This window comes from Dermochelys coriacea, chromosome 20, assembly GCF_009764565.3.
Source record: "Dermochelys coriacea isolate rDerCor1 chromosome 20, rDerCor1.pri.v4, whole genome shotgun sequence".
Taxonomy (NCBI): Eukaryota; Metazoa; Chordata; order Testudines; family Dermochelyidae; genus Dermochelys; species Dermochelys coriacea.
In genome coordinates this window covers 6,663,095-6,807,273 of record NC_050087.2, presented here as the reverse complement: position 1 = coordinate 6,807,273, position 144,179 = coordinate 6,663,095, and the positions used below count along the sequence as shown (strand labels likewise).

At 44.5% G+C, this 144,179-nt stretch overlaps 2 protein-coding genes across 6 annotated transcripts; both read left to right on the top strand.

Moving 5' to 3' along the window:
• Positions 1-8,804: 8,804 nt before the first annotated feature.
• On the top strand, positions 8,805-17,312 carry ATP5MC2 (ATP synthase membrane subunit c locus 2). 2 transcript variants are annotated; one of them, XM_038379022.2, is made up of 6 exons: positions 8,832-8,917; positions 11,392-11,461; positions 11,706-11,772; positions 14,332-14,409; positions 15,657-15,847; positions 17,041-17,312. In XM_038379022.2, the coding sequence occupies exons 1-6, from the start codon at positions 8,872-8,874 to the stop codon at positions 17,153-17,155; spliced, it is 567 nt and encodes a 188-aa protein (XP_038234950.1). In that variant the 5' UTR covers positions 8,832-8,871; the 3' UTR covers positions 17,156-17,312. The 2 variants fall into 2 exon arrangements, with proteins under 2 accessions (XP_038234951.1, XP_038234950.1); XM_038379023.2 differs by lacking the exon at positions 11,392-11,461 and having other exon boundaries at positions 8,805-8,917.
• Positions 17,313-35,354: 18,042 nt separating this feature from the next.
• Positions 35,355-140,796, top strand: LOC119846028 (cyclic AMP-dependent transcription factor ATF-7). Of its 4 annotated transcripts, none has more exons than XM_043506726.1 (12): positions 35,355-35,669; positions 66,933-67,001; positions 106,648-106,744; positions 110,490-110,608; positions 113,867-114,001; positions 115,274-115,431; positions 118,559-118,658; positions 119,909-120,022; positions 121,378-121,530; positions 123,298-123,495; positions 126,540-126,648; positions 136,766-140,796. In XM_043506726.1, the coding sequence occupies exons 2-12, from the start codon at positions 66,954-66,956 to the stop codon at positions 136,981-136,983; spliced, it is 1,449 nt and encodes a 482-aa protein (XP_043362661.1). In that variant the 5' UTR covers positions 35,355-35,669; positions 66,933-66,953; the 3' UTR covers positions 136,984-140,796. The 4 variants fall into 4 exon arrangements, with proteins under 4 accessions (XP_043362661.1, XP_038235070.1, XP_038235071.1 ...); XM_038379142.2 differs by having other exon boundaries at positions 35,358-35,499; XM_038379143.2 differs by lacking the exon at positions 136,766-140,796 and adding an exon at positions 136,128-136,750 and having other exon boundaries at positions 35,358-35,499.
• The last annotated feature ends 3,383 nt before the right edge of the window (positions 140,797-144,179 follow it).

Sequence of the window (144,179 nt, the reverse complement as noted above, 5' to 3'; positions counted from 1 at the left end):
TGCAGGGGTCACTGCAGCAAGGTACAAGTTGGAGCAGCCCTGAGACTTGCTGTAGCTTGCCCAGAGTGCACAAATCCTGCCACTGCACACACATATTGCACGCATGTGCATGGCACACACTGTGCACGCTCGCAATATATACACATATGCACATATGCACATGCATTGCGCATTCGCAAACGTGCATTGCACACACTGCACACTCACGCTTCCACACGTGCGTGCGCTCACCCACTGAGCGTGCCCGCACAATGCACACACACACGCATTGTACACAAGCCTTGCAGACACACTATGGTCACACATTTGTGCACACACACACACACTACGTGGCTAACCCTCTAGGCCCACACACACACGTGCATGCTGCCCCCACACATCCCTTCCATCCCAGAACCTAGCAAAGCCCGGCAGCCGGGGGGACCCTAACTTCAGAGCTTAGCACTGAGCAGACACTAATCCAGGAGCCGGCCCTGCCAGGGGAGCCACGTGCCACCCGCGCTCTGGGCCTGACAGCTCCATTGGGCAGCGCTGGTCCAGGGGCAGAGAAGAAAGTCCGAGAGCCTGGGCAGCTCGTACTTCTGCCGGGTGAGGGTGCAGGGTGCACCCCTCAGGCTGCATCCTCCCCGCGCCAGCAGCCGGGAAATTCATCAGACACACACACACCCCCGTCACCCCCATCCTATCTTTTAACAAGCCCTAGCGGTTCCGCCCCACTTTCCTCCGCCCCAGACTCGCCAGCCAGCGGTTGTCATGCCAACCTGACCTCCGACCTCCTTAATGGCTATTTCAGGTGGTTATTTATGGCAGCGATTAGGCCCTGGCTGGATTTATGGCTCTGTCCCCCCGCCCCAGCCCCCAATTTCGAGCCTCCCCGGCGCAGCCAATGGCCACTGGAGGAGGCCAGGAATACAGGCCCAGGGAAATGCCAATGCCTCAGGAAGCGGGTCCTTGGTGGCACAGCACCGGCTGGGAATGGCGATCACCGGTCACGGGCCAGTCCAGAATCCCAGCACACCCCCCACATCCAGCCTGACAACGGTGGCCCCCCAAACCCAGGGGTCTACGCCAATAGCTGGGGCCCATGGGGCAAAGCCACAGCCATGACCGGACCAGGTGATACACTAATGCAGCATGGGGACGGGGTCCCTGCATCCCACACGGACCAGGTCGCCGTGGTGACAGGCTTCTGTATGCCTAGGGCCCACCCTGCACCGCTCCCCACACCTGCCCATAAACACCCCCCAAGCTCCACCCCATTTCCACCTCTGCTGCCAAGCCCATCAAGAGAAATCTGCCTCCCCCATACATCACTGGCCCCTCCCCCCATTTCACTCTATTAACACAACTGTTACAGATGTCCCCACCCTCCCCAATCACAGGGCCCTGGGACAATTGTCCCCCGAGCTGCTGAGGGTCAGGATTGCCGAGTATCAGCAGAGCTGTTGCGGGGAGCCCAGGGCTGGGATTGCAGGGGGGCTGGGGTCAGGGTTGTGGGGTATCAGCAGAGCTATGGGGAAGCTCCAGGCAGCTCCATCATCTCCCCTCTCCTTGCCCCACCACTTTGAGCAGTAGCAGGAGCCTGATTCAGCCACGCACCAAGAGCCCTCAACTCCCACTGAAGCCAACGGGAGCGGCAGGTGCTCAACACCACACAGGATAGGGCCCTAACCAAGTGTCTGTTGCCTCCACAAGTCCCAGCCTGGCCTGACCAATCTCCCCCCCACCCCATCTCCCAATATCCTTCTCTCCCCCCCACCCCACCCCACCCCACCCCACCTCCGGGCTCCAAACCTCTCTCTGATTTTGATTAATGGGAAATGAAAACAAAAACGTCTCTTAGTGTAGGTCCTACACACATGAAGCTGAGTACACGCCCCCTGTGCGTGGACCTGGAACGTTTGGGCCAGCTGTTCTGCCCCTGCTCATGTGCTTGTTCCTTTCCCACGTGAGCAGTGCCCTGTTTGGCCCCTGGAGCTGGCTCCTCCCATGCCAACGCCCTCATCCAACTGGCAGGTGACTGCTGGGCCATGTACACTATTCAACGATGGGATATTTGCCTTATGCTCCTCAACTAACTGCTCCCAGCCCCACACGTGCACTTTGCCCAGGAGCTACAATCCTCACTGGGCAGAGGGGGAAACTGAGCTACAGAGGGGGGAAGTGACTTCACCCAAAGTTGCACACAGAGCTAGGAATAGGACTTGGGAGACCTGACCCTCCCAATGACCCCTGCTCTCACCACTAGATCCCATTCTCCTCTGGGAGCCAGGGATAGAACCCAGAAGTCCTGATTCCCAGCTTTCCCCCCTTGCTCCAGCCACCCCGCAGCACTCCCCCCCACTCCTCTCAGGCTACAGGTAGCGCCTCTCAGTCGGTCGTGGTGACCTTCCATCTCCCTCCTCGACCTCTGCTGTTCACCTCTCCTCCTTTGACAGAGATCCCACCCACCCGGGGAGCAGCGATTGTTTATCTATTGAGGCTAATTAGGACTGATCGTTAGGGTGAACCCCATCACTCACAAGCAACAAACATGCTGTAACTAGCAGCAGAGCTTCTCCCTGATGGGTCGCCAGAGAGGCTGCACCAGCCCGGGATCCCAACTACCCCCTACACTCAGCACCTGGACTGGAGCTAATTGCAATGGGCCTAGCCCACAGGAGACTCCTGTCCTCTCATTTGTGCTTGTGGGAGGCTGCGAGATGGCAGGGGTGGGGGATCAGTAGTCAATAGATAGAGTTGCATATATTGATCAATTGATCAGTCAATAGATTAAAGGATTATTTTTCTTGGCTTGATCCTTGGGGGCTCCATTCCTACCTCTAAGCACTAGTGCTCCCAGCCCCTGCTAAAACCCAGCCCTGTCCCTTCCCTTCACGTACTAGGAACCAATTATCCCGTGGAGCTTGACCCTGCCAGGGTTGACATGTTTTAGCTGCATCTTGGGCCTCCCCCCTCTACAGTAAACATGAGTTAATGGCTTCCTCGTGGCCCAAGGAGCAGGTGTGTCAGTTACATCGCTCCGAAACCTCCGGCTAAGCAAAGACAACTTGATATTGAATCTGGCTTCCAGCCCCAGCCTCTGGAGAGCCATGGGACTGGCAGGATATGTGTGTGTGAGTGTTGAAATGTTGTGTGTGTTAGTCCCACGCTGGCGGGCCTCGAAACCACCACTGCCCGCAGTGCTCCTTCCCTCCCAGCCTGTGCCCAGAACCAGGGTAGACTCAGCGATTGGCACAGGGTCACCCGGCGCGTCTGTGGCGGAGAATCCCATTTTCCCAATGCCTCTTCTGCTCCTTTGTGGGAAAAGACTCTGGCCCCTGAAAGCAGCCTCCAGCCCTCAAAGGCCTGACCCCTGGGCAATACTGTAACAACAGGGAGTAGTTGGGGGGCAGTTGTCAGTGAGTCAAAGTATGGTGGTGTCTGGGCTGGGACTGGAAACCCTCAACACAAGAAGGTTTAACAGCTTGCAGGGTGGTGGGGAAAGGTTCATGGGAAAACTCATTGGTGCCCCCTACTTGGCCCCATTTAGGTGGAAAATGATTGGCTGGTGGAGGCAGCAGGTGTTGGGAAGGGTCAGACAGCCATGGTCTATTCACAAGGGGTCCAACAGGCTCAGGAGAGGGGCCCTACCAGATAGATGGAGGGGTGGGATCAGGTCTCGGGGGAACCATCAGCATTCCTCTTCTGGGGGTAGCTGACGGGTAAAGGGAAACTGGATCCCATTCCCCACACCTGCCCCCTGCATCCTACCCTGCAGCAGCCACCTATCAATGACCTGGGCCAGCACCCTTGAGGTCAAAGGTTCTGTGTCCTATTGCCAGCCCCTCACCCCCGACCCCCTGGCCCCAATGCCCCAGCTGAACGTCTCCCCAGAGCCAAGCCCCAGTTTACACCAAGCCTTGGAGTACCTGCATGACCCCGCCCCCACCTGCATGACCCCGCCCCTGCCTGTGTGACCCCACCCCTGCCCACGTGACCCCTCCCCTGCCCACATTACCCCGCCCCTGCCTGCTTGACCCTACCCCTGCCTGCTTGACCCCATCCCCACCTGCGTGACCCCACACAGAGGTCACCATTCGGAAGCGTGCACTGCCCCATTCCTGCTGGCATGAGCTGGCATGCATGGTGCATGGGAAGTCGCACAGGCTTCTGTGGAGACAGTTCAGGTCCCAATCCCAATGTTGAGCCCAATTCATCCCTGCCCCGGGGCAGGAGCCAAGGGGAGGCAGCTGGGAGCAATTCACCCCCCCCCATGCAGGGTACGGCAGACAGAGGTATCACCAGCTTGTACCCTTGTTGCAATGATTCCTCTGGGCCTCAGAATAGCCAGAGCATAGCTCTGCCCTGGCCATACCCCCTCCTATCCTGTCCCACCCCACCCCACCCCGCCTGAGACCCACCCTGGGACGCCACCTGCACTACGAGACATCTCCAAGGAGGGAAGGAGCAGACACCTGCTGATGGCACCTTAGCCTGACCCAAGCTATGGGGCTATGGGGCAATCAGACCTATTACACCCGGGGCCCATGCACTGTTGTGCATTGCTTCCTTCACACTAGGCTGGCCCTATAGACCTAAGCCCCCACCCCCACTGCACCCTCAACCCCAGCACCCCTCAACTTGAGCTAATGGAACCAGCGGCAAAGCTGAGACTGCCCAGGAATTGGGGTATCCTGATGGCAGACAGAAAGAGGCCTGATCCCCCCCACACACTCCCTCCCTGCAGCGGAGCCACCTTGCCGCCCCCCCCCCCCGGGTCTCCTTCCTCCCGATTCGCCGCGGTGCAGGAGGGAAGCAGCGACATAAAAATGCAGATTCGGGATTGGTATGAAATAACATTTGATATAAATCCCTCTCCTGCGGGTCGCAAGATGAATCGGCCGCATTGAAATTCCACCGCAGTGATAATTAAACTCAGGATCGTCTCTGTGCTAAATTACATTCCTGCAATGCCGCTGCTTCGGGTCCCGGGAAATTGCTCCCAGGGCCTGGAGGAGAGGTTTTATCGCCCACCTGGGTGTGCCTACTGGAGAGGTTTGTTTCCTCCGAGACCGTAAAGCTGCCCCCTTGATTTATCAGCCCCTTCTCCCAAATCCGATTAAATATAGGATTTCTGCAAGATCCCCAGCCCCGCTCCCCGGGCCAGCTCCCGCAGAGCACCGGGGCTGAAGCAGGCAGGACAAACAACCCCAGCGAGGGCTGCCAGTCGCCCTGATTTACAGCCCAGCCCTGCTTTATGGGGGCTTTGCATTTTTGCTCTTGTTTTTTTCTATTCCTGATTCTTGTTGTCCCGGGAGTCATGTCCCCCTCCTGCTCCCACCTCCCCCGCCTGTAGGAGTCTAGGTATAGGCAGGGCCAGCCACTGCTGGCGGTGGCCCATAATTCACCAGCCGAGGCCCACCAACCTGCCGTGGGTTTGTCCTGTGTTGGGACTGGATAGGGAGAGTGTGATCTCCCCACCTGTGCACCCCATGCTCATGAGTATCAGGGTGGGGGCAAGGAGAGCCCACTGGAGCATCTGCTTCGGGATAGGGGGTTGGGGCAAGTGTTTGATGGGGGTGGCTGGTGCTCTGGGGCACCAATGGGCAATGAGGGGGAGGAGAAGTTCAGCTGCTTCTGATTAGGCCTCATGCCACCCCACAAGGTGCCCATCGGGCCACCCCTGCTGGGTTAAGGGCTAGAGCAGGTGCCCTGGCAGCTGATGGGGAGGTGCGGGGGCGGGGAATCAGCTTGGTGGGCATGTGGGTGCGGCTTGGATTGCTGGCTGCCCCACCCCGACCCTGGCTGGGAGGTGGGGGATGGAAAACGCAATTATAAAGAGAGAGAGGGAGGGCTTGTAGTAAAGAGACTGGGGTGGGGTGCAGGACACCAGGGTTCCATCACCCTCTCCAACTCCCCATTTGTTAGGGTGACCAGATGTCCTGATTTTATAGGGATGGTCCTGATATTTGGGGATTTTCTTAATTAGGCACCTATTACCCCCACCCCATCCCGATGTTTCACACTTGCTCTCTCGTCACCCTACCATGTGTCCTGTGGCCGGTCACCGAGGGACAGAGCTTCCCAAATGCTCAGTGTCCAGCACTCCTATGGTTCCCAAAGGGGTGCAGGGGGGGAATTCTCCATTGTTCTCAAGGGGACGCAGATACACTCATTCCCCCACCCGCCATTCAACTGGGGGTCTCTGCGCAGCACCCCAGCCTGAGGAGATGAAAGGGTGCCCCCTAGTGGAGCTGATGGGAGCTGCACTTGCAATGGGCTCCATTTCTGTAGGAGTGACCCCGGCTGACCCACCAAGGGACTCAGCTGGGAGCCCCGGAGGTCAGTGCTGGAAAGTGCCAAAGCAGCCTTGGTCTAGACAGGCAGCCCCCAAGCAGAGCCTGCCATAGCCCATGGGAGATGTCCCAGGCAGGGCTGCCTTTGAGGCCTGCAAACAGCTGGTGGGGGTGGGAGGGAGCCCACCTGGTGGTGGAGAAGGGGGCCAGTTTGGTGGGCCCGGAGACTGCCGTTCTGTATTCCAAGCAGGGGCAGCTGCTCCCCAACAGAGTGTGGCTGGGCAGGGGGAGGCAGATCATTCAGCCACTGGGGCTCTCATGCCAGGGAGTGAGTGTGGGAGGATTGTTCATGCGTGTGTGTGTGTGTGTGTGTGTGTGTGAGAGAGAGAGAGAGAGAGAGAGAGAGAGAGAATATTCCTCCCTCTGGTGGCCAGAGACCCAGAAGGCATCTAAACGCTTGTACCCTGGAGCTGGACAAAATGCCCATACCAACATTTCTTGTTTTTGTTTTGTCTGTTTCATGGTTGCTGAAGCAGAAGCTACTTCCCCAAAACATCAGTATCCCTGGGGAAATCCCCATGGATTTAGGGGGCTCCCTGGTGATTAGTGAGCCCCAGCATTAGTTGAAGGGGTGGGAGTGGAGGGGGGGAATTTTAGCAAAGACCCTCTTTCCCCAGAGTGCTTTTTAGGCATCTGAGTTAAACAGGCTGCTAATAAAGCTAAAGACTGTTCCACACTCTTGGCAGGGCCTTCCCTTCCCCAGGGCCCTAATTTTAGCCTCTCACAAAGTCATAAACTCACAGGCTGTCCTGTTGCCACAGGGTCTTCCAAAGAGGCTGAGACCTGAATTGCTACAGTTGAAGTCAAGAAGCTGCCTCCAAGCTCACTTTGGGCAAAACCCGCTTAGGCCCCTTCCTCCATCAGAAAAACATGTAAAAGCACCGATTTCCACTGGGATTTTCAACTATCCAGAGTCAGGAACCACTTCAGTTGGCCTTTGGTTTCATGAATGTGCCTCTGTGCAGTATTTAAATGCTAGGGACAACCACAAGGTCCTGGGGAACTTTTATTAGCAGCAATTATTATCTGTATTGTGGTAGAACTTGGAGGTCCCAGCTGAGACTGAGCCCCATTGTGTTAGGTTCTGCATAGACACAATCCCTCTACCAAAGACCTTACAAGGTAGACAAAGGGTGGGAGAGGAAACTGAGGCACAGGATGGGGCAGTGACTCATCCAGCAACTCAGGGGCAGAGCCAGAAACAGAACCCAGGTGTCCCAACTCCCACCACAGTGCCCTAGTCACCAGACCATACTGCCACTAGCAGTTATATCCCAGAACAGCAGATATGATTAGCAAGGACAGTGGCTAACTGGAAAAAGAAGGCTGGATTTCAAGAGGGATGGAGCCACCATGGGACTCAGGAATGCAAGCTGCGCCAGGGTCATTACCAGGCCTCTCAGCTGCAACACCAGCCTCTATCTGCAGTGACACTGACACTGGGCCCTGAATTTTCACTAATACTTGCAAATGAGTGGCTTGATTTGCAGGAATCAGTGAAAGTTGTGGCCACACTGCACCTGCCAGGACATTTAGGGGCCTAAATAGGAATTTAGAGGTCTAAATTTAACACTCCCCCCCAGTTTTGATGTCAGTTAATGGAGTTTGCAGTACACAGTTCAGAGCACTAGGGGGAGAACTAGAGCACATGCAGGGATGGTGGGTTACAGATAATGGAGGTTTCTGCCATAAAGACTCCATATATGCAGGGTGTGTAGCTCGAAACCTTGTACTACTTCACCCACCTTGTCTATAAAGATGCCATCTCAACCCAAGCAGCAGGCCTGGAAGGGGGGCACAAGGAGCTGGGGTATCTCTGTTGCCCTGATGTGCTCAGCCCTTTCTGCATGGACACGCATAACCCTGCCCTGCTCGGAGGACTTGATCTTGGACTCAAATTCTGGAGGGTGATTTTATGTTTTTTACTCTGATTTTTCTTTTCCCTTTGGATGCACCAGGTTTCATCACGAGGCCGGTATTGTATGGAATGCCAGATAATCCCCAGAAGAAAATGCCCCCTACCTGGGCACCGCTTACCAAGCTTTAGCTCTGCTCCTGTTGGGCAGATGGCATTATGCAGATGCTGCCTGATCCAGCAGATGGCATTGTACTTCCCCATGCAATACCGTCCCTGGGCCAGAGGGTCGTGCTACAGCATGACCTGCTGTATTGCCCCTGGATCAGTAGGAGGCACCTGCAGTACTGCCCTGGGTCTGTAGGGGATGCTGCACTCACCTGCAGTATCCCCCCAGGTCAGTAGGGGGCGCTGCACCCCGTACTACTAAACCTCGGCCAACAGGTGACGCTGCGCTCACCCTTCTGTAGTACCGCTCCATGGCCTGCCGCTGGTGCGGCGCCCTCCTGTAGTACCGCCTCCAGATCAGCAGGTGGCGCTGTGGCACACAGCACTAGCTGTTCCTGGGACCTTCCTGCCGGGCGGACGCTCTGGGCGTTCCCTCTAATACCCTTCGTTCGCCGCCGAGTTCCCGCCTGCTGCGGACGTCACTTTCTAGGCCGCGGTGTGGTCCCGCGCATGCGCAGAGACCCTTCTCTCTTTGCCCTTCCTCCTCGAGCACCGGGTAAGGAGGCCCCCGGCGCGGGCGGGGCGGCCTGGCCTGGCCTGGCCTAGCGCGGGGGAGGCCCCTGGTGCTGGGAGAGTGGAGGGGCTGGGGTGACGGCGCAGGGGGAGAAGGCTACGGGTGTGGGGGTGAAAGTGGCAGGGGAGGGGCCGGGGTGAAGGGGGGAGAAGGCTACGGGTGTGGGGGGAGGGGCTGGGGGGTGAAAGTGGCAGGGGAGGGGCTGGGGGAAGGCTGGAGGGGAGGGGCTGGGGTGAAGGGGAGAAGGCTACGGGTGTGGGGGGAGGGGCTGGGGAAGGCTCGAGGGGAGGGGCCGGGGTGAAGGGGGGAGAAGGCTACGGGTGTGGGGGGAGGGGCTGGGGGTGAAAGTGGCAGGGGAGGGGCTGGGGGAAGGCTGGAGGGGAGGGGCCGGGGTGAAGGGGGGAGAAGGCTACGGGTGTGGGGGGAGGGGCTGGGGGTGAAAGTGGCAGGGGAGGGGCTGGGGGAAGACTGGAGGGGAGGGGCTGGGGTGAAGGGGGGAGAAGGCTACGGGTGTGGGGGGAGGGGCTGGGGGGTGAAAGTGGCAGGGGAGGGGCTGGGGGAAGGCTGGAGGGGAGGGGCTGGGGTGAAGGGGAGAAGGCTACGGGTGTGGGGGGAGGGGCTGGGGAAGGCTCGAGGGGAGGGGCCGGGGTGAAGGGGGGAGAAGGCTACGGGTGTGGGGGGAGGGGCTGGGGGTGAAAGTGGCAGGGGAGGGGCTGGGGGAAGGCTGGAGGGGAGGGGCCGGGGTGAAGGGGGGAGAAGGCTACGGGTGTGGGGGGAGGGGCTGGGGGTGAAAGTGGCAGGGGCGGGGCTGGGGGAAGGCTGGAGGTGTGGGGGAAGGGGAGGGGCTGGGGTTGAAAGTGGCGGGGGGGAGACGGTAGGGGCGTGGGGGAAGGGGCTGGGGGTGAAGAGTGGAGAAGGCTGGGGTGGGGTGGGGAGCTGGAGTTGGGATCCCTGTTTGACTGGGGTGGGGGTTGGGCAGTGGGAGAGGGAGGTGGCTGCCTAGCCTGGAGGAAGGGTACTAGGTGGCTGTATGTTGGGCTAGGTCTGGGATCCTCTGGGCTCTTCTCCCCCAGGGTTTGGCCAGGGCTCCTGTTCTCCCCTGCCTCCCAGTGGCTTGTTGCCTAATGGGTGGCCTTACATTTAACTGTTGGTTGCCTTGGCTGCTGTCAGGGTCTCAGCCTCCTTACAGACCTGGCTGGAGCCTGCAGTGTCGTTAGCCAAGTGGTGCCTGAAAATAAGGGGCCCCCCACTGATAACTAAATCTCAGTTTGCAGTAACTCCCCTTCCCCAGCACAGAGCTCCTAGCGGAGGGAGTACTGTGCTAGGGCAACAGGGAGCTTGATGTGCCCAAGAGGGGAAGCCACTACTGAGAAGTAAATGACAAACCCCTGCCAGTTTGCTTTAATTATTCAGCCCCTCACACCCCATCTGCTGGAGGGGTCTGGTCTCTATCTGTAGACTGGAGGTGATACTGACCTATATTGCAGGGGACCCACAAGGCCATTTTTATTACAGTAGAGGCCCCAATTGTCCTGGGTGCTGAAGACACAGCCCCTGGCCTGAAAAGCTTACAGTCTAAACACACAGTATGAGAGGGGCAGTGACTTGCCCAAAGTTGCCTATCAAATCAGTAGCAGAGCTGGGAGTAGAACTCGGGTCTCTGGGTTCCCAGTCTAGTGCACTACCCACTAGACCACTCTGTTTTTCCCTAATGCCTATCACAAGCTTGAGGATCCTTGGATGAAAAGTGCTTGGGACACGCAGAGTATTCATGTACATTGAAAATGACTTTGGGGATCTGAGAGTCACTGACCACTTGTGCAGGAGTTAATGGGCCATTCTCATCTCTAACTTATTTGATCCTGAGTGTTAGAAGCCTGAGGGAAACTTAATGCAAGTGTTCCTGGGGAATCGATTGACTCTGCCACACAAGTCCTGGATGAAGGGGGCTCTGCTACTGGGGGCTTGGAAGGAGTCCCAGAACGCAAGGATGGTTCTGGATTAGGGAATGGGACATGAAGATGCTTTGTTGTCTCCTGAGAAACTCCAAAGCTCTTTACAAAAGCAAATGACTTGAGTTTTGCACTCTACACAGAGTAGGTAAATTATATCCCCATATGGAAAAACTGAGACAGAGTGATTTCCCTATGATTGAGTGGGAAGTAGAACCCAGATGTCCTGAGTCCCACATCACACAGGATCCCGATGGGTTTTTCCCATCGTATCTGTGAGTCTTTCAGTTCCAGTATGGTCCTGTGCTTTAAAGCTCAGCCAAGCTGTGGGTATTGGTCTCTGGTAGCTGAGCTGCCTACCTTATTTATTTTGTGGTAGCTCTTAGCAGCCTCATTCATGGACCAGGACATCATGGTGCTAGGCACTGTACAAACAGCTGATCCCTGTCCAAAGGATCTTACAGTCTAAATACTTAAAGATTTTGTGCTCTGCTTCCATTCCAGGGTCTTCATCACTGGCCTGCACTGTTCAGCCCCATGTGGGTTCCCATGGGATTAGCATTGTACTTTTCTGGTGCGTTTGATATTGTGCAGTTAATGGTCATACCCCCTTCTCCCAGCTGTTGTCACTTCTTATATCGATCCCAGTTACCTGTTGTGCTCAATATTATCACCTTGGTAATATTATTTTGAAATTTTGGCACGTTCACTGGGAGTCCCCCACTCCCCTTTGAAGCATGTTTCTATTGCAGCGAATGATATAAAATTGTAGGGTGATGTGGATTCCTAATGTGGTGGTGGTTTGGTTTCTCTTCCAGTTTTGTGACCCTCCTGCTCTCCCCGAACATGTATGCCTGTGCAAAATTCGTCTCTGCTCCTACCCTAGTGAGTAGCGGAAAATCCCATTGTTTTTTCCATTCTAATACTAAGCATTTCTGCAATGCTTTGTTTTCAACGTATTAGCTAATCGTCACAGCACTTAGCCCCCTGCCACATAGGTATCTCCATTGTCTAGACAAGGAAACTGAGACACAGGTGCCTGTAGTCTCCCATGAAGTGAGCAGCAAAGCTAGGAATAGAACCCAGGAGCCCTGACTCCCAGTCTTGTTCTCGGACATTCTGCCTCTAGGGGAGTACATTGGGGGAAAATGTAGATTTCACGTCAGTCTGTATCTGCTTAAAGTAAGGATGGCTAAACCATAGCCCACATGCGGCATGGCCAGCCTCATTATCAATATGGAGGTGAGGACTGTGGGTATTACTGATGCTGGGAACTGTAGCTGCCACTTCAGTATCAAAGATGACCGATAGCTGCTGTCTACATCTTATGCATAATGGTTGGGGCTCTTAGCCAGTTACCAATGAATCCCTCGGCACCATAGATTAGTGGTAACTTGTCCTCGACAGGCCAGATAATTGTAACCTTTTCCTATTTGCTACTAATTAGCTGGGTGGCGTTTCCTGTCTCTGGAGGTGTAATAAAACTTCCTTCTGAGCTAAGCTGCCTGCTGCAACGTCGGGGCTGCCAACCCCGTTAGACTTGTAACTGGCTGCTGGCTCTCAGTAATGCTGCCCTGGTGTCAGTCTGCCTGCCCTCAGGGCCCGCACGTCAGGACTTGGTTATTCCCACAACACGCTTCAGTGTCAAGGGATCCTTAACCATGCCTCAAGCTCTGCTCCACCCAAGGCTGGGGCACATCTCAGACACACTTGTCTACACTGACCTGCAGAGCTATGTTGTGGAGATCTGCTTCCCTACCACAGTGTCCTCTTGTAGATGGGCCCTGCTTGGCTACATCCTTCACCCTGGCTTCAGTAGCCAGAAACTAAGAGAATCCCTCCTCTGATCTGCTGAGTTCGGTCCAGATGGCTACAACAAATACAGCCACCCCAGCCTCCTGTTTCATCAGTTCAGAGGAGGGAATCACTGATTAACTGGAGGTGCTTCCTGCTAACTCTGTGCTAGCCTGGGGTGGCAAGTGCCAGCAATAAGATGATCCCCTGGTAAACAGGAAGCACTCTCCATTTTCCATAGAATTGTGTGGCGTCTCAGGGCTTGTCTACACTTACTGGGGGTTTGCGCAACAATCGATGTATTGGTGGTCAATTTAGCAGGTCTAGTGAAGACCTGCTAAATCGACTGCAGATTGTTCTCCTGTACTCCACCGGATTGAGACGAGTAAAGGGAGTCAACAGGAGGGCGTCTCTCCTTGACATCGCGTAGCGTGGACCCTGCGGTAAGTAGATCTAAGCTACTTCAACTTGAGTTATGCTATTCACATAACTCAAATTGTGTAGCTTAAATCAACTTTTAACTGTAGTGTAGACAAGGTCTCAGTGAGAGAGAGCTGGTTCTTGGACGGTGCTTGTCTGCCCAAGGTAAGTGACAGTCCCCTATATCTCCTGGTTCAGTTCCCCTCTCCTCCCTTCTGTGTTAGTCTTGTGTTGGGGTTCCAGTAGGGCATAAATTCACATTGACTGTGGCTGGTTTCCAGGTAATGGTTACTTGCTGTCATAGTTATTCAGTCAGCTCCATGGGCAAGACTGATCAGGATTACCTTCCATGATGGACTGTCCTGGGCCATACTGGTCCATGAGGAGGCAGCATTTGGGGTAACCATCATCCTTTGTGTTGCCTTAGCATGGACTGTGCTGTGGGAACAGAGAGAGGCTTGAGAACAGTGCTTAGTTTGTGCCAGGGCTGAGCCCCAGCACCTCTAGACTTAGCAGTTCATAGCCCTGGCACCTCTGGGCTTGCCACATCAATTATGAAAGTAAAAAAAATTGCTTGAGCCCTGGCACCTCTTTCATTACAAATTAAGCACTGCTTGAGAATAAGTTTGGTTTGGAACATATTAAAACAGGAAGTGGCAACACGATGCCAGTGCTGCTACCAAGTGTGGGGATTCCTGCTACCCTCGGGGAAAGTACTACCATTCCTCTGCCCCACAGCAGAGACATGGAGTGCCACATTCAGCTATGGAGTCAATGGCAGTTGCTTCCACTTATGCCAGAGTTACATTTGACCCAGAGAACTGCTGCAGGGCATTCATGGCCTGACTTTTGAAGGTATTTTGCCCCTTCCAGGATCAGGCTGTCCACCCAGCCACTGGAAGGACCTTCATGCAGATGAACTGCAGAAGACATCCTGTCTCGACTCTTGGAGTGACAGCTGCTCTGGTGTCCCTGAAAATAATTTAGTCACTCTGCATTGGGCCAGGCCCAGCTAACAACTGGGGGAAAGCCTGGCACACTTTGGGCGCTGCGTAAATGCTGCGGACCCCTGCAGAGCTGCAAGGTGGGGGAAATATTGCTCCAGTTCCTTTCCAGTGACCTCTCAGCTGACCGGTTTGCAGGAAGCTGGCACTGGGTATCTGGTAGGAATTGTATTGCATTGCCTCTCTGGGCAGAGCGGCTCCATCTGAATGATTACTTTGTCTGCAGGTGAGGAACAGCTCGAGGCTGCTGTGCAGACCAGTCTCTGCCTCCCTGCTGAGCAGGCCGGAGACCAGGACAGATGAGGTAAAATGCTGAGCTTGGACCATGAAAATGGAGAGGATCCTCAGAGCTCCAATTGACTTAACCATTGGGTCCAGCAGGGGGCGTGCAGAACAAATATTCCACTCCATAGGAGTCTTTGACTAGAGCAAAGCTGGGGGGTGGAAATCCCTGCTGGGTGAGGAGACTCAGCTGAGCTGGCTTGTTCTGTCAGGCTTCTGGGCTTAATCGCTCAGGGGAGAATCGTAAAGCAAGAGGAAAATATGGACAACGGAAGAAAGCATGTTAAAGTGCTGCAAGCTCTCCCTCTGGAAAGGGATTGGTGATTCAGTAGGAGGTGCTCTTCCTTGTAAGTCAGCTCTGAACCGATCCCCCAGCATGGGGCTAGAGTGCTCTGTGCTGCTACAAGCTGTATTTCAGATTAGGCATAATACTGAGAAAGGGACTTGTGGTCATTTAAAAGTCTTCTGGCACATGCAAGGAGGTTAGCCCTGGAGTCCCAGCCAGCTCTCAACTTGTAATTAGTCTGTGCCCACTTCCTCCTGCTATGGAGCTCTCTCTAGTGGTCAGGGGGGGTTTTGGTTCACGTGGGCTCAACTGAGAAGTCACTTCCTGACCAGAAGTATTCTACACTGCTAAACAGCTGCCAAATTCCACCCCAGCCATGGCTGCAGTTCAGTGTGAAGTTCCACCCACCAGAAGGATCATGTATTAGAATTAAAATGTGTAAAGCATTTTGGGATCCTTCAAGTGAAAGGCACTATAGAAGGGGAGGGGGGAGACGCAGCAGGAGCACTAGACTGCTGTAAGCCCAATATCTCAAGAATGCTTCTTGGCCAGTGCTTTATAATGCTGGAAATCCAGCTTGCCACTAGTTTTAAGGCATTCATTTCCAGGCCTAGCAAGTCACAGGACCTTCTCTTACTAAAACCCCAGGGAGATCAGAATTGCCCCTCCATATGGGGAAACTGAGGCACCAAAGTGAAGCAATTTGCCTGAGGTTACAAGGAGAGCTGAGCTTAAGTGGCTCCCAGTTCTGTGGCTCAGTGCACAAAGTATGCCCCTCTCTTTAGCCTAACTCACAACCTCACCCCTCTGGAGGCCCATGAAGTCAGCTATCCAAACCATGTGAGAAACTTGGGTTCTTGTGGTCCTTAGTCTGCTCAGTGCAGATGTTTCAATGGCAATGCCCTGGTAGAGAGCTGGCAAAAAACACTTCTAGAGCGCCACCTCCAGCTGAATTTCACTCTCATCCCTTCAACTCATCCTAGCTCGGCTCCACCACAGCATCCCAGAATGCCCTCCTCCAAACCTTGCGCCGGGAGTTCCACACCAGCTCCATGTCCCGGGACATTGACACTGCGGCGAAGTTCATCGGTGCTGGTGCTGCCACAGTTGGGGTAGCCGGCTCTGGTGCTGGCATTGGAACCGTATTTGGCAGCCTCATTATTGGCTATGCCAGGTAAGGAATTAACCTGTATCAATTAGCTGTTCCCCTGCTTAAACCATGTCCCCTGGCTTGCTTACAGCTGGTGCAGACACGGCCTGGGATAGGGGTATCAAGCAGACCACGGGCCAAATCTGGACCACCAGATCCTTTTGAACGGACTCCAAAAACTTTTTATTTACTTATTATAGTTTATTTTCTCTGGAGTCTGGTCCTTCGTTATACCTTGACCAAGAAATTTGGACCGTTACAAAAAATAATTGACATCTGGCTAGGACTTCCCAGCATGAGCCCCTGAGTAGGTGTGAAAGTGAAAGCAAAACCCATCAGAGCGGTTGTAAGGGAAAGGCTGTTAAGAGTGAACCCAGTCTCCTGTTCTTCCTGTGCATCCATGTGGGTCTTGAATTCTTTAAGCTCTTCTGTGCAGTCTCAGCCTGTTAAGATCCGATGAAGTGAGCTGTAGCTCACAAAAGCTTATGCTCAAATAAATTTGTTAGTCTCTAAGGTGCCACAAGTCCTCCTGTTCTTTTTGCGAATACAGACTAACACGGCTGCTACTCTGAAGCCTGTTAAGATGGCAGCTCCTTATGTGATAGCCCTCTTTAAAAGGAATAGTGATTGATTCTGCTGAACCTGGATACGTGCTAATCCCAGTGCTGTTGCCCAGCACTGAGAAACCAGGCGAAAGGTGTAGGCAGCAAGTCAGGCTTCTTTCAGACCATCACATGTCTGTCAAATACATGAATTTGGGACTCCTGAATGTAAAGACCCCTCTGTAGTGAATCTAGGATTCACCCATCTGGAAGCTCCTCTGCAGCCAGCAATCACTACACTGCTCCCTGGTGGGAGAGGCTGGGACTGCACTAGCCTAATGCTCCCAGACAGTTCTCTCCCCATGATTGTGCATGTAGTGATTTCTCCCTCTGGCCACGAGGAGCTGTGCTTGGCTTCCTTCAGAGACTATCCTGGGGATCAGCCAGAGGGGGTTGAACAAGAGCAAAGTACTTCATGGGCCATTAGGTAAAGCATTGCCAGCTCCTTACTGTTGAGCAGCCCCCTCTGGCTGATGCCAAGAGACATCCTGCTCTCCCTCCATGCACATTGGTGTATCTGACTCTTGGGCTGCCGTGCCCAGCCCTGCAGCATGGGGGATGCTCGCTATGCTCCCACATGCTTCACTGACTGGTGCTTTCTTCCTCCCCTCACAGAAACCCTTCCCTGAAACAGCAGCTGTTCTCCTACGCCATCCTGGGCTTTGCACTCTCCGAGGCCATGGGGCTCTTCTGCCTGATGGTGGCTTTCCTCATCCTCTTCGCCATGTAATGGAGCCAGCTTCCTGCTGTGTGCGCCTCCTGTGTCTAGTCCATTGTGAGCGGTTGTGAATGTCCTAATGCAGGTGGGGGTATCCCTGCCTCCTAACCAAATCTGTCTGGCCCAGCCCTGACTGAGGGAAGGTGAATAAATACTGTATTGAAATACAGAATGCAGCAGCTTGATGTGTTCTTGGCATACAGGGAGCCAGTTAGGCTGCTTCCTCTATGTATGTACACTAGGGTGACCAGACAGCAAGTGTGAAAAATCGGGGTGGGGGGGTAATAGGAGCCTATATAAGAAAAAGACCCAAAAATCAGGACTGTCCCTATCAAATCGGGACATCTGGTCACCCTAGTGTGCACCCACCTGCTAGCTGATGATACTTGTACCTGCAGCCATGCTTTCTAGGGCTGTGCTCTGGGTAGACCTTGGTAAGATAAGGAGGGCGAGGCCTTGGCCCTGGGGGAGCTTTTAAGGGCTGCAGGACTTGGGATGGGTGATTCAATAGGGGGCGTGCTCTCCTCTTGGTCAGAGTGGTGGGAGGTGCTGGAGAGCTTCAGGAAGTAACATCTGAGGTTCGGACCATCTATGGTCAAGTTCCCAGGCTGCTTTCCCACTAGAATCGGGGTGTCTAATCCTTGTGTCCTGGCCAAATTCCAGCTCTAGTCTTTCTTCAGGCTGACTCCCTTGCAATGGCACTTGGACACAGCAATCCCTTCAGTCCCAGGGACCCCCCCCCCCCCCGCAGTCCAGAACAATCAGCATAAACAAAGATTAAAGTTGTTCATTGTTCTTGCTAGGAAGTGCCCATTAGGGAAGGAAGGGCATTCTCCCCAGACTCTGGCCTCTCACAACACTTGGGCTCTGAAAGCCAAGCTGGGTTTTCTCTTCCTCCATAGTGGATAAGAAAGGGTCCACAGTGAGAATGGTGGGGCGAGGATGATGCTGCTCTGAATCTGTCCATCCTCCTGATGCCAATAGGATCCAGTCTGTGGAAACCTAGTGAAATACCTCGGTCTAGGGAAGGGTCTCCATAAGTGGTGCAGAGAGGCCTTTGCCTAAAACATCCCTGGCAAGAATGGAATACAAAGCAGTGATGCTAGGAATTGCAGGTGCTCTAGCTCAGGTGCTAGAGGCCTGTGCTCCAGTTCTACCATAAGCTACTGGGTTCAGTGCAGAACTCCCTGGGCTAAGTTCTGTGACCTGTGTTATGAGGCTCCCCCTGTCTCTGGGGTCTTCGCAGCACCTAAATGTTGGGGGAAGGGAACTCAGCCTCTTAACCTGCTTCAAAGAAGCAGCCACTCTGCTATGAACTGAAATGGAATCCATCTGCATGGCCACAGGGACTGTCTGACAGTAGAAGCCCAGAGCTATAGCCTTGGGGACACTCAAAGCTTAAATCAAGTTAGCCGTAGAGAGGGTGTATTCAAAATGCCTAGTCAGAGGGCACTGGCATAACTCATTGGCTGTGCTGTGATAGTCCACCCTGGGGCACAGGAGTGCTTAAGTTTATGTCTACACTGGCAATCGAATGACAAAACTTTGTCTTTCAGTGGTGTTAACCCTTCCCCCCCACCCCCCGAAAGACAAGTTTTGCCACAACAAGTGCCAGTGTGAACAGGTATCAGAGTGGTAGCCGTGTTAGTCTGTATCAGCAGAAAGAACGAGGAGTTCTTGTGGCACCTCAGAGACTAACAAATTTATTTAAGCATAAGCTTTTGTGGGCTACAGCTTCATCTGATGAAGTGAGCTGTAGCTCACAAAAGCTTATGCTCAAATAAATTTGTTAGTCTCTAAGGTGCCACAAGTCGTCCTTGTTCTTTCAGTGTGAACAGAGCGTTGTTGGCAGGGGAGCGCTGTCAAACACTGCTCATTGAGGGTAGAAGTTTTTTGTCAACAGGTGAGCTAACAAACGGTGGCTACGCTGCATGACTTTTAGCAGCACAGCTGTGGCGACACAATCGTGTCGCTAAAAGCTGTGTAGTGCAGTCATAGCCAAAGACTGGGCATCAGGCAGAGTTCAGCCAGCAGGGATGAACCTGGCCCCCCAAACTTGGTGCTTTCCAAACACACACACACACACACACGCGCGCAAGCAAGCAAGCAAGCAAGCAAGCAAGCTTTCTGTCTCTGAAGAGCTTGTCTTGATGTGACACAAAGCAGCCAACAGGACGAGATTGGTCCAAAATCCACAGCAAAGGAGTATCTGTGGGAGGCTGTTCCCACTGTGGGAGCTGCAGTGAAGTAGGTAGGAGAGGATCTGGGGTGATGTCAAACAGCAAAAGAAGACAGTGAGACTAGCCTTTCCTGGGCCTTGTGTGGGGAGCTATGCCTGACTGCTGCCTGCCATCGTATAGCTGGAGCTATGGATCTGCTCAGGGATAATCCAGTGCTGTGCTAGTAGGAGGAAAATGAGTCAGGGGAGTTAGCAGTGGAGCTGGGAGAGTCTTGCCTCCTATTTAGCCCCTGTCCAGGCTCATTTAGGTTATAAATGGGAAGGGCAGCTCCCCAAGGTGTGTTTGCTGGGCAAATCCAGGCTTTGGGTTCAGCAGTCCAAATACTTCCAGGGTGGTTGGCAGCTGCTGAGACCATTCCAGCTGGAACCGGCCTAGCTGCACATTCCTTCGTGGCTGCCAGTCTGCGCTGGTCAGTCTTCAACCAGCAGCGTGGGAGGGAGACAAGTTGGAAGCAAGAGGATTTGCCAGCCCTCAAAGGTAGGGGCCTATCTCCCCAGAACCAGAACTGAGTCACTAATTAGTGAATTAGTTATGCAGTGCTAATCCTGTGCTAGCTGCTAATGACACCTTGTACTTAGAACCCTGCCTGGGAAGCATCTCACCCTCTCCCTGTGGCATTACCTGGCAGATACTGTGCTACACTTCCACTCTTTGCCTCACTTTCCCCACTACAGTGCAAGAGACGTGCCCTGAGGTCTCCAAGGGAGTGTGGTACAGCAGGGAGTAGGAGCCTGCCTTGTGGGCCTGTCTCAACCTTCCCCCTGGCAGCAGGCTGGAGCCCTCTGAGTCTGTGCAGGACGTGGTCTCAGTCGGTACATGAATGCCTCTGTCACGCAAGCTGCCCTAATCACTGGCTTCCTCGCTGATGGGATCAGTGTGACTTGAATGAACCACAGGGCCTGTTTGCCCCTCACATAGCCCCCCACCCCAGTGTACCCCCAATACAGGCTTGAGGCACATTGGCTGGGCACTGAGAAGCCGCCTACTGCCTCAGATTCACCTAGTGGGGCTGGGGAACCCAGGCCCCTGATGTGCTAAGCAGGCATCTTTCATCGTCCCTCTGTCTTGTCTTTGCCAGTGGCTGATGCTTTGAAGGCCGCTCTGGGCGTGCCATTTAGGTGTCAGTATTGTGTTCATTTGCACCTGGTCAGTGCTGATGTTGGAGGGGAAGGACAGCTGCACTCACTCTGCCCGGAGCATCCACAGCTCAAAGGGAAATGGCCATTGCAACAAAGCTGTGGCTACCTTAACTTGGCATGGCTCATCATGGTACATGCAACAGCCACTGGAAACTTCGCAGCTAGTGTGGGAAAGGGGCTGTCTGTCTTTCAATTCTGTTTGTACGCTGCTTAGCACAGAGGGGTCCTGGCCCAGGATTGGGGGTACTTAGGCACTATAGTAAGACAGGTAACTCAGAGGTGGCCTTGACCAGGAACCACTTGTGAATCACTGTTAGTAGTGCAGGGCCTGTGACACACAGGCAAGTACATGTGATTTTTCTCAAAGTCCGTGGGGCATATGCAAGTCAGGATTTTAGAACTGGTCATGCCTGCTGCACTTTGAACCCATTTCTCCTCTCTGCTATTGACTCGTCTTACTTCTACCTACCTGATTTTTATCTAGGTATTTACGCAGCCCTCACTGCTGTGGTATCTGATCAGTGGGTTTTTCCTCACTAACGATGCTGTGAGGTGGCAAAGAATTAGCTCCATTAAACAGATGGGGAACTGAGGCACAGGATAGATTAAGTGACTTACACAAGACCACACCAGGCATAGGGAACAGAAGCCAGGTGTCCTCAGTCCTAGCGCAATACCCTTTCTGTTGGACTATCCTCCCTACTCATCCCTGCCTCAACACAGAATCATAGATATTAGGGTTGTAAGAGACCTCAGGAGGTCATCTAGTCTAATCTCCTGCTCAAAGCAGGACCAACACCAACCAATCATTCCAGCCGGGGCTCTGTCAAGCTGGGCCTTAAAAACCTCTAAGGATGGAGATTCTACCACCTCCCTAGATAACTCGTTCTAGTGCTTCACCACCATCCTAGTGAAAGTGTTTCGTAATATCCAACCTAGACCTCCCTCACTGCCACTTGAGACCATTGCTTCTTGTTCTGTCATCTGCCACCACTGAGAACAGCCGAGCTCCATCCTCTTTTGAACCCCCCCTTCAGGAAGTTGAGGGCTGTTATCAAATCCCCCTCACTCTTCTCTTCTGCAGACTAAATAACCCCAGTTCCCTCAACCTCTCCGCGTAAGTCATATGCCCCAGCCCCCTGATCATTTTTGTTGCCCTCTACTGGACTCTCTCCAATTTGCCTACATCCCTTCTGTAGTGGGGGGACCAAAACTGGACACAATACTCCAGGTGCAGCCTCACCAGTGCCAAATAGAGGGGAATAATCATTTCCCTTGATCTGTTGGCAATGCACCTCCTAATAACGCTCAATATACCGTTGGCCTTCTTGGCATCAAGGACACACTGCTGACTCATATCCAGCTTCTCGTCCACTGTAATCCCCAGGTCCTTTTCTGAAGAACTGCTGCATAGCCAGTCAGTCCCCAGCCTGTAGTGGTGTATGGGATTCTTCCTTCCTAAGTGCAGGACTCTGCACTTATCCTTGTTGAACCTCATCAGATTTCTTTTGGCCCAATCCTCCAATTTGTCTAGGTCACTCTGGACCCTATCCCTACCCTACAGCTTTCTACAGCAGGAGTAAACGGAGCTAAGCTACCTCTTACACACGCCCGGGCTGCAATTAGAGCCTCAGGGAGCACCTCCTGCTGTTGTAAACCCCACAGCTGGTCCTGAAAGCCTGGTGTTGATGTTGCTAGGGAACCAGGCTGCCTGGGTGTTTATGACAGCTTTGCCTGTGTTTTGGAAACCCATCCTCAATACTGAAGCAAGCCAGCCCAGAGGTTGATAAAACCCCAGGCAAGAGGTGTTAAATGACTTAGCAAATGCTAAGTAGCTTGTATCTGTGCTGCATGGACCGTCAAGGCTGAGCAAGTACTTCTTTCATCAACAGGGCCCAGAAGGGCCAAGGCCTGGAAAAGAGACAATTAGTGCTGGTAAGTCCCCGGAGGGGAGCCATCAGATTGGTATAAATATACTCCATGGATTAGAGAGAGGTGTATCACACAGACAAAATACAAGCTGACAGCTGGAGTCTCTTACAGCAGATGGGGGCTGTACATACAAATTGAGATTAAACTTCCATTATCATTCCCTTCCCTGCTCAGTTACTTTATAACTTTCGGAACCAGATTCCTTTGGGGATAAATTTTTCCAGGCTTGGGCTCAGCCCAGCTGTGATTGTTGGGTTTTTTTAAGTTTAAGCAAGATTTGTTCAGTCATTTGGAGTTCTTTCTGCATGTGAAAAAGAGAACAAGACAGGAAAATCCTCTTTCTCTTGTGTTCTGATCAGAAATGTCCTTGCAAAAGTTCAAAAGGCCTGACTAAATTTTGTTTCACCATGGCTTACTTTGTAGATCTTGGTGAGACCTAAGGAATAGGCCAAGTTTGAAAGTAATCGCTGGTGTTAAAGTATTTTTTTTTAACAACAAAATTTACAAACAGAATTTGTTGGGAGGTCTTTTAAAGTGCTGTCTGTCTAATTGGGCAATGTTGCCATAGTATCCAATCACCTCACCTTCTTCAATACCCTACTTCCCCCACATACATATCCTGTGAGGTAGGGTAGTGCTATTATTCCCATTTTACAGATGAGGGAGCTGGGGCCCAGAGAGACCAAGTGACTTGTCCAAGGTCCTAGACTCTCTAGAGAATCTATAGAGTGGATTTATCATAAGGCTGCAGCAAAGCAGGGGACTGAATCCAGGCTTTCCAAGTCTGAGCCCTGGCCTATACCAGTGGTTCTCAACCAGGGGTTCAGGGCCCCGTGGGGGGCCTCAAGCAGGTTTCAGGGGGTCCTCCAAGCAGGGACACTGTTAGACTTGCTGGGGCCCAGGGCAGAAAGCCAAAGCCCCCAATGCATGGGGCTGAAGCCTAGGGCCCTGAGCCCTGGCTCCTGGGGCTGAAGCCAAAGCCTGACTAACTTAGCTTTGCAGGGGCCCCTGTGGCCGACCCTGGCTTTTATATGCAGAAAACCAGTTATTATGGCACAGGGGGGCCATGGAGTTTTTATATCATGTTGTGGGGGGCCTCAGAAAGAAAAAAGTTGAGGATCCCAGTCTACACTACAGAGTTAGGTCAAAGTAAAGCAGCTTACGTCGACCTAATTATGTCAGTGTAGTACTCCACAAGAGGAGTAGGGCTTATGTTGGTCTAGTTAGGGCTATCATTCGTGTCAATTTCACGGCTCCATGCTGGAGCCATTTTCCCCCTACCTGACTGTTGTATTGCTAAGTGGGATTTAAATTTCTCTCAGTGCAGGTCAGAGAAGTGACATTTGGGCTCTGTCACTTTGCAGACCTCCCATTTGCTTGAGGGATCATTCTGTCTTCACAGGCTTTGTAGAAATAGACTATATGGGGGTTCCATGTTTATTCCGTCAGCTCTGTTATCAGTCTTTCCTGAAACATTGATGCCTCTCACAACACTTGGGCTCTGAAAGCCAAGCTGAGTTTTCTCTGCCTCTGACATCATCGTGGATAAGAAAGGATCCACAGTGAGAATTCACCTGGATGATACTGTTGACCCTGCACCCCCAAAAGGGAGAAGTGCCAGAGACTCCATGACATCCCCTAGGGAATGGAGCGGGGGGAATCCCTCAGGGAATTCCGACATCTCAGAATTTGTTTTCCTTCCAAATTAGAATGAAAAGTCAAAAACATTTCTATTCGGAATCTAAACATTCCATTTCAATAATGTAAAAAGATTAGAATACAAAAGATTAAATAACTATATATTATATATAATATAGATATGTTCAAATTAATATTTTAATGTACAAGTAGAAACAAAATTAAAAATATAAAGTTGAAAGAAAACATTTTTACTTTATCAAAATGAAACTTTAACATTATTGAAACGAAGTGAGAAAGTTAAAATTGTTTTGACATTTTCCCCAGTGAAAAATTTCACTGAAATTGACATATTCCTGTAAAACTTGTCAAATTTGATGAAACTGCATATCTACCTGTAGTCTCTTGACTTAAACTCAAATTTGGAAGCTCTCTGGGGCGGGAACCATCTTTTGTTCTGTGTTTGTACTGCACCTAACACAATGGGGTCCTGGTCCAGGCCAGAGACTCCTAAGCACTAAACAAATAATTTTCCAACTGAAAACTGTTCCATCTACAACATTTTTAACTTAGTTCTATTACAGATTTTGCTATCACTAAGGATTTTATGTGGAAAATGCCCAGATATTGTAGTGATGGGCAGCAGGACACAATCTCCAGATTTGATAGATCCACAAGGTGCTGCCCCATAGCTGAGCTGGCTCTGCAGGGCTAAACACTTGGTTTTGTCAGTAAAACGAGTGCTATGGAATTAAAGGCTATATAAACAAACACTGTAATTTAAGGAGTACTTGTGGCACCTTAGAGACTAACAAATTTATTTGAGCATAAGCTTTCATGAGCTACAGCTCACTTCATCGCGTGCATTCAGTAAGGTGCCACAAGTACTCCTTTTCTTTTTGTGAATACAGACTAACACGGCTGCTACTCTGAAAACTGTAATTTAAGCAGATCTGACACATAGGGAGTCTCGCTGCTGAGTAACAAGGGGCTTTCTTTACACAGCAAACTTCTTTGGCTCTACCCTAAGTCTCCAGGCCATCTCCAGCTGCAATTACAGAGGAGCTTGGCGAATCTATTGTAGGAAATTCTTAGTATTTTGAAATATGTTTTTGTCTCCAATCAGGACAAAATGACAAAATATTGACCTTTTTGCAGAACGGAAAGTTCTGAAAATTTTTGATTTGGAAATGTCAAAGTGGTGGTGGGTTTTTGGGGGGAGGGGGGAAAGGCAGTCAGTCTGATATTAATCTGTGTCTGCCTCAACTGCCGCAGTGCTTCCTGGGAGCTGTAGTTTAGGTCCCCCTCTATGGCCTGGGCTCCCTGGCTGGACTACATCTCTCATGATGCACCATGGTTTCCCCTCTGGGTAACCTGTCACAGTACATCATAGGAGTCACATGATCACAGAGCTTCAGGGGAGATGTAGTCCATCCATAAAAATAGTGGCATGAAGCATCTGAACTACAGTACCCAGGAGGAACCAAGGCAGCTCAGGCATACACAGATTATGGTTGAACAGACTCGAAATACAACATTTTGATTTGGTTTGACAAACTGAAATATTTTGATTTGTCTTGACCAAAATGAAATATTTTGATTAGATTTTCCAGGCAGAATATCAAAACATTTGAGGAAAAAACACAATTTTCCCACAGAAAATTTTGATATTTGTTAAAAAAACAGATGGAAAGTTCCTAACCTCCCATAAATTAGAACAAATCCTCCTTAAGCATTTGCTCAGAGGAATGACATGTCCTAAACAGAGTTCCACTCAGATCCAAGTTATCCATTCATTTGTATAATCCTTAGGAAGCTGCCTGGAACAAAGGAAGGGTCTTGAGTAGCTCCATGAATTCGAGTTTGTCTGCTCAAAAACTTAAATTAATGTGAGAGGCAAAGATGTTGAGGTTTTTGGCCTGGAGCATGGAGCGCTCGCTAGAGTTATCTGGGTATATCTCACCAAATCAATTCCATATCTTTTCAGGGGCCTAGGGAAACACCTTGCTCCCTCCTATTCTCTGCCTGTCACACACCAGTTCAGTCTGCAGAGGGCTGTAATACAGTCTAATCCAGGTTATTTGGGCTCTACACAGTGGTAACTCGGTGGGGCTTAGCTGCCTCTGGTGTGCAGCAGTCTAGACGAGGTGATCTGGTGTGGTCCCTTCTGACCTTCAATGCTGTGATTCTATGACAATAGAAAGAATCTTGTGCATTGTCTTAGGGCTTTGACCTCTAAGATTTGGAGCACTCTAGCTTGATCCAACAAAGAAACAGAAGTACCATTGCAGGTCACCTCACTAACTACATGACCTCCGCTCTGTAGTGGTCAATAGTGACCATGCTCAAACATGTACCGGCCTGTATGGAGCAAGTTCATGATTTTCAGCCTAGTGGACAGGTGTTCACAACACACAAACACCACAACAGCTGACTGCTGTACTAATACTTGCACCTTAGCTTTTCCTAAGCACCTTGCCAATAAATTAATCCCCACAATGAGACAGGTCAGGATTACTGCCCCTACTTTACAGATGGGGAAACTCAGGCACAGAGAGATTGAAAGGACTGGCCCACACCTTATGGCAAATTGATGTCAGAGCCCAGATTAGAACCTAATTCCCTTTCTCTAGACCCATCCACGTGTATAGCTTCATATTTAATCAGGAGAGTTCTTGCTCTGATTATTAAAGTAGTTTAGATTCAGGGGAGGCAGTATGATCTAGCACAAGGGGCATGTCACTGGCAGTCAGTACACTGGGTTCTAATCTCGGCTCTGCTGTGTGACTCTGGACAAGCCACGTCCCTTCTCTGTGCCTCAGTTTCCCTTCCCACCCTTTATTTCTTTATACTGTGAACTCTTTGAGATAGGGATTGTCCCTCGCTCTGTGTCTGTGCAGCGCGCAGCACATTGGGCTCCAATAATTAAATAATGGACTCAGATAATTAATTATAATTTATTTGTATTGCAGTAGCACCTAGGAGTCCCAATCATGGATCAGGATGCCATTGCTCTAGGCGCTGTACAAACACAGAATAAAAAGACAGTGCCTGCCCCAAAGACCTTACAATCTAAATGTACCCCTAGCCATAGGAATGGCACCACTTTCCAATAAGATGGGGGCTGTCAGCCAAGAACATGTCCATAGTTAACCTTAGGGTGCTCAGATAGCAAGTATGAAAAATCGGGACACTTTTTTTTGGGGGGAGGGGTATAAATTGTGTATATAAGACACAGCCCTAATATCCTAGTTAACCTTAAGCATCCAAAGACAATTTCCCAATCCATCTGCTCCCTCCCTTGTTACTAGAGCCTGGGGAAGGCTATATTGAGCCCAAAGGGCATGCTGCTGCTTTCCCTTGGAGCACACAGAAAGCAGGCACATAATTTGAATAGTGGCATGGCTCATTAATTTAATTAATGGAAAGGATAGCAAGTAGCATTTAGCCCACTTACCTATCATTTGCTTAATCTTCCTCAATTTGGAGCCTATTATTCCTGATGACACTTTCTATTGTTAACAAGGCAACTACTGCTTTATAGGTTTCAGAGTAGCAGCCGTGTTAGTCTGTATTCGCAAAAAGAAAAGGAGTACTTGTGGCACCTTAGAGACTAACAAATTTATTAGAGCATAAGCTTTCGTGAGCTACAGCTCACATCCGATGAAGTGAGCTGTAGCTCACGAAAGCTTATGCTCTAATAAATTTGTTAGTCTCTAAGGTGCCACAAGTACTCCTTTTCTTTTTACTGCTTTATAGTCAGTGCAGCTCATACCCAGGGCTCCTGTTCAGGTTAGGTATCCCTTTGCTTCCCCCCTCTTGTAATTACCTGACACCAAATCCCACTGCCCTCAGGCAGCTCTGGGCTATGATCAATTGCAGCTTGAAGCAGGGGACTGTGAGAGAAAAGAGGAGCAAATCTTTCACGTTTCCAATTGGGTAAACAGGCCCCTTTGGCAAAAGATCTGATGTTTGGGAAGCAAAGAAAGGCCCTTTGTTTTTTCTGGGCTGGACACAGAGCATGTTTAGTTGTTTGATTTGGCAAGTCCTCCCCACTTTAAAGGACTCCCCTCTTCTCCTGTATCTCTCTGAAGCACTTTTGCTTTGCTTTTTTTTTTTGTTTCGCTTCCCCCTTCTCTCCATTTTAGCATCTGCTTGACCACATCAGGATATGAAATACCCAGTGTTATTTTAAAACCACCCTCCCAGAGGCTTGCAATCATTAAAGAACCCATGGCACTTACGCAAACATCAGGGCATCCTGGATAAATTCCAGGCCAGGTTATTCCATTCTGGTTCCCCCAAGGTATCAGCTGAGTAAATCAGACTGTACCTTCCTGCCCTAAACTGTTGTGCTGAATGGCTGGTGCTAAATCATATGGTAACATTTCCCCTCAGGGCCTTTCTGCATTAGAAAGCTGTAGTGGTAAAAGTTTGCCTGGCATAGTGGTATTAAGCCATGCCTCTGAGGGGGTTTTGGACAGTGGAGATTGAACCTGGGCCCTCGCCCTGTTTGAGCTAAAAGATCCAGCTCTGTTAGCCAAGACGGCAACAGGCTAATCAACCTCTGCATGTGGCTCAGGCACCACTAAAGGGGGGACAGAGTGGCGCACTGAGTTGCTCTGGATTACAGTGACCCCACAAAACTATTTCAGTGAAGACTATTTGTATTTGGCTGCTTGTGACAGCATATTCTGTCCATAGGGCACCAAGTTGTAATGGTGAAAGGCGCGGTGCACTGTGGGTAGGCATCCCACTGTCCTCTGTGAGGCCTTCAAACGCATCCCTTGTGGAAACTGTCCCTGTGCATTGGAGGATACCCAGGTGCCTCTCAGAGAATTGTGGGGATCTGGTACCAAATGCCCACAATTCCCTCTGCTCCATCCCATAATTAGCCACTCTTGTGCACCATTTTCCAACTCGCAGCTGCAAACATGGATGTGGCAAAGGCACCGCAGTGCTCTTCTGCACTCTAAGGTCAGGGCATACAATTTCTCTTGTGTTTACAAGCACACAGCGCTCAGACAAAGCCAACTGAGGACAATTGGTCAGGGATTGCAGAGGAATTTGTTTAACTCGTAAGGGGTTTTATAGTCAGCATGGATTGTTTCTTCCTGCTGGATTCTCTCCTGCCTTTCATCTGAACAAAATATTCCCTCAGTCATTAGTTTACTCCATTAACTGCTCGGTTAAGTCAAATCAGTGTAAAATATAGGACCAGTCTGGAAGGGACCTCTTGGATCACACAGTCCAGTCCCTTGCTATTGCAAGCAACCCCTTCATATCATCCTATCCAGATATTCATCAAGCTTCATCTTAAAACTAGTCAACTGGTTTGCTCCCCCTGCTCCTCCTGGGAAACTGTTCCAGAACATCACTCCTCTGATGGTTACAAACCTTCTATTTTCCAGCCCTGTGAGAGTAACTCTGCACAATTCTCCATTGGCAATTTGCACTGCGGTAGTTACACTGATGCATATTTCTCTAAGGCACACAGGGTAGGAAGGGTGCTCTGGTAAACAAGACATTGGATCTGGGTTAAATTCCCAATTTAGTCACAGATGTCCTGCATGGCCTTAGGCAAGTCATTTAACCACTGTAAGCTTCAGTTTTCCCGGCTGTAGAATGGGAATAATACTTCCTTACCCTGACAGGGCTCCTGTGAGGATCAAATCCATTAATTGGTGCCCAGATGTTACAGTGAGAGGGCCACACAATTACCTTGATAATCCCTTATTGCTCTGTATTTTGTACACTCGTTTACAACAGTGGAAAACATCACCACACTGCTCTGCTAGAATTTTACCCCCATTTTGTATTAAATCAGGACAACAGTGAATCAGACTCTAATAGAATATTAACCCACTCTTAGGAGCTAACCGTTTATCTCTTTTCTCCTGGTATGGGTGTGTTCTAGGTGGAACAAAACTGTTAGCTCCACTTCTGATGCTTCTCTGTATAAATGGAGTTTTAAAGTAGACTTGCCTGAGGTTACTTATGATTCCCAGATTTATTCTGCACCAAAGACAGACCTAATTTTCTCGTTCTGCTTAGAACAAGATTTTCTCTTGTCTGAGATATGCAATTTCTGGTAGATCCTGACATTCAGTAAGATATCCCATCTACATTCAGGGGTGCCCAACCTACGGCCTGCGGGCCATACGTGGCCCACCAAAGCATTTCATAAGGCCCACAGCCTGCTTCAACACAGTATACTAACAGGCAATTTATTAGCATTTTGTCATCATGTTTACATCATTTTAGTTTACACAAGTGTGTAAATAGACAGTACTGTACATAGAAACAACCTATCTAAATACATACAAAACAAGCTGAACTTAAAATATAAATCAATACAGATGACTTTAAATCTTACTAAAATATAGAATCTGTTTGGCCCACACAAGCCAGGTTTATGTGCTTAGGTTTATGTGGCCCTTCAATATAATAAAGTTAGGCACCACTAGATTAAACGACTGAGTTTCACAGTATGCAGTGTTGTAACTGTGTAGGTACCACAATATTAAAGAAGAGCTCTGTGTAAGCTTGAAAGCTTGTCTATCTCACCAGTCGCACCCATCTTCTCTCTCTGAGTTTCACTGGTATGTTTGAGAAATGTGTGGTTTAATTGATCAGTCCAAATTAGGCCTAACTGGGTCAGAATTTAGCTCTTGTCAAGGGAAACTTGTGGTCTTCTCTTTTGTTGTAACTATCTTTAATATTTTTAATTTTAAAAGGCAGTGGGGTGATCCTGGGAATTTCAGTACTAGGTTAAAACTGGCTGAACCAATGATTACAAGTAGAATAATAAAACCTCTAGGGCAATGTGATATGTTGGGAATTAGTGTGTGGCTTCTGCAAAGGAAAATCATGGCTCTGTAATCTGTTAGAATTGTTTGAGCATGTCAGTACCGTATTAGATAAAAGGCAACTGGTTGCTCCATCTTTGTTTGGCCTTTGACAAAGTCCCTCTCAAGAGGCTATTTTAAGGAATCTACTAATCCTGGGGTGAGATGCAAACTACAATCATGGATCAGAAACTGTCTAAGGCTGTGTCTACACTACAGAAGTCTGCTGTTTAGATGCTCTATGCCAGTAGGAGAGAGCTCTCCCATTGGCATAAAGAAACCACCCCCAACAAGAAAAGGAGTACTTGTGGCACCTTAGAGACTAACAAAATTTATGCTCTAATAAATTTGTTAGTCTCTAAGGTGCCACAAGTACTCCTTTTCTTTTTGCGAATACAGACTAACACGGCTGCTACTCTGACACCCCCAACAAGTGGCAGTAGCTATATTGGCAGGAGAGTGTCTTCTAACATAGCACTGTCTACACCGGCACTTATGCCAGTCAGGGGGGTATTTTTTTCACACCTTGATTGACAAAAGTTTTACCAACAAAAGTGCTAGTGTAGACATAGCCTAAGAGACAGAAAACAGAGAAGAAATAAACAACTTTCAAGGTGGCAAAAAGTTAAAAGCTGGGTGCCACAAGGTCCTGTACTAGCATTGGTCTCTATCTGCCTGTTTGTCTCGTCTTACACTGAGACAGCCAGCTCTTGGGGGCAGAGACTGTCTTCTTGTTTCTGTATTTGTACAGCACCTAGCACTATGGGGTCTGAGTCGATGAGTGGGGCTCCCAGGCACTTCTACAATACAAATAATAATATATTAGTTCTTTACAACAAAACCTACACTAAAAGAACCTAGTTAAAGTTGCAAAATCAAACATTGAGAAGTTGCCCACACAGCATAATGTTGCTCCCTTGGGCATATGCATTAGGACAGTCTTTCTTTACACGATCACCTATCTTTTTCCACAGGACCCCTGCCATATACACTGCATGGGACAGATTTGTAACTGAGGAATTCAGAAGAAAGTGCATCCTGTGTGCTGGTATTCCCCAAGTGTCTATCATGGGATTTCTTGCATGTAAATCTTCTAAAGCAGCTTGTACTGGCAACTGATACTGGGGACATGTCTACACTACGAGGATTACAGTGGCATAGCTACAGAAGTGTAGCTATGTTGCTGTAGTGTAAATGCTTCCTACATTGATGGAAGGGGGTTTTCCATTGATGTAGGTAATATTCTACCTGAGTGGCAGCAACTAGGTTAACAGAACAATTCTTTCATTGACCTAGCTGGGCCTATGCTGGTGCTTATGTTGGTTTAACTATCAGGCGCTCAGGGGAGTTCATAATCTAATTAGACAAAACAAAGGGTGGGAGGGGAAACAGAGTCATGGAGGGGAAGTTATTTGACCAAAGTCACCCAGCAGGTCAGAGACAGAACCAAGAATAGAACCCATGTCTCCTGATTCCCAATCTAGTATCTGATCCACTGGATCATGCTGCTTCTCAAGAGGTCCCAGTGCCCAGCTTTCATATTGCAAGTTCCTAAAATGCTGAGATTATTATTTATTTGTACAGCAGTAGTGCTTAGGAGCCCCAGTCAGGGACCAGGATCCCTTTGTGCTCGGCACTGTACAAACACAGACCAATAAAACTGTCCCTGGCCCAAAATGCATATCTGCTACATCATTGCCTTTTCCATGTTTTATGGTGAAAGGTGTTAATGGCTGCCATCAAGAGGGTCCTTCATATACAGACAATCACAGACCTGGTCAAAGCCAGTGGGTATGCAAAGCACTCTTCATTCAGTCTAAATGGAAGGAGCAATTAAGTCCCTTTATGTAGTGATATCTATCTAGAAACAATACCAGGCTACTGCCCAAGACACTGGGTCACAGAGTAGAGCTACTGGTTGGTGGGGGGCCCGGAGTTCCCTGGTTACAAATACAGGAGCAACTGGCAAGCTCTGTGTGAGAGGCAAAAAACCTTGGGGCACAGGACCGTCTGGAGAGTCAAGCTTGGAAACTGCCTGCTGTTGCTACTCTGTTCAGCAAAGAAGGACTTAGTTCAAACCTGTTTATTTACAAAGAATATACACAGAGAATAGACCTGACTCACGTTATTCATTTGTCCTCCTAATGGGAACAACCTGGCAACATCCCAAATGGTGGTAACTACTCAGGGGCAAACAGACATTTATGCATCTTGAGTGGCTTAGTTTTCAAACATCTCTTTTGCAAGGAGGGGTTGCTTTGAATAACCAGCAAGTTACAAGGTGCTGTACTGTTATGATTGGTATCCAAGAGGAATTACAGTAATTGGCAAAGAACAAATCTTAAAGCAAGCATTGTAACAAACCTAGGACTTCATGGCTATCAGGTTTGGTGCTCACCATGGACACTGCAGCAAGGGGAACAGAATCCAGATCTTCATGCTCCAAAAACACAAGCCTCTACCACTTCTGCCAACAAGGAATCGATAGTAGCAATATAGGGCTGATGACACACAGCTAAACAGGTTGATTTCCAGGTAGTAGAGAGTGGAGGTAGATCGAAAAAACATGTAAGCTAGCTAGCTCTTTATAGTTGGAGAAAGGAAACGTAGTCATTGTCTCTAAAACTATCTACAAAGTGGGGTGTGTGAGGGGTGCTGGTGTGAAGACACACACCGTGGTGGGAGTTTGCTGTCCTCCCTTTGAAAACTGGGGGAGAGAGAGCAGTGGGGTCATCTGCCATCCCACTGTAGGAGTTGGGGGTCGGTAGGTTGCCTCCATGAGAGGAATGTGGCATGGGAGAATTTGAGTAACTGGTTGTTCCCCTTTGTGGGAGGCAGGATGATCATCTGCCCTTTATGGGGTATGGAAGGGGAGTGTCAGTGGCTTTTCCCATCCCACAGAGAGATGCATGCTACCCCCCCCCCCACAGCATGGGGTGGTGGTGAGGGGAGCTATGTCATTGTCCCTTTGTGGGGGGTTGTTGATGGGGTCTCTCACTGTCCCCTCAGTGGTGGGGGATGACAGCACTGTCACCCTCTGTCAATGTCCCCTCTGGAGGGTAGGTGTCAGGGGGTCTCTCTCACTGTCCCCTCAGTGGTGGGGGGTGATGGGGGTCTCAGTCAATGTCCCCTCTGGAGGGCAGGTGTCAGGGGGACTCTGTCACTGTCCCCTCAGTGGTGGGGGGTGATGGGGGTCTCTGTCAATGTCCCCTCTGGAGGGTAGGTGTCAGGGGGTCTCTCTCGCTGTCCCCTCAGGGGTGGGGGGTGATGGGGGTCTCTGTCAATGTCCCCTCTGGAGGGCAGGTGTCAGGGGTTGTCTCTCACTGTCCCCTCAGTGGTGGGGGGTGATGGGGGTCTCTGTCAATGTCCCCTCTGGAGGGCAGGTGTCGGGGGGCTCTGTCACTGTCACCTCAGTGGTGGGGGTCTCTGTCAATGTCCTCTCTGGAGGGCAGGTGTCAGGGGGACTCTGTCACTGTCCCCTCAGTGGTGGGGGTGATGGGGGTCTCTGTCAATGTCCTCTCTGGAGGGTAGGTTTCAGGGGGTCTCTCTCACTGTGCCCTCAGTGGTGGGGGGTGATGGGGGTCTCTGTCAATGTCCCCTCTGGAGGGAAGGTGTCAGGGGGGCTCTGTCACTCTCCCCTCAGTGGTGGGGGTCTCTGTCAATGTCCCCTCTGGAGGGCAGGTGTCAGGGGGTCTCTCTCACTGTCCCCTCAGTGGTGGGGGGTGATGGGGGTCTCTGTCAATGTCCCCTCTGGAGGGCAGGGGTCAGGGGAGCTCTGTCATTCTCCCCTCAGTGGTGGGGGGTGATGGGGGTCTCAGTCAATGTCCCCTCTGGAGGGCAGGTGTCAGGGGGTCTCTCTCATTGTCCCCTCAGTGGTGGGGGGTGATGGGGGTCTCAGTCAATGTCCCCTCTGGAGGGCAGGTGTCAGGGGGGCTCTGTCACTGTCCCCTCAGTGGTGGGGGGTGATGGGGGTCTCAGTCAATGTCCCCTCTGGAGGGCAGGTGTCAGGGGGGCTCTGTCACTGTCCCCTCAGTGGTGGGGGGTGATGGGGGTCTCAGTCAATGTCCCCTCTGGAGGGCATGTGTCAGGGGGGCTCTGTCACTGTCCCCTCAGTGGTGGGGGGTGATGGGGGTCTCAGTCAATGTCCCCTCTGGAGGGCAGGTGTCCGGGGGGCTCTGTCACTCTCCCCTCAGTGGTGGGGGTTGGAGACTGTCGCTGCCTTTACTGTGGGGGGGGAAATCCCACCTAGAGGGCCCCGTCCAGTAACGCCCCCTCAGCTGAGGAAGGCAGACAGGGCGTGCACCTTCCACCCACTGCCTCTTGCGGGCAACGCCCACCCCTCCGCTTTGGCCCCCATCCCGGGCTGATGATTGGTTCTCCCTGATCTATGCCCCGCCCCTCTCGACGTCGCGCGAGAATCTCGCGCGTAGGGAGGGAGGGGGTACCCAGCGCGAGACCCAGGGACAGCTCGAGAGGGACGGAGCCAGCGCGAGATTCCGTGGTCAGCGCGAGGCAGAGGTGCGGACCTGAGGCAACCCAAGTGTTCCCCCGGTCTCGAGGTGAGCGAGGCCCCCCGCTGTCCCCCGAGAGTAGGCGCTGGGCCCCCCTTCACCTCCCCCAGTTTTCGTGAGAGTACCGGCCCCTTGCCTGAGTGACAAGCCTCGTCGGCCAATCGGTACACCGAGCATCTTGGAGTGATGGGCGCCGCAACCAACAGCGTCCGGGAATGGTGTGGTCACGCCCCTTTAGGGATGGGCGGGGCTCAGGGTTGCTGGAGGCTCCGAGGGGCCCGGGCGGTGGCCGGTTGTGGGGGGGGGCCCGGCCACGGACAGCTGGTTGGGGGTGTGAAAATGTCTGCTCGTGAGGAGTCCTGGGCTCCTTAGTGGGGGGCCCTGAGTGCTTTGGTTTGGGGGCTTATGAGGGGCTCCCGTGATGAGAAGGGGTTCTGGGCTGTGCCGTTGGGGGTTATGGGGGTCCCTATGCAGCAGGGCCGTTCTGGGTCAGCAGGTGGCTATGGGGAGGGTCCTTGTTCAGTAGGGAAATCCTGGCCTGGGTAAGGGCTTGGGGCTCTCTAGTGCAAATGGGTGAGTTAGGGAGATTGTAGGCTCGGTGGGAGAGGAGGCTCATGGGATTGGTAGATTGGGAGTGTCAGAAAAGCAACTTGATGGGGGTCTAGGATAATGCTGAGACTAGATATAGTGGGAGTAACCCTTTAACAGCCCCCCTCCTGGGAAGTGTATTGGAAGGGGTTGACTCCTCCCATCCCCAGGCAAGCTACATCAGTTACTCTAAACATCAGTAGGGTAAAAACTTAATGTTTAAATTACACAATCTTTGTGTGTGTGTGTGTGTATATACACACACACACACACAACTACAATTATTTAAAAAATATGTATATTGTGTAATTTAAACATTAAGTTTTTACCCTACTGATGTTTAGAGTAACTGATGTAACTTGCCTGGGGATGGGAGGAGTCAACCCCTTTCAGTACACTTCCTAGGAGGGGTGTGTGTATGTATGTGTCTGTCTATCTCGCTGTTAAAGTTTGGGCTTCCAAACTCTATGAGAACTTGTTGAAGCAATGAGTGTTTAATCCATTACTGCACAATTGCTACTCTTTCACTTGCATATTGTGGTGAACTAGGTGACAGTTTCGAATAAATTAGAACTATTAAACAAACTGGCTCATTTGTCATAGATTATAGAATATCAGGGGTGGAAGGGACTTCAGGAGATCATCTAGTCCAACCCCCTGCTCAAAGCAGGACCAATCACCAATATCTGCCCTAGATCCCTAAATGGTGTCAAAAGGGTTTCATCTTTATTGCTAAAATTAATTGGGACCCATTTTCTTTCCTTACCCTAAAAGAAAAAGACCAACAGGTTAGACTTTTCTTACATGAAATGTTACATGAAAATAAAAATACTTGTTGATTCATATAAAATCAGCATAGATTAATCAAATAAACTTGAATTTTTGAGACCAGACTCTGCTGTAATTTACACACTTCCCCTGCGATCCTTCATAACCTCTTTCCAGTCTCCTATCTGTACCTTTTTCCATGCTGCTTTCTATACATGGAATGCCATCTCTATCCCGGTTCCACAAGTAGTTACTGTCTCCATATTCAGGTCCCTTCTAAAGACTAAATTTTTCTATGAATGAATTAATAAAATTATATGCATACTTTCTCTGGGCTCTTCAGCTCTTCACCCCATGTCTTGTTTCATCATTGAGTTTTGTGGGGTAGGGACTTTCTTCAGTTTTTCTGGTACAGCATCAAGCACGTTGTTAACCATAGCACGATCCAAAAGGATGGCATGATGCTTTACAAACTATATAAATATAATTATTGCCCATTCACTAAAATATAGTCACTTGTGGTGTGGAATGCAGCAGCTATTCTGAATCACCAATTCTATAAAACAGTGATTTGACACAAATTAAGAATAACCTCATCAGTAGAACAAAGGGGATTTTATGGGGGTAGAATATAATTGCCCGAGTTGGAATCTCGTTATTAGCAGGGTTAACATCCCTTCTTAAAAAAAAAAAAAAAAAAATTGTATTTGGCTGCTATCATATAAATACATATTAACCATTTATCATTCTGGCCAACCATAATCAGTTTCATGGCTGTAGTTTAACCATCACTGAAGTGCTTGTTTGCTGTTAGTGTCTAAAAAGAAGGTTGAACTGATGGAAGTTACAGGCCATAAATGTAGATGTAAAGTTTGTTGAAGTATGGTTAACTGTTCTTGTGTCTGCAGTAGCCTCTTCTTTAGAGAGATGGTTCTTCATTTGGACCAATTATTTCTAATCCCAGAATCTGATTGGGAGTAGAGAGGTGGAAAACCAGTCTTTCTGTTTCAAAACAGTGAACAAACAGGCATTGGATGAAGCTGTCCTGTTCCCAGAATCCTAGTTTACAAAACCTGAAGGACCATTGAATTATAAAAATTTGTTCCCTTTTCACAGTTGTAGTCAAGCAAAGACATTTGGGAAATGTCACATTTTCTCTATATTTCAGGTGATAAATTTAGAGAGAAAATGTATGTTGTTTAATCATAGCAGTTAGAGCAGGAAAATACCTTTCAGGATATCTGATCCGTCTCACTGGCCAGTGCAGGATTATTCCGTTCTGTATTTTCTTGAGACAATCCAGTTGTAAATGTCTCAAGCAATAGGGTTTCTTTGTGGAGACTATTCCTGCATCTAACAGATTTAACTTTTGACAACTTTATTTGTACTTAGCCAAGTTTTGCGTTAAATTTATGCCATTATTCTTGGTTATACCTATTTGTACAATGCTCCTTTTCCCTCACTGGCATTCACTCTTCAAATAATTGTAGGCAGTTAATGTGTCCATCTTAGTTGTCATTAGGCAAATTACACATGTAGCTACTTTAACGTTTCTTCATAAATCAATCCCTTCAGTGACTTTATCGCTCCCCCTCCCTCCCCAAATGTCCTCCAGTTTGTCAGTAGTAAGTGCTGATTTTGGGTTGCTTAGAGCAGAATAAAGTTCACATCAGAGTTTGAGAGATGAGGACATAACGTTTTTGCTCTGGGTCACATTTTTTCCCCCTTCCTTATCACATTACAAGCTCCTGTCTAATTTACTGTCCACTATCACCTCAAGTATCTTCTTCCCTCCATCTATGATCTAGCTTACATTCCCCAGAGTATTAAATGTGTTTATTTCAAGTTGAATTTCTTTTTGTGCATATGTCTCATGCCCTTATTTCTAATGTTTCTAGATTTCTTACTGTTTCTTGGTTCTCCCTGGTGTTTGCAACACCTCCCAATTTAGGTATCTCTGAATTTCTTTAATGCTCTGATTTTTCTCTTCTTGCCCCACCATCCACATTCTACATAGTGTACAAAGATGTCAAATGAAAATGAACTTCATCTTGACTCAGCAGTGCTCGTCCTGGTGCTGCATCCAGCTTGGTAAATTGCAATTATCATTAACCTTTTTAAAATCTGGTCGAAGGACTGCAGTTAGTCTGTGTGACAGTGTTCTTATGAAGCTAATTTGGAAGTGCTGTAAAATCCATGTGGCGTGACTCCTACTGTGATGGTGATTGCAAAGGTATGCAGTGCACAAAATATTGGATAGCAACATATTGAACTGATTTGTATTGTCAGTTTAATTATAGTGGTTTACAGTGAACTTAGTTCTTGTGACACATCGTTATAAATTAAAAAATGTAAGCATGATATGGGAGGGAGTGTTTAGCAGTTAGAATAGGGACTAGGAGTTGGGATTCCTGGGTTCTCTTTACTGGCTTTGTCACTCTAGCCATGTGATATTGGGCAATTCGCTTAACCTCCCTGTGCCTCAGTTTTCCACAGGTAAATTAGTTCTAATACCCATCTTTTTAAAGTGCCTTGAGAGAGCCTTTTGTCGGGTGAAAGGTGCAATAAGTGCAGAATGACATTGGAAATGTTGCTTTTAAAAGTTTAAATGGAAAAATAAAACAATCTCTTTAAAAAATCAAACTTTTTTTGATTCAATTTCTTTATTTTCAGATCTCTTCTTAATAAGGGTCATGGTGGTTGGGAAGGCTGAGGAGGATAACCCCAGAATGGGCAAAATGAGTTGACTGGAGTCTGAGGATCTCAGACTGGTGTATAGGGAAGTTATTAACTCTCCCCCTACTTGTTGCTCTGAAAGGTGAGGACACTTAAGAGATGAAGTGCTAAAGGATATCAGGGGACAGTTGTGTGAAGGAAACTAGATCTCTGTTCCCAACCTCCTTTGGGATATAGAAGGTAGGTTATGAATCTTACCTGTTGTGGGTGATGAGGGCAGGGAATACGAGCAATCAACAGTAGAGTTCTTATGGAAATATGTAGCAATAATTGGAGTTTGCTACCATTTGGGACATTTCCTTGCCAACATTCAGTAGTTGGCTCTTCATGGTAAAAAGTTTTAAAATTTCTAAGTAAAACTTTTTTAGAGAGTATCATTCTACAGGTCTCCTGGTGTGGCAGGTGTGTGCAGCATGTTCATCTGAAGACTGCAGTATTTGGATTCCATATTGGAATGATGCGTAATATCTTATTTCTATGTGATATTTTGCTTTTCGTGCTACTTAGCACTTGAACTTTTCCAGGGCAAGACACTTAAGGCCATATTTTCAGAACTGCTCCTATCCCATTTAGGCACTTAAATGAAATGGACATATTTTCAAGCGTGACTCCCAGTGGGAGCTGCAGGGTGGTGAGTTCTTTTGACAGTCTGGCCTCATGAATCTGATTTTTCAAAGATGTTACGTCTTTTCTGCTCTCACTGACTTCTTTTTAAATGTAGAGCAATTCCTTCTCTTGTCTTTTTGCTTTGAAGAAACTCCTAATATGAGTCGACTAATTTTTCAACATTTTAAACTTCAATTAATAGTCTCATTTCCTTTTGAATTAATTGCTAACCTCAATTTCCAGCATTTTATATTTGTTGCTAAAACGTTAGATCATAACATCTGTGTTGAACTTTTGTCTTGCTGACATATTTCCCATGATGTGTCAGTTAAACAATTGCCAGTTTGCAAAAAGAAAAGGAGTACTTGTGGCACCTTAGAGACTAACAAATTTATTTGAGCATAAGCTTTCGTGAGCTACAGCTCACTTCATCGGATGCATTGCCAGTGAATCAGTGGCCCCTTTGTTCTGCTCTTCCCCATTTCCCTTGATATAGCAAACTAGGTGTGAAATAATTAAGGCTAGTCTATGCACAGAATTGCTCTGGTTTAATAAAGGCGTTCTTATTTATGTATTTATTTATTTTTATTTTATTTTTTTAACAGATTTAGTTAAACCAGTACAAAAGGCTGTGTGGACACTGTGTTAGCTTAAATTGCTTAAGAACAGGTTGAACTAAACAGAAATAAGGTCAAGTCTACACTGTGGCAGCACAACTGCTGCTGTGTTGCTGCAGCACTGCAATATAGGTGCTTCTTACGTTCATGGAAGAGGTTGGTTTTTTTTGTTTTTTTTTTTTTCCCCACTGATGTAGTTAACCCACCTCTCCAAGAGGCATTAGCTAAGTCGATGCCAGAATGATTCCTTTGACCTAGCTGTGCCTACAGTGGGGATTAGGTTGACAGCACATGAGACACAGGTTTTCACACACCTAAGCAGTGTAGCTAGGTCGATTAAAGTTTTAGGTATAGACCGGGCCTAAATGTCTATGTAGAGGATTGTGCCAGTTTAACAAAAGAGGTGCAAACGTGTGTGGGGCCAACCCCTTAGCAGCAGCATTTTTGCAGAGGGGAAATAATTTACTCTAAAAGACAATAAGAAAAGGAGTACTTGTGGCACCTTAGAAACTAACAAATTTATTAGAGCATAAGTTTTCGTGAGCTACAGCTCACTTCATCAGATGCATTTGGTGAAAAAAACAGAGGGGAGTTTTTTCCACCAAATGCATCCGATGAAGTGAGCTGTAGCTCACGAAAGCTTATGCTCTAATAAATTTTAGTCTCTAAGGCGCCACAAGTACTCCTTTTCTTTTTGCGAATACAGACTAACACGGCTGCTACTCTGAAATCTAGAAGACAATGTGTTTTATTGGTGCTAGCTGCACAACTATTAGAGCTACTGGCATCAAAGTCTCATCTCTAAAGTAGTGGATTAAAGTTCATGCCCTAGGGTGACTCCTCATTTTTAAATGCACGGAGATGGGATGGTTCTTAAATGTTAATAGGTAACAATTTGCTTTTGCTGTAGTTAGTCTTTAGTTCTTTTGAGAGAGAAATTTAGCTTAATTCTTTCTACAAGTTCATATATTTCCCTATTCCGTAACTATTCATCATGGAGTTTCTTGCATTGTTCTCTGAAGCATGTATTCTGGCCATGGTTGGACAGAACACTGGTCTGCACTGCAGTCCCAAATGGGCTGGCATAAGCTAGAGAACATAAGAGGAGCAACACAGAATTGAACCCCCAGTGTGTAGTGAAGTTCCCTAAAGAAGGCAACACGGTATGATTATGGATTGCAGATAGCAAGTAGTGCTTCAGCTCATGTTTCATAGAGGGAGATGCAGCTCTGTTAGGAAAGTGCTGCAGTAGTCTGGAATGTAACTCTCTGCTGTCCCACCCTTACGTGAAAGAATAAACTGGTGGCAAAGTACTGCTGCCAGCCATTACAAGCTGATTCATGAAAGTAAACAAAGTCTCTCTACCAGTTACAGGCCACATTAGCCACTGGTATTACCTTCTTATTCATGATAAACTTACGGTGCATATCTTCCAGATATTTTCTGTGTACTTTTTGTGAGGCAGGAGAGGTATTATAGTATTGAACTGTGCTGAAGAAAACTTTTCAGGTTCCTTTTGTCTGAAATGCCAGTTATGAATGGAGTCTCAAGGAGTGTTGTCATGAGGCTCACGATTTCAGTGCATTGTGACAGCGTGCTCCCATAGAACCAGGATTTGCTATGCCATTGAAAGTTAGTTCCTCAGATTTTGCTAGCCTGCCATGCTCACAAAGAATATTTTTCAGCTCTGAGTTGGCAAGGGTAAGGAGAGGAAATGATTCTGTTCTGAATACCACTTACTTTTTTTTTTTTTTTTTTTTTTTTTTGAAAGCTGCCTAAGGCCTAGTCTGCACTTAAAACTTATAATGGCATGGCTATGTTGATCAGGGATGTGAATAAAAACACAACCCCTGCTGACAGAGCTAAGCCAACAAAACCCCCAGTGTAGGTGCAGCTATGCTGACAGAAGAGGACTTCTGTTGGCATAGCTAATATCATTTAGGGAGATGGTGTTCCTGCACTGGCAGAAAAACTCCTCCTGTTGGTGTACGCGGCATCTGTACTAGAGAGTATGGTGGAATAGACTGTGTAGTGTAGACATGGCTTAAAGTGGAACATAAGCTTTTTTTCTGATAGCAAAAGCTTTCACTTATGGTGGCAAAAAATAAAAACCTACTACTGTACAACCTTAATTATCTTACTATACTGGGGGATATTGAATAATTTCAGATAACTGAGGCATTGAATATTTGGGAGAATTTCCACTATAGCTGATGAGACATAATTCTGTTTTGGGTATTTGAGGGTCAGATAATCAGGGTTACACTGTAGAAGTACTTAATGGTACTGTTTTGGGGATTCTCTTCAGGGGTAATGTTTCACTGTCACCTTCCCTGCCCTCAAGTTGAAATATGACACATTTGGGCAAGAAAAACTTGAGTAACTAATCTGCTTCTAATAAATTGAAAAGTTTGTCCTTGCTGCATTACTTATTGCACTGGAATCTGAACTTCAAATCTACTCAACATCTCCTATTTGGGATGTATAGTCTAGATCAGATATAGAAAGATGGTGGTTTTAAAATTGTCAGCATTGTGATAAATTTAATTAGAAGGAGAAGAGAGGCAGGTGAAGTCCAAATATAGTACTAAGTATGTCATTGGTGGTATCTAGGTAGATGTAAGTTTCACTAATGTAAACTTTTAATTCTTGACTTGTGAAATCTGACTCCTTTATAGGGAGTGGACAGATAGTTTAGGTACAGGATTTAGTATTTAAATCCAGGCGTGGTGAGTGTCACTTACAAACCAAAGAAAAATAAAAGTATTTTACACTTTCATAAATCTCAGTAAAGTTTTTTCCATGTACTGTTGCAAATCTAAACAGAACTAGACTCACCAGTCTAGTTTTAAACTAAACAATGTTCAAAAAGTAAACAGTGAAGCACAATCTCAAACTTAAATTCCATCAGTTTTAATAATCTGAGGTAGTTCTAATAATCCAATATGCTATTTAGTACAGGTATGGATATTTTTCATAATAATAGTTTGACAGTTGATAACTTTATTCACTCATTTTCAACCGGAAGTTCACTGCACAATGTACTTTGGTGAAGAAATGCATATAATCTTTGTTTTATTTCTTTGTTTTGAATCTCTGCATTTATAACACGATTGTGGAATATGTAAACTTTGATGATCCATAGGATGCTGTTATCTCACTTACATAGTGCCTTTCATCTGTAAGGATTCCAGATCCCCTATATGGGTAATCACTTTGCTCCCTGCTAAAAGGTAGCTCCTTCTTAGGTGAACTGCAGCAGTTGTTTAACACATGCAGCAACAAACCTGGTCTCCAGACATTGCCTTGTTTATAAATGGAGCACATCTTGCACTCCTCTGTGAGCACTATAGCATCACTTTAGCTCCCCATGCATCAAATAATCCACACTGTAGAATCTGAATGCTGAATACATATAAATGCCCACATATGTTATAAATAAAAACCGGCAATGTTTTAGGTGGGTGCGGGGACATATTTTCACTTAATGTTCACACACATACAACTGCCTCATGGCTTCACTTAACTCCAACTCTCACACTGTGTAGTCAGGTCTAACATTTTAACAGTAGTTTTGTCTACAAGTCACTTAAAACTGGTTCTTATGGTAATATGCTATTTTCAACTTGGGGGAGCCTCTACTATTTAGCAAGACCTGCCTTTACCCTTCTTAGCAGCTGTCTAAGGCACAGATAGTGATTTAAATCTAAAGGCCAGAGTCCAGGGGGTTAAATTTTCAAAAGCTTCTAAGGATATGTCTACACAGCAGCTAGATGCCTATGACTGATCCAGCCAGCCAACTTGGTCTTGCACGGCTTGGGATGCAGGGCTGTTTCATTGCTGTGTAGACTTTCAGGCTTGGGCTGGAGCCTGGGCTTTAGGACCCTGTGAGGTGGGAGGGACCCAGAGTCTGCATAGGAAGTCTACATAGCAATGAAACAGCCCCTCAGCCTGAACCCTACAAGCCTGAGTCAACTGGCATAGGTTAACTGAGGGTGTCTAGTTACTGTCTAGACATACCTTAAGTGACTTTAGGAACCAAAGTCCTGTTTTCAAAGGTTGCTTAGGAGACTCGGGCTAAGTCTACACTAGAGAGCTTACAGCGGCACAGCTGGACCAATGCAGCTGTGCCACTGTAAGAACTCTCCTGTAGCTGCTCTATGCCAAAGGGGGAGAGTTCTCCCATCAACATAATTAACACCCCCCAACCCTCCCACAAGCAGCGATCGCTATGTTGGCAGGAGAAGCTCTCCTGCTGACATAGCGCTGTACATGCTACCATTTGTGCCGGCATAACTTATGTCTTGCAGGGATGTGGATTTGTTTTTTTTGTTTTTCTTCACACTTCTGAGTGCCATAAGTTTTGCTGACATAAGTGGTAGTGGAGACATGGCCATAGGCACTTAGGAACCCAAGTCTCAATGTAAGTCAACAGGACTGAGGCCATGTCTCCACTACCACTTATGTCGGCAAAACTTTTTTGTCGCTTGGGTGTGTGACACAGCCCCTCCCACCAAGTGACACAAGTTTTGCCTGCATAAGCGCTTGTGTGCACAGCACTATGTCTGCAGGAGATGCTCTCCCGCCGATGTAGTTACCGTCACTCATTGAGCTGGTTGTATTATGTTGATGGGAGAGCTCTCTTCCATCGGCATAACGTGGCTACACAAACGCTCTTCCAGCGGCACTGCTGTATCGGTACAGCTGTAGGCTTGTAAGTAGACATGGCCTAAATGACTTTTGAAAGTGGGGTGCAGGCTCCTAAGTCATTCAGGCACTTCTCATAGTTATCTCTGTAATAATCAATAGGCAGCACTGGGTCTCTTACATTATTTTTCTCCATTGTTCTTGCAATTGTAGTATAACTGCATGTGAATCATTTCTGCCCCCAAATATTCTAGGTGTCTTTCAATAGATGAACTTTAGTGTACATAAGGACATGCCACAGCTAATGAACAAATACAGGGGAAGGCTGGGATTATGTCAAGACCAGGGTGTTGCTTAGGTGGTTATGAGTTCATTTTGAAATATATTTTAAAAAAAGGTATTTGTCTAGTCTGCTGGAAGCAGTGCCAAAGTTTCTAACTCTGTGACCTCTATATGGAGCACCTTCTGCAAAGGGTTACAAGGAGTCAGTGGGTCAGCATGCTGAACAGTTGCAGTGTAGTCTTAATACATCAAAATCAGTAATATGAGAAGCAGGTAAGCCACTAACTTTAGATTTTTAGTGAAGCCTTGTGCAGTGTCATTTTGGTTTGATGTTGGATGCCTAGATGCCTTGGATCTCCTTGACTTTTGTCAGCCTGGATTCAGACCTGAGTTCAGCACAGTCTGGTTATAATAAAGATCTGGGGGTCCATGCTCATAGTGTTAGATCTAATCAACTTCTTTGATACCATTGATTATGAGGTGGTTCTGACTTGGCTGTGACTTCAATCAGAGTTCATTTGGGCAACTACTTTTCAGACCTGTGTCCTTCACCTGTTACTTGAGTTCACTGTAATATAGAGATTGTACTACTGCAATGCATGCTACATAATGGTACACCTTAAATCAATGTGGAAACAAGCTAGTGGTTTGCTTCTTGAATAGAGATTTCTCCTGAGTGCTTGACAACAATGTTCTGTGAATTGTACTTTCTGTAGGTTTTTGGGTAGAGTTTACTAACGTGTTGGTTTTGACCTATAATGTTCTAAAAAGCTTGAAGCCTACCTATGTGCAAGACTCCCTCTTGACTTCTGCCATCCTGGCATATCTGCAAACAGCTGGAGCCCACCTCAGTTTAATGAAGAGAGAGATGCTGACAGGGCATTCTCTGTGAACTGTTTGGAGACTTGGAGTTTACACTTTTCCCCCACACTTCTTGCCTCTTGCTCTGAAATACCATGAATTAGTTGATCTCCAGGCATGCTGCAAAGTCCTTCTCTTTTTCCAGGCTTTTGGGGAGGGAGGCAGGAACTTGAGAGTTGAGTATTTTCCCCCACTGATAAGTGCACTAGAGGTGGTCTTTCTAATTCTTCTAGTTTAGGAAATTGATGACTTGCTGTTGTGGTTAGGTTAGATTTATTTATTTTTTTTTGGTTTATCAGAAATGTAAATAAATGACACTAGGCAATTAGTAATCCTTACCTAACCCAAATTAGGTTGGTAGGCATTTGGAGAGCAGTAACTGTTTATCTTACTGGATTTTTGCAGTTGGGATCTATGCTTTCAACATAAAACTAGGTTGGAATGCCTATGGCTTTAAAACATTGAACCTGTGAGATACATGTAGGACACCTTGCAAACTGTTTAGCCATGTACCTGCATTGCAGGTCAGTTCCTTATTAACTATATGATTAGTACATATGTCCCCTGGAGACTGTGGTTGTTCCAGATCATTCTAGCTTGCACATATGCTCAGTGGCTTTACAGACGCTTGTTCCTTTTGTATCTTTTTGTCAATTTCTTTCATTACTAAATCTTTTTAAAAAGAGAAATTTAGATCCTATGTCTTTCGGTGTCCTTACTCTGTGCTGATTATATACCTGATTCATCATCCCTTCTGTTATGTTGATGCCCAGGTGCACCCATAAGGCTTCTGCTAACACTTCAAATGCCTTGCTCTGTCTCTAGCATTGAAGTTTCAACTCAGGCCAGGTCCACATTATAATCTTTTTGTGGTTGGGGTGTAATTTATTCTTATGACGTTTTTATCTTGGTAAATCCTAGCTAGGATAGAGGCAGCTTTAGTGGCAAAGAAGTTCTTTTGTCAGCATAACTTATTTCATTCAGGGAACTGGTTAGAAGTTCTATTGGCAAAAGCACTCTTGCCAGTTTAAATTGTGTCTGCGCTAGGAAGATTTGCTGGTAGAGCTACTGGCAAAGCTTTTCTAGTGTAAACTAGGCTTCGTGTGACTGGTGCATTGGGTCTGGAGGCCATATTATTCCTTTCACTGGAGCTTGTTTTGTTCTTGGCTGAAATATGCTATTGATGTCTCTCTCTCATCATCCTGCCATAAATATGTTGAATTTCTTTGCAGCTAATAGTTAACAAAGGTGTATGTGAGGATTGATAAACTTTAACATTTCACTTCCCTTTAACCCTCATTAAATAGGACCCAGTTTGTGCTCTGGATATTTAATTTGGTACATTATAAGCTTCCTTTAAGCCACTTTATTACTGTGAATTATTTTGCTGACATGGAAGGTCTTTCTCCCGATGGCAGTGATTTTAGTAAAGCGTGAGTGAACACCAGCCGTTCTTCTTCTAAATTTTAGAAGGGCAAGGTTTTCAAGGTCCTCAGGCCCACGCTGGGGAGGAGCCGGCATTAGCACTGTACGCCAGAGCTTCTGGGCACCAATTTCTGTGCATGCACACAGAAAGGCATAATTTAATGGGAAGTAGTTGGACTTTGCTTTCACCCTGCATTATAGGGTAACTTGAAATAATTTGTTAAATACCATGTGGCTGTTGGAGATTTACCTCAAGTAAGTTTCTTGCCAATATTCCAGTTTATACAGTTGGGTTTGCTTTATCAAGTTTATAAAGTGTCAGAGTTGTGCCTCTAAAGCAGATTTTATAGCATTAGCTTTTGGTTTTCTTTCCCATATGACAATTTAAAGCTTTCTTGCAGCTTTTCTGTTACAAAGCAAACATTCCCACTCCTTCCCCCACACCCCAAAATAACTCTAAATTCAAAGCATACTGCTAGCAATAGTCTATGCATATTTACCTTGGGTTCTGAAGTGGACTCTTTCCCAGAAAAACTTAAAAACTATATGAGGATGTCTCTTGGTGTGTAACATTTAGTGATGAATGGTCAGACTTCCAAAGATACTTAATGAGATTTTCAAAAGTGCCTAAGTAGGTTAGGCACTGTCTCCGATCCAGAGGGTCTGGTCCATGCCCAGCATGTAACCAGTCCTTTGTGTGGGACCCCGTTAGTCTGGTGGGCCGTTGTCTGTCTTTTGTTGTGTTCTGTTCCAGGCCTGAAGCCTAGTGGCTCTAGTCTCAAATACTTAGCCTGATCTCCCATCTCCTAGGGAGAGAAGAAACTCTGTCCCCCCACCCCCTAATGTGTAGCTATGCCAAGGTAATAGGTACAGAGTCATAAAAATACTTCAGGAAATTCCTGTGTTTGTCACAGGCACCTAATTCCACAAAGTACCTAATCTGCATGTTTAGGTGCCTAAAATACCTTTTTGTAAATCTGACCTGAAGAGATCATGGGTGAAATCTTCAAAACTAAGTCTCATTTTAAAAAGTGACTTCAGTACTTAGGAGCCCAAGTCCTATTAACTTTCAGTGAGAGTTAGGCTCCTAAGTGCCAAAATCACTTTTGAAAATGAGACTTAGGTGCCTTTGAAAATTTTACCCTATATCGTGATGAGCTACAGTGCTTTTGAGTATTATTGTAGTATAATACAATATTAATCCACGGCAATGTGGTGGTGTAGACAGGGCTGAGAACTGAACTATGGGCAAATCCCGAGGAAAGGTTGGCAGTCACTTATCCTATATTTTGTTTGTGGATCCTTGCATGTTGCCATTCTAATCTCCCAAACTGCCACCAACATATTCAGTGCATTATGCACTGAATGTTCATTTTGGTCAGAAAGCTTCAGGCAGAGATCTGCTAATCAGTATATTTAAATAAACAAAAACAAAAAGTACTTCTGGAACTCTCTCAAAGCAACAGGTTTCCTTCCTTGCGTTGTAATGGGAAATCTTTTACTATTTTCGACACTTCCCCTAGCTTTCAATCTTACACTTCCTCCTTTTTTGGATAGCGATGTAGAAATGTCTGTTTTTTTTTATTTTTTTTGTCTCACTTATCAGAGTAATGCCTCCTTAATTATAGTAAGTACTACATTTTCCACATTCTAGCTCCTGTTGGTGATCATGGGTTCTGCATTTGCTACCAGTCTACCTACATTTTTGTATATTCCATTGTAAGATATGTGCCGAGTAAAGATTCTGTGTAGCCATCTATAACAATCCAGTTTGTTTGTGGTTTTATCTGTTTGTTTGTTTTTTTCCCAGTAGCAGTGTATTGTCTTTTCTTAGGGGTTGGCCTAAGAAAAACATCATTACTCATTTCTATAGGCTTGTTTTTATCATGGGTTTTAATGTTGTTGGCATGACTCCCAGGTCCCAGCAAAATAACTGGGATGGCCTTGCTACTCAGTGTGAGAATTAATCCCATATAACTTTTTATGAGATTTAACTAACTCCATTTTTAGGCTTCTGGCATGCAGTAATACAGTAGTGAGCCATAGGCCCAAAGCACCATGTTCTGAGAACATGATTTATCAGAAAGATAAAATAGATTTTTAGACTTGTTATAGTATCCATGTTACATCTTATAAAAAAAAAAAAATCACATGAATGTACCTTGGATGGGCTGTTTTTTATATAGGTAGGCAGTGTTGTAGCCATGTCAGTCCCAGGATTTTAGAGAGACAAGGTGTGGGAAGTTGGGCCAATAAAAAAAAAAAAAATTACCTCACCCACCTTGTCCCTTTTATGTAGGTAGTATTGTAAGAACGCTATTTCTAGCTCAGTTTTCCTGACAGTCAAGTTCTGTTGTGCCTCTGCTCTTGCAATAGTTCAAGTCAGGCTCCTGTATTTTATAAAAGCAGTTTTTAAGAAAACCCTTAAACCCCTTTATCTGAAAGAATTGCCTATTTAAAGTGCCTGGGACAGCTGCAAACAGGTTCTCTGCTGAACTGCATATCAATGTAAGGATTTTTTTTTACCTGTAACTTTCTCAATTGCTTGCTATGAAGCTCTTTGTTAGATCTAAGCCTACTCCTTTTCTCTGAACCTGTTCCTGCTTGTCTAAGTCTGATGTCCACAATGGATTTCAGCCTTGACTGCAACTGCTGTGTTCTATAGAGTACTTTTTATTTAACATAATCCTTTGTTCATACTAGTACATGTTGTGCAGTAATTCAGGAAAGAGTAATCCCATTGTACAGTTTGGGTTTCCTCAGGCTAAAATCTCCTCTGTATTTGCTTGCTGCTAGCGCTAATCCTCTGGTTGTTCTCCCAGTATGTATCTGTGTGTCTCTCTTTCTGCCTCCACCTCCCCAGCCATTCCCTAATCCCTGTTTCTTAAAATTTAATTAAATGTTTAATATCTTATATGCACATAGTGCCTTTCATTATGAAGGTTCCCCAGATGCTGTTTATGTACAACACTAGTGATACATATATACAGCCTCTGTGGGAGGGAGGCCAGTAGCCAGTTGGTTGATAGCACCCTTGGATAAGAGTATGAGGAGGGGAAATTTTGACCAAGGACACCTGGGCAACTCCCTACTTCTAGAAAAAGTGCCTTAGGATCTCTAAAGTCCCTGCTGAGGACACACAACTGGAGTTTCTAGTCTCCTCCTCAAATACAGTTCTTTGGACGGTGAAGGGCTAAGCCAGCCCTCCTAAGATATAAAATTGTAGTCTTAGGCCTGGTTTACATCTAAAAATTAGATCAACCGAGCTATGTCACTCAGGACTGTGAAAAATTTCACACTGTGGTTAGGTCAACCTAACCCGTGGTGTAGATGCAGGTAGGCTGATAGAGGAATTCTTTCATTGACCTAGCTATCTCCTCTTGGAGAGGTGGATTAACTATATTGACAGAAGTGGTTTTTCCATCAATGTAGGTAGCATCTATAGTACAATGTTACCGCAGCATAGCTGCAGCATTTGAACTGTTCTACTGTAGCGCTTGTAATGTAGACATGGCCTGAACATCCCTCGTTAGGTGTCTCAAAGCCAGTGCTTAAACCTTCTAAACTGTCCCTTCCATAAATAGTGTTTAAGCAGTTACATTTGTTCTTATCTCCCCTCAGTTCTCCAACTTCCTAGAACTGTATGCTGCAATTAGAATAATAAATTCACATTAAAATACCTGTCTTGCATCATTGATTCACAAAAATGAAACCAACTTTTTATTGAGGGGAAAAAAATCATTGCTAAAACTGCCTCATATAAATATGATATACAGGGAATGAAGTTTATAATTGTACCTGTATTCATTCAAAACAAACTCTCAACCCATTCATACCTGCAGTGTTCCCTAATTTGAAGGGCTTAGTTTAATTTATGGCCAGATTTCACTATTATCACATTCTTCCTCCCCACATTCACATAGGAAAAAGAAAGTTGTTAGAAGTATATCTTGCAGTTGGTTCTTCTGTTTCTTTCAGCTTTTCCCCACTGATTAAATCCCAGTGGGTCTTGCTCACACATTTAGGGTTTAAGTGATTCCCATACTCGGGATTGGATTTCCCCAAGGTCAGACTGGCATGACCCTTTGGAATTTTTCACCTTCCTCTGGAGCATGGGTGGCCAACCTGAGCCTGAGAAGGAGCCAGAATTTACCAATGTGCCTTGCCAAAGAGCCACAGTAACACGTCAGCAGCCCCCCATCAGCTCCCAGCGCCTCCCACCCACCGGCAGCCCTGCTGATCAACGCCTACCGCTCCCTCCCCGCACCTCCTGATCAGCTGCTTCCTGGCGTGCAGGAGGCTTGGGGGTGGGGGAGGAACAAGGGCGTGGCAGGCTCAAGGGAAGGGGTGGAGTGGGGGCAGTGCCTGTGACAGAGCCAGGGGTTGAGCAGTGAGCACCCCCCAGCACACTGGAAAATTGGTTCCTATAGCTCCAGCCCCAGAGTCGTTGCCTATACAAGGAGCCACATATTAACTTCTGAAGAGCCCCATGTGTCTCCAGAGCCACACATTAGCCACCCCCTACTCTAGAGCATTGGGTGCAGATCACATGGCAGGATCATCTGCATATATCTCTCCTAATCAGTTCCCTGCCATTGTGGGGGCCTCTGGCATACAACTTGGTCTTTCCTGTTCTTTGCCTGTGGCACACAATAGTTGAATCTCCTGACAGCTGTACTACTTTGGTCTAATTCTGATTGTTGGACTTGGTGTGGGGGTGGCTGTGTGGTGGTTAGCGGCCTGTGACATACAGGCAGTCAGACTAGATAATCTGGTGATCCCTTCTGGCATTAAACTGATGATAAAGCTTCCAGCAAGCAGGAAGGCCTGGTCTGTAGTTTTATATTGATATAACAATTTCAGTTAGGGGTGTGTGATGGTTGCTTTACTGAGATAGTTAAATTGGTTCAGCACAGACATGTTTGTACTGGTGTAAAAGTGCCTTATATATCCTCTAAATGTACAGGAATAAATTATACCAGTGTCTATAACTGTGTCCACACTTGGGAAGGATTGCACTGATCTAGTTAAAACCCTACAATTTTTGTGTGTAGAAAAGCACTTATTCAGATCTAGGCTGTTAAGACTGGTGGACCCCAGGCATTCTTGTAATAACAGTAGTGACCGGCAGTACAGTGAAACAATATAGCGATATTTTTAGAGCATTTTTCATGCAAACATTATTGCCCAACATTCTACAGCATTAAATCATGACCAGAGAATTTCTATCCTGATACTGAGGCATGAGAGGGAGAAGGATGTTCTTAGTGAAGATTTGATGAGATGGAGAGATACAAGGAAGCTTGTTTAAGTGGCAGGAGCTGTAGATTCTTGTATTGTGCTCATCACCATAGTATCTGAGGGCCTTCCAGTAGTACATTAAGTAATGTGACTAAAATGTTTGTTCTCTTATCCTTTCCCCAGGCGGGAGAAGTATGTGCAGTTGAGTGTTCTGTTCTGGAAAGTTTTAAACACCCACCCACCCTCCTTAGAGAAGGCAAGGTCAAAGATGTGCCTGGTATTTAGAGTGGAAGGTGGTGAGGTTTGTGATGGTCTTTAGTTCCTGTGAGAATTCATTCCACAGTCTAGAGCTGGCTCCCAAGAAAGCTCTGTCTCCTGCAAATTCAGGCTTTATCTTTAATGTTGAAAGTTCCATTGTGCCAGAGAACAAAGTTGTTGACTAGTCTTCATCACAGATATAACCAATTAGTTCATTTTTATCATCCATTTATCATTGTGTCAACAGATTTAGGTTGTAGTGTAGACATAGCCTATGTCAGCATAATTTATGTCACTTGGATGTGAATAAACCACCCCCCCTGAATGTCATAAGTTACACCGACATAAGCACTTGTGTGCACAGCTCCTGTGTCATCAGGAGAGCTGCTCCTGCTGACATAGCTTCTGCCACTCGCAGAGGTGGGGGGGGTTTTATGCCGACAGGAGAGTTCTCTCCCTTCGGCATACAGCGTCTTCATCAGACATGCTACAGCGGTGCAGCTGTATCTGTACAGCTATAGCACTGTACATTATAGACATGGCCTTAGTCATTGCATGCATTTTTATGATTTATGTATGCATGGGTAATTGTAACTGTACTTACTGCTTTTAATAAAATTTGTAGTATGGATAAGACATTATACATGGATAGTGATCCCACACATACTTGGACTTCGTGTTCCTAGAATCTCCAAATTTGAGAAAAGCACCAGAGGTAATGTTCTCTCTGAGCTTGAAGCTGTAGCAAGAAGAGCTGAACCCATGGTGGTAGTTAACAAATTACTAAATTCAATTTAAATAAAATTTTAAAATGCTACATGGAGCTGTCAGCTATCGTTTCACTACCCTGACCCCAGACCATTGAGTCCTCTGAAAATAAGGACACAGCATAGAAATTTACCTTATTTTGTTGATTTGAGGTGATACTCTGAGAACGTGATTTGATACTCACTGGGAAGCCAGTGGAGGACAGGGTTGATGTATTTGCAATAGCCAGTGTTGCTGAGAGTGCTTCAGCGTTCTGTACCATTGGAGTTTTGTAGCACTGAAGACTTCATGCCCAGATCTATTGTATAGCTGTAGTCCAGCCAAGAGGTGAGTGAGGAAGGTGTGACTAAATGAAGCCAGGTCATCATTTGCCAAGATGGGATGGAGTCTTCTAGCCAACAAGAGAGAGCAGAAAGGAGACACTACTGTGGCTGCAAACTCTTCAAAATATTTTCATCTGCCCACCAGCATTACCTCTGTCTTCCTTAGGTTCAGTTTCAACCAGCTGCTCTTCATCCATGAGCTGATCTTGTTCAAACTCTGGGCTGTCTGGTCTCAGTAATGGAGTGGTCATATGTGATGACAAGTAGAGTTCTGTCATCTACCTAGTCTTGGTATGACAGGTAGTCCATGTCCTCTGACCAGTTCATCTGGTGGCTGCATGTAGATGTTGAATAAGACCAGAGAAAGCATTAATTCTTATGGGACTCCACAAGTGAGGGGTCTAGTAGTGGAACTAGTTGGGTGCTTCCCTCCAGGAAGAACTCAAACCATTTTAGTGTATTATCCTGGACCCCTGCCATACCTCTCAGTGCTGTCTTGCCTATCTCATGGTTGACAGTGTTGAGAGCTGCAGAGAGGTCCAGGAGGATGAGAATGAATGTCTGCCCTCTGTCCGTTAACAGGAGACCATCTGTTAGGCCACCAGTTCCAGGTCCTGGACTGAATCCAGATTTTCTGGTCTAGGATTTTAACTTAAATTAAATGAGCTTGAAGTTGGCCTTTGGGTAGCTTCTCTGAGCTTGCTCAGGAATGGAATGTTTGATACTGGGTGGTTGTTGGACAGAATCAATGTATCCAGGATTGGTTTCTTCATTGTTGGTCATGCTATTGTGTGCTTAAAGGAGAAAGGGAAGATTCCTTCCTTGAATGTCTTATTGGGTATTTTGATCATGAGTGGCTCCAGTTGCTCATGATTCTCCTTCACAAACCAGGAAGGGCATGGGTCAGATGCACAAGCCTTGGGCTGAGAATCCTATAGATTGGTGTGTGTCCAGAACAGAAGGTCAGTGTAGAACAAGTCAGTAGAGAGTTTACAAACAAGAAAGGTAGTTTATAGCTTGGTTATGAAAGGTGTGGGGAGTCAGAGGAGTGCTTCAGGGTTGGGAGTATGTGGCATTTGTACCTGTGAAAAGAAAGTTATCTTCTGTACAACTATCCGCCAAGAATTAGATCATAATCCCCCTCACAGCAACTGACTATGATGTTGCCAACAAAAACCACTGACTTGCTCTGTGACTGTGGGTAAATGGCTTAAACTCCCTGCCTTGGTTTTCCCATCTGTAAAACCTGGATATATATTGAAAGCACTTTATAGATCCCATATTCGGAGAGGCTCAAAGTTATTTCACACTTACAATAAAAATAAAAAAAAATACAGAAACCATGTGTCAAGGTTCCTTCCCCACTCTGAACTCTAGGGTACAGGTGTGGGGACCTGCATGAAAACCCCCTAAACTTATTTTTACCAGCTTAGGTTAAAACTTCCCAAAGGTACAACTTATTTTCCTTTTTCCCTTGGACTTTATTACTGCCACCACCAAGCATCTAACAGATATATAAAGGGGAAAGAGCATGCTTGGAAATGTCTTTCCCCCCCAAAATCCTCCCCTACACCCTCTTTCCTGAGGAAGGCTTGATAAAAATCCTCACCAATTTGCATAGATGAACACAGACCCAAACCCTTGGATCTTAAAAACAATGAAAAAGCAATCAGGTTCTTAAAAGAAGAATTTTAATAGAAGAAAAAGTAAAAGAATCACCTCTGTAAAATCAGGATGGTAAATACCTTAGAGGATAATTAGATTCAAAACATAGAGAATCCCTCTAGGCAAAACCTTAAGTTACAAAAAGACACGAAAACAGGAATATCCATTCCATTCAGCACAGCTTATTTTCTCCGCCATTTAAACAAACAGAATCTAATGCATATCTAGCTAAATTACTTACTAAGTTCTAAGACTCCATTCCGGGCAAAAGCATCACACAGACAGAGAGAGCCTTTCTTTCTCCCCCCCCTCCAACTCTGAAAGTATCTTGTCTCCTCATTGGTCATTTTGCTCAGGTACCAGTGAGGTTATCCTAGCTTCTTAACCCTTTACAGGTGAAAGGGTTTTTCCTCTGGCCAGGAGGGATTTTAAAGGTGTTTACCCTTCCCTTTATATTTATGACACCATGATATATTTAAGAAACTGTTCCCACATAGAACAGCTTCTTAAATGGTTTCCATGAGATGCCAGCATGTTCTTAGGGGGTGAATTTTCCTTGTGGCAGACTGGCCTTTCATTCCTGTTGTCAATAAGGTCTATACATCTAATTTCCTGTGAAGCCCTGTTTAAATTTTTCCCCAAGGGTCTATCTAGAGTTGGATAAAATGTTTTGTTTTTGTTTTTTAATGAGTTAGCAAACACATTTTGGGACTACTTCAGTCTGTGGTCTGAAATAAAGTGGAAAATTTAGCACTTGGTTGTGCTAATGTCCAAATTCATGAGCTGATTAGCAGCACTTTTTGTAGACATAGTTGTAGGACTGAATCAATCATACAGTTGTAGGACTGAAACAGAACTCAAGAGGTCATCTAGTCCAGTCTCCTGCACTCGTGACAGGACTAAGTATTATCTCTAGACCATCCCTGACAGGTGTTTGTCTAACCTGCTCTTAGAAATCTCCAATGATGGAGATTTCACAACCTCCCTACGCAATTTATTCCGGTGCTTAACCACCCTGACAGGAAGTTTTTCCTAATCCAACCTGAACTGTCCTTACTGCAATTTAAGCCCATTGCTTCTTGGCCTATCCTCCTGAGCTTAAGGAGAATAACTTTTCTCCCTCCTCCTTCTAACAGCCTTTTAATATACTTGAAAACTTTTGTGTCCCCTCTTTTCCAGACTAAACAAATCCATTTTTTTTTTTCAATCTTCCCTCATAGGTCCTGTTTTCTAGATCTTTAATCTTTTTGTTGCTCTTCTCTGGACTTCCTCCAATTTGTCAACATCTTTCCTGAAATGTGGCACTTAAAACTGGACACACTACTCCAGTTGAGGCCTAATCATTGCAGAATTAACCTTATTTAAAAATAATTGTTTGAACTTTTGATTATTGAAATAAGCAAAAATGACTCGTCACATCAGTCTCCAAAATATGATTCTCATCACAGGTAAGTAACGTGATAAGCACTTCAGTTTGCTGTATAACTAAGGCCATGTCTACACTGACAGGCTTACAGAATCACATCTGTAAGATCGCTCATGTAAGCCGCTCTGTGCCAACAGGAGAGAGCTCTCCTGTCAACATAATGAAACCACCTGAATGAGCAGCGATAGCTATGTCTGCCAGATGCACTTTCCTGCCGACATAGTGCTTTGCACACGAGCGCTTATGCCAGCAAAACTTATGTCACTCAGGGGTATGTTATTTTTTTTTTCCCCCCACATCCCGAGCAACATAAGTTTTACTGACATAATTGAAGGTAGACCTGGCCTAAACTTGTGTAGTAAGGGGAGATGTCATTTTATATCACACCTCTCCCTCCCTGCTACCTTTTCCTTTTCATTTGTTCTGAGAGGCATATAAAGCCCTGTCTACAGGGGCAAAAATGCTTATTTTTCAATTAAATTAGCTGATATTAACCCTCCCCCCATTCCAAACAGTTGTGTAGACCAGTGGCTCTCAACCTTTCCAGACTACTGTACCCCTTTCAGAAGCTTGACTTTTGTCATGCGTACCTCACTTAAATTGTTTGCTTACAAAATCAAAGTGTCACAGCACACTATTAATGAAAAACTGGTTACTGTATCATTTTTACCATATAATTATAAAATAAATCAATTGGAAATATTGTACTTACTTTTCAGTATATAATGTATATAGAGCAGTATAAACAAGTAATTGTATGAAATTTAAGTTTGTACTGACTTCGCTAGTGCTTTTTACGTAGCCTGTTGTAAAACTAGGCAAATATCTAGATGAGTTGATGTATCCCCGGAAGACGTCTGTGTACCCCCAGGAGTACACGAACCACTGGTGTAAACAGTGTTTGACAAGATTGTTTCGGTTAATTGTGTTCTAGCTTAAGGAGAGTCTAGCAACAACATAAATTGACTTACTCAGTTTTAAAGGTGTTAAATTCTGTCTGCACAAAAGAAAAGGAGTACTTGTGGCATCTTAGAGACTAACAGATTTATTTGAGCATAAGCTTTCGTGAGCTACAGCTCACTTCATCGGATGCAACTATAGCTCAAATAAATTTGTTAGTCTCTAAGGTGCCACAAGTACTCCTTTTCTTTTTGCGAATACAGACTAACATAGCTGCTACTCTGAAATCTGTCTGCACAGGTATTGGAGGAGAGTTTAATCCATTAAAGCTAACTTAATTGAAAAACGCATCTTTTTTGGCCAATGTAGACAAGGACAAAAGTACTTTTTTTTTTTTTCTTTAACTTCACATATGACAGTTTGTATATAGTTAGCATCACTGTTCCCTAAATTTTTGTGTGAGTGTTTCACAGCAACATGGTAAAGAATTATTTTTTTAGATAAAATCATGGTTGTAAAACCACCAAACCAACTACTAAGGGAACTCAGCACCTGGGATTTTATCTGAAACAGCTTTTAACTACTTGGAAGTGAGAGGGATGTGCAGGGTGGCAGGGGAATTCACTGATAGCGTTATGGGAGGCCAGGGATGTACATGGGACGGGGGCAGGTTATGTGCAGGGTGTCCTGTGTGGGGAGACGGGCTGTGGCCTTGAATAGGGAGCACCCAATCCTTATTCCTCTGACTCCCTTGCATCCTGACTCAACCCCATTCCCTCTTCATAGAACCTACCATTTTCCCATTTCTGTCTGCCTTCATTGTGAGGCATACAGACATTTCTTTTTCTTTGGGGCAAAAACAATTAACACAACAACCTCCGAAGCAACATAGGAAGCAAAGCAGACATCTGAAAAACCTGTGTAGTCTATGTTCTTAGAACTATATAACTTTACTCAACCCCCACCTAAAAATTGTGTTGATGTAGCAATCAGTGGCCATGTCTACACTACTGGCTAAATGAGCACTGCTGCGGTGTCGATTTAGTGGGTCTGGTGAAGACACACTGAGTCGATGGGAGAGTGCTCTGCTGTTGACTTCTGAACTTCACCTCCTAAAGAGGCAGAAGCTATGTTGATGGAAGAGTGTCTCCCATCAACGTAGCGTGATGTAGCGACCGCTGTAAGTCGACCTAAGTTATGTCTACTTCAGTTACGTAATTTATGTAACTGAACTAGTGTAACTTAGATCGACTTACAGCATTAGTGTAGACCAGCCCTGAAATATAGAAGAGGTGAACAATGAGTAGAGTTGTCTAGAGCCAACCAAGGCTAGCTGCAGCTGTGTTTAAAAAAAGACTTACCTCTTCCCTTGTTCATGAGTATTGGGAGATAAAGTGGGGACCTGAGCACGGGACCCGGAGTCAGAATCCTTAGAATTAAGCAAAACGCTTAACCTCTCCACCTTTTTCCCCCTTCCCCAATAAAGGCTTGTCTACACTAGGATTCATCACAGCCAGGTAACATGTTAACATGCAGCTTGCCCTGTCTACGCTAGTTTTCAAACACATTAGTTAAAATTAATGCATCCGATGAATTGAGCTGTAGCTCACGAAAGCTTATGCTCAAATAAATTTGTTAGTCTCTAAGGTGCCACAAGTGCTCCTTTTCTTTTTGCGAATACAGACTAACACGGCTGCTACTCTGAAACCATTAGTTAAAATGTTTTAGCTGACCTTTTTTTACAAATATACTTTTGCATCCTAGTTTAGACATGTTCCTTAAAATGGGAGAACACATTCCTCACGTGGGTATTGCTAGGATTAACACATTTCTTTAAAGTGCTTTGAAGATATTACCTACAGTACTACAAAAGTGCTTAGCGTGAGAGTTTGTTTAGCTCCTGTCAAGCTATATCAAAGCCTTTAGGACTGTTAATGTCACTTATGTGAGGGAATTTCCTCCCTCCAAGGCTATCTTGCAGGTTCTTGTGCTGCATTTGCTGTGTCTGTCTGTCCTACTGTAGATTTTCAGGGGTGGGATGTCAGATGCTTCAGAAGCGATCCAGTTCCAAAGCAAGTCTGTGTGGTGTTATAGATATGTCCTATTGTGATTCACGATCTGATGCTTCTATTTGGTTGACTTTTTCTAGTTCCTAACATTTTTAAAAAACTTTTGGCAAGATGAGTTCTGCAAGCACATTTTGGTTTGGCCTTGTGACTGAATTATAGTGCATTAAGTAATCACAGCATGGCAGACAGACAACATAGGCGCACCTGTACCAAAACATTTACACTCCTGACTCTGAATTTTTGGAAAATCTAAATATAGTTGAGTCTTTCTAATTCTCACTCTACTACTCCAAAAATCTAATAATTCTTCCAAAAATCCCAGTGGTCTGCCTTGAAATTCCTGAAAATATAATATGAATGTTTGGGAGGTCTTCATTTAATAACCCTTCATTATTCACAAAATATATTTCAATATGGCAAGCAATAAAGTATTTTCATATTACACATATCAAATACATGAGCGGAGTGCACTCTGTGATGCAGTTATGTTTTTATCTTTGCTCTAGTGTGTTAATGTGCAAGGAGTCTCTCAATCATTATTTTGATTTAGTGAAGGTTTTGCTTTGTTAAACTTCCTTGTGTAGCCAAATCTATAACTTTATTATATAGTGTAAAAAAGTAGTTAATGCAGTGGTAATACTACATATGCATAATTCTCAAAGTGCTTACAAAGGTGAGTAAGCATTCATTTCCACTTCACAGCTGGAGAAACTGAGACACATGGTGGGGAAGTGACTTGCCCAAGGTCACAGAGCAAGTCAGTGGCAGAGCTTGGAATAGGTCCCAATTGTAAGCTCCTTGGAGTCAGGGTTGTGCCTTATTTCTGTTTTGAAAGTTCCTGGCTCATTGTTGACATTATCAGGAACACACCTCTTCTGTGTAACCCTGATATTTAATGGATGACATGGCCTTCTGGCATGTTCAGAAACCATTTTAAATTATTTTTCTCACTCATCTCTGTATCAAAAATAACAAACAGTCCCTAAGAATGGAGAGCCATATATTTCACAGAAAAAATGTCCACCATTCAGCATTGATTTTTGCAAACTTTGAATTTTTTGGATGAACCATGCTAGAGAAGGGTGAGGTGTTATACTGTTGTCTACACTCCTCTTGTGAAGACTCATAAATCCTTTTGTGACACTGTAATGGTCTTGCTCTGGAAATGATGATATTTAAGTTATTGACTGAGGGGGGAATAAGCACCTTTAAAGAACAGGAAAAACTCAGAAACAAAGTTCTTGTTTTCATATACTACTTAAGGGTCTGAGGGGTGGGAATAAGAAAATATACAGGCTCTGGAAGCAGAAGCTTTTTCTCAGTAGAATGGTTGTTTGTTTTTTTTTGTTTGTTTTGTTTTTTCCCAAAACTTTCCATGAGGTGGAAGATGCTCTTCAGAAGTGCACTGACATAATTTTAAAGAATGATTCAATAATCTAATTCTTTGCTTTACGCTGCATTTTCAAACATGCTAAAAATAATCAAAACAACAAAATATGGTTCTGGGGCTGTGCGAAAAGAAATGAAAGTGCTGTTCTCCCAGTATCCAATCCTCTGATTGTTCTGCCGTTTCTTAAGAATAGAGTTTATTGAAGCAATTTATCCTGACTAAGTGTGATATAAAGCTCTGTACGTGTATTTACATGCCGGTTATTGTTCTTAGTGAGTGAGAAGTTAATAGTTTTTGAAGGACAAAATGAATCCTCCTAATATCTTGCAAGATCAGTTAACTGCAATTCTCATAGCGCACAAGTCTCAAATTTTTAAACAGAGCTGATTGTTACACTGTCAGAAGTGTCGGGGGGGGGGGAGAACCTGAAATATTGTGTTTTTGTTTTTTTCCCCCCTCAGTTTTGATTAGTTTTATCAAAGCCCCAAGAGTGTCTGCTGATCCATTTTTTTAAATGTCTTAAATAGCTTTTATGTGAACTGGAAGCATAAATACCAAATGAAGAGAGACCCAAAATCTTAAGTATTCCTGGAGGAAACAAGCTGTTTAAGTGACAGATGCTTGACATTACATTAATTAAAGTAAAAGTAAGGATTTTTGCTTTGTAAATTAGAGCAGCCCTTCCTATTATCCTGCAAATTTAATAGAATTTATTAGAAAAAATAAAATCACTTCTCTTCCTAGCTAAGTACACCATGCAGCTCCATTTAAAACCCCAAACTGTGTTAAAGTTTTGACTTCATAACCGTCTTCACCCTTTCACCATTCAGTAGCTTCACCGTTTTTTAAGGCGGATTTTTGCAAAACTTGAAAGGATAACTGCCACTTTTCATCCATTCCTTGTCTGCCATTCGCCTGTTATCACAACATGATTCTTTCTTCAATGGTTTAATAGCTCCAAAACCTGCTGTTTAAAATTGCTGATGAAATTCACCACTGGACTGACAGAGGACTTCGTTCCCCATGGCTGTCTTGACAATGCAATCTCCCCTCGTACACTGCCTCCCCAGTGTACCTAACCCCTGGCCTTCTCTGTGAGGGGAGCATAGTCTCCATAGGCATACAATCCTTGGTACTGAGATTGACAGCTTGAAGATTTGGCAATCATAGCAGTTTACATCTTGAAAGTGCTGTTTTAAACATTAATTGTTAACCACCCTTGCTTTACAGAATGTATCCCCTTTTACAAATGGAGAAATTGAGGCATGAAGATGGGAATCAACTTGTCAAAGACCACAGAAGTCATTGTCTAACCCAGGATTAGAAATCTGGAATACCTGACATGCAGTTTTGGGTTGAGTCCTATAGACCATACTAAAATGGTTACTGACCTAATGTCTGGAGGTACTGAGGGGTCTTTGGACTGCATGTTGGACCTATGTCCTTCCTGTTTGTTAAAACCAGCTGGATATACTGGGACTATGCTTGGTGGATACCATCGCATCCTTTTGGGAGAACAGGGTATCAGCTTCCTTTTGAGTAGGCAATTGTTAGGTCTTGTCTTAGTACACCATCTCTTGATACTGATAGTCCTGCCAGATTACCATCCTGTTTCAAACTTTACCCTCTTCTGGGAAAGGTGGTGACAAAGCAATTCTAGCAGGATTTGGAGGGAGTCTTAACTTTTCCTTCACTCCAGTTAGATTTCCAATCTGGTTATGGTACAGAAACAGCATCAGTTGCATTACCCATCTAAAGAAAGAAATCAAAGATAAATTGACCATGTTGGCTCTTTTAGATACATCTGCTTCCTTTGATACAGCTGACTGCAAGGTTCTGGGGCGATGGTTCTGGTCCTTAGCTGGGGCTCATGGAGTTTGTCTGGTCGCTTGCTCCTTTCTTTCTAGATTTCAGAGAATTGTTTTGAGTGAATGAGCATGGGGCAGACATGCATGTTACTGCAGCATCCAACCTTGACAATCCTCCTGTTTGAAGGCTTCGTATATATGTTAGTTATTAAAGAAGCATGGACTTAGCCTGCTTTCAATATGCTGTTGATAACAACCATATCTATATCTCTATTTTGTGGGGTCATTTGATGCATATGAGTGATTTTACCCAATGCCTGAATGAGATTAAGTCTAGAATGTGGGCTAGATGGTTGAAGATCAGTCTGGAGAAGATTGTGGTGATATTTATACACTTTGGTTAGAAACTCAAAAAAGTGGTGGAGATCGGCCACTTTGATTTGAGGGAGTTCACTCGCCTTTTGGATTCTCAAGTTAACAATTTGGGGTCTGAGTTGGAAGCTCAGATGTGGCCGAGACTGGTTTGTCTTCTCCCTCTCCCCCCCACCCCCCCCCCCACTCCCCCATCTGCGCTTGTTGAGGCTTTTGACATATTTAGATACTCCTCTTGCTGTTATCTACCATGCTTTGCTATGTCGAGATTAGATCACTGTCAGGAGCTCTCTAGGCCATAATCTTCAGATCCATGAGAAAACTCCTGCTTCATGCTGTGATGGGGCTCCAGGATCTATATTAATTTACAGGTACAATTTAAGATGTTAGTGTTGATTTATAAAGTCCTAAGCGGTTTGCGTTCCAGCTGCGTCTCTTGTGGGGGTTTTCTGATCAGCAGATGCCTCTGAGCTGATAGTCCTGTGGTTTCTGAGGGAGGGACCGCTAGCAGGGCATTTTCTGTGAGGGACCATAGCATTGGAACTGTTCTCCTTCCCCAACCACAAACAAAATCCCAAGCCAATCTGCTTCTTCTAGGATCTTTGGAGTTTGTTAACCTTGTTTGTTAATCATGCATCCAACGAAGTGAGCTGTAGCTCACAAAAGCTTATGCTCAGATAAACTTGTTAGTCTCTAAGGTGCCACAAGTACTCCTTTTCTTTTTGTTAAGCTTCAGTGCACTCTGCAAGGCTCATTTTACTTCCTCTGAGTTTTCTGGGAGGTGTGTGGGGGCTAATATTTGGGGTTAGCCTTATTTATGTGCAAATTATGAAGCACCCTTGTTGCCAGTCCATTATATTTTTGTTTGGAGACTATTTACCAATTGTTTTTTCATGTTTATATAGGGCCTAGAGTTCATTTGCTTAATAAATCTAAACATAGTCCAAATTGTGATAGCAGACTTTGTAGATACCCTTTAGAAAGATCAGAATTGCAATCCACTCATTTTACACAGGCTGCTAAACAGCTATTGATGGGAACAGTTTTTAGCCAGGACCAACTAGGACCAGATTTGATCAAGCACTCTAGGGAGAGAAAAGCGCCACATCTCATCAGTCCTTTCAGATATTCTGTTACTTTACACCCCTAAGCTATCTTTAGCTTCCATTGAAATGCAAGCTTCTCCCCCAACCCACCATATACCCCCCAAGTTTTGTTTTGCTGCATCACTAGAGTACTTTCCATATAGTTCCTAAAAATAACTCTCTCCACCCTCTCAGTGCTACTGAGGTGTTTTTACATGGTTAGAAATTTTAATATCTAAACAAAAAGTGTATATTTTTTTATGAACTAATTTTGGCTGCATCCTGGTTCCATTTCTGTTCTTGGCTCCAGTGATGCATGTCAGCTTTCTACAGCCAAGAGCGTAACTCAGAGAGAGGCTGGAAGCAACATGAACAATCAGGACACGTTCACACAGTAAACCCCCTGAAGAGATAACATTTTCTTTATTATAGCTTTTTAAAATCCAGCTATAAAAATATCAGTGGGTGGATGGAACCATTATTTCTAGAATTTGAGGTGGTGGGGGTTACTTTATTTACTCTTATTTTTTATTAATAAGAATAGCTTCACTTGCAGCATAATAGGACAGAGTGCTTTGTTATCCTTGGCTATAATCTGTGATAAACTACCCTTGCCATCAGCCATGTAGTTTACCCACTAGGGAGCCAGATTATTGCCTTGTAAAATGGAGGCACCACTCCTATAATCCCTTAATTAATTAAATGACAAATTATAGTTCTCTCCCATTGAAAATATAACTTGTATGTAGAACAGACTCGATTTATATAACTGCTTCTGGATTGCACATTTTTCTGTAGAATGTCACACACTGTGTGTGTGTGTGTGCGTGCGCACATGCATGCTTTGTATACTGTATTAAAAATCAATGAAGAAAATAAACAATTGGATTAATACTTTGCTTTCTCTCGTACCTTCCATCGGAGGATACAGGAGTGTTTTGCAGATGTTAATTATTTCTTACTGTCCTACTGTGAGACATGTCGGTACTGTCTCCATTTCCAGGTGGGAGTTTGGGGTGAATACTGAAGGTATGTTTACACTGCAGTTGGGAAAGTTTCTTCCCAGTGGGGGTAGACAAACATGCACTAGCACGGGGAGGCGGTTTGAGATAGCCAGGGGGACCAGGTAGGTTTGTACTCAGGTGGCTAGCCCGAGTGGCAGCCTCTGCTACCCCTGGCTACTCTGCTACTTTCAGTGCACTTATTTGAGCAGAGCTACCATATCTGCCTATCCATGCTGGGAAGCATGCTCCCAGCTGCAGTATAGACATACCCTGAAATGGAGAGAGCAGGAAGTCTCTTGCTGAGGCCAGGCCATGAAAGAACCAGGAATGGAACTCCGGAGTGCTGACTACATGTCCCTAAGTCTGACCAGTAGACTAGGCTGTCATGGCTCCTCCTTTAACTATTAGACAAAATTTCCTCTTTGCAAATGCAAAAATTACTGGGTTACATTAATTAAGACTTTAACTCAGACTGGATTAATTCCTTCTTCTGTACATGTAATCTAGGGGGCACAGAAACCCCCTTCTTCCCGATATCAGCAGTCTTACTTAATTATATTCCTTTAAAGAGCTTCTGCTCCTGATATTTTGAATTTTTTTAGCTTATTTAACAATTTCCATCCCTCTTTCCTTTCTCCTCAGCTTTGCCCAGCTATATGAAATATGGGAGACGACAGGCCGTTTGTGTGCAATGCCCCCGGCTGTGGACAGGTACTTTTACAGTATATTTTATTGTGAATGTGTTGTTGTGAATCAAAGTGTCTGTGTTTATCACTGAGGCAAAGAGTTTAAAGCCAGCATTTTACATGATCACTGGAGGTAATCAGATCGGAGGATTTGCAGTGTGTAAATCCAAGTTATGAGCAAATGCAGGCACTACAAAGTAATGAAATCTGCCTTGCTTTGTGCCATATTGTTATTCTGCTGGTGTCTTTCATAAGAACCATACAGCCCAGAAACAACACACTGATCTCCAGTTAATGTTTTCTGATAACGTTACACACGTTCATTCAAGGCTATTTAGCCAAAGGACAGATATTCCTTCTCTGTCAGGATGAGTTAGCTGTGATAGCATATTCCGTAAGGCAGCTGAGAATGTGACAGTTGATGGTTTGCTGCTTGCTATTTTTGAGCTTTTTAAAAAAAAAAAAAAAGAATTTTTCCTCCATAGGTTACCTGCTAGTGTTAGTTGCAACCGTGCAAAACTCTTTTTTGCTCACTCCCCTGGATTGAGTGTTTTTGTTTTGTTTTTTTATGAGTGAGTAAAGTACTTCTTCATGTGATAAAGGGCAGGTGAGTAAACTTTTGTGTCTGGGCTGGTAAATGTCCATGACAAGTCTCTCTCTCTTTCCTCCCCCTCCCCCCCCCTTAGTGCTTCCCTGAAGTCTGACTTAATGCAAAACAAACCTCTAAGAACAGACAGTGTCGCTTTCCTTTCATTAAACACTAATGCCTCCTGATCCTTTTATTGCGCCCATTGCCCATACCATCTGGGCAACTCTCACTTTTCCTTTAAAAAACAAAACATATGAACTACTGAGCCATTCAAGTGAGGACTTGTTAAAATCCTACATAAATTCCTTACCGTGGTTATTGTTGGCTAATGAATTAAAAGCCTATGTGTTATGGTGCAAAAATTTAAGAAGGGGTGAACAGGCATGCCCCTAAATGATTTTTGGCTTTTAACCAGATCTTCAGTGATTCATATCCACTTTGTTACGTAATGGTCACAGTCAGGGAAATGAGTTGCCAAACTATTTTGATTGACACACTTGGGAGCCATAACTAATTCCCTGGATGAACCCCCACAGCATAATTTAGGGTTTTGTTTTTTTGTTTTTTTTTTAAATTTTAATGCCTCTTTGGGCCTTTCATGAACATTAAAAGGGATAATTCTGTACCCTTGAGGCATGTGCTTTAAGACATGATAATATTTTGATACAGCTACTTGGTTAGTGGATTCGATTTTTCCGCTACACAAAGTACTTTGCCTTTTTTAAAATAAATGTAGTTGCTGTGTTGTAGTCTTTTTTGCTTAAGAACATTTCTAGTATCAGTCTAATCTGATGCATTTTTTTTATCCTGCCCTTATGTGGACTTGATTTTGTAGCCTGTTTTATCTCTCCTTTTGTTCTTGAAATTGTGCAAGTCGTCATAAACTGTACGTGCTGTATCTGAGCACTGTCATGAAGACTTCAGTTATTTAACTCTAAAGTCAGATTCATAAGCAATGGAGGCAACCCAAAACTTTTTAAGTAATTAAAAAAAACCCACCCAAATGAGATATAAGGGTGGCTGCTTTTCTCTTTCATTGCTCAAGGAGAATCCTCCTCCTTGTGTGTAATTCTGTCAATTCTTGATATTTAATGTTGAAATGTTAACTTTACACCAATTATTTTTATTACGGCAGTGCGTGAGGGCCAATCAAGAATGCAGCCCCATTGTGCTTGCTGCTGTACAAACACAGTAGTAGACAGCCCGTGCCCGACAGAATGATGCATACACTGTAAGGCTAGAAGGGACCACTGTGGTCATGTAGTCTGACCATGTGTATAACACAAGCCATAGGACTTCCCTGAATTTAATTCTGTTTGAAGTAGAGCATATCTTTTAGAAAAACATCCGGTCTTGATTGAAAATTTTCCAGTAATAAAAAATCCACCACAGCCTTTGGTAAATTGTTCCAATGGTTAACTACCCTCATTATTAAAAATGTGCGCCTTATGTCTACTTTAAACTTGTCCACTTCAACTTGTAGCTATTGGATCTTGTTGATCTGTTTCTCAGCTAGATTAAAGAGCCCTTTATTATTCTTGCTGTTCCCAATGTAGATACATATAGACTCTGATCAAATCATCTTTGTGTTCAGCTAAATAGATCGAGTTCATGAATCTTTTGCTGTAAGGCATGTTTTCCGATCCTTTAATCATTTTTCGGTTGTGCATTTTACGCTGAAGGTTTTTAAGCCATAAGCATGGCATTCACCGCTAAAATGCAACCACCTCTGCAGTGAAATGCAGCTGTTGAATAGCACAGAGAAACAGTAGACAATAGTCTGGGACTGGATGTGGAGGTGAATATCCAACTTTGAATGCATTTAGGGAGGCCATAATGTCAGCTGAAGTTAATTTCTCCATAGACAACCTTTTATTCAATGCAAACAAGGAAATATGGGGCCAGCAGGCTTCCACTTCCCCGGGTGTGTATAAGCTTGGTTGGTAGCTTTTAATAACTTGATTTTTATAGGAGAAATTAGGGGACCATCCCTTTAGACTTTTAGACTGTTGTCAGTGGTCAAATTCTGACTGCATGTGCTGCCATTTCTGGCACCAGATCCTGACCTTTGACAAGCTACCTAGATTCCTTCTATCAAAAGAGTTTCCTTCAGGTAAACATATACTCAAATATGGAGGGTCAGTTCAACTGTGGCTTCCATTATAATTGCACTCACTTATTCCATGGGTGAATTTGTCCCCAAGTTGCCTAAGAATCTGGACCACTGTTTCCAAATGTGGTTGGCTAAAGATAGACACCTAAATCTTTGTGTTGGCAGCTAGGTAAGTGGCCTGACCTTTCAAAGGTCCTGAGCACCTACAACTCCTGATGTAATCAGTGGGCGCTGTGGGGGGAAAGCACCTTCTGAAAATCGGGCTACTTTTTATTTCGATGCCTAACTTTAACTTTGAAACCATGAGTCCAAGATTCTATTAATAACATGATATATTGCTTACAGTGTTGTACTAACTAGTCTTTTTCCAAGGAAATAGAGACAATTCCTGCCCCCAAAGAACTTGCAACTCAAAATATTGAAGCTAATAACTACATTCAATATCCTATATGAAATAAGTCTCAGTCCAGCTCCCAATAGAAAGGTTATAGAAGTCACCATCACAGTATGACAGTGATCGTCCCTTTATTGCTAGTTGCAGCAGAGGCCAACGACTGGATGGATGGATGTGAGGGAGGGCTCTTCTCTCCACTCTGGAGGACTGTCCCTTCAGGTCAGGGGTGAGGGACATTGGAAGATGAAGCTTTTTTTGCTGCAGTTCATACTTTCTAAACATCAGGCACCTGTCAGAGACCCTGGTGCACTTACCTGCAGTGTGCCAGGTTACAGCCTCTCTTTCTGGCTCCTCCAGAGCCCCCAGCTGCACTTTACCCCCACATCTTTTCTTATGCACACACCCAGTCTGTTATCCCCAAAAGCCATGAGTTTGCCTCATTAGCGCCCTCCGGACAGTGTCCAAAACTGTGTCTCTGTCAGACCAGAAGGGGGAAGCTTGATAGGGAGCCTTTGTGACTGTGGGGCCCCTATATGTGACTATCTTACATAGCTGGTCGTCGTTCCTTTGGGTAGCGTCCTCTGACTCCTTTGCAGAGCGGTAGGTGCTGCCTGGAGTTCTCTGTTCACATGCCCTATTGTTTAACCTTATTTTAAATCTTTGAATCATGCTCCCATTCCTGTGGTTGGTTGGTTGGTTGGTTTGTTTTTTTGTTTTGTCCCATGGAATCAGTTGATCTTTCGTCCTGTGACCAATTTCTCAACTGAGGGGGTGGGTTATGGTGACAAGATAGCAAGTGTGAAAAATTGGAACATTCACCCCTCGCCTCTGGGGTGGTGGTATAGTTGCATATATAAGACACAGCCCCTAATATTGGGACGTCTGGTCAACCTAGGGTGGGACCTTAGGTGCAGGTGGGCTCTGCCCACCATTCAGGAATAGCAAATAGGCTGGCACCTTTCACCACCATTATATTTATATATTTGGTCTTTAAAATAGTGTGTGTGTGTGTGTGTGTGTGTGTGTGTATGTATGTATGTATGTATGTATGTATTTTAAAGACCAAACATATAAATATAATGGTGGTGAAAGGTGCCAGCCTATACTGACCAAACGGGTTAAAACTTTCATTATCCATGCTTGTGCACAAATATGACCCTGGGCAGACAGCCACAAGCTATGTTTCGTGTTCTTATTTGCAATTCAGAACTCGTGTATGATCTTCAGTGACCCACCATTTGGAAACACTGCATTAAAGAGCATATGAGCAGGAGAAAGCAGAACAACGCAGATAGCTCTGAAAAGAAGACTTGGAACAACTGTTATGAAGCCAGTCACAAAATTTTTTTTGCTAAAGGGAGAAGTCCATCACTTCCTTATATGAGTTGTCAGTTGGCTCTTCTTTTCCTATGTGGTTGTGACTAGCCTCTCACTTTACTTCCTTTCTTGTTCCTTTTCCCTTCCCCTCCACTGCGTCTGTATAGAAATTCGAAAAATGCTGTGGTAAGGGCAGGTGAAGGGAGTGGATACCTAAAATAGATTAGAAGATCTTACTATACTCACCATATCATAAAAACTTGTGAGCTTGCAGTGGGTATGTAAACATGTTTTGGTTGCTAGGTCTTTAATGGCTGTTATTTTTGGATTCTGTACATGATTACTTCCCAACTGTGAGTCTGATGTGACCCAGCTGAGTTCTAAATGTGCAGCATATACTTTTAAAAAGAAGATTCTGCTGAAGGTCGTTTATCTGCTTTTTTTTTTTTGTTTTTTTTTGTTGTTTTTTAAGAGGACCGATGACACTTCTGTTTTTTTTTTCCCCACTTACCCCCCCCCCCCATTGCCAGAAAGAGGAGCTCTTGAACAAACAAGAATTTGTCCCTTGGCTGCAACATTCTCTGAAGGAAATGAAGAAAATAAAGAAGCATGTTAGTCTCTGTATTGATTATAGGAGATGCAAAACTGTGCCTTGAGTAAGGCTTTTGTTTTGTGTGATGTGAAACAGATCCAAAGGTCCTGTTGGAGAAGGTGTCATGCAGTAGCTAATGATTATTAAAATAGTCTTCTAACTCCATTTAAAATACACTCTCTGTGATTAACTACACCCTTTGGAACTAAATGTTAGCAATAAACTTTAATGTTGTCGTTACAGTGGAAAGGTATTGACTAAAAATGTATAATGATACAGCACTGACTCGTTAATAAAAGGAAGGATTTTAGCAGGTTTAAGCATCTTGGACATCTAGGGCAAAGGTCTGAGAGGAAGGCATGGATTCTGCTCGCAATTCTGCCACTGATTTACTGTGACTTGAGGCAAGTTACTTAATTTCTGTGCCTGTTTTACCTTCTATAAAAATATGTAAAAATACTTAGCTACCTATTAAAAGCACTTCCAAGATTCAGGATTGAAAGTGGAATTGAATCATTGATGGTGTAAAATGGTGTGTGTTGGAATGGTTGGGGGGGTGTGTGTGTTTGATAATGGAATGTACCTCCTTCTACTTCTACCTGCTTTATAAAGAGATCTGTGAAGGTTGCACATTTTTTGGATTTTTATGAAGGGTTATAATGGAAAGAAGATCATTATTAATATGCTTCATCCATAACAAAACTAGAGAGCTGTTTAACGGAGGTGTGATAATGTTGAATATATTCTACAAGGAGGAGGACTTTGGTCTGTTACCACCCCAAAAAACAGAACAATTCATTTTTAAGTGACACGTCACTTACAGAATCTCATCACATCACTTTTATACAAGCCATTTCCTCAAACCATCGTTTGGGTCTTAAACCCACCCTTAATTTAAGAATTTATTCCCCTCTAAGCCTATGCCATTGGGGTGATGTCCCTGGAAAGTCCAAGAAACTAGAAGCCCAGAACTTTCATGAGGGCAGAAAAATGATTTTTCTTCTTTGTGGCTTATTGTATCCTCTTATCTTGTCATATAATAGAAATAATGTTTATGGCATTGAAGCCATAGCATCGCTTGGCATTTAACCAACCTCAAAAGCAGTTTATTGCTTTGTATACTCTGCCACTATGACCATTATCCCTTAAATCTCTATTGCTTTGTAATATACGAGGCAACAAATGGCTTCTGTGATTGGCTAAATGTGGAACTGAAGCTAAGGTGTGTTTTATCGTCTGTATAATACAAATGAATATAGATTATTCCTGTTATACGAGTTCTGATATTAAAGAGAAAAAAGGTTCTCTTCTCTCTCTGAGGCTTTCCAATGGCAGGCTGTCCTTTCCATGCTTCAGCATTTCCAGTGGCATAGAATATGTAGAATAAAGCCTTCTCTGTCCTGGAGATGTGCTGTTTCCGGCCACCATGACAGCCACTGGTGTAAACCATCACTGTAGACAGTGTAAACTACTGTCTGCACCAGCACATCTTATCCCAATTCTGAGTAGGGGCTGAACTGCACCAATGCAAAGAACGACTTTGCCTGTCTACAATAGGATTTGTACTGATGCAGGTACATCAATGGCTGGAAATCCCCAGTGTAGGGAAATCTTAAGACGAACTATACAGAAAAAACTCCATCGTGAAGCAGTTAGGGCTGCTGTACACAACAACGTGGAGGAAGAGAGGATAAATACTACTATGGCTTAATTTTTCAGTTCTGGGTTTGTGTTAGGCATAGTGTGTGTGAGTAACAAGCCTGAATAATGAAGTGTTTTGTAGATTAATTTCCTTGGGTTTTTTGAAGTGTTTAACAGGAGAAGGCAGGGGCAGACCTGTGATAGAAGAGTACAATAGGAGAATATCTTATCCATCAGCAACTGTGGATAGAATAAAACATGAGAGACGTGCTCCTCATGGTCAAGGTTGTATGTGCCTGGACTCATCAATAAGGCCTCTGTGCAACTGACCCCAATCAACTAATCACGCATGTGTGAACAGCACATAGCAGCATTCAATTACAGGCTGAACCTCTCTTGTCTGGCACCCTTGGGACCTGACCAGTGCTGAACCTGAGAATTTGCTGAACCACGGGAGGTCAATACAGTATTATAGTGAGCAGGTTTTTTTTTATTTTTATTTTGCTGAGGTGAATAAACAGAACAACATACTGATGTGCCCTTTTCCAATTTCTGCAACAATACTACCTTTTGCTGTACTGATATTGACATATGCTTATGCTTAGCAGCATTACCAACACTTCCACTGCTTACTGGTGTCCTAGACATATTTAGGGGTAAATTAGAGCTAAATAACAGCACAGAATACTGAGAGCCAGAACTGGCGGCTGTAAACAAACTTTGCCAGACTGCGGGAAACTTGGCCCCACCCATGATAAGTGGACATTCAGCTAACTAAAATCATGCCGGGCCACGGATGTTGCCAGACCAGAGAGTGCTGGACTAGAAAGGTTCAACCTGTGTAACTTTAACTAAAAAGAAAAGGAGTACTTGTGGCACCTTAGAGACTAACAAATTTATCTGAGCATAAGCTTTTGTGAGCTACAGCTCACTTCATCGGATGCATGCAGTGGAAAATACAGTGGGGAGATTTATATACACACCTTGTATCTCCCCACTGTATTTTCCACCGAATGCATCCAATGAAGTGAGCTGTAGCTCACGAAAGCTTATGCTCAGATAAATTTGTTAGTCTCTAAGGTGCCACAAGTACTCCTTTTCTTTTTGCGAATGCAGACTAACACGGCTGCTACTCTGAAACCTTTAATAACTAAAAATTTCCCAGAATCCAGATTTTTTTTTTTAAAAACGGCTTCTCATTATACCGGTTCTCCTCCAGGTCCACCTCTCTACCAGGTTTTGTGTAGATTGGCAATTTTAAGAGGTCTCTATCAACAATAAAAATTTATGAAGATAAAGCAAACAGAAATTACGAAGAAAATTCTAAGGACATAAAAACTAACTCTCTGTGACTCTTCACACCAGTTGTCCACCTACTTTTATTGAAAACAGGAATTTACTCCCATTTGTAACCCAGCCCTAACTGTGGAGTCATTACCATGCATCTCTAGAACGGAGCAGAACTGGAGTTAAAATAAAGACACACTGATCAAGGAGCGTGGCTTATGTGAAGAGGAGACTGAGGCTTTGTTTGCACTACAGAGTTTTGTTGACGTAAATTAGGCTGAAAGTCAAAAAGTGGTATAATTACATGTGCATGTTCACACAACACTCCTTCTGTCAGCAGAGTGCGTCCACAATTAGTGCTTTAGCATCAACAGAGAGAGCAGTGCACTGTGGGTAGCTATCCCACTGTGCTATTCACCACCTTCTGCTTCTAGGAGTTGTGGGAAGACAGAGTGGATCTCAGTGCATCATGGGTGCAGGCTCAATGTTCCATGGTGGAGTTCTTTCCATCCCAGCATTCCATGGATTTCTGACTGCATTTTGTGGCATTTTTCAATGGCCACTGTTTTTACTGTGTGCTTGCCATCTCTGTCTGAAAGGATAGATCCCACACTGCTCTCTACTGTTGTGGTCATGTAGTATATCATGAGCACCCAATCTGAACAGGAATCAGAGTTGCTTGACCTGCTGTGTGCCATGGAAAGAAACAACACCAGATTACTTTTAGCATTCACAGAGCAGCTGAACACAGTGGACCATCATTTTTGGGCTCGGGAAACGAGCACTGAGTGGTAGGATCACATCATTATGCAGGTCTGGGATGATGAGCAGTGGCTGCAGAACTTTTGGATGTGGAAAGTCACGATCCTGGAATGGTGTGTGGAGTTCTCCCCAGAATTGCGGAGCAGGGACACCAACATGAGAGCTGCCCTCTCAGTGGAGAAGCATGTGGCAATCACTGTTTGGAAGCTGGCAACTCCAGACTGCTACCAGTCAGTCGTGAATCGTTTGGAGTCAGGAAGTCAAGCATGGGGGCTGCAGTAATGCAGATGTGCAGGGCCATTAATTGCATCCTGCTACAAAGGACTGTGACTCTTGGCAATGTGTGTGAAATATTGGATGGCTTTGCAGCAATGGGATTCCCTAACTGTGGCAGGGCGATAGATGGCATGCATATTCCAATTTTGGCCTCAGACCATCTTGTGACAGAGTACATCAAGAGAAAGGGGTAGTTCTCTCTGGTATTGCAGGTGCTTGTGGATCACCAGGGGCATTTAATTGACATTAATTCAGGGTGGTCCAGGAAGTTGCATGATGCACGCCTCCTCAGAAACAATGGCCTATACAGAAAGCTCTTCGCAGGGACTTTCTTACCTGACCAGATTCCAGTGGGGGGATGTTGAAATGCCCATAGTGATCCTGGGAGACCCAGCATACCGCTTGCTCCAGTGTCTCATAGAAGCCTTACACAAGAAGTCTGGACAGCAGCAAGGAGCGCTTCAACAATAGGCTGAGCAGGTGCAGAATGACCGTAGAATGTGCCTTTTGGCAGATTAAAAGCGCGCTGGTGTTGCTTTTATGGTAGGTTAGCCCTAAAAGAGGAAAATATTCCTGTGGTCATAGCAGCCTGCTGCACACTCTATCATACTTTTGAGGCTAAGGGTGAAAAGTTTTCCTCCAGGTGGAGCATGGAGGTGGATCGTCTGGCTGCTGAATTTGACCAGCCAGATACCAGGGCTATTAAAGGGGCACAATGGGGGGCTATTCGAATCAGGGAGGCCTTGAGTCGTCATTTTGACAATGAGCCCCAGTAATGTGTGTGTTCTATACAGCAGTGGTTCCCAAACTTGTTCCGCCGCTTGTGCAGGGAAAGCCCCTGGCAGGCCGGGCTGGTTTGTTTACCTGCCACGTCCACAGGTTCGGCCAATTGCGGCTCCCACTGGTCGCAGTTGGCTGCCCCAGGCCAATGGGAGCTGCTGGAAGCTGCAGCCAGTACGTCCCACTGCCCGCGCCAGTTCCAGCAGCTCCCATTGGCCTGGAGCAGCGAACAGCAGCCAGTGGGAGCAGCAATCAGCTGAACCTGCAAATGCGGCACGTAAAAAAATTGGCCTGGCCCGCCAGGGGCTTTCCCCACACAAGCAGCGGAACAAGTTTGGGAACCACTGCTATACAGCACTCTGCCATGCTTTGTTAACTTGCTGCCTTGCATGAAAATTGTGGTGATTCTTGACCAGGATTTGCAGGCAGTAAATGATCAAATTGACACTGTGTGTTACTACCAGCATCAACAACCACATGTAGGAGACAAATAAAGATTGCTTATCTTTCGGAGAGTTTGTTTTTATTAAATACCAATTAACAACACTCCCTGCACAAGTGATTTTCCCATGCCAATCGGCAATTTCCTAGAATGGGGAAAAGAACAAAACAGCACTGCCAAGGAATCTTTGCCAGAGGATTGGCAAGTACCTCCAGGAAAGCTTTCCCCCCCCCCCCCCCCCAGAGAACTCTCTGGAGGATTCCCATGAAATCTCAGTGTGCATTAACACCGTTTTAGCTGTACAGAGGAGTGTGAAGGACATGCAAACACAGCTAGTCTTGTACATTTCTATCCCTTCACCCTCTTCTAGAATATACAAAGCAAAGGTCAGCTCTACCTCATATAACTGAACAGCATCAGCTCAAAAAAGTTCCCTTATCAGAGCTCTCCTCTTCCATATCATGCACGCCAGAGACTGACTGCTTGGACTGGCTAGATCGGGGTGGGCAATAATTTTTGCAGGGAGACCACTCCACAATTTTGGTATGTTGTCACAGGCCGCACATTTCTGTTATATTAATGGAGGTGGAGTGGGGTCTGGGAGGGAGTTTGGGTGCAGGAGGGGGTTCTGATCTGGGGCAGGGGGTTGTGGTGTGGGAGGGGGTGCGAAGTGCAGGTTCTGGCTGGGAGGCGCTTACCACAGGCGGTTCCCGGCCAGTGGCGCAGCAGGGCTCAGGCAGATTGCCTGTATGCCATAGCCCCACGCCGCTTCCGGAAGCGGCTGCAGCCGGCTGCTGCTGGTACGTCTCTGCATGCCCCTTGGGAGGAGGGGGGCAGTGGGTCTCTGTGTGCTACTCACACCTGCAACCATTGCCCCTGCAGCTCCCATTGGCCGGTTTCCGGCCAATGGAAACTGTGAAGATGGTGCTGGGAGCAGAGGCAGTGTATGGAGCCACCCCCCGCCAGGGGTGCACAGACACATGCCAGGAGTGGTGTGGGGTCATGGCAGGCAAGCAGCCTGCTTGAGTGCCCTGCTGCACCGCAAGATTTTTAGTGGGCCAGGGGGCAGCCAAAGAGCCTGGCAGGCCGGACGCAAATGTTAGATGGGCTGGATCTAGCCCGCGGGCTGTATTTTGCCCATCCCTGGATCCAGCCCGTGGGCTGTATTTTGCCCATCCCATTCCCTCGAGTGGAAAAGAGGTCTCAATTCGCCATGCTATCGGATGACCCTGCTGCGTGCGCCACATCCTCCTCCAACTCGACCTATTTATCCATGACTTGGTCCTCCTGCCTTTAAAAGGGGAGGGACAGATGCCTGTGTGTCTGGGTGCAGGGCAGCAGAGTTCGAACTGCTGACCAGAGTGGTGGGATGGGCGTTGTGGGATGCCTCCTGGAGGCCAGTTATAGAGATGTAGCCAAGCACGGTGTCTGCACTGACGCTTTGTTGATATTACTTTGCCGCAAAAAGCTCTAAGCCTTTCATGGAGGTGGTTTATTTTGTCGGCAACGCAGGAGAGTTTTGTCGGCAGAAGGAGCATTGCAGTGTGCAGACCTCCCCTGTTTTTTCAACGAAAGCTGACTTTTGTTGACAAAACTGCGTGGTGTAGACCAGGCCTAAGTGTCAATAAGCCTGTTGGAATGATGTTCACTAACTAAAATCTTCATTTGGCTGACAGTCCCCTCGTCAAAATTCTGGATATTAGTGGTCAAAATTGAACAAAACATACGACAGTTTAGAGGCAAAACTTCATTCCATTTTCAAGCTTTCATTCTTTTGCATGGGTTTTGTTGCCCAGTGCATGTATATAGTATGGTTGATCATCAGCTCTTCTTGTATTGCTGCTGCACCTAAATGACTTAAAGATCTGAACCATAAATTGTAATTTCATTACTAGCTTTTAAAAAAACAAATTCTTCAAAGTAGCATCTGAGGATACCTTGAGAGATTCCTAGCAGGATAAATTCAGTCTTCCTCCTACCTCACTTATCCTTGTTTGAAACTGCCATAGCTGAATAAAACTAAAGAAATACCATTCTACAGAGAAACACCTTGGTTAAAATCCTCCTAGTATGTTACTGGAATGCAGGTTTACAGAAGTATTTTCTTTCAGATTAAGGCCCCTACTACTTCCAGTTCCTACATACCAAGCACAAAGTGGTAGATGGTACGCATACATATATATATATATATATATATATATATATATATATATACACACACACACTGTTAACACTTGGAGACTTGAGAGTTCATAGTAAGAGTAGTTGTTGCTTACAGTAGTTCTTTTAGTTTTTCAGTATTGCATTGATTTTTTTTTTTTTTTTTTTTAGAATTGGAATTAGAACTCTTGTATTGTCAATGCAGTGAAATAATGTGTCCCGCCTCTCACTGAAAATGTATTTTTGGAAGTGGGCAGGTGGAAGCTAATTTTGAATAATAAGCTGAAAAAGGCATCTGAAACCAGTAAACTTATTTTTTACACACCTATAACTTAACAGCCAAACCAATTTAAACCAAATTGGATAATAAAAAAAAAAAATGCTTCTAGGCTGTGTCCCTGTATGCCAAGTTCCAACCTAGAATGAATTTTTATGACCACATTATAAACCCCCTAGAAATGAAGGTTTAAAATGGAAATGTTGACAGACCTTTAACTACAAAGCACTATAATAGAACTACTTTTTATAAAATGCCTGTTTTAAAGTATAATTAAAGACTTAAATAATATTTAATAGCAACATTTCCTGTATTTTGTGAAATTTAATCATTCCTATGGTTTAGTATTCATTGCAAATTTTAAGAATACCATTGCGGCTTTACATTTGAAGCATGCCTGCTGTACTGGCAGAGACGCTTGTCTGTCAAATGGAAGTGGGTCTGAAAAGCTTCCTGAATTCCCCTTCTCTAAATGAGAACATAGATACCAATGTGCTTAATGGGACTCTACCATGGGCATGTCAAGAAACTTCAATGTCAATCACCTCCTGAAAAAGTCAGTTTTTAATAACAAAAAAAAAAACTATTAAAATATAACCAGAAATAGGATGTTCTTGCCAGAAGAACAAGTCTCTTTCCCTTCTCCTTATTGAGGTTTTAATTAGGGATTGCACTTGAATATTGTGGCTGCCATCTTCTCATCAGAACACGCTACTAGGAATTTTGGGCAGTAACTGCACTTCAGAAGAATTTGTTTATTCGATAGCAAGCCTACCAGTATTTTAAAAAAAAAAAATTTTTTTTTTTTTTTTTAAATCATGGGTCTGAGCCTGCCGCTCATAACATGCAGAGCTCTCATTGACATTAGTGCTCCAGACTGTTTGCAGGATGGTGGTGGTGGGGTTGTATATTGCAAAATACCTAAAAAGGTCTGTGTGACTTTGACACCCCTGGTATTTGCTAACTCTTCCCCTTCTACATTCCTGCCTAAAGTTGGCAAAAGCCAGCTCTGATGGACTGTGTAAAATTACTCCCCTGCCCCGTATACAAAGGATATTGGCGTCCCCAACTTTGCAGTGTTTTCTGTAAGGATTTTTGCACCATTGCAAAAATGATGCATTAAAGTAGGTGGACCCCTGAGATTTCTGTAATGTAGTACTGATCTTACTGTACAGTTACAGATGGGAAAGGGAATCTCTGTGTCACCTTCTTACACACCATACTGAATCTAATTTTGAGTCCTTGAGCCCTTATCTGCTGTCCTGTTGACAAAAACAAGTTAAGATTGAGCTGGATTCCATTCTGCCTTTGGCATGGTCCACTGCTGCCAAATATGGACTGTGAGAGAAGCTTTTTGTTATTGATGATGGTGGAGGTAGAGAGAATGCCGTTTGACCTTTGCCCTACATTTCAGAGTGCATTTGCAGCTCTAGCAGTAAGAGAACTTGTCTGTGAGCTAATTTGCTATGGAAACTTAAATATAACAATATAGTAAAATATATGGAACTCAATGACACTGAAAGGGCTCCTCCCCCCCCCCCCCCTTTCCTACAGAGACCCAGGGCAGGGATTACTTCCTTCTCAACCCACTTATGAAGGGCTGAGTGGAGAGGCCTGACTCTGCCTATAGGGGCAGCTGCAGCACCAGTGACCAGAGGCCACTTTTGAAAGAACAGGAATAGGCTGATGGGTGTGCCAAGCCCACCACAGTCCAGCAAAACTGGCTTATTTAACACAGTCAAAAGCTATCCTTTTAAAGAAGTTTTATAGTGAAGAAACATTCTAGTCTGTCAGCTAAGGCATGATGTACACAAATCCCAGGTGTTCTACTCTTCAGTCATTTGTCACCCATTTTGATGGCTTGTCACATTGGCAGGTTTGAAGGTTGAGAGCTGTGATTTTATAAGAATGGAGTCTTCTTTTCTGAGCATATTTGCACTGTGTGCGCCTGTAAAGCACGTTGATATCCCCTGAAAGGTGCTTCAGAAATGTAATTTTATTTATATCTTTAGCTACTGTGTTACTGAAGACGTCATGTCTGCCCAGGCTGTGTGGTCACACTTGTGGCACCATAAATCTTGATGTTCCAAACAAAGGGGCTCATGGAGACTGCTGCAGACACTTCACTGATGTAGCTGTAGAGAGTGTTAACTTTATAACACTATCAGAACAGCTACATTTTGAACTAGAAGTCAGTTCTGTAGCCTCCTCCTCCTGGTGGCATGAAGTAAATATTTATACACACACAAGGAGGTAAGTAGTTTAAAAGAAATCACATTGCATTCCTTTCTAGCTATTAATTCAAGGAATATTCTTAGAAATGAATAAGTGGGATGTAGGTTTGCCGTTCTGTTGTATTGGGATGTGATCTTACTACCAAATTTCAATGAGTGAGGAGGTGAGCCTTGATGATGATGATGATCATTCTCTTTATAACATGGCTATCCATTCTGGTAAACTGCTATTCCAAAAAGAAAAGGAGTACTTGTGGCACCTTAGAGACTAACAAACTTATTAGAGCATAAGCTTTCGTGAGCTACAGCTCACTTCATCGGATGCATTTGGTGGAAAAAACAGAGGAGAGATTTACACACACACACACACACACACACACACACACACACACACACACACACACACACACACACACACACAGAGAGAGAGAACATGAAACAATGGGTTTATCTTACACACTGTAAGGAGAGTGATCACTTAAGATAAGCCATCACCAACGGGGGGGGGGGGGGGAGGAGGAAAACCTTTCATGGTGACAAGCAGGTAGGCTAATTCCAGCAGTTAACAAGAATATCAGAGGAACAGTGGGGGGTGGGGTGGGAGGGAGAAATACCATGGGGAAATAGGTTTCAGAGTAGCAGCCGTGTTAGTCTGTATTCGCAAAAAGAAAAGGAGTACTTGTGGCACCTTAGAGACTAACAAATTTATTAGAGCATAAGCTTTCGTGAGCTACAGCTCACTTCATCGGATGCATCGAGCTGTAGCTCACGAAAGCTTATGCTCTAATAAATTTGTTAGTCTCTAAGGTGCCACAAGTACTCCTTTTCTTCATGGGGAAATAGTTTTACTTTGTGTAATGACTCATCCATTCCCAGTCTCTATTCAAGCCTAAGTTAATGGTATCCAGTTTGCAAATTAATTCCAATTCAGCAGTCTCTCGTTGGAGTCTGTTTTTGAAGCTTTTTTGTTGAAGTATAGCCACTCTTAGGTCTGTGATCGAGTGACCAGAGAGATTGAAGTGTTCTCCAACTGGTTTTTGAATGTTATAATGTTATAATTCTTGACGTCTGATTTGTGTCCATTCATTCTTTTACGTAGAGACTGTCCAGTTTGGCCAATGTACATGGCAGAGGGGCATTGCTGGCACATGATGGCATATATCACATTGGTAGATGCGCAGGTGAACGAGCCTCTGATAGTGTGGCTGATGTGATTAGGCCCTATGATGGTATCCCCTGAATAGATATGTGGACAGAGTTGGCAACGGGCTTTGTTGCAAGGATAGGTTCCTGCGTTAGTGGTTCTGTTGTGTGGTGTGTGGTTGCTGGTGAGTATTTGCTTCAGATTGGGGGGCTGTCTGTAAGCAAGGACTGGTCTGTCTCCCAAGATCTGAGAGAGCGATGGCTCGTCCTTCAGGATAGGTTGTAGATCCTTGATGATGCGTTGGAGAGGTTTTAGTTGGGGGCTGAAGGTGATGGCTAGTGGCGTTCTGTTGTTTTCTTTGTTGGGCCTGTCCTGTAGTAGGTGACTTCTGGGTACTCTTCTGGCTCTGTCAATCTGTTTCTTCACTTCAGCAAGTGGGTATTGTAGTTGTAGGAATGCATGATAGAGATCTTGTAGGTGTTTGTCTCTGTCTGAGACAACCCCCCACTGTTCCTCTGATATTCTTGTTAACTGCTGGAATTAGCCTACCTGCTTGTCACCATGCTTGTCCTCCTCCTCCTCCCCCTCCCCCCCCCCCCCGCGCTGTTGGTGATGGCTTATCTTAAGTGATCACTCTCCTTACAGTGTGTATGATAAACCCATTGTTTCATGTTCTCTGTGTGTGTGTGCATATAAATCTCTCCTCTGTTTTTTCCACCAAATGCATCCGATGAAGTGAGCTGTAGCTCACGAAAGCTTATGCTCTAATAAATTTGTTAGTCTCTAAGGTGCCACAAGTACTCCTTTTCTTTTTGCGAATACAGACTAACACGGCTGCTACTCTGAAACCTGCTATTCCAAAGTAATCCTTTATCAGGTCTTTCCAGCCATACTAGTTGCTTAAGATGCCTTAGCAATTAAAATCAGTAAAGTATTGACTTTGGCTCCAAACAAACCATTGCCTGGATTTTCTTCACACACACCAGCAATATTGGAAATGTTATGCTGAGGCTGTAGACCACCTCTTGAGGCTTTAAAATCTAGAGATCATCTTTAAATCAAGTCCTGCCAACAGAACTGATGTAGAAAGATGATGTATATGTTGGGACATTTTCTACAGCCACATCAAGTATGTGTCCTGCAATCGAACTCCCAGATACCTGGAGTCAAGTACGAGGCAACACCAGGGGAAAGTAACTTAAAGGACTTACCAGTACTCCGGAGTCCTGACCGGAAGAGGCGTGGCCTTGACCGGAAGAGGCAGGCCAGGCCCTTTAAATCAAGATTTAAAGGCCCCAGGGGTGTAGCTGGGAGCCCTGGGGCCTTTAAAGCATCCCCAGAGCTACCCGCTGCAGAGGCAGGTGGGAGCCACAGGACTCAGAGGTGATTTAAAGGGCTCTGGCCGCTGCTACTGCAGCGGAGCTCCGGGCCCTTTAAATCACCGCCGGAGCCCTGCCACTGCTACCCTGGGGCTCCGGCAGCAGGGCTCGAGGGGCGCTTTAAAAGACCCAGGGGTCCCCGTAGCATTTTCCATGACGGCATAGTTGGGAGGGTATATTTTTGGCTATCTACACCAAGGCAACATCCCACCATTGTGCTTTTTATTGACATCTTTGTTTTTACAGAGCAGAGAGAGAGATCTTCAAAAGAAGATCATCTTAGAACTTATTCCTTTGTCTGTCCAAAAGAAGTGTACAGAATCTAATGCTGTTGAAGTTTGAACCTATGCTTCCAGGGAAGCGTTCATGTAGACTGTTAAGCCATTCACTTCTCATTGGGCAGCTGTGAAGAAGAAAGTTGTAGGTTTTGTATATACAGTAATGCTTTGGAGTTCGTTTTATCTGTTAACTGCTATAGAATAGGTTCTCATTAAGAATTGTGCTTTCTCTGAGGTTTCTGATGCCATATCTAACTCAGAGGGGGGTGGGAAATGAAAACCTGCTGCAATAATGTAATTAGTTTGGATGCTGGTTCCAAGTCCCCCTGCTTGGAAACTGGCCTTTCCACAATGCATTGGGATGCAGATTTAGCAGGAGTATTAGTTGATATGTGCTTTACTCAGGGCTTAATATTTAAAAGAGGGTATTAACATTCTTCCCTCTTACGGGGTATTGAATGTGAGTGGTCCCACTGCACGCATTTCACACCTGCAATGCCAGTTGGTTGTGCTGCAAGCAGTTTTGCAGGCCAGCATAGCTAATAGAACCAGGTCTGGAATATCTCATGTGGTGCCAGATTTCTAATGATTTTTAAATTTTTTGTTTTTGCTGAGTGTACCAAGATAGTCATGAGAGCCTGCCTTGTTCTGATTACTGTTTCTGGTTATCCCTGATCCACAACAGTTGAGCATCCCTTCTCTTTGGAACCAGAATCAGTTTTGCAGGGAAAACATAGTAGTTTCACTTTCTAAGCCTTTGTAATGTTTGCCAGTTCTGATTTGAGTGGGTTGCTGTGAACAAACTCAGTGAAAACCCTAGAGAGTTCCCTCTGGTTCTGTATCAGACCTGCAAACTTTATATGCTGTCATTGTGAAGCCACAAATTGAGCCACCGTCTCTCTTAACAACTTGACTGAATTGCTCTAAAAACATGCTCTGAGTCTTGTTTGTGACAAAACCAGACAATTTTCACATGATTTCTGGTTTTTGTACACGTTCTCATAGCTCTACTCAAAATACCGCATGTGGCTAACACATCAGTATTGATGACTGCTTGCAAGTTCATTAATCTCATGTAATCCCACCTACATGGATCTACCTTTGCTATTTTGATCTACTACGACAGGGGTTGGCAACCTTCAGCACACAGCCCATCAGAGTAATCTGCTGGTGGGTCATGAGTCATTTTGTTTACGTTGGCCATTCTCAGGCACAGCCCCCTGCAGCTCGAAGTGGCGGCCCGCAAGTCCCCGCGGCTTCCCGCAGCTCCCGTTGCCTGGGAACAGCGAACCGTGGCTACTGGGAGCTGTGGGGGGCTCTGCCAGCAAACGGTCAACATAAACAAAATGTCTCATGGCTCGCCAGTGAATTACCCTGATGGGCCACGTGCCGAAGGTTGCCGACCCCTTTGCTATGACCTACACAAGACATCTCAAATGCCTGGAGTGGTTCCAGCAACACTGCCTCAGGAGGATTCTCAGGATCAGCTGGGAAGACCATTGCATTAACATCAGCATTCTCTTTGCAGCCAACATCAGCAGTATGGAAGTGCAGGTTGTGAAACACCGACTCTGCTGGGCTGCCCACTGTGTATGTATGCCTGACACTTGCCTCCCGAAGCAAGTACTCTTCTCTCAGTTCAGTCAGGGAAGAAGGGCTCGCGGAGGGCAGCGGAAGTGCTTCAAAGACTTACTGAAAGTACACCTTAAAAACGGAGGCATCCACCCAACAAAACTGGGAGGACTCAGCATGAAATAGAACACAGTGGCATCACCCTATACACCAAGCTACAGCTCACTTTGAGGAGAACAGACGTGCTCATGAGACGGGCAACAAAGGAGGAAAGAAAGGGTACAACAGTCCAGCCAACACTGTCTCCTCCAAGATTACACCTGTCACTTCTGTGGGAAAATCTGCAGGGCATGAATTGGGCTCCTCAGCGACTTAAAAACCCACTAATGAACCCCCTTGGCAGACATCATCCTCGCATAGAGGGATAGCCAAAAACTATGAGCCAGTCCTAAAATATGTCACTAGTTCCTGAGGTTTAGAAGGGAGAAGGTTTGTAGTGGGATCTAATCGCTTTCTATATTGAGATTTTGGCAATCTGTCAGCCTTTAATTACTGCTAATATACAGTTGAGGAAGCTTGGGCCTTCTCTTCACATTAGGAATCTTCCTCACATTAGCTAGTGAAGATAGGGCTGTTTGTAGTTTGCACAGGTTAGGTGAGGAAGCCTCAACCTACTAACACTGTTTTCAAACTCCCTTGTTTTCATGCAGTTTTACGGTGTTAGCTGACACTTTTTTTCCTAGGGTATGTCTACACTGGAAACTTCAAAGCACTGCCACGGGAATGCTCCCACAGTAGCGCTTTGAAGCGCGAGTACTAGGAGAGAGGTCTCCCAGCACTCCTCGTAATCCACCTCCACGAGGGGATTAGCTCAGAGCGCTGGGAGCCTGTCTACACTAGCGCTTTAAAACGCTCAGACTTGCTGCGTTCAGGGGGGTGAATTTTCACACCCCTGAGCTAGCAAGTTAGAGCGCTATAAAATGTAAGTGTAGACAAGCCCCTAGTGTGGATACACCCTCAGTTTGGTCAGTGCCTTCTCAGCCCATAAAAGGCATCCCTACCTGGGGAGAAAAGGTATATTTTTATGTGGCAGCTAGGATGTGTAGACAGGACAAATTTGTCATTTTATCTCAGTGTAGCTGATTGAGATGGCCCTAGGCTTCTCCTAACACTGCTTTTTTCTCTACCAAAGAGATAGTACCAAAGAGACCAGCATTACTGCCCAGAAAACTTCCATTCTCCTCTGATTCAGAGTTTTGAACATATCTTTTCTGTTGGTCTCTCCAGTGACTGCATGCTAATTGTCACTGTCTACCAGAAGACACTTAATGGTTTTTTAACAGTGGTGTTCTGCCCCTGCCTGTATTTTTAGGAGGATGTCTGTCTGCGTGCTTCCCTTTTAAGTTGGCTGCTTAGCCCCATAATACATTGTAAAGATCAGAGAAGGATCCTTTAGAACTGTTCCTAGCAAACAGAAATGCAGTTTTAATCCATCTCTGTTCCCAAAGTGACTCTCTTCCAAGGGGAGGTGGATAATGTGATGAAGTGGGAATATTTTGTAATATTTTTGAGTCCTATTTATACCTCAGTTTCCCCTGTGTGCTGCAGTGTTACCCAGTGACTGGAAGGGGTCTGTTTTGCTCTCAGGGCAGGGAAAGAGAGAAGTGTGGATGTTGCCTAACTGTCTGGGCCTTAGTCTCTATGTTAGTGGAGCATTTGAGAAGACAATGGTGAATGAATCCAGTCACCAGGATATTGGCACCTAGCAACCAACAACACAGAGGGATATGTACTTCTCATCCTCTACTTAGGGAAGCTGAACAACAACCCACCTGCTCAAGATCAAAGAACTGAAGAGAGATGAGGTGGGGGGAGGAGGGGATAGGAGTTGGCTGCTGGAAGGAATCAGGGCTCTTACCTGGAGTCTGAAAAGGATGTCCAATTGAGAGAGAGCTAGAACCAAGAGGTTCACTATAGCTTGGCTGGGCTCTGAGCTATCAGAATGGACTATGCTTTAACCGTCAGTTCTCTGTGCTAACCTAAAGACTTCCTATCCTGCGTTCCAGTTAACGAATAAAACCTGCTGTTTTCACAATGCTGTTTGAGTGTCAATGCAAATGCTTGGTGAGGTGCATTAATCCCTGAAGAACGTACAAATGTACAAATTTGTTAGTCTCTCTAAGATGCCACAAGTACTCCTTTTTTTTGCGAATACAGACTAAGACAGATGTTACTCTGAAATCTCTATCAGGAGTCTGTCTCCATTGGACTTGCTGAACGGAGCTCACGGTGTGAAGCAGGAATGCTGAAGGCCCTGAGGGTCAGTCTAAGGAGGTGGTGAAGCGGTGTGATTTACTCCAAAGGAAGACTGAGACCCGTAGCAGGTCTGGCACACTGAAAGGGTTCCTCCTAGACACTGATCCTGTAGATCCCTGACAAGTACTGGGGAAGTATTTTAAATTGATCTGTCTGGACTAATGATTCGCAATGTGCAAGGTTGGAGACTCAAGTTTTGATTCCACGTCTGACTTTCTCCTCAGCCCAGCAAGTACTAGGTATCTCTAAAGTAGCATGTTTAACAATTGATTGATTGATCCATGTTTGCAAATGATTTAGTACTGTCAAATGTGACCTTCCCAGTGAGGAGGAAAAATCAAGTCTTTTGTCCTTTTATGCTTAATTAAAAAAAGGCCTGAAAGACTTTCAGTGTTTTTATGTAAGTATTTTTTTCCATCTTTTTTCCCCACCAATTTTTTTTAAATAGTATTTCAAGTTCTGGCAAGGCTGGAAGTGTCTAGATGGTGGGGGAGCTCATGTACCTGATAAGATCACAAAACATGAAAATGAAAGAGCATTTCCAAGAAGGAATTTATAGGGACTGCTTTAAACTTTGGAGTGCTTTTGGTAGCACCTATCTAACCAATGGCTAAAGAAAACCTTTGTAAAAGATTCAGCAGCTTCATCCCTTTGACTGAAGTGTTAAGAGCTCACAATAAACATCCCTTACTTCCTAGGGGTCGTCTTAAAAACAGTCCTGAGATTTCTAAGAGATTGTCTACTCTTAAAATGCTGCAGCTGTGCTGGTGAAGGTGCGCTGCTGTAACACTTAGTGAAGTTTCTCCTGTAGGAGTAGGCATTCCACATTCCGAACAGGCAATAGCTATGTTGAAGGGAGGAGCCCTCTGGTTGGCATAGCGCTGACTACACTGGGGGTTAGGTTGGTATAACTGTGTCGCTTTCCCCCACTCCTGAGTGATGTAGTTATACCAACATAAATTGGTAGTGTAGCCCAAACCTAAATGCTTATGTATATCAGGGTGTGTCACACCTGGGCTAGTCCTGCGTTACACCTGGGCAGTACGTCTGCGTTGGGGAGTTTGCATTGGTATCTAGCTACAAGGATACAGAAAGCACTGTTGTAGACACACCCAGGAGTTTAAAAAAAACAAAACATTCAGGCCCTCTTCATCATAAAGAAGCAGACAAGAGCACAAGGCCAGTTTTTAGTATTCTTCAGAAGTCACCTTTGAAAACTTTTTCTGCTAGAAATTGGTGGCATACAGGGTGGGATATGAAAATATAGGATAAATGAGATATTGGAGTTTCAACAGGGATACAAAGGGCCCATACAGTTGGCTCATTTATGCTGTTCTGAAAAGATTCCCCGAGAACCTCTAGTGAGGGTGAATCTTGTGAGGAGCATGGCATTGTCTTTATTTAACACCTGCTTAATGATGCAAGCTGAGAAACTGCACCACTACTTTGCAAGCACTTGTACCAGCTGTTTCTTTTTAGTGTTTGTTTAATGTTTTTACTGTTTTAATCCAGCATGTAAAGTCCTAAAATTCCCCGAGTAAACATCTAGACAATAAAGAATTGTGTGTGTATAAGGGATGACAGTGGAAGAATCCTGCAGCAGATCAAAACAAGCTGTAAATTAATTTCAGTGGTAAAACTTGCTAAATTAGACCAGTTCATAAAGTGAAGCTAGTGCAAGATGTAATAGTCTGTCCTTCAAATGGTTAAAGTTTCTGCCTTTTGAACTTCTTCAAGTTATTTATAAATGGTAAATCTGTCTTGTGTAGTTGTGTTACTTACTCATCTTGGTCAGATAAGCAAGGTTTATTTTTGGGAGTAGACAGGTGAAGGTTTTATGGTTGCTAGTATAATTGACTAGGATTCAGAACATCACCTGTTGCCTTTTATCCACTTACATGCTGAGAGGATTTAGTTCTGGGCAGTCAAAGAGCATGCTTTTGAGGCAGTATAACAGAGGCAGGTCTCTGTATGGAACAAACAGATTCATAGTAATAAAGGAACAGCAAGGGACAGAGATTTAGCAGTCCAAACTTGATTGTAATCTAAAAACATGGTACCACATATTGCAATAGGGAGGCTAAACTCTTGGTGTCTTGTTTTTGTTCATTGTGTATGGCATTTGCTGGACTATTTACTTTCTTTTCATAGCAATATACTACCTTGGGTCAGATGTCATTTGGTAACCCACATTCTGATGGTCTGATAAAGCTGGACATGTAATCGTATTTCTAAAGGAATTTCAATGAACTGTCTAAATGGGACTCTTAACGTTGCAAGTGCAAGGTTTATTTAGACTCGCGCCTTTTCCTCTGCCTCTGGTGTCCTAGAAATCTGCTAAGTGGCAGTTCAGTCTGGGTATGTCTACAATGCAGTATAGGCCAGGGTTTGTAGACCCTGGTTTTAAGCCAGGGCTTGAGCGTCTACACTCATTTGCAACCCCATGTTAGGAATTGTTAGTCTGGAGCTTTAGCATCTACACTGCATTATGTAGGCCCAAGTCCAACCACCCATAACCAGACTTCCTGGTGTCCTCCCAAAATGTGGCCGTGATAGCCCTTTGTTTATGGTCCAGTGTGGGAAACGCAACTGTCCACAAAACTTGAATGTCCAGAGGACAAAGAAAATCAGCCCAGGGACTCCCAGAGCATGAATCCAGCTGTGTCTACACTACAGAGCAATAGGGCTTGAACCCTGGATCCTGGCTTGACTCAGGCTTGGTCCCTCAACCCCCATGGGGTCCTGGGAACCTGGATCTGAGCCCTGGGTTAGTGTGATTTGTGTGTAGACAGAAGGGGGGGGGTTAGGTTTGAGTCTGCATTTGAATCCTTTGCTTACATTGTAGTGTAGGCATACTGTGACGGGATATTCTGAGTCCCAAAGATACAGGTGCAGTCTCCTCATTATGAAATCTCTTCTGTTGGCATCTTAACTCTTTGCTTCTGCATTTATTTGTTAGCAGTTTTTACATTAGGGGATAAATATGATCTTTCAGTTTGGCAGTCAGGAGAAAACATTTTACTGCATGTTTTGGTATTAGTTAAAAATAAATTGAGTGCTATGTTATATTGGCTCCATCTTTTAAGAGAGTTGCATTATCTTTATTATAAATCTTAAACATTTATACAACCTACAATAAAATTGAGGCACTCCCCTTTTACAGCAAGTGCATTTTTATCATAATTTGCATCTGATAAAGTAGAAAAGCAGCTGTTCAAGGTTCTCTGAGAACACCAGCAAAATAACTGGTGACCTGTATTTTTCTACATCACAAAAACAGCACATAGTTGGCACCTCAGATGTGTAATCTCTGCTCAAGTGGGGTTTAGAATTATAAGCATGGAAGGGAAGGAAAGCTGTAGATCAAAACCAAAGTGCAATTGGCAAAGCTATATGGAGAAAAGCTTATGCAAAGCCTTCTTGCATTGTGCTGGGCTCTATCAATTCTAATTTCTCTAGCACTTACAGTTTATTCACTTAATTTTTATTCAGGGGTTGCAGCTGGAAAGTAAAATGTTAAAAGGCTTTACCATTAGTCAGGAGTAGCTAAGAAGGCAATTAGAACTGCACATTAGTAAAGCACCAGACCCAGATGAATTGCATCTGGGGATTTTGGAACAACAGACAGAGGCTTTTTGTGAGATTTCACCCACTTTCTAAGTACCCAGATAGTATAGAGGATTGGGAGCTCACTAATATACTTCCCAAATTTAATCCTTTTGTGCAGGCAGTTGAAATCTCCCAGTTGTGAACTTATGAAAACTGAAAACATTCTAAAGAGTTAAGAAAAGAACACGAGAGGAGCAAAGAAACACTAGTTTACACATGTAAACCTGACTTGACTTGTAGTGAAGAAATTGGCAGCTTTTGAAAGACCAGATTGCATAACAATTTTATAGATGACTAATGCAAGGGACAGCCAGACTGGATCAAGATGTGGAAAACTGACTCGCACGTTCTAATTTTGCGTATTTCACTGAATCCATTTATAAGGTGGAACAGGTGAGGCTTTGAGGGGGATCAGAGTATTATGCAGAATGATTTGCACAGTCATAAAGTTTAAGATGCAGAATGGAAACTGTTAGGAGATCAGGGATTCTCAGACCTCTTCAGGGTCTGAGAATTTTTCTTTAGTGAACCTTTAATGGAAAGATTGTCCAATGTCCAGTCATTCATGATCTCCAGAACAACCTCCCCTTCCATGCGTGATCACATAATGCCCCTGTAGCAACTATAGTAATTCCTTACATGGGAAAATATTAGGAAAGTATCTAAGATTTGTAGCTGGCCCTCAGTATAATTTAGTAGCTGGAAATTGACTAGCACCATTTTACCAAGTCAATTATTTATACACTATCAGTGGTCCACAGATCACTGTTGATCAGGATTAAGAATTCACTTGGAGTCAGTGAATGGAAGTATCTCAAGATCTACTTGAGATTCTCTTGGATTCATAAACAGGGGAATCTCAAGTAGGAGTGAAGAGGATATTTTTTCTCTGTATTTGGCATTGGTGTGAATACTGTGTCCCAGTGCTGGTGTCCATAATTCAAGAGGAATGTTGATAAATTGGAGAGAGTTAAGAGAAGAACCACAAGAATGATAAAAGGATCAAAAATCAGGCCTTATAGTGATAAACTTCCTCACTATTAAACTAAATAGATTAATGTCTCTGAGTCTAAGGGCTGACTTGATTAGTCTATAAGTACCTACATGGGGAAGAAATATGCAACGGTCTCTTCGGTCTAGCAGAGAAAGGTATAACACAATCCAATGGCTGAAAGTTGAAGCTAGACAAATTCAGTGTGTAAATAAGGCATCCATTTTTAAGAGTGGTTAGCCATTGGAATAACTTATCAAGGGTTGAGGTGGATTCTCCATCACTGACCATTTTTAAATCAAGAGTAGCTGGTTTTTCTGAAAGGTCTGTTCTAGGAATTCTTTTGGGGAAGTACTATGACCTGTGTAATTTAGGAGGTCAGTGTTCCCTTCTGGCCTTGGAATCTATGAAGATGGAAAATGATTAGTGAATGGGAAGATGAGATAAAAGGGACAGCATTAGGGCCTCTTATTTATCTTGTATATATTGCTACTTGAAGAGTAGCACAACCTGCTGGTAACCGAGAAAGAGGGGACAGAAAATAAAGATATCCTGAAGAATCCCCACTCTAACACTCCTTTAGTAGGAGAGATGGTCACAGCAACCAAGGTGCACCGACCGAGCCAACACCAATGGTTTAGTACTGCCAGATACAAGTTCATTCATTTAGGAGCATAGGATATAGGCAAGGGGTGACCAAACTTACTGATCTTCCAAGCCGCATATGACAATCTTCACAAGTTCAAGAGCTGGCTATAACTGTCAGGGCTCGGGGCTTCAGTCACACGGGAGGCACTTGCTGGGGCTTGGGGCTTCAGCCCTGCTCCTGTTTAAGCCCTGAGCGCCGGCAGGTGCCCCCTGCTGGGCAGAAGCCCCAAGAGACACCTCCCACCCCCACACCTGCTGGGCAGAAGCCTCTACCCCACCACCCTGCTGCAAGGCAGAGTCCTGAGCTCCATCCCTACCCCAGTCTGGTAGGTGGGGAATGGGAGGGACATGGAAGGCTCCCAAGCCGCACTTTAACTGTAAAAGAACCGTATGTGGCTCGCAAGCCACAGTTTTGGCATCTTTGATATAGGCTATACTTACAACCCCACATCCCCAATCTGGTGTCTGTATCCTGGAAAGCAGTGACTCTGAAAAGGACTTAAGGACCATTGTAGATAATAAATTGACCCTGAGCTCCCATTGTATCTCAGGATATGTAAACAGGAATACTGAGTAAGAGTAGGGAGGTAATAATACTTCTTTATATGGCGCTGGTGAGACCACTGCTGGAATGCTATGTCTAGTTCTGCTGTCCCTGTTTTAAAAAGGATTCACAACTTGGAGAGGGTTCAGAGAAGAGCTACAGAAACGATTAAAGGTCTGAAAAACATGCTTACTATGAGATTTGGGAGCTCACTATTTAGTTTATCAGAAAGAATGTAAACAGGTAATTTGATCATGGTCTAAAAGTACCTGCATAGGGAGAAAAAATCTGACATTTTGAGTGGTGCCTTCAATTTGATAGACATAACAGGATCCAATGCTTGGAAGTTGAAATTAGAAAAGTTTAAATAGGAGTGCAGTTGTAACTCCTTTAACGGTGTGAGTAATTAACCATTGGAACAGCTTGCCATGGGATTTGGTAAATTCATCATTACTTTCACTCTTTAAATGATGTTGGATGCTTTTCTAATAGATATGCTCTATTTCAGCCATAATTTATTTGGCTTGTGTTTATAGTAGAAAAGAATTCCTTCCACAACTGGGATTACAGAGGGAGATTCTTTACCCGTTACTATGTAAGAGGTCAGACTTGCTGATCATATTGGTTTCTTTTGGCCATAGTCTATTAAATCAGTGAAAACCGAGAACTAGTTTCATTCCTTGGATGGATGGAAAAGGTGGCCAGGTGGGGAATCCAAGGGCGGAAATTGTCCTGTGGTATGAATGGATTAATTTTATGGGCTGATAAATCACTTGTGTTGTCTTTGGTCTCTAATTTCATTTTAGACTAGGACAACTGTGGATATTCAAGAGAGCCTAATAGCTTTTTCCTAAGCCAAAGATCTCTTCCATTTCTTAATTTCTATGATTATTAAGCCATCAAGCCCTTCATGCTCCCTCCTGGAGCTAGAACGGGACTGTTCTCTACAATACGTTATGTACTGTTTTATCCATTGTAGTTTTAAACATCCCAAACAATGTGGCATCTATTATGTCTCTTGGTAGACTGGATTCAAGAGTGCTACTAAACTAAATTTTCCTTTTATCTCACCCTATAGCTCCAAGTTGTATCCCTATGTACCGTACTGCCTTTAATAATTGCTCTCCCTCCTTGACATTTAGACCCTTCAATAATTATGCGCTCTCATATTCTGTCCACATATCCCTGGCCCACTACCAGTTATTTCCATAGTTCTGTATTTCCATGCAACTAATTCTCTTCTGCCCTCTAATTGGAGAAGTAAAACAACAAACTCTCTCCACTTTAATAATGCCTTATTGGCAACAAGATACTTTATGCAATAGCAACAGACCATTAGAAAAGACAGGTCTACACTATAAATTTATTTTCAGTATAACTTCATCACTCAGGGGTGTGAAAAATCCACACCTTTGAGCAAAAAGGAATACTGACCTAACCCCTGGTGTAGACAGCGCAAAATCGATGGGAGGGCTTCTCTCGTCAACATAGCTACTGCCTCTTGTAGAGGTGGATTAGCGTCTTCACTGAAGCACTACAGCAGCGCAGCAAGTTTAGACCTGCTCAGAGCGCCAGGGGGGATCATGGCCAGTGCATTAAAAGCATCTATATAATATTTGGCTGTAAGGAGAGACTGACCGATACGTGGAATATAGGTACAAGATGTCGTGAATGTATCCAAGAAAAAAGGAAAGGAGGACTTGTGGCACCTTAGAGACTAACAAATTTATTTGAGCATAAGCTTTCGTGAACTACAGCTCACTTCATCAGATGCAGCCTTCCAGGGCATAACAACTTTGTTTGGAATACTGCATCCACTTCTAATCAAGGGTGTGGAAAGGATACTGCTGAGCAATGTGTGAAGTTGTGACACAAGAAACAAACTGGAAAAATACTCATTTTGCCATGGCCCCATTAGAGTTTTGTCAAGGAGAGCTAACTTCTAAAATTAACTTTGGGGCCAAGTTTTGAAACAGTAGCCCATCCATCTAAACCCTTAGTAAAGTGGTGCATGGTATATTTGGATAGGATGAAAACTAAAGCCATTCTGGGTGAAGAGAGCCAAGTCATAACTAGCCTGAACACCAGTAATCTGGGAGATATATAAAACTGTTTCAGGTGGTAATTAATGTGACAGAATCCAGGGTATAGTAGCCCTTAACTATCAGCAAAGAGAGAAGATGAAGACTTTACACTGCTGTTAGTTGTTTCATCCACTGATCAAGGATCCTATGATTGTCTTTTGCCCAGGCATGCCGCGTGTGTGCAGTTGATATCTCTAGGCACTAAGGAAAAGATCTTAAAGCCCAAGTTCTTGCTCAACTCCCTGAATCAAAACAGTATTTTTGCTTTAATCACATCTATTTTTCTACTCCACCTTCCTTCAAGAACTCCGTTCATCGCCTTCCTGGCATTGATGAAGGACTTCTGGCTATTTACTGCAGAGCTGACTTTCTGCTAAAGCGTTGCAGCATCTCCACCAGGTGTGGAAGCATGCTTGGTACAAACCCTCCATTGTTACCAGCGATTTAAGGTTTGCATATTGAACAAGTGTGAGCACTTAACTTAAATGTACTGTTTGGCAGGGAATTTGAAAGTCATTCTGACTTGCACCAGTGAGCAGTCGTAACTGCATGTGCTAGCACCTGCTGCCAAAATCCTTTCTTGCCTGTACATTATTGATGGACTGGGCCATATTCCAGAGACTTTTTAAGATCCCAGTACAACCTCCCAAAGCACAAATCCTCAACTCTGTAGACAAATTAATCAGCTCCAGTTCTGATTTAATTACTTTTACACACACACGTTCTTGTTTCTTTGGGTATTTTGGGAAGGAGTTTCCTGTTCTTTTCACTCTATAAATTCTCTCTCATAGTGCAGGGCTTGCTGCTGATGCTGTTTGTTTGCTGAGAAAGATTCTTCAGTTCCAGATTATTCATTTAGGAGCTGTCGAGTTCAAAGCAGGAAGTGTGACTCACTTAGTAAACAGCAGAGTCTTGCAGTGGAAGGCAGAAACCCAGTATTGGATTTCTGTGGTAGATCTGCCGTCTGTTTTTTGTTGTCCACCACCACCACCAGGTCTGATGTTTTTTGTTTTGTTTTTTTTTCCCCTGATTGGATGTGGGCAAGGCCCTATAAATAACATGATTGTATGGCTGTGAGATAGCTGCATAATTCACCTCTTTCCTCCTAGATGCCACAACTTCCTAAACTGCACTAGAGAAAAATGCTGCTGTAGAGCAGTTTAGGGAGTCCACTCTAACAGTGTCTCCCTGTTCCCCCCCCCCCCCCAAGACTTTGATTCTGCCCCATTTATTTAGTCCCCACTCCCCAGCTTGCAAGCTATGCAGGAACTGCTAAGATCTTAAACTAACTCTCTAAATGGCCCCTTAATGGGGCAAATGTATATTTCCATTTCATTTTTAATTTCTGTAGTGTTCCTGATGAGTATTTTAGCACACTGTCATGCCATTGGATTTATCCTCACAGCACCTTAGTGATGCTGGGAGCATTATCTTCATTTTATGGTGTGTACTAGGGATGTAAAGAGTCATTAATTTACCCAAGGTTACACAGGAAGACCTTGGTACTGCTGGGATTAGAATGCAGAATGTAATAATCCTTATTTACTTCCTCATTGTAGTGCATTTTTAGATTTATTTCAATAAAATTGAAGGTTATTGAATAAATTTTTAATTAGCTACCAGTGTCACATAACGTAAAGCTGTTCTATTGCACAAAGAAGCAGCAGCATGGTGCTATGGATGGGGCACTAGACTAGGAGTCAGGACACCTGATTCTGTTTTCAGCTGTTCCAATGAATGCTCTTTGACCTGGCCAACTTACCATAACTTTCCCATACTTCAGTCTTCCCAACTGTGAAAGGGGGTTAATAATCGGACTCACCTTTTGTAGAGTGCTTTGTATTCTACAGATCAAAAGTATGAAGTATTATTGGCCAAGGTTTATTTTAAATGGTTGCCTAAACGTAAATACCCAAATGCATAATTAGGCATCTGAACAAAAGTAGCCTGACTTAGTGCTCATCACCCACAAATTGTGTTTGAATCCATGAGAGAAATTGATGTCTATCGTTGAAAATCTGTCTGCTTTTATTTAGTAGCCTAAGTGTGGATTTAGGAGCCCAAATTCAGTCAACCATGCTTGAAAACTTTTGCCTATTTTTTGTTTAAATTGGGCAGCCTTGGTGCCCAAGGTCTGTCAGAATACCCATTCCATTCTAGGGTGTTTTATGCAAGTCACTGGATGCTTTCCTTGGATGCTATACCGTCCATATAGCATCACAAATTTCATCTTTCTGTCCACCCTCACCTAGGGTAGCAGATAGATCCTCAGCACTCCAGGAAATTCCTTTTTAGCTGAAGGGTTGGCTTAGTGACCAAAGCTTCACATATTAATCACTGGTTCAAATCGTGAGGGAGTGGAACTCCTTCCAGTTAGACAAACTGAATTCCAGGCACTTTAAGATACATGGGCTTGTCTACACAGGAAGTTAGTGCAGAATAAGTTCAGATGTGAATTGAAAGCACAATAGCTATTCTGCTCTGTCCCCTCTGTGGGATGTTCTTATTCTGCACTAACAGTGCCATTGTGCAGTTTAGCTTAGTCCACTTTAAAGCCACTTTTAGGGCAATATATGCTTGTTCCTAGGTGGAGTTAGCGCAGAATAAGCTAATGGGTGAATTTAAATTGCAACAGCTATTCTGTGCTAACTTCATGTATACAAGCCTGTAGAAGCTGCAATCCTCTCTGCTGTGATGGACATTCAAGGTGGTAGGTGCCTTTCAGACAAAATAGATACCTTCTTACTGTGTAGCACTTTAAATAAGATTTGAGGTTTTTATCATATGGCCTTGGACAACAATGTTCTGTCCTCACTACTGTTATGTAGTGTACTTGAGTGGCTCTAACTTATTTGATCGCACCCCTCCCTTTATTTGTGTCTGTAGAAGTTTACGGCCTGCCCTCTTTCTCCTCCGCCCGTCGCTGCGCCCCCTCCTCTTTCCCCCCCCCCCACCACACAAGTACATATATGGACACGCAGAGGCAGAGCAGAGAGCAGCGGCTATTCTCTGGTCATGCCCCTCAGTTTGAGAACCTCTGGTGAACTGTGCATGGATGGTTACCACCCACATTTCAATGGAGTTGCATGTGTACCTGAAGCCCTTTGGGATAAAAAGCTATAGAAATGTAAATTATTTACCCACTCACATTCAAAGGCACTACCCTTCTGGCTAAGGAGGGACTAGATGCGACTTTCTCTAGAACTTATCTCTGTTGCTTAACAGTCAGGAAATCTTGAGTAATCTAAGGTGCTCTGTCCCCCTGTGGACTAAGTATGCCACCTCTGCAGTTTTCCAACCTCTGCCAGCTGGCAGAAGAAGAAACTGCTTCTGGGAACAAACCTGGGTCTACTAAGTGGCAGTAGCCACTACGCTGATTATCTCTCCTTTCATGCCTAAGTTTTACTGCGTAGAATCATTTGAGTGTAGATTGTAGCTGCCATGTTGTCTGATGTAAATCTCTGACAGCTTATGGGCATAGTGAGATGCACAGCTGCTTAAGAAAATGGCAGGTTTTGTAGGTTGGTCATACCAGGAGTGGCAAACGTCCCAATTTTTTGCATGTTAATCCCAACTAAAGCGATTGAACATCAGAAGAGTCAGTTAGCAGTCTTGGTTTCCTAATAACAGAAATAAATGTTGCCTGTGAACAGAGCCTGAAGTTCTGATTATTTTTTTTAAACAAGGAAAGAAATGTGAATTAATCATAGTCCAGGATGTAAGCACATTTTTAAAGTAAAAGACATATCCACACATGGGTCTCTGGAGCTGCCTGAGCCAAAAATAACATTTAAAGACTTAATCTGGATGCGGTCTGAGTGAGTGAGTTTGTGTGTGTTATGCCCAGAAGTGCATCAAACATGCTGTTTTCAGGTAGGACTATACTAGCCAGGGATTTTCTGATTTTCATGGGACACTAATAAACAGAGAGGAAAATGCATTGTGCTGTGCTACTGATTTTAAAATGGGAAAGGCACTTTATGCCTTACTAAAGACAGAAATGTCCATGCTCAAAGACCAACAAAGAAAATGGCTTAAAACATATACTCTGACTAGATCAGTTTAGACTGTCAATGTATAATTCTACTAGAAAAATGTCATAGCATGATCACCACTTAAGTGATACATCATGAGAAAATGTCCTTTCAGCTTCTTACCCTCATTCTCATTATTTACTGATTTAATCCTTTGTCACATAAGTATCTTGAAGGGCTTTACAGGCATTAATTACAGCTCTCAGTAGTACTGCATAAGTCATAATTGTCCCCATTACGTAGAAGGGGAAACTAAGTCACTCTGCCCTGGTCTACACGGGTGGGTGGAGGGGGGAATCGATCTAAGTTACGCAACTTCAGCTACGTGAGTAACGTAGCTGAAGTCAACTTACTTAGATTGACTTATTGTGGTGTCTTCACCGCAGTGAGTGCACTGCTGCCGCTCCCCCTGTCGACTCCACCTGCTCCTCTCGCGGTGGTGGAGTACAGGAGTCGACGGGAGAGCACGCGGGGGTTGATTTATCACGTCTAGACCCGATCCCACAGGTAGCATAGACATACCCTCAGTGAAATGAACTTGGCTCCAGGTCACACAGCAGGTCAGTGGAAATGCTGAGAATAGAACCCAAGTGCCCAAATTCCCCTTCCCTGCTCTAACACATACTCTGCACACTGGTTTTGTTTGCTTTTTGGTTAGGGTTAGGTCTCCCTCAGCTCTCTTCAGAACAGTCCATTTATCCCCGTGGTAGGAACATTAAGATATATGTCATGTACTTTAAAGAGGAAAATCTGTCATTAGGAACTCTTCAGTAACTAGCCCAATAACTTGTGAGCATCCATTCTTCCTTTTTTCACCCTGCTTTCTTTGACTTAATTCATACACATGGTGTCAGCTACTCCATCAGAAGAACCCATACAAGTAGAACCACACTCTCAACACTCACACCAGCGTGGCCAGTTGCTCAAAAGAGCTCTGCTCCTGTTTAGCCACCAAACCAACTTGCCATGTTTTCAAAATAGCGCGATACAGTGGGTGCTTTTGAAAATGTGCCCGTAAGTGTCACAACGAGAGCTGATGGCCATTTCTGAAGATCACTCTTCATGTGATAGTCTGTCTGCTTGTGAGTCTTTATGTTGTAACAGTGGGAACGAGCCAGCGTGCAAGGGCACAGGCAAACTCTGAGAAGATTCTCCTTGAACTCACAACTTTGTGCACCTCACAAATAAGTGTAAAAATATACAAATCAGCTATGCTATTGGTATAATAGAACGCAACAAGTCATTCCAACACCGGCTATGTTATTGCCCCAACACCTGCTCTACAATGAAAACAGGTCTGTCTGGGTGCTACTAGACTCCCCACTAGATAATTGCAATGATCCAGTCTGGCCTTAGAATATATGAATCACTCTAGTATCCGAACACCTTACAAACATTAGTGAATTTATTCTCATAACCCGTCAGTCAGACAGAGAATTATTCTAATCGTTTTACAGAAAGAAAACAGAGATGAAGTTACTTGTCCAAGGTCACACAGGAAGTCTATGGCAGATCCGGGAACCCAAATTTCCAGAACCTTAATCATAAGCTCATCCTTTCTTATTATTAGCAACTAAAAGGCCATTCCATTATGAGAATTAAAGCGAGGGTGGGAGGAGGGGCAGGTGACCTTCCTGAATATAGTTTGGCTTTCTTTGAACGTTAACTACTTCTGACTCATTGTATCCACCCTACGCTGCCTGATGCATCTAGTGTAAGCAGGTGCCTGTAAATTTACTACTGCAATAAAGGGCATGTTTTAATTCACTGTGAACGGTGTCCATCAAGATATTTATACCCCTGCTATGCCATTAGCATGGTATATATATAGTGCTGCAAAATCAATTGTTTGAGTAGCAGCCGTGTTAGTCTGTATTCGCAAAAAGAAAAGGAGTACTTCCTTCCACCGAATGCATCCGATGAAGTGAGCTGTAGCTCACGAAAGCTTATGCTCAAATAAATTTGTTAGTCTCTAAGGTGCCACAAAATCATTTGTGACACTGTAGTTAGTTAGGTTGGGTCAACATTTCATTTTCCCACTATTAACAAGGGTTTATTAATTTAGCTGTAAAAACGTATTGTGGGCCGCAGCTTGATGCAAAAGATCTCGGCTCCAGGTCTTTTTTCATTCCAATGAAAATGTGCTGTCTGCTCACACTTTCACTTAAAATTTCCTTTTACAAGTGTATTCTGTGGCTCAGTTTGCAGCCTTGTAATTTAGACCCATTATGGTTCTCCCCCCCCCACCCCAAGGAGCTAATGCATTTCATAGTTGGAGTTCCTTTCTTCTTAAATTTACTTGAAAAATAAGTCTTTAAGGCCAACAGATTTCTGGATGTGTATGTTAAGCTGTTGGGCTTGACACAACAGATTTAAAGGCACTTTGAGCACTACTTTCATGCCAAATGCAGTCCACTACCATTTTCCTCTTCGTTACAGAGCTTGCCCCCCGAAAAACTATTGGTCCCAGCATGCTCCATCTTGATGTTGTGCCCTGGCTGCATTATATCCTGAGATTTGCAGGTTGTCCTAACAAGCAGCCAGTGTAGCTCTCCCGTTGCCTGTATCAGTTTTTTGTGGGCTTTGTAAGTGCAGGCTAAGGGCAAAGTCCTTGCTTTTCTTTTCTTACTCATTCTTATTGAGTCAATAGGAGTTTTGCCTGTGTAAAGACATACGGTTTGGCCCAGTGTACTTATTCTCTAGCTCCTTATTACATTACTGAAATGTTCAGCCCATCTGGAGTTATTGTAGCTTTTTAAATAAACATTTTAAAATTAGTGCATTTAAAATTACCAAAATGTTTATTCCGTGGGGCTGTCACGGCCTGTTGGATAAAGAATGCAAACTTTCCAACCTAATATGCCCCAAATCTGTCTTCTCTGGAAAACTTTTACTGTCTCTTGGGTAAATAAATGCAGATACTTGTTTACCCAAACTCTAAATAACCATGCACACACTAAATACATTGTACCAGAGAAACTATGGGTCTCTTGTAGGAGCATGCAGGGTCAAATGCAGTCTGGAGACTCCTAAAAATGAGCTTGGAACTGCAGGAGGATGAAGCTTCTCCACTGAAGTTGTGTAATCTAGTGAGTTCAACTGCCATCTTTCAAGGAAGAGAGAAATGCAAATATTTATGTCTGTGTGCATTTATTTTTAAAATGTAAATTTATACACCAATCAGGTAGTGGCGCTGCAGCTTGGCCCGCAAGGGCCACATTTGAAATAGTGGGGTACCCCTAGTCTCTTGGGTTTTCTGTCATAAGCCGTTTTTTTTCCTCCCCTGCTTGATGCATATTTAATGTTTATATTGCACTAACAACCCAGAAACTCCTAACAAGACCTTGATCTTGATGTCGTAGCCTCTGTACAAACACATTTAAACACATGAGCCTTGCCCCAAAGAGCTGACAATCTACATCTTCTTAATTTGGGGACAGGAGGGAAACAGCCAACTTCAACTTCATTGAAATAACATGGAGGATGTGACAGATGCTGATGGAAACAAATTAAATATTAAAGCTGATGCTGTGGCTGTAACTCATTGTTTTTTGTTATCCTCCACTTACTTTCCCCTCTGTGGTCCTAAATCATGTCATTTAACAAAGTGTCAGCTTTCAGCCTCTAGGTTTTGGTGTTTGGAGATATACGTAGAGAGATATATTGTGTCTCTGAGCATTTATGTGTAGAGGAAGAGAGCACTCCAAAGCCTGTAAAACCACATAAAGATGTTACATAGAGCTGTAATGCAGAACAAAAACATGAAAAGTGCCCTAAAAATTCCCAAGATGGAACAAGACACGATAACTGGCAATTAAAATAAATTCTAGAGTACCAAAGCTGCAGAACCCAAATCACAGTTGACTAAAAGGCCTGGCTCTTCCAGAGTGTGGCATAGTTTTTAGGTGGCTACAGAGATCTATAATGTGTCGTTACCACACTTTCTTTAAAACTCATTGCCACATAACCATCCTTTATGGAAAATAAATAACCTTGATTCCCACTCCCAATGGCTTCTAGTCTTCTTGCTGCTGCTTGCAGTCTCGTCAGACTTAAAAAATAAATAAATAAATAAATAAAATAAATCTTTCCACTTTTTTACCTAGCACCAGATTGTAGTGTCAAAGAAACAGGACTTGGACCTGTGGGGTTTCATTTTTGGTGTAACTGCATATTTACCATTTAAAGCCACTGCTGAAATAGTGGCAGTCTTGCTTCTAGATACGGATTTGAAACTCCTTTCCCCCTGCCCACATGTATTCTTTCTTTCTCTCCTTGCCTTAACCTACTTATTTTCCTCATACAACTGCTTGTTATTGTCTCTCCGGGGAAGAGCAGGACTGGCAGCTCAGTATGTTAGAAGCATACCAGTAAATGGTCAAAAGCAGCATGCCAAAAAGACCACCCCTGCTTTATGGCATGATTTAAAAAAATGCTGGAAAAAACCCTTTCCCTCTTGAAAAAATAAACCCACCTACACAGGCTGAAAATCCTGAACAGTAACAACCTTTTTCAGTCTTTTAATTTTTCTACCCCGTCCAGTATTTTCTCAGCATAAATTAATTTGGCAGATGTAGCTTCAATTGAACATTGAAACAGGATCTGCTTGGACATCATCATTAGGTTTCAGGTGGGTTCTCAAACTTTGAAGAGAGGGTACCCCAGCAAGAGGACAGATATATTTGTTAAACTATTGAGAAATATTACAGGGGGAATGTGGAGAGTAAATAAGGTGGCATTCAGACTTAAATCCAGTATTTCACAAACTTCTAGAGGTAAAAACCCTTTTGATAGAACTACTAAAAATGCTTTCAGGACCAACAAATTTTTTTAAAGCTCTGGCCATGGGCTACCGTTCAGACACTTTTGAGACGCCATTTGTTCGATGGATGTTCTACAAAATATCTTCTATTATAATAAAAGAAAAATAAACTTTTTTGTTTTGTGTAAACATTAATACCTATGTTTCTCTTCCCCCACTATTATAAACCTCCTCTCAGTAATGCTTATTAAGGAAAGCTACAGGGTCAACATGTATCTTTCAGGGACATGCATCTACTTGGAAAAGAATCTAGATGCAAATGAGCATATAGAGATCAAACTACCAGTTTGCGCTTTAGCTAGTTCACAGAACAGGTGTTCCTATTTTCTTTTTCTTTTTTCCTCTTCATATAAAATTCTCTGTGATGCAGCAGCTATTTCTAAAAGCAAGAGAATGTTAGAACAATACTGCACAGCTACTGGATGAATAAAAATCCTGCAGTATGGCCCCATGAAATGCTCTGAAGCTAACAGTTTGTCGCAGTCTATTAGGAGAGGCGCAATCCATCCTCTGGTCTTTATTATTATTTAGCTTAACTCTTTCTCTCCTTTTGTACCTTTTATTTCAAAAAGGCAGAAATTGAGACAATGATTTAAAAAACGAGTCAGCATGTAACGCTCCTCCAGGAATAAGAAGGGGGTGAATCCCTTTGTTTGGTTTTAAATGACACTGCCGTATCCCCAATACTCCCCTTATCCTCTTGAGCTATTGAAGCGAAGCCAAGTTCAGCAGCAGCACCCAAAAGCCCTTGCATGCACTTTTATTCTGTAATTATGCTGCAGGTGGAATTTAGATGGCATCTTTATTGCGCTTGAAATGTGTCATCCTAGTTCTGTGGGAGCAGCATTTGTGCAACTGTGCTCCTCCATGCCGTTAGAAATAGCCATTGGGCATCGATCTCAGGCAGTCTCGCTCTGTCCTGCTCCATAAAACCTGGGCCTGAATTGCATTGCGGATGCCAGTTCCATTATACATGATCCAAGAAGTTAACTGATCTCCCTAATAGTGAATAATTTATCTCTCCATTAGGCAGTAATAAAGTGGTACACTTCACAGAGCACTGTGGTGAGAATAATTTGCATTTCCTCTTTTGGTTACAAGTGACTGCATGGCCCCCACCATTTTTTTTCTATTTAAAATTTGATTATTCAAAATATTTTTCCCTGTTCACTAGAAGCTAACATAATGGCTTTTTCATTTAGAGCGATGTGCTCATATGCCGCTTCTCAAACAATCTGTCCTGTTCTGTTTTTGCTTAACGCTATGTAGCGATTATGTTACAGCCTCTCTCAGGTGGCTTTCTTCCCTCCCTTTCCCCACCCCACCTCCCCTGCAGGAAGTACCATAAAATGCATTTATTCACTCTTTTAAATTGTTTCATTTCAGAGGTTTACAAACGAGGACCACCTGGCGGTTCATAAACACAAGCATGAGATGACATTGAAATTTGGTCCTTCTAGAACCGATTCAGTCATCATAGCAGGTATGTGCTGCTGAATCCTGATCAGCTCTGAAAATGGTGCACATTAATATAGCCTGACTGTAAGATTAATACTAGGGACCAGATGTACTGAAAAACGTCTCTACCGCCCATAAAAAGCTCTTGTGATCTGCATTTAATCAGGGGGAAAGGAAAGCCAGAGGCTGCTTCCAAGTTTCTACTTTTTTCATTTTTTATGGTAGTATCAGGTTTTGTAGGATTTTTTTTTTTTATACTCACCCTTTTTATCAAGACTCTGGAAGATTTACAGACAAAAGGTCTTTCACATTTCTTCATGCACTTTGAGGATGATGAACAAAAGCTGACAAACTCAGTTTCCTCTCCTCAGCCCAGGTGTCAATTTTCTTGAGCTTTTAGGCTGGCAGTTAATAAATTAAAACTCCATCTAGTGCATTGGCTACTGCCGAGAGTGCATTTGTGAAGCCCAAATGAGTTGCTCTGGAATTACTCTACACAGTCAATGCAGCCTTTATAAGATTTGAGAAAAATGTACATGGTTGTCTGGCAGCGGATCATTGCCAGTTATGGTTATTCTCCCACCCTGTCAGTCCTCCTGCATTTTGGTTTCTTAAAAGGGGGCAGGGATTGTGTCACCCATTGAATGAAACCGCTGTTATATTGAAAATGTGAAGGGAGGAGGAAATCTTTTTTCTTTTCTTTTTTAAATTTTATTTCAAAGACTTCATGTGAGAGCCCAGTTTGATTTCTCTGGGGGCAGAGGAGAACTCACTAAATGGATAAACACTGTGTCACCAGATTTGGGGCTGAGGAAAGCAGTTGCAACTCAGTCCACTTCTTATGGCCTTGATATTAATCACTACATAGGGTGGATCTTTACTGAGTTTATCTACTTTGGGAAAATTTGTGGTAAAGGCAGAAAATGCTTCCTAGTGGGGGACGTATTGTAGTATCCATAGAGAAGTGTTGGAATAGTTGTAAATCAGATTGTATAGAACCCTGGCCAGGAAATGCTGGGATGAATACTGAAGATACTTGGATAGTATTCCTTTTATTCTGTGAAGTTGGAGTTGGAAGCTAAGGGAGACTGCATGGTGCGCAAAGAATGTTCTTTCTCCATTGCCCTACCTCCCAAAAAGGGATATAGAGGAGGGGGTTGTAGTTTTCATTTGATAACTCTGAAGTATAAACTGGCCAGCCAGTGAGGGCAGTAATTTGGAGGTTGCAAATTAATAATGATCAATTATGTTTTAGATTTTCTCAGCTCTGACTAAGGTCCTATCTACACTATAGAAAGAAATGTGTAAGTACAGGATTCTGTTTCTGTTAGCGGTGTTCATGATTTAGCATGTATCTTGTTTCCTGGGTGAGCAGAAAGTCTGTTATAATCATCCATGTTGTACCATAGGACTTGACTCATTTTTCTAATGCAATTATAATAGGTTTTTCTGTCCATTCAAGAATACAAGAAAAATAACATTACACAGCTGCATCACACCTGACTCTAACTGAGATTCATATTGGCACGTGGTTCTTTCTGTCTTGCAGTCTGAAAAGATTAGGCTGTAGAACTGTTGTCTACACAAGTAAGGCTTCTCTTCACTGCTAAACAAAGTGTATCTGTTGGTTTTTTTGTAAACCTCGGAGTAGCTAATGTTTGAGATATCCCAATATAAAACCACAGTGAAGGCAGGGCACTTTAGTTTTTACTTTGAGGTAAAATAGGTGAGAAAAGCAGTATACCCATCCTTGGGGTTGACCTTGTTTACTTTGCCGTAAAAATGAAGTGCTGGTCTTCACTGTGTTTACCGCAGCCCTGTACTCATTAGTTACCCCAAGGTTTACACACACACACACACACACACACACACACACACACACACACACACACACACACACACACACACACACACACACACACACACACACACACACACACACACACACACCCCTACACCTTTTTTAGCAGTGAAAACTGGGCCTAAAACATGCAGAAAAGACTGAGTCATGTCTTAACACTATGTGGATACTACTGCATTGCAACCAGGTCCAAAAGCCTTTTCTGTTTGATATTTATGTGGTAAGTAAAGGACTGTTGGTAGGGCCCTTCCAAATTCATGGCCCTGAAAAACACATCACAGACCATGAAATCTGGTCTTTTGTATACTTTTACTCTATAAAAACAGATTACATGGGGGCGATCAGCATTTCTCAAACTGGGGGTGCTGACCCAAAAGGGGGCTGTGGGGGGTGTGTCACAGGGTTATTGTAGGGGGGTCACAATATTGCCACCCTTACTTCTGCACTGCCTTCAGAGCTGGGTGGCCAAAGAGTGGCTCCAGCTCTGAAGGCAGCAGCACCAAAGTAAGGGTGGCAATATTGTGACCCTCGAACAATAACCTTGCAACCCCTCACAGTCCCCTTTTGGGTCAGGACCCCTACAGTTACAACACCGTGAAATTTCAGATTTAAATATCTGAAATCATGACATTTACCATTTTAAAAATCCTATGACTGTGAAATTTACCAAAATGGACCATGAGTTTGATAGGGCCCTAACTATTGGAGGTCTTTATGAATACCAAAGAGCACATTAGTTATAAGCAGCTGGATCTAGGACAAAGCATAATTTCCTGTGTTCATAAATCCTTTATAGGACAAACACCATTTACAGAAATGTTGACACTTCCTTTTTTTATTGATAGCCCCTGTTTTTGTGCTGGGTGGTTGATATAAGGTGGCCTCCACTGAAAGACAGGAGGTACAAGTTATTCTTCTTGTAGCAACTCTGAAGTAAAGCAGAAAAAGGCTGTTTTCCTTAAGCTTCCATCATCAACAAGCAAACAATTTTCTGCTTGATCGATTCAAACAGAATAATATGCTAGTGATGGGCTCCTGTTAATAACTGGACTACTGACTAACATCACAAACAAAAATGAAACTGACTGGGAGAGCTGTTCTGGATAATCGGGAGACTTTCTGCTGTGTAGACTGAGCTTCAATTACAAGCTGAATTGTGGCACCATGACCAGCTATATTAATATTATAGCAAACTGGCCATTTCAGTCTTGCAGAGAGATGATTATAGTGAACTAAGGTGCTGGTGGAGGTAATTTGTACTTCTATATGGCCCTCCATGCCAAGAATTTCAGAGTAACTTTGTGCATGCTAATTAATCCTCAGCAATTCCTGTGAGCTAGGTATCATCCCTATTTTAGAAATGGAGACACTAACGCACAGAGAGGGTTAGTGACTTGCCCAAGTTCATGCAGCAAGTCAGTGCCAGGGCAGTTACTTTAAAAAAAAAAAAAATAGTCTGAAGAAGCAGAAATTCCTCATGGGTACTGTGATTTTTAATCTATCATCTTGAGGGGCATGCACAAAACATTCTGCTTCCCTGCAGCACCAATTCAACAACAAGTAACCTGCACTGATGCCAGGGTAAGCCCTGTTTTTAAATAAGGAAGGTGCAACAATACATTGTTTTCAGTTGTTGTGATCTCAGCACAATTTGAAATATGTTATTTTTGTTAATGCCACAATATTTGCCGAAAGGACAAAATTAACAGGAAAGTATTGTCGCTTGCTTTGTGAACACAAACAAAAATCCTAGATGGAAAAAATCCAAGCTTCCTAAAATAACACAACTGAATCTAAATGTTAGGTGTATATTCTTGGTTTGTCTTGTCCTGTGAGATGAATAGAGTAGTTAAAATTAATCCTGTGACCTCACTTTGATTCTTTTGTTTTTTTGTTGCAATCTGAACAGATCAGACTCCAACTCCAACCCGTTTTTTGAAGAACTGTGAGGAGGTGGGGCTCTTCAATGAATTGGCCAGTTCCTTTGAGCATGAGTTTAAGAAAGCCACAGAGGATGATGAGAAAAAGGCAAGAGGCAGAAACTACCATTCCAATAAAACTGAAACATTCACAGATTGTAGGGGCTGAAGGGGGAATTATGCTGTTCTGATGAAAGGCATATGTTGTAGGGTAACGAAGTGTTGTTGTCTCATAGATTTAATACGCTCAATCACATAATAATTTATTTAGTAACTTGAGTGACTTTGGCTGTGCTACAGTCTGAGTCCCAGTTAGATCTGATTTTAATAACCTTTTGTTACTACAGCTTCCCCCCATCCCCTGCCCTTTATTCTTTTCTTTTCTTTTTTTTTTAAGGCTGTACCCACAATATCTGATCTCACATGTCCTGGCAAAGGAATGCCTGAGAAGTACCAGTACCTTGTTAACCACTTAGGCTCTGATCCAAAGCCCACTGGGCATCTCTTCATTGATTTCAGGATCATTAAAGAGCAGTTCCCAAAGCTATGTCTTAAAGACATGGTTGTAGAAATAACCTTTTTGACTATGTTCTGCCTTTCCTGTCTCCAAAGGATAGGAAAGAAGCCAAGCTTTTGTTGTGTACTTCTTGAGTTCTGAACAGTTGCATGCTGCATACAAATAGAGAGGAGGTTCCATGACAGGGTAAGAGTTTATAGATCTAGAAGACAGCAAGATCTCAAGCAACTTAAGAGAGTCTTTCCAACCCTTTCCACCACTGAATAGCAGCTGATGCATATTGTACAACTGCATTGGTATTTTTTAGACTGGCTTTTAAGTTTATGAAATTGGTATATGTATGTATATTTGTACATACACGCGCAATTGGCAGTTCTGTTCAGAAACATGGCTGCATAAATCTGTTCAAATATAACAAGTTCAGAGTTAAAGTGGAAAATTTTGTCATTCACTCACTCATTGAGTACCAGGTGTCTTTCAAACATTCGTTGATCTTGCATCCTGCATGTGCTGTAGGCTGAGGCACAGTGAGGTGGCATGTCATGCTTAACTCTGAATTCCCTGCCTTTCATTAGCTACAGCCCAGAACTTTAATATTCTTTGAGGGTAGCTAGATTTTGTGGTTTTGTGTATATATGGTTGAGCAACCCACAGTCTAGCCAGTCATTTTATATGTAAGACCACCCATCTCCTATGCTGTCTAATAGCTATAGTTAGGATTCTTAGACTTCTGGGTGTTTTTCTTTTTTCTTTTCTTTTTTTTTTTTTTTAACTGCAGTTAAGATATTTCCAGCATCAGCCAGGAGAATGCAGCAACTCAAAGCTTGTGCTGGCTTCAGGCGTAGGGAAAGAATTATCCCTCCTAGAAGGGCCCTGCGCACACTAGAGCTCAGACCCAGATGGTTTGTCGCTCAGTGAGCCTGGCTAGAGATGCATTTGTGAGATGCTTTGAACACTTGGCTAAGTTGAGCCCAGTTACTGCTGTTTTGTTTTGTCCTGCTGTTCCAAGGGTGGCCTGGATACCAGCATGTGCATGTTAATTAAAAACATTGGCATAGTGGGGGCTCCCGTGGAGGCATTTTAAGTGGTTTGAAATGTTCCTGAATTTTAATCCCTTTTCTTCTGTGATTTAACAATGAAACGTCCTTGCTTAAGAGGGCAAATAAATGGTTACTTCATGTATTGAAGGCAAGGCTGCTGCATAACTCGGCTATAACAGGGGCCCTCAAGTGCAATGCCATTCAACTAGAGAGATGGCTCATCAGGGAAAAGACCCATAGATGCCTATTTTGACTCTATTTCAATTCCCCATCCCACAATGATACAGTGTCCCCCCTGTGACTTGGCTTTTTGCCACTCAGACACATCTTCTCTCTCTCCTCCTATTCCTTGGTGCCTGGTGCAGAGGCTTGGCTACTCAGCTCTCCCCTGCAGACTCGTGTCAGAGCTGCTTCTGATGTCCCTGGCCTTTATGGGATCCATGAACTCCATAAGAGCTAGGGTACTGAAGGAGCCACATCCAACTCTGGAGCCACAGGCTGTGTCTCTTGCCTTTAGAATTGGGTGGGCAAACTTTTTGGCCCAAGGGCCACATCTGGGTATGGAAATTGTATGGTGGGCCATGAATGCTCATGAAATTGGGGGTTGGGGTGGGGGTGAGGGGGTTGGGGTTCAGGACGGTGCTCCGGGCTGGGACTGAGGGGTTTTGAGGGCGGAAGGGGGATCAGGGCTGGGGCAGGGGTTCAGGCTCCAGGTGGCACTTACCTCAAGCAGCTCCCAGAAGCAGTGGCATGTTCTCCCTCTGGCTCCTACGCGCTGCCCCGTCCACAGGTGCCGCCCCTGCAGCTCCCATTAGCCGTGATTCCCGACCAATAGGAGCTGCTGGGGTGGCGACAGGGTGTGGAGCCCCCTGGCTGCCCCTTTGCGTAGGAGCTGGAGCGGGGACATGCCACTGCTTCTGGGAGCCACACAGAGCCATGGCACCCATGGAGTGGGACAAGCCTTCCTGGCTGCAGCGCCGGAGCAGGACAAGCCCGAGATCCTGTTCCCCGGAAGGAGCTCGAGGGCTGGATTAAAATGTCTGAAGGGCTGGATGCGGCCGCTGGGCCGTAGTTTGACCACCCCTGCTTTAGAAGTCTGCACTGTACACAAAAAGGTCTTGACAGGTCTGTTTCTGTTGTTTGCCTGCATGTGCCACCAACTAGGCAATTCCCTCATATTGTCATGAGTTCGTTTGCCTCACCCTTCTTCTGGACAGAGTCTGGGGGAGCTAAGAAGTCATTGCTAACTAGTTAAAATGGGGCATATAGTACCCTTGAAAACTGGTGTGGTGGCGGGTTGCCAGATTCAAGCATATGGTTAGGTTTTATTTTAATGGGGTCCTCATAGGTATTTAATAACTTGCATGGCTCTTTGTTTACTTTTGATGATTGGGCAATAAAATAATTGAGGATGATTTATACAATGCTTTACAGCTCTTCTGTGAATGAAAGTGCCTTCTGTAACTTGCAGGCATTTGACTTTACCTGTTTTACTTAGCGGAGCCTTTTTACTAATAAAAAGAATTCCATGTGTATGTGTTACTGAGGAACCACAAAGCACTGGCCTTCTGGCCCAGGGGATGTCTGGTTTTTGTTCTTTGTTTGTACAGCACCTACCACCTTGGGGCCCTGGTCCAGGACTATGGTTTCTAGGTGCCATGGTAATGCAAATAATTAAAAAAGCCTTTGGTAAGTGCTGCTAGGTGCAGCTAAGCAGTGGCCCTGGAAACTAGTTGTGTGTTTCACTAGTGGTATGAAATAACTTTGATTTAATGATTTAAATCATTTAATAATAATCTTTTCCCATTAGAATGCTGGACCTCTGGACATGTCTCTGCCCTCAACCCCAGACATTAAAATAAAAGAGGAGGAGCCAGTTGAGGTGGATTCTTCCCCTCCAGATAGTCCTGTATCGAGTCCGCAATCCCCACAGATCACAGAGAAGGTAGGTTTCCTGGGCCATTACCACTTGCTGTAATTTACCTCTTTCACCAGGAGAACTGATTCTAACTATGATAGAATAAGTTCTTTCTTCACTTAACTGTCAAGGCTTGAATTTAAGGTTCTGTTCCCCTCCTTAAGCAGGAGAGTGAAGAACTGATTTTACATTAAAACAGATTGTCATTCTTAAGTTTCCACATAAATTCCAATAATGAACTGCTACCTTTTTTTAAGAAAAACCTGAGAATTCACATTCCTGGAGAGGCTGGCATCATACTAACGGGGTAAATCTGAGGGGTTTTTGCAGTCACTGGGACGTGGGTGATCAAGCCTTGTGGTTGGAGCAGGAGCTGTGCCTAATGGTCAGAGCTGAGGGTCAAAACCAAAGACCGCATCAGCTACCAAGCCGAAGGTCAGAGCTGGAGACAAAGTCAGGTGCCAGGCCAAGGTTCTGAGCCGGAGTCAGCGTCGGGATAAGGCAGAGGAGCAGGAACTGGGAGCACACGGGTCTAGGATGGGAAGACAGGAACCAGGAGGAGGCAGGGAAGCAGGAACTGGGAGCAGGCAGAAATGCAGGGCTCAGGAATCAGGTAAGCAGAAGGGATCCGGAGTGGCAGCTAGCCAAGGATTCCTCTAGTTGTTCGGACAACTTCCTGTTTTTACATCCTGGTTCATATAGTACTCCTTAGCCAATAGGGGAGCTTTGGGGGCAGGCTAGACCTTCTCTGGATTCTTCACTAATTACTCGGGTGAGCTGTTGGGTTGCAATTGTGGCCTAAATGCTACCTGTGGTCCCAGGTTTGAGGATGGGATCCCTCACAGGTTTCTTCAGATGAGAAGAATCACTGAATAAGTTAAGCAATTTTTATAGGGATGGGTCCACTGTGCCCTGAGGATTGTTGTAGTGGCCTAGAACATGCACTTGTAAAATAATATAGGAGGCAAGACTGCTGGTTGCATAATTATGCTTTGTACGTATTCCAGCTTGGACTGGAGCCACTAGTTTTTAGAGGAGGAGGAGTGTCTAACAATTTCTGCAGGACTCTGGGGGTCAGGACTTTGGGGTTCTATTCCTGGCTCTGCCACTGAATCACTGTGACCGTAGGTAAGTCCCTTCCCCACTCTGTGTCCGTTTCCCTATTGGGGTGTTGTGAAAGTTGGTTTAATGTTTCTGAATCACTCAGATTCTCAGAAGAAAGATGTGAGAGAAGGGCACGTTATTACGATGAAGCTGATAAAGTATCTGTCCTTACTTTTGTTTACTGATTCTCTTTAGGAGATTACTTCAAAGCCTGTTATAATTTCTACTCCTACTCCAACCATCATGCGTCCAGGGTCACTGCCACTACATTTGGGATATGACCCGCTACAACCCACTCTTCCCTCCCCTACCTCTGTCATCACCCAGGCTCCACCTTCCAACAGACAGCTTGGGTAAGAAAGTTGCTAAGATTTGGACCAAGATTTTAAACATTTGGTGTCTAAAATCAGGCTTTTAATTCTGTATTTAAGTGCCGAAATGTTACCTGATTGTCAAAAGCGCTAAGCTATGTGCAACTTCCACTGCAGTTCCATGTATAACTGTAAACGCTGTCATGAGAACTAGTTATAACATAAATTAAACTAGGGCCAACCCTAGGAAAAGAAAAACAGTCCAGTCCTGATATTCTTCCACTGGCAATGCCTTCACTGCCTGTAATATAGGAGGTTTGCCCAGCTAAGGACTTCAGAACTGTACTTTCACAGATTCATTTTGCCAGAGGATCATGAGTTGCCTTTGCTACCTGATTAAAAGGGTAAGACTTAGATAAAACTGCAAAGTTGTTGAATCTTTAATGGCTTTGGGATTTTCCAATACAGCTGTTGCTTCTGAAGTGAAACCTCTACAACCTGTTGGCCTCCTTCAAAGTCAGGTTTTGCTTCTGTAGCTATTTGTTTTCAGAAAACCCAATGATCTGCTCTTCTTGCTGCTGGAATAATCTAGACTCGAGGCTCAAGAGCGTTCAGTGAAGTGGTTATGAGCGCATTGCATTGTGGGGTAGTTTCAACTTTATATATAAAGGAAGGCGCCTAAATGATCCAGGAAATACATTACAATGGGCCTTCAGGAGAGGTATATTTAGCCCTCGCTCTGTTCTTTGGTGTCAGGATGCTTCTGTTGTGCCATGGTTGTTACTTCTTTCTAATTACCCTCTTTGGATCTGGGTCTTTGCATTAACAAGGCCATTTTTTTGGCTGCCAATTCATATTTTGTGTGTTTGTTTTGACCCCTTGGCACCATCACTCCAGACTTCCTGATGGAAAGTTCTAAATCCTGTCTCCAGGCACCCTAAGGGTTAAATGATTGTCTTTGTGTTTTGAGAGAGTGTTGTGTGTGTTTTCCATAAACCAGACTCGAGCTCAGGTGTAATGCTGTCTTCTAGAATTGAGGCACCAGAGCATTGCCCTGCTTGGAGAAATAAAATCAGAACAGTCCATGTACTGAAACTACAAAGTTAGGCCTGTAGTGCAACTCGCAAGGATGTCAGTGGGACAGAGAATGAGGGCAGGGTATGAACTTTCTGTAGCTAAACTTTTACACTGGGATTTTCAAAGTAGCCTGAAGCATCTGGATTCCCAGATTCTATGAGAATTGAAAGTCCCACCCCTAGTCGGTAAAGGTATGAACTTGAATCTGGCCCAATTTACCCCCTGTGACTTTCACTCCTATCCCATCTTGCCATTACCTCAGCACAGACCCCACAGTGTAAAGGTTCTTAGCTTAGCCAGCAGCGACCCATCATCCCTGTCATCAGGGCCAGGAAGAAGAGATGGTAGCAGTGATTTTCTCGCCATTCCCCAGATGCCTGCTCAGCACCAGCCCTGCTCTTCCTCTCCTAGCTGTTCTCTCTGCCTCCATCTTATGCTGTCACGAGCAGGGGAGAAGTAGGAGAATCTCCCATAATAAAAAATAGGGGAATATGCAAGGAGAACAGGGTTTTTTTGTCTCCACTCTGTCCTGACTATGTCAGTTCAGAAGCCTCTCTTTCTTCCTCTCCCGCACTCTTTGGATAGGGACTTTTCAAATGGTGGGCCCAGACATGGTGGAGTCGGGGAGATAGGACATTACTGCAAGTCATCACTCTTAAATAGTAGATTTCAGAGTAGCAGCCATGTTAGTCTGTATCCACAAAAAGAAAAGGAGTACTTGTGGCACCTTAGAGACTAACAAATTTATTTGAGCATAAGCTTTCGTGAACTACAGCTCACTTCATCAAAGTGGGCTGTAGCTCACAAAAACTTATGCTCAAATAAATTTGTTAGTCTCTAAGGTGCCACAAGTACTCCTTTTCTTTTTTCTTAAATAGTAGTGCATTCTATGATTGAGGTAGGCTGCCCCCATCTCTTATTTGTCACTGCATTCAGAAGCTGGATAAGCACATTAGCCGGGTATTTCTGCAAAATGATCAGCAGGGGGAAAGGTTGTTGGCATTTTTAACTGTCGTTATTAGGCTTAGCGTAAACACCCCTTGGCAGTGAATGGAGCTCTTCATGTTTCTCAGATCTGTTGTCTCAGGCATTCTGCAGACAGAGCTGTCTGTTTAGGATGTTTTCTCTAAGGGTTAGCAGTGTTTTTAAATGAAAGTTAAATTAATGCACAACCTCATTCTGCCATGAGGGCTGTATTAATGCATCTGTCTAGCCAGAAATTTATCAGTAGGTAGGAACAGTTGATCTAGTACCCCAGCCTGCCTTGTGCTTCTGTGGATATGCCAGTAGAGGGCACCAGAGCAGCAGCAGGACTCCACTGAATAGCCCAGCAGCTACAGCAGAGCATCAAGGGCACTTTTACGTGTCCTAGTGAGTAAGCACATGTGCCAGCACGGAGTGTTACATCGCTCCCCTGAAAGCTGTGACTGAAACCCAGCATTGGTTCTGTTTGCTTTGCTGTGTGTTTTGGAGCAGAGCTTCTGTTTGCACTGGCACAGGGAGAACTCAGGTGGACTAATTCCTCCTCCTCCTAAAACAGAGAGCTCAATGTGTAATATCCTCACCCTCTGTTCAAATGTGTCCAGCTTATTAAAGTCCAACATCCCTTCTTAGAGGCATCTGGTCTTTGTGCTTTAGCAGCTTTATGCTTTTTGGCAAGCAGGCCAGCAAGCTTACATAGAGCAGTTAAATAAGGAGAGTCGTAATTCTTCCATCAGCATGTCCTGTCAGCACCAAGCAACAAATGGTTGTCAGACAATTTTGCCTAGATATCCAAAATGTGATGTTAGCACACATCAGTTAATACATGTTAAGAATCTCAGGTAGACAAGGCAATGTATACTTTAACACATGCTAAACTAGGCTTTAATTTGACCAATTTAGCACATGCTAAAGGTGCTGCGCTTTGTCTATGCTAGACTTTTAAAACATGTAAGTTAGCCTGTGTTAGCTAACATAATGCCTTAAATCCTAGTCTAGATAAGGCTAGAAATCGCCTGCATCTTGGTGGGGTTGGGTAGGGGCTAGTTAGTCTTGTCTGTACAGTATAAACTTGAATTGACATATGTGAGCTTGAATTGTGTTTCTCCAGGTCTCCCACGGGCTCCCTCCCACTTGTCATGCACCTTGCGAACGGACAGACCATGCCCGTCCTCCCTGGCCCTCCTGTACAGATGCCTTCTGTTATATCGGTAAGAGAAACTTCCAGCACATTCTCTGTGGTAAAGGAGGGGCCAGTTTTTCTCCTGCCCAACATATGCAGATGCTTTCATTTGCAAAATTAAAATACATCTACCCCTCTGTGTGAGATAAGCCTGAAGTGGAAGTGGGCAAGGGCTGATGCTAGCAAGGTAATAACAACACGCCAGTCACACTAGAGGGCAATAAGACTGAAAAGTAAAGCCTGGTCTGGGCAGATGGCTCACACCATTGATCCAGGACTGGGAACTGCAGGATCCCTGACTAGTTGGTTGCATTTGGAATGGAATGCCTCAGTTGAAAGCATTCGAGCTTACAGAGAACATGTTAGTCTTTGCAGGCCAGGAAAGCCGCCCCAGCCTGGGCAGTGTGCGAAATGGTAATTTATATTTAACACTGCAGGTTTTATTTCAGCCTAAGGAGAATTTTTCAGGGTATGAAATTCACAAATAAATATACCTTCTGGTGGGCTTGTGTGTGTTGAGTGAGTCAGCCTGTGCAAATCCCGTGTCTCCTGCTCGACGGATATTTTGTGTACTGAGTGGGTAATTCCAATAAATTAGTACCTCAGGTAATAGGACTGCTGAAGTTGCAATCCACCAGTGGGGATAGGGGAATGCATGTCTGAATGGCCAGTGTGCTAAGAGTTTGGCATTTAGGACATCTCTGTATTTTCTTGAAGTATAACTCATGCTTAACTTTCATCGAAGTATTTCAGTGTGTCTTATAAAACAGAACTAAAGCTCCATTTCCCCTGTTTAGGTAAGCCAGGCAAATATGCCTGTTTTACAGATGGGGAAGCTAAAACTTAACCAGGGTGTTGCTGCAAGTCCATGTTAGAACTGGGCATAGAACCCAGATGCCCCAGTTTTCCCATTCATCTAATGGCCACCTGGCAGCATTGCACCCTTTGGGATACAGGTTTTCTGGGTGTGAGGGAAATGAAGACCTTTCACGATATTTTGCCACCAAGTATATTTCGCTTTCTGTCCTCAGCTATTGGTTGCCATTGCTGTGTTCTCTTAAATAGCAGCTGTGGCCACCACAGAGGTGACTGCCCACCTCTGAGTGACTGACGAAACAATCCCCGTGGCTGTAGTTTATAAAGTTTGTCAAACGCTCTAGGTTCTCTGCATGAAAGATGCTTTGTCAAGTGATTATTATGATGCCATTTCATGCGGGACGCTTCCGGTAGCAATGACATAACTTCTCAAAATGTGTGTGCTCTTCTCTCTACATGTAGCTGGCTAGGCCAGTGTCCATGGTGCCCAACATTCCTGGTATTCCTGGTCCACCCATCAACAGCAGTGGTTCCATTTCACCATCAGGCCTTCCAATGCACTCTGAGGCTAAAATGGTGAGTTCCAGAACATAGAGAGAAGCCTATTGACCTGTGCCATGGGAGATTGCTTTGGGGGATATATTCATAGAATTGTTGTAAAATCCTTCACTTATCTCCGTTAGACCCTCCAGAAAAGAGTGTGTTTAGAATCTCTATACTCATGACCCGCTCATTCTTCTAAAGAGACACCAAAAGCTCTTGAATAGATAAGCCCAAATTAGTGAGCTTGGACTGCTCCCCACTGAAATCCTTTGCAGCAGTAAGAGTATGTTAAACCATTGTAGGAACACTGAGAGCAGGTGTTATAAATATATAGAGGAGCATTAAGTTGTTCTTCATTAAATCACCCAGCACCGCCATCTGCCATATGGACCTTACATATCATTGTCAAGGCAAAGATTCCTGATCCCATCTTAAATATGGGACACATTGTAAAGCAGTGGATTCCTGTTCCAGTATGACAGATGGGATGGAGATGGGGGGAGGGAGGAGAGGGCCAAGAGGGGAGCGGCTGTGGTATAGTGATCTGGCAGAGTACTCTAGTAATGGTTTTCAGTGGGATGCTCTTCCAACTGTAGATTTATGAAGGAATTTCTTTCTCCGCTTCCCCGGCTCTTGCAGCACAAGTGCTCGGTGCACACAGAAGGAAGAAGGAAAGTAGGGATGAGGCAGAGGGAAAAGTAAGTTTGGATACAAAGATGGTGAAACCACATTTGTCTTTCTGAAATAATATTAGAGTGGACTTGTTTGCAGTCAGGGCTTCCACATTATTATTTGCTCCATTGCTGCAGTGACCTTGGTGCTTACAGTAACTGCTACTACAATTCGACACTAGCTAGGCGTTTGCAAAGATTCATTCTGCATTCGTGTACTGAGCTGAAACTAGAATCATTGTGGGGTATAGGAGGGTAAGAATTCTTAAACTCTGTTATGTGTGTGTAACAATATGCCCATGCTTCAGTCTCCTTTCATCTGGGTCAGTGATTGTGTTAGTGAAGACCTCCCTTCTGTGTCCCTCCCCATGTGTCAGACCCACCTCTTAGCATCTGAAGGCTGTTCAGTCTCCACAGTCCATTTGGTCCATTGTCCTTCTGCAGAGACTGCCAGCTGGGGAGCTGATGAGTGCCAATTGCTGTAGTGATTTTGTGATGCAGACACCTGTCTGTTCTGAACTGGATTGAGAACCATCATCTATCTTCACGTGGGCCACCCAACACCTGCCAGATGATAACAGCTTTTGGCTGGATTTGAATCATCCTTTGAAAAGCATGAAGAATAAGTTATGTTTGGGCCTGTGTCTCCGAGGCAAATGGAGAAGACTGGTTAAAAGCACTGAATCCCATTAATAGTTCTGTTCTCTCATTTTACAGAGACTGAAGGCCAGCCTGACGCACCAGGTTTCTTCCTCACTGAATGGCAGCAGCATGGTTGTGGGGTCAGCAAGCACGATGGTGACCTCACGTCCAGAGCAGGGTCAGATACTTCTCCAGCACCCAGATGCACCTTCTCCAGCTCAGCCACAGGTCTGCTCCTTCTTAATCTTTGAAGATATGATGGCTTAAGATGATGATGGAGGAAGCAAAGATACTAGGAGTTCTAGTCTGCTAGGAAAGGAGTGGGGAATAACCTCATGAATCTGTCACTCTCTGCTCAGACTTGTATGCTTTCCAGAGCTGTGTGGTTTGGGGGTTGGGTTTTTGGGGGTTGGGGTTTAATGTGTGTGAAACGCTCCTTTTTGTAGTTTCTGTTACCATCACTGTCAAACGGTGCAAGTTAGACTTAGGCAACAGACACAGTTACTTGATGTGTTCTGGAGTTTAGAAAGAGTGTTTTGCTGTCTTCTTTCCTTTTTAATTACTAGGGTTAAATACTCCCCTCTTAGGCAATCAACCCCACTTGTTCCTGCCAGCTAACCAAATGCCAGTCTTCCATCAGAATTGCCACCTGCTCCATCAGTTAGACAGGCTTCCAAAAGTTTAATATCCATATGCTGTCTGACAGTGAGTAGTGAAGTGTAACTGTGCTCTCACATTGTGGCTGTGTAATTATAGAGCCTATGCAGTAGTGCTGGGAGGACCGAGTCTGGGGTGATTTGTCCTTGTTGGTTTTTCCTTTGTTCCCTCAGAATACAGCAGGAGATTGCAATGTTACAGAATCCACTCTTAAATGCCTGTCAGACTTTGTACAATGATGTTGGAGCACAGCTGAAGATTGGCTGTGTTACACAAAAGCCCATATTCCCTTGCAGTAGTGTCATGTATATCTGTAAAGATGGCTCTGTTGAGTTGTTTCCCTCTTACATTGTAATCTGTGGTAAGTTTCAATAATATGAAGCTGAATACTCCTTATTTTTTTCTTTTTTTAACTTTTTTTTTGACTGAGGCAAATGCTAGGGGCTGAATTCTCGTGCTGGTGGAAATAAGGATTAAACCAGACATGCTCTGCAGGCTTCTCCCTCACAACTCCTCCCTGGCCACGGTTTCAACCAGTATTGCCTCCTGCTCATCCATGATACTAACTCCGCTCCTCACCCTCCCAGCCTCCCTGCTGCTCTACTCTTGAGGCATTTGTCCTTGTAAATTGGGGTGGTGACTTTGTGATATGGACAAATGTCTACTGAAAATCAGTCTGAGGCCAATCAACTTCTTTCCACTTAATGAGCTGAGGTGGGCTTTAAACTGTAGTCTCGCTAGAGAAGTGAGCATATTTAATCCACTGCAAGAAATACTGTCTGGTTCCTCTCCTAAACCCATAATAATCTAATATCCACCACTTGCCTGGAGATCTCCACTGTATGTTAAAAATATTCAAATCATCCTGACACCGAGATAGTCGCTCAGAACTGAAACTATATTGTGAGTCTAGGACATATTGCCCATCCATCAAGACGTATCACAAGATTCGGTGCTTGGGAGGAAGGATGGGCTTTTGAATAAGGTGCAGGACTGAGAATCAGAGAAGCTGGGTCTCCATCAGAGACTCCCAGCGTGACCCTAAGCGAGTCACTTAATCTCTCTTCCTCACTTTCCCTGTCTGTAGAATAAGTCTCAACAAATCTGTTTGGACCTAATTCATTAATGTCCATAAAGTACCTTGAGAACACTGGAAACTGCTGTGGAAAAACGGAGTGTTTTTTAGTTTCAGAATCAGCATCTGACAGATCCTACATCCTGACTCTCCAAGCCAATTGGAATTTGCTCTGGACTCAGTACAATCAGTGTGGATAACTGTCTGGTTTAATCAAGTGGGTGTTTGTTTCAGTTATTCTCTTCCTTCTGTCCTAACTCCAGGTTTCCCCTGCTCAGCCCACACCTAGCACCGGTGGCCGGCGGAGACGCACGATGGATGAAGACCCGGATGAGCGCAGGCAACGTTTCCTCGAGCGGAACCGTGCTGCAGCCTCTCGTTGCCGTCAGAAACGCAAGCTGTGGGTGTCTTCCCTGGAAAAGAAAGCAGAGGAGCTCACGACACAGAACATCCAACTGAGTGTGAGTATGTAACCATGGAGCCCGAGTCCATCTGCTTGGCTGCATTGCGGCCTCCGCTCCACGGAGGACGTTTTTACCGTGGTGCAAGAGGCACTGTGTGCTCTGGTGGTGGTCTTTAGTCTGTGAGAAACCAGAATCCCTAGGGACATGTGGCTAGAAATGTTGCAGGGTTTTTTTGTAAGATGTTTATTTTTTCTGTGCTTGATTCACAAAGGCTTGTGTATGTGCCTCTGGCAATGGAAACCAGTATTTATAAAGGACCATCAAGTCCTGGATAAGCCAAAGGTGAAAGAAAAGGAGCAGGTGGAATTTTGTATCACCATTTCCAACCCCCTCCGCCGCATACAATAAATAAGATCTGCGCACCCAGTCTTGCCCTGAAAAGGTTGAAGCAGGTAAGGGAGATAGCATTGTGCCCTGTCACTCATCCTCTCAAGACTGCACCCTGGAACATTCAGCTGCTCCAGCAACGGAAGATAGGTGCCGGAACAGTGCAAAGGCACCAGAAAGCTGCTGTATCCTAGCTGAAAACTCCCCTAACTTGGGAAGAGCTGTCAACTGGCACAAAGTCAGTGTAACTGGTCTCTGCTCTATTCTCCACTGCTTGGGACTGGAACCACAGGCCAGCAAAGAGGGAACTGCAGCTGAGGCCCAGCGCAGTTCAGATTCTCCTTGAAAATCGGGGAGCTATAACTAGCTCTCTTGACAGCCTCTCTCCTGCTGTTCCAAGCAGAACGATACGTAACTCCCTTTCCATTGCAATTAGTCCCCTTGTTAATGCTATCAGCAGACAGGCCAAGGACGGAAAGGATTCTGAAGACTGAACTCGCGTCCGGTGTGGGCTGTTTCCCCCACTGGCTTTCAGTGACTCATGCAGTGTGCTTCAATAGCACTAATTACAATATTTTCATCCTCTTTGTCACGCTGTCTGGAGTGGCTCACAACTGTGAATGCCTGCCACAAAGCAGACTGTCAGAAACAGGGCAGATCTCCCAAGCTGGTGGTATGTTCTATTATTAGATTTCACCAACCCAATAACAAACGTGAACTCCTGGATCACTATACCAGTCTTACCATGGAGTCACAGACCAACTTAGACTCTCCAGACTATTTGGCCACCCAGACAAACAGAACTTTGTGATAATGGTCACTTGAACCAAAAATCACACCACGTCAGGTTGCTCCCAGTCCCAAGAGACCAGCCACTTACCCCAGATCAACTGGTACTCTGGATCTTACACTAAAGACAACCCTGGCACTGGCAACCAATAGTAAATTAACTAAAGGTTTATTAGCTAAGAACAAAGAATGAGAGTTGTTGAGAGATTAAAGCAGCTAAAATATCTGTCCAGGTGAATCACAGTTCGTAACTCCGAATGGTGGCAGCGACAGTTTCCCAAAAGTTTTTCCAGGGTACCTAGATTGTCTCTGGGGATTTCTGCTTTATATCTGGTACACTTCCCTGTCAGAGTCCAAAGATGTAGGATCTTTTTTTCAGTCCTTTCTTATAGCTTCTTCTCACAGAAAGCAAGCTGTCAGTCTCTCTACCCACCTGGGCTTTTCCTTTGACAGTGGGTGAGGAATGCACTTTGAGTCTCAGACCTCCAGCCATCACACACAATGGCTATTTGCTTTGTAATTAGCACTTTTTCTGATAAAGTCCTTCATTAACATTCCACCAGGCCTCTTTGATGTCTGATGAGTTATTTAGTTACAGTGGTATTTACAATCTAAATGTTTGATGTCGCATCATAACAGGATACAGATGAGAGAAAATAATGCATTTAACATCCCCGTTATTTTTATGAAGTTTAAACACCCAAAACACATATACATTTAACAATTGCTTTGATCTATACTAATACACAAGTGAATTGGCCTGAATACACTCTGACATGACCTGGTTTGCCAGCATCATACTTGTCACAAGGTAATTGTAGAAATTGTTTTCCTAGCCAATTTCAAAGTGCTGTTGACTCTGTTTTCCAGATACAGGGGGACAGATGTTAAGCACATCTCAAATTTCAATTACAAACATGCTCTCTGAAATTCTCAGAGGGAAAATTTTCAACTAATGGCTGAGAATTAACCTGAAGTTTTTGAAAGCATGAACATTTTTTGGTTTAGTGTTGAAAGGAATGAGAAAGGTATGGAATTGGCTTCAGAATGGATCGCTGCTTGCAACTTTAATTGTGGGGAGGTGACAGAAAGGAAGGATGGCCTATTGGTTACTGTGCAAACCTGGGACCTGGATTCAATTTCCTCCTCTGCTACAGACTTTCTGTTAAAAGAAAAGGAGTACTTGTGGCACCTTAGAGACTAACAAATTTGTGACCTTGTGGCATGTCACTTAGGCTCTCTGTGTCTCAGTTCACCACCTATTAAATGGGAGCCATAGTAAGTACTTTAGATGGATAGATGTAGGTCTGAGCAGCCTCCACTCAAGTATATAACAGGCTGACACCTACAGACTCCTCCTCCATATTAAAGGTAAGAGTGGCTGTCATGTTCTGAACAACCTGAGGTGGGACTTTGGGATCCTATTTTGTTGCCGGTGTGGCCCTTGATATATCAAAGAACAGACGTCCCTGATATGGTTTTACGCTTTATAGCTGTTCATGGTCAGTCCTCATTAATGGTCCTCTTAGAAAGACTTTTTGGCCTTCAGAGAGATGCCACTTGAATTTTTAGCTTTTCATCAAGGTCAACAAAATATTGCATTGACTCTTATTGTTAACATTTCTTCCACTGGTGGTGGTGGCAGGCGCATACAGACTAATTTTACATCTGGAACGTGGGATTTCCCGGTAAGGTATGGGTCTGTAAGAGGACAACCTTGCAAAGCTTGTTTTGAATACACACTCACTCACAAACACAATTTTTTATTAAGGGTTAATTTGTGATGACCAGAGTCTGTAGACCTCAAATGATGCAAGAGTTTGGTGGTAAACTTTGAAGAGTCTACATGTTCGTATTCTGCCACTGCTAAGGGATATTATTCTGAACACTCATGATCCCTGTAAATGTTGTTTTCTTTACCTCAGAATGAAGTTACACTACTGAGGAATGAAGTTGCTCAACTTAAACAGCTACTGTTGGCTCACAAGGACTGCCCAGTCACTGCATTACAGAAAAAAACACAGGGGTATCTTGGTGAGTTGTGACTTGCCCATGCCGGCACTGTACCTTAGGGTACATCTGGGTAGAATTAAACCCGAATACAGGACTTACATGAACTTAGTGTTCCTGAAGGATGCTAGATTGACAGCCCGGTGGGCTGGTGTCCTCTCTCCACAGGACCAGGTAAAGCACAAGTAGTGGTAGTGCAGGCTTCTCGCATGCTGTACCTGGCCAATGTGCCTTATCCCTGCACTGGAGCAAGCCATATCAAGGTGGTGACGAGAGTTCTGCCCTGGGTTTCTCTGATGCTCCCAACAAGAGCTCCAATGAGTGTCAATTGTTGTGGCGGTTCTTGTGATGTGGGCCCCTGTCCATTAGAAACTGGACTTAGAACAGACAACTTACTTTGTGTAGGAACAATAACAGTGGTAACATTCTGTCACTACCAATTTTGCTCCAAGACATTGTATAGCAGGTGATCAGATATCATGGTGATGACTACAGTGTAAACGCTTTGATAATATAATGTATTTGTCCTTTTGTCAGTATGTTTCCCTGAAGCATGTAATATTCTACATACATCCATCACTCAAACTCCCATTTCTCCCTGAATCTGGTCCAGGGTTGCCCCGAACACTAGGTGTCCTTCTCCACTGTTTTATACTGCTCAGTGTTGAAAACTAACGCTGCTGTTTAAGTTGCAGTCGAAAAGTCCAGACTCTATAAATGATATCATGGGGTTCCCTATTCGTGTTCTCTGCAATTCACATCGAACTGGTTCAGTTTACAAGTGAGAAGATATCTTTATTTTAAACTGCTTGCAGTAGAGAGACATGGTGGGTGAGGTAGCATCTTGTCTTGGACCAGCTTCTGTTGATGAGAAAGACAAGCTTTCAAGCTTACTCAGAGCTCTTCTTCACATCTGAAAAACATACTCAGAGTGTCACAGCTAAATACAAGGTGGAACAGATAGTTTAGCATAAGGAGTTAACGCACATTTCAAGGGGACCATTCAAGGCGAAGTGGCCCATTACCACCTCTCCAGTTATAGGGAGTCTTAATTCTCGCTATGACTGGAAGGGTGTTAGCGGGCCACTTCACCTTGAATGGGCCATCTGTTCCATCTTGAGGGCTTGTCTACATTACAAAATTAAATTGACCAAAATTACGTTGACGTACAGCCACCGCAGTAATTAAATCGCTTTTGCATGTCCACACTATGCTTCTTGTGTTGGGGTGTGTATGTCCTCACTAGTAGTGCTTGCATCGATGCCGAGAACAGTGTACCATGGGTCGCTATCCCACTGTGCAGCTCACCACCATGTGGTGCAGGGTGTTTTGGAAAGGATTTGCAAAGCCTCATGGGGCAATCGACTTGCGCAGGGATGACTGGTAACATGGTTTCAACATCCCATGATATCTGCATCCCATGATACTGGTAACATGATATTCTCAGTCCCATGATATCTGCATCCCACAATGTTTCACACCTCTTCTCAAAAGCCTCACAAACCTGCACATCTGCCATCTCTGTGAGAGGCATGGATCCTGCACTGCTCTTTAGTATTGTGCTGATCATTATGAACACAATGCGCCTGGTCCTTCAGTATTTTCAGAGCCACCAAAGGAGCTGCGAGGGATATGACAGTGCCTTGCAGGCTGCCTTGCTGATGGACAAAGAAAGAAACAATTCAAGGTTGTTGTTGGCATTCACCGAGCAGTTGCCAGATGGTGAAGCGCTGGTTCTGGGCCCAAGAAACAAGCACTGGTTTGGGCTGACAAGCAGTGACTGCAAAGCTTTCAGATGCTCAAGGCCACATTCATGGAATTGTGTCCCCAGCCCTCCAGCACAGCACCACTAAAATAAGAGCCACGCTCATGGAGAAGAAGAAAGTGGTGATCGCTGTATGGAAGCTGGCCACACCAGATTGCTACCGATCAGTCAGGAATCAATTTGGAGTTGGGAAATTTTAGCTGTCTCACTCCTGAGCGTAACGGAGGCTTTCAGAGAAGAGGTCTTGCATGCATCTGCTGTAGCCTGTGTGCTGCAATGATGCCTACTGAAGTATTTGCTTACTGGTGTGGGAAAGCGTCCTGCCGGGGTAGAAGAAATAAGGCAGCCCTCCCCAGAAGCCTTTGGCTGAGGATTGCAGACTCCCTCCAGGAAAGTTTCCTCGAGTTCTTTGTGGAGGATTCACAGGACATCCCAGTGCATGTAAACAAACTATTCCACAGGGCCCCCTCTGCCTAACTGTACAGGGAATGAGAAGCAGATAGGAACTCTGCCTCTATTGGTTGGTTCACTACCTCTTCTAGCCTGATTGAAAAATAAGTAAATGAATAGATGTGTCTCTGCAATATCAAAGCAAACAGCATACTTACCAGAGGTTTCAGAGTAGCAGCCGTGTTAGTCTGTATTCGCAAAAAGAAAAGGAGTACTTGTGGCACCTTAGAGACTAACAAATTTATTAGAGCATAAGCTTTCGTGAGCTACAGCTCACTTCATCGGATGCATTCGGTGGAAAATACAGTGGGGAGCTTTATATATGCACACACAGAGAGAACATGAAACAATGGGTTTTATCATACACACTGTAAGGAGAGTGATCACTTAAGATGAGCCATCACCAGCAGGAGGGGGGGGGGAAGGAGGAAAACCTTTCATGGTGACAAGCAAGGTGGGCCATTTCCAGCAGTTAACAAGAATATCAGAGGAACAGTGGGGGGTGGGGTGGGGAGGAGAAATAACATGGGGAAATAGTTTTACTTTGTGTAATGACTCATCCACTCCCAGTCTCTATTCAAGCCTAAGTTAATTGTATCCAGTTTGCAAATTTAATTCCAATTCAGCAGTCTCTCGCTGGAGTCTGTTTTTGAAGTTTTTTTTGTTGAAGAATAGCCACTCTCAGGTCTGTAATCAAGTGACCGGAGAGATTGAAGTGTTCTCCGACTGGTTTTGAATGTTATAATTCTTGATGTCTGATTTGTGTCCATTTATTCTTTTACGTAGAGACTGTCCAGTTTGACCAATGTACATGGCAGAGGGGCATTGCTGGCACATGATGGCATATATCACATTGGTAGATGCGCAGGTGAACGAGCTTCTGATAGTGTGGCTGATGTGATTAGGCCCTGTGATGGTGTCCCCTGAATAGATATGTGGACAGAGTTGGCAACGGGCTTTGTTGCAAGGATAGGTTTCTGGGTTAGTGGTTCTGTTGTGTGATGTGTGGTTGCTGGTGAGTATTTGCTTCAGGTTGGGGGGCTGTCTGTAAGCAAGGACTGGCCTGTCTCCCAAGATCTGTGAGAGTGATGGGTCGTCCTTCAGGATAGGTTGTAGATCCTTGATGATGCATTGGAGAGGTTTTAGTTGGGGGCTGAAGGTGATGGCTAGTGGCATTCTGTTATTTTCTTTGTTGGGCCCGTCCTGTAGTAGGTGACTTCTGGGTACTCTTCTGGCTCTGTCAATCTGTTTCTTCACTTCAGCAGGTGGGTATTGTAATTGTAAGAATGCATGATAGAGATCTTGTAGGTGTTTGTCTCTGTCTGAGGGGTTGGAGTAAATGCGGTTATATCGTAGAGCTTGGCTGTAGACAATGGATCGTGTGGTGTGATCTGGATGAAAGCTAGAGGCATGTAGGTAGGAATAGCAGTCAGTAGGTTTCCGATATAGGGTGGTGTTTATGTGATCGTCGCTTATTAGCAGCGTAGTGTCCAGGAAGTGGATCTCTTGTGTGGACTAGTCCAGACTGAGGTTGATGGTGGGGTGGAAATTGTTGAAATCCTGGTGGAATTCCTCAAGGGCTTCTTTTCCATGGGTCCAAATGATGAAGATGTCATCAATGTAGCGCAAGTAGAGTAGGGGCAATAGCGGACGAGAGCTGAGGAAGCGTTGTTCTAAGTCGGCCATAAAAATGTTGGCATACTGTGGGGCCATGCGGGTACCCATCGCAGTGCCGCTGACTTGAAGGTATACATTGTCCCCAAATGTGAAATAGTTATGGGTGGGGACAAAGTCACAAAGTTCAGCCACCAGGTTAGCCGTGACATTATCGGGGATACGGTTCCTGTTGGCTTGTAGTCCATCTTTGTGTGGAATGTTGGTGTAGAGGGCTTCTACATCCATAGTGGCCAGGATGATGTTTTTAGGAAGATCACGAATGGATTGTAGTTTCCTCAGGAAGTCAGTGGTGTCTCGAAGATAGCTGGGAGTGCTGGTAACGTAGGGCCTGAGGAGGGAGTCTACATAGCTAGACAATCCTGCTGTCAGGGTGCCAATGCCTGAGATGATGGGGCGTCCAGGATTTCCAGGTTTATGGATCTTGGGTAGCAGATAGAATATCCCAGGTCGGGGTTCCAGGGGTGTGTCTGTGCGGATTTGTTCTTGTGCTTTTTCAGGGAGTTTCTTGAGCAAATGGTGTAGTTCCTTTTGGTAACCCTCAGTGGGATCAGAGGGTAATGGTTTGTAGAAAGTGGTGTTGGAGAGCTGCCTTGTAGTCTCTTGTTCTTATTCCGACCTATTCATGATGACAACAGCACCTCCTTTGTCAGCCTTTTTGATTATGATGTCAGAGTTGTTTCTGAGGCTGTGGATGGCATTGTGTTCTGCACGGCTGAGGTTATGGGGCAAGTGATGCTGCTTTTCCACAATTTGAGCCCCTGCACGTTGGCAGAAGCACTCTATGTAGAAGTACAGTCTGTTGTTTCGACCTTCAGGAGGAGTCCACCCAGAATCCTTCTTTTTGTAGTGTTGGTAGGAAGGTCTCTGTGGGTTAATATGTTGGTCAGAGGTGTGTTGGAAATATTCCTTGAGTCGAAGACGTCGAAAATAGGATTCTAGATCACCACAGAACTATATCATGTTCGTGGGGGTGGAGGGGCAAAAGGAGAGGCCCCGAGATGGGACAGATTCTTCTGCTGGGTTAAGAGTATAGTTGGATAGATTAACAATATTGCTGGGTGGGTTACGGGAGCCACTGTTATGGCCCCTTGTGGCATGTAGTAATTTAGATAGTTTAGTGTCCTTTTTCTTTTGTAGAGAACCAAAGTGTGTGTTGTAAATGGCTAGTCTAGTTTTTGTAAAGTCCAGCCACGAGGAAGTTTGTGTGGAAGATTGGTTCTTTATGAGAGTATCCAGTTTTAAGAGCTCCTCCTTAATCTTTCCCTGTTTGCTGTACAGGATGTTGATCAGGTGGTTCCGCAGTTTCTTTGAGAGTGTGTGGCAAAAGCTGTCAGCATAGTCTGTGTGGTATGTAGATTGTAATGGATTTTTTACCTTCAGTCCTTTTGATATGATGTTTATCTGTTGGCATTTGGAGAGGAAGATGATGTCTGTCTGTATCTGTACGAGTTTTTTCATGAAGTTGATAGATTGCCACTCTATACGGCTAAATTCAGTGCCTTGCATAATGACAGGTTTCAGAGTAGCAGCCATGTTAGTCTGTATTCGCAAAAAGAAAAGGAGTACTTGTGGCACCTTAGAAACTAACAAATTTATTTGAGCATAAGCTTTCGTGAGCTACAGCTCACTTCATCGGATGCATTCGGTGGAAAATACAGTGAGGAGATTTATATACACACACAGAGAGAACATGAAACAATGGGTTTTATCATACACGCTGTAAAGAGAGGTTTCAGAGTAGCAGCCGTGTTAGTCTGTATTCGCAAAAAGAAAAGGAGTACTTGTGGCACCTTAGAGACTAACAAATTTATTAGAGCATAAGCTTTCGTGAGCTACAGCTCACTTCATCGGATGCATGAATACATGGATACACCACGAAAGCTTATGCTCTAATAAATTTGTTAGTCTCTAAGGTGCCCCAAGTACTCCTTTTCTTTTTACTGTAAGGAGAGTGATCACTTAAGATGAGCCATCACCAGCGGGTGATGGGGAAAGGAGGAAAACCTTTCATGGTGACAAGCAAGGTGGGCCATTTCCAGCAGTTAACAAGAACATCTGAGGAACAGTGGGAGGTGGGGTGGGGGGGGAGAAATAACATGGGGAAATCGTTTTACTTTCCATTTCCCCATGTTATTTCTCCCCCCCACCCCACCCCCCACTGTTCCTCAGATGTTCTTGTTAACTGTTGGAAATGGCCCACCTTGCTTGTCACCATGAAAGGTTTTCCTCCTTCCCCCCCCCCCCCTGCTGGTGATGGCTCATCTTAAGTGATCATTCTCCTTACAGTGTGTATGATAAAACCCATTGTTTCATGTTCTCTCTCTCTGTGTGTGTGTGTGTGTGTGTGTGTGTGTGTGTGTGTGTGTGTGTGTGTGTGTGTGTGTGTGTGTGTGTGTGTGTGTGTGTGTGTGTGAGTGTGAGTGTGAGTGTGTGTGTGAATCTCCCCACTGTATTTTCCACCGAATGCATCCAATGAAGTGAGCTGTAGCTCACGAAAGCTGATGCTCAAATAAATTTTAGTCTCTAAGGTGCCACAAGTACTCCTTTTCTTTTTACCAGAGATTCTTTCCCTGCATCAGGCTCTCCAGGGCTGGACAGTAGGAACAGTAGAGGTCCTGGCTCGCCGTGCCACCGGATCCTGTCGTCTGTCCCCCATGTTCTTCCTCCTCGACCAACACCTCACTGTGCACTGCAGGGGCCTTTAATTCCAGTTTCCCCAAAGTATCCACCGGGCTCTTGGCAGTGGTGGTGGGGTCTCCCTCAAGGATGGCGCACAGCTCCTTGTAGAAGCAGTGTGTCTGCAGCTCAACTCCAGAGCAACTGTCAGCCTTCCTTGCCTTCTGGTACCCCTTCTGCACCTCCTTGATTTTCATGCAGCATTGCTGCATGTCCCTGTTGTAGTCCTTCTCCCCCGTGCCCTGAGTGATCTGCTCATAGATATCAATGTTTCTATGGCTGGATTGGCGCTGTGTTTCCACAGACTCAGGAGTTCCATCACTTCCTCTGTACTCCCAGGCAGGAGTGTGTTTGCTGCACGGAGCTGGCATGGTCAGCTGAGCAGTTACTAGGTGAACTCTACATGCTGAGGAAATGGAATTTAAAATTTGTGGGGTTTTAAAAGAGGAGGAGCATGTACCTACGTACCTGGCCATCTCACAGTGGAGTTCAAAATAGTGACCAAAGCGGTCACAATGGGGCATTGTGGGACACCTCCTGGAGGCCACTAAAGTTGAGGTAAGTAACGCAGTGACTATGCTTTCACTGCATCAACCTAAGCACTATGCCTCTCGCAGAGATGCAGTTATTAGGGCAACGTAGTGGACGAGTTACGTCGTTGGGAGCAACATTTTAGTGTAGATGCTTACAGGTTGATGTAAGCTGCCATCAGCCGGCATGAAAAGCAGCTCCATCCCACCCCTTCCGCTTCCCAAGAGTCTGGCTACCAGGGAGAGGGGCCGAGCGAGCTGACGGGGAAGCACAGAGGGAGAAGAACAACGCACCCTCCTCCAGGTAACTGGTGAGGAGAGTGCAGCGTCCCCAGGCTGGGTGCAGGGTGGGAGGTGCTGGGGAAAGCACTAGGAGTAGGCTCCCTCTGCTCAGCCTGAGTTAGGATCATTTCCAGCATCCCGTGTCTCCCCTGCTGATGTGTCCATGAGGGCGTGGGAGCTCTTGAGAGACCCTGTGGTGCTGTGACTCTCCCCAGGCCAGGGCCCACCCAGCCCACAGGCTCGTGCTCCCCGCTTCTGTGGCCTCAACCCCTCAGGAACCAGCAGATTGGCTGCGGTGGCCCACGGAGATGGGGCTGGAAGGTTTCTCCCAGAGACAACACATGGGGTGGCCTTCTCACCTTCCCAGTGTGCCCCCCCAGTATCAGCTAGTTCCAGTTGTGTCTGAGAGTACACCAGGCCTGAGTAAGTTTCCCAGACCTGAAGAAGAGCTCTGTGTAAGCTCGAAAGCTTCTCTCTCTCACCAACAGAAGTTGGTCCAATAAAAAATATTACTTTACCCATCTTGTCTTTCTAATATTCTGGGACCGACATGGCTACAACAACATGGCTTGCTTCACAGTAATCAGCCTAGGATCTAAAAAGCTAACTGGATTTTCTGCCTATTACGTTTTCCCCACTAACAAAGATTTTGTACTCTTGGAATTCGTCTGAAGGCTTATTGATGATGCTGAAGACAGAAGGGCTCTGGCTGGCTATCCCCTAGCTACATCTGCTTGTGTCAGCCTTATGAGAGCTGGAAACTTGTTTGGGTCGGTAAAATAAGATGGAGGGTGCACAGAGCAAATAGGAGAAGTAAGAAGGTGCCATGCCTCCATAGTCTCACTTCTGACTCCCACCCCATTCTGAATCTCCAAAGCATTCCCCTCTGACGAAATGGAACACGCATATTTGCCTTGCAGGTCCCTGGCATAGCCAGTTTATTTTCAGTCATTACAGTGACTCATAGCTTGAGTAATGTGGTTGTGAAATTCATCCCTATCCCCCAGCCTTTGCAGACAGGTGTTCTTTGGGTATAATGCAACATGATTTTTCCTGTTAACTTCCAGAGTTTACAGTTCCTATTTTTATTCCTCAGTCTGTCTACTCCAATAATAGGAATTCATCACACATCTGAATAATAAAAATGAAATTCACACCTCCCTTCCCTATCGCCCTTCTCCCTGGGCTGCCTTTTTTATTATAAAGATTTATGACTAAGCATGTCCTTAAACAAAAATGCCAGATTCCCTTGATGGAATTACAGCTGCCTTATGTACAGTTGGGTGGTTTTATTTGTAATACCTTGTAAATCTCCTTTTTGGGATGCCAAACTCTTCTGTTTCTCTGCTCAACTCTCCCTCCTCACTCCCAAATCACTTTTGAAATCTACTGTGCTAGCTGTATCTTTCGATATTTTAGCTGTGTCCTAGCCAGCACCTCACTTATGAGGGTGAGGTGAAACCAGTTTGGGGAAGGGATACAGACCAATGTGAAAGGACTTAGTGGCAATCTGAATCTTAAAACACACCCAGCTGTGCACAATGAGGCTGTAATTTCTTCTCTGGTTTCTGGTGACATGGGCTTTACGCTCTTGGTATGTAAGAGGAATCCAGTGTATCCAACCATAGGTCAATACTTGCTGCTTCAGAGGATGATAACCTCTCCATAATTCATCTAACCAGCTGTGCAGGAGGGAATTTACTCTTGACTTTTAGTCAGATAATGAATGATCTTATACCCTCCCAAAGCATGAAGTTTGATCACCCTCACTGTAGCATGAGATCAGTCACAAATCATCCTTTTTGTCTAGCACCCCTGCGCAAGCACAGTGGGAGAGAATCCAAAGTTTGGAAAACCAATCTGTTTTGGTCATTATACAACTGCAGAAGAAGCTTGCTGGCTTTGTTTGTCTTGTCCTTGCTTCATTGTCCACAGCTTCAAGTTACAGAAAAGTTTAGTGAGCAAGTGGTTTATCATGAGGTCTAACTGATTTTAATGTTCTAGAGAACAATAAAGAGTAAACCAGATAATTTATATAAAATTCAGAAACACTGCTGTAACAGGATGCTATCAGCTTGTGGAAGGGTTTCTGTTACATACCTCTCTGTGTGTTCACCCAACAGATGGTAAGGACTCCGAAGGAACTGTTCAGTCTCTGGGCTAAATGGCCTCGAACCAAGTACTATACCAGGAAACAACATGTAGGAAAGTACATTTATTATAATGAGGACATAGCTGTATTATAGAAAAGTTAAGCTAGATCTATGGTCTATGCTTCGATGTTAGCACCTTTTTGCTAAAGTTCTCTTTCTAACTCGAGGTTCTTTAAAATTCCCCCCACTCCTTTTTGTATTTAAATGGGGTGGTCTAGCCAGATCATTGTTTTCTGAATCCTTAGATGATCCCTGCTCTTTTCACATGACTCTTATTCTTTTTTACTTCCTGTCCTAGGTAGTTGTTATAGAATTGGTGCATGCTGTTAACAGCTGCTGCACCCCCTCTTAGAGGTGGATGCATATCAGTGTTGGGTTAAATGGTTCCTGCATATGGATCTGTGCATCCATTCCCAAAGTGCTTTGGGATCAGGCAGGTTGAAAGGCCTCCATGTAAAAGTAAAGCATATTATCTGATTAACTCTCTCATCATCCAGGGATGCTTGGTAGAGTTGGTCTCGCTTTCCACAGTCTAGTCTTAATGTCAGTAACATCATGATGGATTCCGTTCCAATTACTATTTTTTCTTTTTTTCTTTTTGAAAACAGAAAGCCCAAAGGAGAGCTCTGAGCCTACCGGTTCCCCTGCTCCTGTCATCCAGCACAGCTCCGTGACAGCGTCCCCCAACGAGCTAAACGTCCGCTCTGCAGCTGAAGCTGTTGCCACTTCGGTCCTCACTCAGATGGCAAGTCAAAGGACAGAACTGAGCATGCCCGTACAGTGGCACGTCATTATGGCTCCACAGTCTCAGTCTGCTGGCAGATGATGTCACAAACCACGTGACAGAGAACTAACCCATAAGAACTTGCAGACTGAGAGACTGATCATAACTAAGTCCCTGCTTAATGGGGGCAGATACAGATTTTTTTTTTTAAAGTGAGTTAAGGGCAGCTATGGAAGCTTCTTTATACTGCATATCCTATACAGAGCCTGGCCCAAAACCTTTGTCACGTGATCACCTGTCCGTACAGGATGGCTTCCGATTGAGGGATTTCTTGATCCCTTAGTGATGGTCAGTCAACTTACAGAATCATCAGATCACAAAGAGCCTCATTTGAATGCATCTTGAAAGGTTCATTTTCAGGTATCAGTTACGTTAACACTAAACCTCCCCTGGCTTGTGGTTTCTCTTGGCATTATCACTATTTTAAGTTTCACCTATTAGCAAAGGAAAGTAGCTGTTGGGAGGCTGTGACGTTTACTTGTGCTGTCACTTTATTTTTAACAGCATGCTGCTTCCAATCATCTCTTTCCCCACCACTGCTCTAGCTGACCTGCAACGTTGCACCTTGGCACAAGAATATTGTCTGAGTTTTCCACTTGGGCTATTAAGGTTAAAAAGGCTTAGGATAATGGGCTTCCTAACTCCATGGGTTTAACTTCCCTGACACCAAAGCTTTTTGGTTCCGAAGCAAGCCTGGCACCTCTGATTCACATGCAATTAACCATCATTAACTGCTGTAACTTGTGGGGTTTTTAAGTATGTGTTCGCAGTCACCAGTGCAGCAGTAGGAACTGTGGACGTTCCATATGCTTCTCTCTTAATTGACACCATAGCTGCTAATAATGCAGGTACCTTCTTCAGAAAAGGGCCTGCTTATAAATCTTCCATACAACAGTAAAGCAGTACCAAGCTACTGTCTGCCAGGACTGTGTGCAAAGCTGTTCTGTTTGATGCATGAAAGGATGATCTGGGGCAGATTGGATATAATGCAAGTCCTGGAATTAACCGGCTACGAAATCCACTACCCATCTCAATAAGTCATGAATTTAAACAAACAAACCCCACATATGTCAAAGGATTGTTTCCCATACATTTAACCTGATGATCTTATAAAGTGGTGGCCTTGAACGAAGGGAGGTGGAAGCGTATCCCACTTGCCCAGTCTTTTACCTCTTTTAATGGTTTTCTTCTGCTCCTAGTAGTGGTATATCTATTACTTTTCCTCAAGAGCAAACGTAGTACTTCTAGAGCTTCCAGGTTCATGGGGTAGATTTAAAATCAGCCTTGATATTTTAAAGGCACTTGGAATTGTCTGCTTATTGCCAAAGTGTGTGTGTGTGTGTGTGTGTGTGTGTACACTTTCTTTAGGTTGTCATTGACCTTTTGCTTGCTGGGTAATAGTTGTAATTTTGCATTTGTATTTTGGGAGCCGGAAAGGGATGCTGTGTGAATTTGTGCTACAGCAAACCCACCAGTCTGTGAAACTCTCAGCACTTCATCTTTCTTTTCTTCTTTAAAGACGCTTTTACTTCCATTGAGCTCTTTGACATCTTCACCCTGAGCTGCCAGACCACCTCAAATTGCACTTGCCACTTTTGATCCGAGTTAGTTTGGCTGAGTCAGTAGTTTGGCTTATCTAGACTTGGAATATTTGCTAGGGACAGCAATACCAAAGCAAAATCTGAGCATGTAGAATTTGACACCCCCCCCACCCTGATATAGGGAAGTTCCATTTATTGCTTTTCTAATTAGGGGTCTCTTCTCCCCCTTTTCTCCCTCATGTTTCTTCAGGCCTCCCTGCCATATTCTCTAATGTATTTCATGGTCCTAGTTGTCTCTTAATACACTGCCATTGTATGTTTGTCTCACCCTGTCTCACACATGCTCACACAAAATCATTCCTGAGATTTTGTGTTTCTTTGCCCTTTTAATATTCAAAGACACTGGAGCTAGCAGCTCTTGCTTCTCTGTTCAGAACCTGTGTGTAGTTACTACAAGAGGCATTCCAGATCAGGCACTTCATTTTTTATTTTATTTTTTTCTTAAAGCTGTTTATATAGAGAATTTGCATATAGGAGAGTGCTTTGAGTATAACTATCTCAACAGGGTGTCTGTTTCCTTGATGACAAAGAGCTATGCCATCAGCAGGGTTTTCAGGATCGTGTGAGTATAATGCAACAACCGTGGAAATGGTTTATAAAGTCTAACGGCCTGATTGGACAAGACACAGGGCCTTTATTTGGCTAAGAATCCAAGACAGAAAGGGATCATGGCCATGTTGTCAGAGGTCTAATACGACAGCAGGGAATCTGTTTGTAACTATAACTAGTTTAGTCTCTTGCAGACACCACACTGTCTTGTAAAGGAATAGCTTGCATAGCTCTGACGGATTCATTAGAGTAGCTGGATTCATATGTTTGGCTCAAGAGGCCCAAACAGCTTCTACATGTTAACTGATCATACTCGACTTCCAGCCTGCAGGCTAACATTAGTGTCTGAAAGCTAGTGGATGTTTAGCAAGAGGTAGGGGAAGCCCATTTTAACACCAGCACCAGTGCATGTTGAGACAGCACCACTGGGTAAATACTGCCTATTGATAGCCTTAACACATGCATAAAGCAGCCTTCAAATACCTTCCATTGTTAAGAGACTGGCAGCTCAAGAATACAGCTGCACAATAGACTGTACAGAAGGGGATGGGGTGGTAAGTACAGAGCGAGTTGGACAAGTGTGAAAAGGCTTTAACCGAAAGTGAATTTGCTTTGGTGCTCACAAACCTTATTAATTTCCATGGATACTTGTACAAGGGACCATTTTTTTGGTCCGAGGAAAGCAACACGCATGTGCATGTATGTGTTTGCACAGCTATCTTGGACTCGTTTATTTCCTTCTTCTTGTTCCTCAAACTCTTAGTCAGGATTGAAACAATACCATGTGATTTAGGTGACCAGTCACGTTTCTGATGGGGAATAATTAAAGGCATAGTAGAATGGAATAGCTTCCCAGCACCGCATAAACTGGAGTTAGGGTGACCAGATGTCCCGATTTTTATAGGAACAGTCCTGATTTTGGGGTCTTTTTCTTATATAGGCTCCTATTACCCTCTGTCCCGTCCTGATTTTTCACACTTGCTGTCTGGTCACCGTAACTGGAGTGGATTTGTGTAATGAGTTTGAAAGCTTCAGATTGCAAACGGACTTGTAAAAATCAGTCCATTGAGCAAAAATGGACAATGTTTTTTTTTAAATGGATTCTGTTCTAAATAGCTCACTCTGCTACAGCCACAACTAAGGGTCTGTCTGCCCAGTAGAAGCTGCACATGGGCTAGCTGAATCCAGCTACTCAAGACCGCACAGTGCGGGGTTCAGTGCTGGCTAGCAAGCCAGTTATGTACCCAGGGTCCATACTGGGCTTCCACTCCCCTGAGCTGCAGCTCGTACCATGTTGCGTTCACTGCTGCAGTTACCTGTGCTAGCTGGGTTAAAGCTAGCTCAGGTAGACTAGCCCATGCACAGCTTTTGCTGTGTAGACAGACCGTAAATCACTGATCCTTTTCTTCCCAGCACCTGTCTTTGTAATGGGAGAGGCTTACAAGGTTCAGAAAACAGGGAGATGCTTGAAGCGAAAAAACTCACCAAGTGTCAGTGTAATGGACTCTGGTCCCTGCTCGCTACTGGCCCCTTGTGGTCAGTGGTGGTGGTGTAAGATCCTCCATCTTCATCCCTCCTTCCTAGGGCTTCCCTTAAGTTCAAAACAGGCTTTGTATGGCAAAACAGCCCTTTTTTCAACAGAAAATGCCCCAAATAAGAAAAAACCCTGAGGCCTCTGGTCCAATTCTTGCTCCTTCTTAAAATGGCCAGTTTTCAGAGTAGCAGCTGTGTTAGTCTGTATTCGCAAAAAGAAAAGGAGTACTTGTGGCACCTTAGAGACTAGTTCACGAAATCTTATGCTCAAATAAATTTTAGTCTCTAAGGTGCCACAAGTACTCCTTTTTTTTTTCTTTTTCTTTTTTTTTTAAATGGCCAGTCATCCAGACACAGAACAACCCAGTCAAGGGTGTTTCTCACACGTCTCGGTCTCTGACAGTCTGAACTGTGGGGTTGCTTCTCCCTGGGGTCTGGAGGCAGACCAAGAGATTTGGTCACATTCAAGGAGCTATGGTAATGGGTGATTTTGCTGTACATCCTGACTCAAGGGGTTTGAATGAGCAGGAGAAAACGGAAGGATTATAGGTACTATAGTCTTTAGACACTACAGCTGTAGGTACAACAACCATCATATTTGTTACCAAAATGATGTGGAACTGATTGAGAGGTGTGTGAACTTGCTCCCTGGGACAGTATAGCATTACTGTAAAATCTGTCTGCTTTTTGCTCTCCTTACTTAACCACTGAGAATCAAAAACTATACAAGTCTGTGATCTGGGAGTTGCTACCAGATCCTGTCAGAAAACAGCGGCTGGTCAGACAGAGCAATGACTGTTGGGGGCTGAGAGCTCATGACCTGCTGGGTGCTAGAAACATACAGTGTATCCATGACATATTTCCTGCCCTGATACATCATCAGAAAACAGACCTTAAAATCTGGTCCTTCTGATTACCATCTTGTGGCCCACCCACTTCAGTTCTGACCAGGTTTGTGTGTATGCTCTCCTGAACTTACAGAGCTATAAACTAATGCTTTCAACTATCTGGAAGCAGCTGGGAATTCCATCTTTCAGATGGTATGTAAAGCATTAATCTTTATGGGGGTTCATAAGCAGCTACTAAACATCCACCCAGAATTGAAATTTAGAGGAGGGGAACGCAAGATGATAATTTGTATGTCATGATTTTAAATGTACGCTGTCAAGTTAAATCACACTTCATTCTGACAGTTTTTACCTCCTCTTGTTATAGGTGATGCCTAAGATTGCTAGCATTTGGAGATAAATAATTATTCTTAAACTTTTTCCCCCTGTTTATTTACTCTGCATATTTAGCAATATCTTAGTCAGGTTTCAATATTTCTCCTCTGTCACTTAGTCAGCTCCCCTGTACATTTGAGTCGTCAGTGTGCTAAAGGGAGAAATGTCTTGGAAAAATAGGAAAATGTGCCTGTAAAACTGCAAAAGTTGGCTGGAGTGCTCAGGAGATATGTAAACCAGAAACTGCTTTTAATGGTAATTGACTAGATTTCAAGCTGTTTCCCCTTGAAGTGTATGTCACTGAACATGCTAAAACAATGTTTAGTGTTTAAAATATTTTTATGTATTTAAAAAGAAAACGCAGTAGTTTCACAGAAGAGGTGGAAGTGAGTTTAATCTCCAGCTGTTTTTCTGTCTCCCAGCAGAGTCTGAGCCTGTCTGAGTCCCAGGCTGCTGAAGACAGAGTTTCTCTTTCTGTGTTCAAAATAGGCAACTACCTTCATGGGGCCTAGGGAGCTCCTCGGTAATGAGCTTAGCACTCAGATGTCCTCTCTGACTTCCTGGGAGAAGGAACTGCAGCGAGGAGACAAAATTCTAATTTTGTCACCTTTGAGATGTTCTGCAGAACCAACTCAGGATGGCAAACGTATTGCAAATAACTTCAGTACTTTGGTGATACCTGTATTTCTAGGTCCAATATCTTATAACTTGCTACTTCTGGAAATACTGGCAGGAGCAGAACAAATGCTATCAGGATCAGTAACTCCACCCCCCATTTCTCTCAGCATGGTTCCTGGATCAGTGATCAGAATAAAACATACTCTGTTCCTACTCAGTGTCCATTTCAACTCAGGTTTGCCACTGAATGAAAGTATCGCAGAGCAGCTCCAGATTTGGTGGCTCCCCACAACTACATAGCTAGCTTAATAGCATACAAGACAGCTTAGCTTTCACTGACAAGCTGATCTTTGCCTGGCCTTATTAAAAAGGACAAATCTAGAAGAAGTAAACAGGAGTTTCAGATGTGTACATGTGGAGGTCCCCTTCATTATGGGGGACACAACTGCCTGGTGCTACCTTGTGAAAAGCAATCATGACTGTGCAAAATGTTTTAAACAGGTTAAAGATTTTTTTGAAAGTATTTCATTTTATGTCCCCAATCCTGATTTAAATATCAGCCCTTCCCTTCCTTCCCAAGTCCCTTGCTGGTAGCTAGCCTGAAATGCAAATAGGCTGAGAGCTGCTTCCCATCCATTCTGAAGCAGACACATCTATATAGAATGTTCTCATCCTGAATCTATCTATGAATCTATTCCACTTCACCTAGAAGGCCTGATCCTCTGAGATGCCAAGAGCACTCCTTTCTCATCGAAACCAGAAAGAGCTAAGGTTGCTAAATATCTTGTAGGAAGCATCACTGGATTGAGGCCCATAAGGGAGAGATGCTACCAAAGAGCCCTGCTAGCTCCAGTAACCTGTGGCAAAATCCTTTGCTGTTTTCTTACCAAGATGAAGTGCTGCAGTGCATTGCATGCAGACAGCACTTCCTGATCCGCTCTTACCGCATAAGAAAGTCCATCTGTGAGTTCGCAAAAAGAAAAGGCGTACTTGTGGCACCTTAGAGACTAACAAATTTATTAGAGCATAAGCTTTCGTGAGTTACAGCATCGGATGAAGTGAGCTGTAGCTCACGAAAGCTTATGCTCTAATAAATTTGTTAGTCTCTAAGGTGCCACAAGTACTCCTTTTCTTTTTGCGAATACAGACTAACACGGCTGCTACTATGAAACCTGTCATCTGTGAGTTGTCTGTCAAGCAAAGGATTAATTGTGCTGTTAACTAGATTAGTCACCTGTATGTGAGTTATCAGGGCAGTAACCTAGGGAGAAGATGGGCTCTGGAGAGTTGCAACAGATGCAAAAAAAAAAAAAAAAATTATGGGATTTCAGATTTGTTGGTTTCAGTGGACAACTACTTCGGTGCTAAGATTTTAATTTTAGGGGCCCAGTTTTTCCACTAGGGTCTCATTTATTTGCAACTGCATGGATTTGCTCATGCAAATAGACTGGCTGTGCTTGAGCAAATAAATACTGCCGACATCATTAGAGGAGGCCTGCTGAAAAGATGTGGCCCATGTGAAGTTCTGTCCTTTAGCCAAGCAGCGTTTACAGCCCCTGAGGAGCCTTTATATCATGAGGAATATAATTCATTGACTGAGTGTGTGTTTAGAACAATTATGAAACCAGTTGCTAGGTTATTCCTTTAAATCACCAGCTTCTCCATAATTGCATCTTTTCCTAGAGATGATTTCCTATTAATCTGTGTGTAAAAT

Bases quoted from the DNA above. Each gene is read 5' to 3' on its own strand.
- ATP5MC2 (XM_038379022.2), top strand. From the start codon at position 8,872: ATGCGCAGAGACCCTTCTCTCTTTGCCCTTCCTCCTCGAGCACCGG. The intron at 8,918-11,391 runs GTAAGGAGGCCC...CTTCCATTCCAG, and splicing joins CCTTCCTCCTCGAGCACCGG to GGTCTTCATCACTGGCCTGC. The intron at 14,410-15,656 runs GTAAAATGCTGA...AACTCATCCTAG, and splicing joins CGGAGACCAGGACAGATGAG to CTCGGCTCCACCACAGCATC.
- LOC119846028 (XM_043506726.1), top strand. From the start codon at position 66,954: ATGGGAGACGACAGGCCGTTTGTGTGCAATGCCCCCGGCTGTGGACAG. The intron at 110,609-113,866 runs GCAAGAGGCAGA...TTTTCCCATTAG, and splicing joins CAGAGGATGATGAGAAAAAG to AATGCTGGACCTCTGGACAT. The intron at 121,531-123,297 runs GTCTGCTCCTTC...TCCTAACTCCAG, and splicing joins CTTCTCCAGCTCAGCCACAG to GTTTCCCCTGCTCAGCCCAC.